The 144,179-nt window shown below is 39.2% G+C and overlaps 1 protein-coding gene and 1 long non-coding RNA gene across 7 annotated transcripts; both read left to right on the top strand.

The window, feature by feature from the left end:
* The first annotated feature begins 34,236 nt into the window (after positions 1–34,236).
* CXXC4 (CXXC finger protein 4) lies at positions 34,237–109,985 on the top strand. 6 transcript variants are annotated; one of them, XR_015729279.1, is made up of 6 exons: positions 58,718–59,052; positions 75,713–75,851; positions 91,164–91,249; positions 96,829–96,897; positions 101,209–101,344; positions 109,052–109,985. XR_015729279.1 is itself a non-coding variant. In XM_060686934.2 (4 exons), exons 2-3 carry the CDS (start codon positions 41,545–41,547, stop codon positions 91,206–91,208), a joined length of 1,194 nt encoding a protein of 397 aa, XP_060542917.2. In that variant the 5' UTR covers positions 38,026–38,652; positions 41,244–41,544; the 3' UTR covers positions 91,209–91,249; positions 96,829–96,900. The 6 variants fall into 6 exon arrangements, 5 of the variants coding, with proteins under 5 accessions (XP_087731541.1, XP_034298102.2, XP_060542917.2 ...); XM_060686934.2 differs by lacking the exons at positions 58,718–59,052; positions 75,713–75,851; positions 101,209–101,344; positions 109,052–109,985 and adding exons at positions 38,026–38,652; positions 41,244–42,693 and having other exon boundaries at positions 96,829–96,900; XM_034442215.3 differs by lacking the exons at positions 58,718–59,052; positions 75,713–75,851; positions 96,829–96,897; positions 101,209–101,344; positions 109,052–109,985 and adding exons at positions 38,027–38,652; positions 41,244–42,693; positions 92,092–96,804.
* LOC148112563 (uncharacterized) lies at positions 58,955–66,985 on the top strand. The gene is made up of 2 exons (XR_015729280.1): positions 58,955–59,057; positions 59,714–66,985. It is a non-coding gene; the product is annotated as an uncharacterized LOC148112563 (long non-coding RNA).
* Positions 109,986–144,179: the final 34,194 nt, after the last annotated feature.

Below are 144,179 nucleotides of genomic sequence, written 5' to 3'. Positions count from 1 at the left end.
GATAATGTGATTCTTTGTTGTCTTATTCACAAGCCTGCCTAACTCCTCTTCATCCATAATCAGTATGTGTGCTTTGATTTTCCTTCTCATTCTCATCCCTCGAATCAATATGTGATATAATAATCCCAATATAGTAGTACTATGTACATTAATAAGATTGATAATAATAAAAATAAGGCCTTGAAACTAGTGGGAAAAAACCCCAAGATATCAAAATAATCCCTCTAAATTCCGTTTTTTCCATTTAAGAATTTTTTTTTCCTTTGCATGGAACAGTTAGCAGGGAGGGCATTTTGAGAACAGGAGGGAAAGATATATAGGTATCTTCTGCTCATCTGCACTTCATTCTCTCAAACTGAGACTTGTTTTCATTTATTTTAATTGTTTTAATCAGAGAAAATTGTACTTTGGTCCTCAGGTTTCTTTCCCAGAATAATCCAGAACAGACAAAGAATCACATCCATCTGCAATACAATTTCTGACTAGTTTAAAAAATCACTATGAGTTTTTGATTCTCTTTTATCCTCTTGCCCCAAGATTTTAGTTTGAATATGAATGTGGGTTAAAAAAAAATGTGGAAGCTATATTTCATTAACCCATCAACCCAATTATTGCTAAGGTGGGCAATTTTTTTTTTTTTTAGAGTTTCAGAGTGGACACCTAACAACAGATTCTAGACAATATATTTGAGATATCCTTCATACAAAACATACATAGTATACTATTGCTAAGCAGTGGGAATGTTGTTTATTGTTATGAATTTGATACTCTTTAAGTCCAGAATGGAGAGGTCGTAGATGTTCAGATGCTCATGGAATGAACTTCCCAACATCTCCCAATGCTGATCTTTCTTACCAGAAATGCATGGCAAAATCAGGAGAATCTACTTAAGTTCTTGAATTTGAACCTGTGCTTAAATATTTGCTTAACCTTTACATACTGTACCATATAAACAGATAATGATTAAAACCTTTTGCATATAGAATAGAATAGAATAGATTTTTTTATTAGCCAAGAGAAAGAGAAGAGAGAAAAGAGCATTTCAGATAAATTCTTCAGAATGGAACGTGGTCATGCATATATATTTACTTTCAATGTGTGTAGGAGATGTGAGTGAAGTCCTGTTTCTCATTTTCCAGTGAGTCTAACTGGCTTCCCATATTTCACCTAAGAGGACACCTCAGGCAGGAATTTTCTCATGGGTCTTTCTCAGCCTCAGAATAGAATAGAATTTAGATTTTTTTTTTTTATTGGCCACGTGTGATTGGACACACAAGGAATTTGTCTTGGTGCATATGCTCTCAGTGTACCTAAAAGACAAGATACATTCATCAAGAATCATAAGGTACAACACTTAATGATAATCATGGGGTACAAATAAGCAATCAGGAAACAATATCAATATAAATCGTAAGGATACATGAAACAAAGTTACAGTCATACAGTCATAAGTGGAAGGAGATGGGTGATGGGAACAATGAGAAGATTAATAGTAGTGCAGATTTAGTGAATAGTTTGACAGTGTTGAGGGAATTATTTGTTTAGCAGAGTGATGGTGTTTGGGAAAAAACTGTTCTTGTGTCTAGTTGTGCAGTGCTCTATAGCGTCATTTTGAGGAGAGGAGTTGAAACAGTTTATGCCCAGGATGTGAGGGGTCTGTAAATATTTTCACAGCCCTCTTTTTGACTCATGCTGTATACAATGGAAGCAGGTTGGTAGCAATTGTTTTTTTTTTGCAGTTCTAATTATCCTTTGAAGTCTGTGTCTACAACTTTCTCTTTGGCAAAAGAAATGCAATGAATGAAGATAGCTATTCACTTGCTCCATTTGAAAAGAAGAGTAAAATAATGCCTTCAGCCAAACAGCCACTGTTGTAGAATCTTCCATGAGCTTTACTATTTAGAAGCCCCTTTGATGAAACATATATTTAGGAGACCTTTTCACCATGAATCAATCGTGTGTATGTTGACTGAGTAGTAATATTTTATTTAGCAAAACTAAACTGTATTTAAAGATATATAGGATGATATCCTGGATTAATAAAAAAATCAATTTGAGCAATAAACAGTTTCTGAATTTCACTTACTATATATTTGCATTTGTGTAGAAATGATACAACAGGATGAACAAATGTGCTTTTTGAAACTTGTGCATGAAATTTGTAGGCAGGGCAACTTCTCGAGTCCTTGGCTTGGCCATTCAAGTAGCAATCTGGGAACTATAGTCCCAATAACATCTGGAGAATGCCAGTTTGGTGAAGGTTGGAATAGCCTATGACACTCCTTTATTTCCTCTTGTTTATTATGACTAACACTGAAGTATAATATTCCACAACTGTTTCTCAGGAATAATAACTCTTGAAGTTCCCTTTGCAGCAATTTCCCCAAGCAGCTCATTGCCGCTTCCTCAGTAATTATGAGAACTGCTAGCTCATTGATCATCAATATGAATGCAGCTACCACATTACTCTCTTCTAATTTGCTCCTATAGCTCACTGATAAAGTCATGTTTTTGTGCAGAAGGTCCCAGATTCAGTTCCAGGATTCACCAATTCAAAAGGAACAAAAAGTGCAAGAAAATCTGAAAGATCTCTAATAGGGACCTTGAAGAAGTATTTCAAATCAATGAAAACACCACCAATCAATGCTGACCAAAGGACTGCTCTGTGTAAGGTTCTCCAGCTGCAGAGATGCTCCATCATTGGTTTCCCAACTGAGCACTTTCTTCCATCTGTCAGCCAGAAAAATGACTTAGAAACAGGCAACCTGGAGCATCAGGCACACATGAGAAGCTTAATTCCATGCAGTCCTTAGCTTGTTTCAAACTCTCCTTGCAGTAAAACATAGTTGTTCCTCCTCTGGCACTTCATTGCTTGGGAGAGAGAGGAGAGTAAAAGAAAGGCAAAGGTGGATTGCAGGAAACCCTACCTGAAAGGGATTAATCCCACTCAGTGTTGCCCCAGCAACGTCTACAGCTTGCTTCATTTGCAACCAACATTAGATGCAGCTTCATCAGATTGTTTAAAAAAAACAAACAAACTAGTAGCATCCCAAAATCATACTATCCAAATTTAATGGCCAGTTTCCAGTAGATTATTTTATTTTGTTTTGAAATAAAAAAATATAGAAATGGAAGTAAGAGGTCCTGGGCAGTGGTGGGATTCAAACTTTTTTGCTACCAGTTCTGTGGGTGTGGCATGGCTTGGTGGGCATGGCAGGGGAAGGATACTGTAAAATCTCCATTCCCACCCCACTCCAGGGGAAGGTTACTGCAATATCCCCATTTCCTCCCGATCAGCTGGGACTCAGGAGACAGAGAATAGATGGGGGTGGGGCCAGTCAGAGGTGGTATTTACGGATTCTCTGAACTACTCAAAATTTCCGCTACCGGTTCTCCAGAGCTGGTCAGAACCTGCTGAAACCCACCTCTGGTCCCGGGGAGATAAAACTCTCACATTTCTGTTTTTGTTCAAAACAGTCTGAATTTGCACTGAATTTTAGTGCTAGAATTGGGGGCTATTTGGAAAGTATAGTTATGGTGTCTTCCAGAAACATCCTGGAAAAATATTTCCACTCTTTCTTTTGCTGGATGGAATCCTGAGTTGTGATCCCCAAGTCTGGGAATGCTACCTAACCCTGATTGATTTAACTGTGGTTTTTGGCAAGACAAAAAAAAAAAAAGAGTCTGTTGCTGATAAAGCTACAACCGAGGAAAAGATTGAGTTGCAAGATGGCTGGAAATACTGGGAGTTGTAGCCCCCATCTCCCCGCCCATGGGAGAAAGCCAATGTATTAAATTGCTTAATGTTCTCTGCATCAGGACAGAGATGCCGGTGTGCTAGCATAGAGATCACTCCTAAAATATGGAGAGGAAAAAAACTGATCTACAGAATGCTTAATATGATGATTGTCTGATATGTGACTCTTGTTTCCTAGGTGATATTATAATCAATAACAAAAAGACCCTGAGAGTAGATGAAAAAAAAAATGCAAGAATTTTTCTAGGGCAATCAATACCAATACCTTGACTAAAGAATTAAATGTATTTAAGGTACATATTATTCAGGTTTTGGTTCTTTAAAAGAATTACAAGGCAACTTCGACCTACAGCTGCAATATGTTGTGGCCCCTATCACACTGGGGTTGGAGATAAAGAAATCTCTCTGTAGTGATGAATTCGCTTACAAGACCTTGGATCTGATGCTCTGTCAAAATCTGCTTTACCATTTTTCAATTTTTTTCTTCCTCTGTTAAAGAGCTTTTTTTTTTTTTTAAATCATACTTCGTTCTTTGGGCAATGGAGAATTTCTTTCAAGTTTTTCTTGGTAGTGTTTCTGAATTTACTTTGTCGTTAGAAGTGGTCAAGAGTGCTATCTTCGTGTTGTTTCTTGCCACAGATCTTCCAAGCAAATTCTCTTTCATAGAAGCGAGTGGGAATTGGAAGGAAAAACATACAGGAATATTTATTGTTTTGCATTTTTGCATAGGATTTTGGACTAGTCATTTCGGCCCATTTCCATACTAACCCATCTCTCACGGATGTTTTGTGGATCTAGAAAAGAGATAATTTCTATATATCCCTTACTAATCAATAACTATATACAGAGGAATCATGTATGGGGGGCAGTTTGCAATGGCTTATAGAAAATTATTATGCAACTGCCCTGAAATAATGAGACAACATTCTTTGGAGAAAAAAACAGACAATAAGATCATAAATAAAATGAAAATGGAGAAGGGATAAGGGATAAGCTCACTCTCTGTGGCCTACTCTATACCTAATCATCCGGGGAATTTAGCTAAAACATTTTTCAAAGAAACATATGAGAACTCAAGTGATTCAACTCTGCTGGATTTCTGCTATGATGAGTTTTAAAAATGGATCTGCCTGGCATGAGCTGTTGCAGCAGACTGACACCCTCAGGTATTCTATCTTCCGGATCTGTCACAACTTTCTGATGCGTAAATGGCTTGTTAATAATGATCTTATTGACCTGAAATGTTGTTCATCAAACCCCTGTTGCTTGTACATAAAGCCTTCGGTTGAACCCAAATTCAAGCAAAGTTTTAGTAAGATGCAACTGCCATTATGCCTGTTCATCCATTTTGCCTGTGTTTTCCCTTCCCTTTGTAATCTACTGCATTAATGAAAAATAAGGAATATGTTCAGAGCAGTCATGAAACCTCCTTTTTTTAATACATTAGTAGTGTTAGACCTACCCCAGGTAGGTCCCTTAGGAAAGAAAGACCCTCAACTCCATTTGAAGTGATCCTTTTACTAAAGGATACTGGCTGCAGCAAAGTCAGGGAAGAACTAAGTTTTTCCATGGGAAGAAGTTACAAATTGCTGCCTTCATCCAAGCCCTCTCCCTATGACCAGTTCGTCTTCAGCCATTGAAGTGCCGCATATGTGAAACACTGAAATGTTTGGGGTAGTACATATTCCACTCTCAGGATGCATGGCCTTGAGTGCTGGCCCAAATTGGTTCCATTTATCTCTGGTCTTCATCATTCTGTCATTCCCCCTCCCTGTTTCCCATCACATCCCCATACATGCTTATTGCCCATTTGTTCACCCCAGGGGTGAAATGTAAAATTTGTTACTACCGGTTCTATGGGGGTGGCTTGGTGGGGGGTAATGTGACTGGGTGGGCATGGCCAACTTTTTTGCTACTGGTTCTCCGAACCACCCGCCACCATTGCTACCGGATCCGGTCCGAACCGGGAGCATTTCACCCCTGGTTCACCCCCATGCCCCCTCCCTCCTAGCCTTTGATGGCAGAATGCCAACAAGGCACCAACCTGAAGATGGCAAACCTGACAAGCAGGGAGAAAGAACTTCAGATGCTGTTGGGCTCTACTACCCATGATTCATAATGAGACATCGTGTTGTCCAGGCCTGATGCAGCAAAGGTCAAGGAACATCTGCAAAGCAGTGTAAATCTACATTGACAGATAAAACAACAACAATAAACATAAATGTCCCATACAAGTCAGGATGATATCACAGGTAGGGAAATGCTACAGAGTTCTGTCCAGAACTCAGTGGTCTTCAATATTTTTATAACTGACTTAGGTGGCAGGATAGGCAGTATATTCAACAATTTTACAAACGGCACAAAGTTTGCACTAGTGATGAAGTGATTGCTACCACCTCTGAAGACAGGCTTAAGGTTCAAAATGATCTTGATAAACTTGGACCTTTTCCAATAAAATGCTGTTCAAAGGTGAGAACTGGTAGGGGACTACAGCTGCGAAACCAGCCAATGAAATGCTGGGCAACATCAACAAAGATAATGTGTTTGTTAAATCTCTCTTGGAGTACAGATTCTGGTTGTAGTGGCTTCAATACAAAAAGGATGTTGAAGAACTGGAAAGAGTTCAAGAATAGCAATTCAGGTGGTAAAGAGCTTGAAGGTTCTTATGTCCCTGTTAGGGACGAACAGACTGAGGCAAGACAGGTTGAGGTAAAAACTAACAGGATTTATTTCACTAACATTGTTCTAACAGATTTTCTTAGCATTGCGACCAGCAATGGCTGCTCGGCTAACAGGAGCAGCAGCTGTCAGCCTTTGACAGCTCCTTATATACTCGTGGCTGAATACAAACAGCCAATCAGAGCAAGGCTGCATCTGTAGACTGGAGGGGAGCCTGGATACAGCATCCCTCCATCACTAGAGAGCGCACACATAGTCCTTGAGGTAGGCCGGCCTTCTCCTGACACGTCCTGACCTCCGAAGGCCTTCTGGGTCATGTGGATTAAGTGGAAGCACCAAAGAAGTCCCTGAAATGGTGTCAGTAGGTTCTTTTTCAGCTTGGAGAGGTGTCATCGCTGGAACAAAGTCCTCAGGTCCCAGTAAGTTGTCCTCGCCTCGAGTTGCGTCTAAGTCCTTGACTTCTGACTCCGGCTTGCTGGGCTCATCTGTAAGAAACCTCTTATCTGGTGGTTGTGCTTTATTATTTGAATCATTGAATACAGCAAAGGTGAAATTCTGCGAATGGTTAAAAGAACTGTGCAGGTTAATCCTGAAAGGAGACATAATAGTAGTCTCCAAATACTTGAAACACTATCATAGTGAAAAGGGTATGGATTTATTCTCCATGTTGTCAGGGGAGAAACAGAAGCTAGTGGGTAGAAGCTTACAGAGAAAGATCCAAATTCAAAATGAGAAGGAGAGACTGCTGTGAGAACTGCTAAGCAGTGGAACAGCTTGCTTCTTGGAGTTTGGGGTGCTCCATCACTGGAAGTTTTAAGCAAAGGTTGGACAGCCATTTATCTGATAAGGTATTCCTGCCTTGAACAGGGAATTGGACTAGAACACCATCAAAGTCTTCATGAAAATCCCATCTCTGTGATTCCACAAGAGTTACACGGTTATGTTATGATGCACATGAAAAATTTCATGACAGTTAGAGCAATTAATCAGTGGAACAACATGCCTTTCATCAGTTGGGGTGCTCCATCATTGGAGGCTATCAAAAAGAGAGTGGACAACCAGTTGTCTGAAATGGTGTAGAGTCTCCTGCCTAAGCAGAGGGTTGGACTGGAAGACCTCCAAGGTCCCTTCCAACTCTGCTATTCTATTCTAAGGTAGAAGTCACAAGGGAAAATCCAATTTGCAAAAAATCCACTTAGGGTTAAGGTTAGCTCTCCATGAATTTGGAGGGAAAATTGGACATCACCAATGGATTCAGAGCCCATAGATATGGTGAGGAGGATACATACTTTTTGAGGGTGCCTAATCTGAATTTACTGTCAAAATACATAGAAATATTTTTTGCAAAAATATCACATAGGGTTAGGTTTAAGTCTCGATGAATTCAGAGGGCAAAATGGACATCACCAATGGGTTCATAGCCCATAGATATGGTTAGGAAGGGTGCAAACATTTTGCACCTGCCTTATCTATGTTTCCTACCAAAATACATGGGAAAATCCCATTTGCGAAAAATTCACATAGAATTAGGGTTAGCTCTCCATGACTTTGAAGGGCAAAATGGACATTGCCAATGGATTCACAGCCCATTCATATGATTAGGAAGGTGCATACTTTTCAAGCTTGTCTTATATTTTCTACCAAAATACATGGGAAAATCCCATTTGAGAAAAATTCACTTAGGGTTACGGTTAGGTCCCCATGAATTTGGAGGTCAAAATGGACATTGCCAATGGATTCAGAGCCCATAGATATGGTTAGGAGGGTGCATACTTTTTGACCCTGCGCTATCTACGTTTCCTACCAAAATACATGGGAAAAATCCCATTCGTGAAATACCCATCCCACCCCACTCACAGAGACCCCTGGATTCCCTCCCCAACCCTGCCTAGCCCATACAGGCACCACCCACACGACTGACGTAGGGTTGGCCATGCCCACTCAGTTACATGACTCCCCGGTCATGCCCACCCGGGCATTAAGAAGTACCGGTTATTAAATTACTTGAATCCCACCACTGCCTATGCATATATTCTTTCTATTCTTCCAACATAAATACTCAACCAGATGGAATAATGGATTGAACCTGCTGGAATTTTTAAAATATAATTTTATTATTCTTTTTTTTTATAAAACAATGAACAAACAGAGATATAGAGAAAGAGATAAGAGATAAGAAGTGCAAAAAGGTAAATTTTTAAATGGTAAAAATCATAGAAAGGAACAAAAATGTTTTAAAAAATAACTCCAACTTCTTTTATAAATAAATAAATAAATAAATAAATAATAAATAGAACAGAATAGAATTCTTTATTGATAAATAAATAAATTTATTTATTTATTATCAATAAAGAATTATATTCTACTCTACTTTACAGAATATATAATTAACACTGAAATTTAACCATTATTTTAGCATGAAACTATATTTTCCATTTTTCCAATTAACAAATTTTACTAGTCATCGAATCAGACTAGCTAGAATCTTAAATATCATATCTGATGGTGTTTACAAACTTAAATCCTAATTTTCTACCATTATGCTCATGTGTGACTTTTTCTAATTGAAATAATAAGATGTATATTTTCTAGCTGTCTTAGTAATCAGAAGATACTTCATATTATGGCACACCAACTTGGTTGGTTTATTCAACATGAAATTTTTATGTTTTTTTTTTAGTTGAAGTATTTTTATAATACTGTAGGCTTGGTGTGTTTTCTAAATTTCAGCTCATTTTATGGCTTTTGGAATAGAAAAATTATAATATAACTGTTAGAATACAATAGCATTTTACATAAGGATTAATTTTCTCCTGAATAAATTTTCACAGAGAGATGCTGATCTTTTTATTTAGACATTTAGACATTTATTATTACTTGGAAATTCAACACTCTCTGAAATATGATTTGTCACAGGTAAGGTATTATATCATGTCAGATATGGCCAGGTTTGCACTATGTGATAAGTCACAATCTTGCCTGCTTGTTTTTGAGTTAATATGATGTATTGGGCAAAGGGTGTTAGTGAATAAATAATTCCTTGTTTTGAAGAAATAGGCTAAATTTTGAAACCATTGTTTTCTGATGGCAATTGGGTTCCACTATTTTATTTATTTATTTATTTATTTATTTATTTATTTATTTATTTATTTGTCTATCATATTTGTATACCGCCCTACTCCCGAAGGACTCAGGGCGGTGAACAGCCAAAATAAAATACAGAGACATACAAAAGTTAAAAAACTATTAAAAACAGATTAAATAATTTAGGCTCAAAAAAACAAATTAAAAACACCCACTTTATCTAAAAAACATTTAAAACCCAATTTAAAAGCCAATTTAAAAGGGAGAGTTAGGCCAGACCAGCCTGTTGGAATAAAAACGTTTTTAGGGCGCGGTGGAAGATGCGTAAGTCTTGGATCCTCCGTATCTCCGGGGGGAGCTCGTTCCAGATGGCAGGTGCCCCCACAGAGAAGGCTGTCCCCCTGGGGCTGCCAGTCGACATTGTTTGGCCGACGGCACCCTGAGGAGCCCCTCTCTATGGGAGCGAACTGGTCGGTGAGAGGCTACTGGTGGCAGAAGGCGGTCTCGTAAGTACCCTGGTCCTGAGTCATGGAGCGCTCTAAAGGTGGTAACCAAATGAGTAAGGCAAATAATTTGAACATTTGACTGGTTTGGTTCAATGAAAGACTATAATCAATGCCATGACATAACAAGAGTTGTTAAAAAGAGAGGAAGTAAAGTAGAAATAGCAAAATAAACGATGATCACTTTTCTCAAATAAAATGTGGCTTGGTTTTTTGATAAATATTGCTTAATAGCTTAGAATGTTGTGATTGTATAGCCACTTGCTTTTTAGAAAAATACTTTTCAAGTTAAGATTTATAGATACTAATATAGATACTAATAGATACTGTTAATGTTGAATCTGTTGAATTTTCTTTCCCTGTTTAGGTTACTTCACCGAGGTGAAATTCATTCCAAAGTCTTTTTTACTTCTTGTCTGATTGCTTTTATTTTAATTTTATTTCTCAAATTAAATGCAGAAAGGAGTCTGCACGAAGCAGTGATTGTACAATGAAGAAGAAATGGAGGAAAATAAAGACAGTGTGATGATTAAACTGAACTAAATATAACAAAAAGCAGCAGTTAACAGAAAATGCCATATAAATACATATATAAAATTAGTTCAAACATTTGGTTTATCATCTTATCTAGACCAGTGCTTTTCAAACTTGGCAACTTTAAGATACGTGGAGCTCAACTCCCAGAATTCTCCGGCCAGCATACTAACTGGGAAATTTTACAAATCGAGAATTTCACATTTTAAGATTTCCAAGTTTGATCTAGAGCAGTGATGGCTAACCTTTTTGCCGACGCGTGCCAAAAGCGTGGGGAGCACGGGGGTCGCATGCCCACACCCATAATTCAATGCGCCCACTCCCCACGCATGTGTGTGCACTCCCCCACGCTCCCCACACTTTTGGCACGTGGCCCAGTGGGCCCGGTAGGCCCATTTTTCGCCCTCTCCAGGCTCCAGAGGCTTTCTTGGAGCTTGGGGAGGGCAAAAAAGGCCTTCTTCACCATCCCCGAAGGCCCACTGGAGGCTGGAAACAGCCCATTTCCTGACTTCCGGTAGAACCAGAAAGCCCAAAAATCAGTTGGCCGGCATGCACACGCATGCTGGAGCTGAGCTAGAGCAACGCTCACGTGCCCACAGATATGGCTCCGCTTGCCACCTGTGGTATGTGTGCCATAGGTTCGCCATCACGGATCTAGACCATGTAGCAACACATTGTGTCATTTTCTCATTTGCAGAACAAAAAAGGAAATAGATATCTATTTTTGAAAATAGATAACAAATTCATATCCTGGATATAAATCCCTTAAATGGATCCCTTAAAATCAGAACAGCACCTTTCTTTCTTATTAAGTGGACATCCTCTTTGCCATACCCCAGATCTGCTTCATAAAATGGCAAAATAATATGTTTCAGGAATATAATTCAACAACACACTGAGATAATTAACTATAATATTTCTCCCCAAAGTTAAATTAACATATGTATTGACCTGAAACCAAAACAAAGTTACAACAGAAAAAGGCCATCTCACCAAGATAAGAAATCTAATGCCCACTGTCTTTCAAAGAAACTTTGAGGGACAAATGGACGAGAAATAATATCTTCTGATGAATTAGTTTCATTTTTAAATCGTAGGAAGGGTATCTCACTTTTTAAACACATGGACTTGTTGTTTTTTTAAAGGGTATATTCATTGTTCCTTCCATGGATCAAATTAGCTTGCAATACTGCATTCTAACCACCGTGCCACCATAGCTCTTAATCATCATCATCATCACCATCATGAACACTTAAGTTAACTGTTTATTTATTTATTTATTTATTTATTAAATTTATGTACCGCCCTATTCCTAAGGGACTCAGGGCGGTGAACAGCGAACGATAAAAATACATGTAATACAAACGTTAATAATAAAAAACCAATTAAAATATACTAAACATTCTGGTCCTAGATAATTCAAGACATCCCAGTTTAAAATAAAATCAAAAAGCAATATAAAGGGAAAGTTAGGCCAGGCCGGCCTGCTGAAACAGGAATGTTTTGAGGGCACGGCGGAAAGTGCGCAGATCCGGAATCTTCTGTATCTCTGGGGGGAGCTCGTTCCAGATGGTGGGTGCCCTCACAGAAAAGGCTCTCCCCCTGGGGGCCGCCAGTCGACATTGTTTGGCTGACGACACCCTGAGAAGCCCCTCTCTATGGGAGCGTACTGGGCGGTGAGAGGCTATTGGTGGCAGAAGGCGGTCTCGTAAGTACCCCGGTCCTAAGCCATGGAGCGCTCTAAAGGTGGTAACTAAGACCTTGAAGCGCACCCGGAAGACCACAGGGAGCCAGTGCAGCTCGCGCAGGAGGGGAGCCACATGGGAGCGCCATGCTGCTCCCATAACTACCCGCGCGGCCGCATTCTGGACCAGCTGGAGCCTCCGGGTGCTCTTCAAGGGGAGCCCCATGTAGAGAGCATTACAGTAGTCCAGGCGTGAAGTGACGAGGGCATGAGTGACCGTTTTTAACAAGTCCCGATCCAGAAAGGGACGCAACTGGCGAATCAGGCGAACCTGATAAAAAGATCTCCCGGCCACAGCTGTCAAGTGTTCTTCTAAAGACAGCCGTGAGTCCAAGAGGACGCCTAAGTTGCGAACCCTCTCCGTGGGGGGCAATGACTCATCCCCAATAGTCAGTGATGGCACCAATTGACTATATCGGGACGTCGGAAACCACAGCCACTCGGTCTTGGATGGGTTGAGCCTGAGTCTGTTCCTCCCCATCCAGATCCGTACAGCCTCCAGGCACTGGGACATCACTTTAAGGGCATCATTGGGGTGGTCCGGGGTGGAGATGTATAGCTGAGTATCATCAGCATACTGATGATACTTCACCCCAAAACCACGGATGATCTCACCCAGCGGCTTCACATAAATGTTGAACAGAAGGGGTGAGAGAACCGACCCCTGTGGCACCCCACATACAAGGGGCCTCGGGGTCGACCTCTGCCCCCCTGTCAACACAGACTGCGACCGATCAGATAGAAAGGAGGAGAACCACCGCAACACGGTGCCTCCCACCCCTAACTCTTCCAACCGGTGCAGCATGATACCATGGTCGATGGTATCAAAAGCTGCTGAGAGATCTAATAGGACCAGGATAGAGGAGCAACCCCTGTCCCGGGCCCTCCAGAGATCATCTACCAATGCGACCAATGCCGTTTCCGTGCTGTATCCAGGCCTGAAGCCCGACTGGAACGGATCTAGATAAGCCGATTCATCCAAGTACTGAGGAAGCTGTCGCGCTACCACACTCTCAACAACCTTCGCAATGAAGCGAAGGTTGGAGACTGGACGGTAATTAGCCAACACTGCTGGGTCCAGAGAAGGCTTCTTGAGGAGAGGCCTCACCACCGCCTCCTTCAAGGCAGCAGGGAAGACACCCTCTCTCAAGGAAGCATTTATAATCCCCTGGAGCCAGCCTCGTGTAACCTCCCGAGAGGCCAGCACCAGCCAGGAGGGACACGGGTCCAATAAACATGTGGCCGCGCTTAGTCTGCCCAGTATCTTGTCCACATTTTCCAGAGTCACAGAATCAAACTCTTCCCAGATAATATTCTCAAGACTTGCCTCCATCCTCCCTCCCGAATCTACCCAGTCAGAGTCCAAATTTTCCCGAATCTGAGCGATTTTGTCATACAAATATTGTACAAAGTCCTCGGCTCTACCCTCCAAGGGGTCCTTCCACGCTTCCTGGTGGAGCAGGGAGCGGGTCACCCTAAACAGGGCGGCCGGGCGATTATCTGATGACGCAATAAGAGCGGAAAAATAGTTACACTTTGCCGCTTTTATTGCCACCAGGTAGGTCTTAATATGAGACCTTACCAGTGTTCGGTCAGATTCAGAACGGCTGGCCCTCCAACTGCTCTCCAGGCGTCTTTTCCGGCGTTTCATCTCCCTCAGCTCCTCGGTGAACCAGGGAGCCAGGTGAGATCGACGCCGGGTCAGAGGCCGCAAAGGCACGACCCGGTCCAAAGCTCCAGCGGCCGCCCTATCCCAGACAGCCACTAGGTCTTCAGTCGAGCCGTGTGCCAGAGCCTCAGGAAATGGCCCAAGCTCCGTCTGGAACCTATCCGGGTCCATCAGGTGCCTGGGGCGGAACCACCTCATCGGTTCCGCCTCCCTGTGGCGGGGTGTGGCGGTTCGAAGGTCAAAGCGAAGGAGGGAGTGATCTGACCATGACAAGGGCTCGATCGCTATATCCCCTATCTCGAGACCACTCAGCCACTGACCAGAGACAAAAACCAGGTCCAGCGTGTTTCCCCCCGTGTGAGTAGGGCCATGAACTAACTGGGTCAGGTCCATGGCCGTCATGGAAGCCATGAACTCCTGAGCCACCTCAGACACCTCACCGACGGATGGCAGGTTGAAGTCCCCCATGACCATAAGTCTAGGGGTATCAATCGCCACCGCGGCTATAACGTTGAGTAGTTCAGGCAAGGCCGCTGCCACGTGGCAGGGAGCCAGGTACGTAACCAGCAGGCCCATCTACTGTTAAAGGTTGACTCAGATTTCCATCCTTCCAAGGTCAGTAAAAGAGGATCCAGATTGTTGGGGGTAATATGCTGACTCTGTAAACTGCTTAGAGAGGGCTGTAAAGCACTATGAAGTGGTATATACCATATTTTTCGGAGTATAAGCATCTTTCCCCCCCAAAAAAAGAGGGTGAAAATCTGGGTGCAACTTATACTCCCAATGTAGCCCCGCCCAGCTTCTCAAACAGAGGTTTCAGAGACTGAAAAAAGCATCAGAAAAGAAGCTTCAAAAAAGAAGCCCCCAAACAGCTTCAGAGGCTTTTTTTCTGAAGCTCTGTTTCGGAGGCTTTCAGAGGCAGTAAAAAAAAAAAAGCAAAGCACAGAGCTCACAATCAAGAAACCTGTTGCTAAAATTCACCTCTGGGAACAGCTAATTGGGGGTATTCTGGGAGGCCAATCCACCTGCCAATAAGCTTTTTTCTTATTTTCCTCCTCAAAAACTAAGGTGGTTCTTATACTCCGGTGCATCTTATACTCTGAAAAATACAGTAAGTCTAAGTGCTATTGCTATTCAGAAGAAGGCTAGCGATTCAGTCAGATACACAGCTGGAATAGTAGACTGGACTCAAGTAGAACTAAAAGCCCCGGATAGGAAGACCAAAAATATAATAACAGTGAGTTATATCCTTCATCCATGCAGCAATCTTGACCCACTCTACTTACCAAGGAAAACAGATGGGTGTGGAATGTTGCAAGTACACCAGATAGTAGAAGAAAAAAAGAACATTGGAAAAATATCTGAAGGACGGTACTGAAGCTACATACCATGAAGGCTTACTGAGTACCAGAGAAACCAAACTGGAATATAAGAAAGACTAAATGAAAAATAGAAAGGAGTCAAGGCAAGGAAAAGTATTACATGACCAGTACATTTAAAAGAAAATAGCAATCATAGCAGATAATAAGGCAATTGGCTAAGAGCATTAAAGTTGAAGGAAGAGACAGGAGGTATAATTCTGATTGTATAAAACCAACACTTAATAAATATATACAAAGACAGGATTGAGAAGACAGCAACAGACAGCAAGAGTCACATTTGCAAAGAAGCTGAAGAAACAGTGGACTACCTAATTAGCAGCTGCAAGAAGATTGTACAGGCTAACTACAAACAACAGCATAACAAAGTAGCAACAATGATTCATAGACAAAGTAATAGAAAATGAAGAAGTAAAAGTGCTCTGAGACATTGAGATCAAACAGACAAGCACCTGCCACTTTACAAATTTATCAGTTGTTAATAAGAAAGAGGACAAAATCTAGATAGTATATATGGCAGTACCAGGAGAGAGAAGAATAAAGAGAAAGAACTGGAGATCTTCACAAATACAAAGGCCAGCAAATAGAAGTAGAACAATGGTGGCAAAATAAAACAAAGATAATACAGGTACATTGGATGCAATCCCGAAACATCTGGTGTACCACTTGAACATAGAAACACATACACACATAATTCCTCTTCTTAAAATATTCAGAACAGTGGTGAAATTCAGCCGGATCTATCCGGATCGCATGATCAGGTAGCGCTGGCAGCAGGAGGCTCCGCCCACCCTCCCGGACGTCATCATGTCCCATTTTTTACCCTCTGAGCATGTGCAGAAGGTTCTGTGCATGTGGGGAGGAGGCGTGCGCAAGTGTAGCGAGTGTGCGAGCACGCTCACATTTGCGAGCCGGTAGGGAAAGGTATGTGAATTTCACCCCTGATTCAGAAGTCCTTTGGGTAAATATTCTATTAATTTAAAAGGGAACACTCAAATTACACTAGGGTGATTTTGACATTTGTAATATATGTTAATAAATTACATAAAAGGGAAGACTTGGGAAAAGAAAAGAGAAAATTACAACCAGAATATATTTTGATTAAAAAATAATAGTCAAATATAAGTATATACACTAGATAATAATCTGATTAATTAAGGTGGGATTTATTTCTTAGTAAGTGCATAGAGTTATGCTATAAATTGCATAAACTATTACTTTTTCTGAGTATGTTTAGGGATTATTTATCTGTTTTGTAAAAGAAATGTATAGATACTGTTGAGAAATAATATTAAGTGATTCACCTCCCCCCTTTTTATACTACACACACATACACACACACTTTAAACAAAATGTTATGCCAAATTTGTTAATCTTTATGAAGCCACAGGATTCTTTTCTTTCTTTTGGCACCCAACAAATATGGGTTATTTGTCTGCTAATTATTCTTAGTGTTTTTGTATCAATGCCATATGTTTATTTTAATGAAGGATGCTTGGAAAATTAATATGATATATGATATAGAAATAATATCCATATAAATAAATATATATAAGACAAGCAAGGGTGCTTGGAGGAACAGCTTACAGAAGCATTATAATACAATCAACAAGTTTATAGCTGTAGATGTTATTAGCTCTGTAAATCACCTGAGTCTTTCTAAGTTGGTAGCTATCTATAATGTTGGTACTCAAGTATAGCAGAGAACAGGGCAGCTATTGTGACTCAAAGTTTGAGATGTTTTGAGGTATGATGTTAACATAGGACCACATCAGGAGTGGGTTCCACTTACCTTTACTACCGGTTTGCAATGAGAGTATGCGTGCGCATGCACAGAAGCTTCTGTGCATGCATAGATCACCCATGAGGACATCGTGGCAGATAGGTGGAGCCTCCCGCTGGTTTTACTACCGGTTCTATAGAACCGGACCGAACTGGGAGCAACCCACCACTGGACCACATGTTCTTACTGCCTATGTAGAAGTCAGGGACTCCAAACAATTGCAATGTCTCATTCAGTTGAAATTCATCTGCAAATATAACTGCTATCCTGATACTTTATGTGGCCTGACATTTCCCAATGTAGACTATAAAATCATTCTACCTTTTCAAATTGCTCATATCTCAGAATATAGTTTGGGGGGGAAGTTGTTCAACACAAGATAGGGTAAAAATCTTATCTGAAATGAAATTTGTAACACTTGTGGTCCTACTTGGTTCTGAACTCAAAGTCATTTGTACTATGGATTTTATTTAAGAACAGCATAAGATATGGAGCAATAGGACTTATATATTGCTTCATAGTGCTTTACAGCATTCTCTAAGTGGTTTACAGAGTCCCTACAATCTGGGTCCTCATTTACCGATCTCAGAAGGATGGAAGGCCAAATCAACCTTGAGCCAATCTGGATTGAACTCCTGGCAGTAGGCAGAGTTAGCCTGAAATACTGTATTCTAACCACTGCGCCACTGCGGCTCAGTGTTGTACATCAGTAGATGTAAGTACCATCAAAGAGGCTCTCCTTAATGCAATATAATTGAATTGTGTGGAACTCTTTAAATGTGTACCAATGTGTGGTTTAGAGATTATCAAAAAACAAACATTCAGTGCAGGATCTAGTCCTTCCTCCCTACTGAATTTTTAAAAAAACGTTTTGTGCATTTTTGAGCAGGATCCAAGTAAAAAGTGAAGCCAAATTCATTTTAACCTGCAGAGCAAGGCAAGGCAAATTCAACTTGCCACTTCTGACAACCTACTGGAGAATGATACAAATACAGAGGCTGGTTATCCTGGACTAAGCTCAGCCTGGGTTGCTAAAGCAGTTGCTAAAGGGGTTTTCCAGTTTGAGAAGAATTGGAGGGGGGGGTGGAACTTGAATCTGGAATCTGACAATAATATGTCCTCTGAACCCAGAGAGATTATAGCAATGTAGGCTCCAGAGGTCGTATTCAGCCAGTTCTGACAGGTTCTGGAGAACCAGTAGTGGAAATTTTGAATAGTTCGGAGAACCGGTAAATACCACCTCTGGTGGGCCCTGCCCCATCTATTTGCTGACTCCAGAGTCCCAGCTGATCGGAGTCCCAGCTGGGTCTTCTTTTGTTGCCCTGCACAGGAGAATGGATCTGGAAAGCAGGTTAGTGGGATGGGGAAGGAATGGGGATTTTATAGTATCCTTCCTCTGGAGTGGGGTAGAAATTGAGATTTTTACAGTATCCTTCCCCTGCCATGCCCACCAAGCCACACCACGCCCACCAAGCCACGCCCGCAGAACCGGTAGTAAATTTTTTTGAATACTACCACTGGTAGGCTCTTGTTGCAGAGATTTTTTTTTTTAAAGAAAAATTTAAAAAAGAAGAGAAAAAGATCATCCACCTTAAATCCAGAGACTTCCCTCTTCTGTTTTGAGAATTCCTCTGTATAGCTTCATCCTCTGAATAGAGAAGTCTGATGTTGCGGTCATGACAAATGAAACAAATAAGCCATGAAAAGTATCGTGAATCTCCAGAGTTATATTCCCCAATGATTTAATGCAGTGGTCCCCAACCCCCGGTCCGCGGACCGTTGCCGGGCCGTGGAGTACCTGGCACCGGGCCGCGCAGCGGCCGGGGGACATGAACGCTGCAGCGCAAAGGCTCCTGGGCCGTGCGCAAAAGCTCCTGGGCCGTGCGCAATGGGCCGTGCGCAAAAGCTCCTGGGCCGTGCCCCCACCCCTGCGCGCGCTCAGCGGGCCGTGGCGATAAAAAGGTTGGGGACCACTGATTTAATGCATATTCTTAGTTATATCAAAAAACATTGACACTACAGAAATGAATATGCTCAAGTGTAAAGACTGAATTCTCCTCCTTCCTCCAGTGTACCAACAAGAATTTTTTAAAAACAAACTAATTGCAGTTCCTCATTATACCTGAATTGAAAATTGTAGGTTTTTTTTAAAAAAACTATTTTGTTGAGAAGCCTAGAAACTATAACTGAATCTTGGACTGTTTCAATAAATCACAATTTAAGCCAACTAAGCTCTGGTGCAATTCATATACAACATATACAAAATGTGGTAGACTTAATCAAGAAGCATTAGCTTGAAATAGTTTTGCAGCCAAAAGTGAAAAGGTGAGTTTCTTGTGTCTGATCTTTGACTAGGACCATAATATTAAACAACAATTCATTATGTCCAAACAGGTCTATGTAATCCATGAAAGTTTAAGTAATAATGAAATGATTACTCTTTGTTGTTTTCAATGCAATTAATGTGACTTATCATCTTTTTTTTAACTTACCGTATTTTTCGGAGTATAAGATGCACTGGACTATAAGATGCACCAGACTATAAGACGCACCTACTTTTTTTGGTGAGGAAAAGAAGAAAAAGAAATCTGCCTCTGCCTCTGCCTCTGAGCAATTTTGCCTCTTTGCAGCAAACAGCAAAGAGCCTGCTTTACTTTCATTTTCGTTTTCAGCATAGCTTGATTAGCACAAGGGGAAAAAAATCTGCTGCAGCAATTTACCTCCTTGCAGCAAGCAGCAGAGGCCCAGGCAAAACAGCTGAGAGCAAAACAGCTGAGAGTCGGGAGACTGATCCAATCAATTTGTGCTAATTAGACTGTGCTGAAGCTGAACGGAGCTGTTTCTTCTTGCTGTTTGCTGCAAGGAGATAACTGCTGGGAGGCAGAGGCCAAAGGGTGGGTGCCAGTGGGTGGGCAAGGCTACATTCAGTGTATAAGACGCACCTAAATTTTCACCCCCTTTTAGGGGGAGGCTTCTGTGTGGCCCGTTTTTGGCTGGTAGTTTGCTGCTGGAAGCCACAGAGGGTGAAAATGAGGCATGGGGGTCACATGTGGACCCCCTGTGTCCCATTTTGGCCAGCAGGGTACTGCTAAAGGCATCCGTGCTGCCTCCCCCACCACCCACCACCAGCCCATGGAGAACTGCAATGCTGATCCAGCCCTCAAAGAAATCCAGTTTGACACCCTTGATCTAGAGAATGAATTAGCCTGCAGCTTGGCCTTGAGCCAGATTCCAAACAACTACTTTTTCATCTTCCCAGCATGGGAAGTTTTGAAAAGCATTGCTGTCCTGAGATTTCTTTTACTTTGTAATGTTTGTATACTTTCATGGTGTGAGGCTTGGGCTCTTTTGTAGCAAGTGGTAACCTTAGGTGGATCTCACAGGCAAATCAGCAAGAGCCAAATGTGACAATATAATATCATCCAAAGTTATGGCAGATATTTACTGCCCATATCAATCATTTCTCTGAATTAGCTCTTCCTTTAGTCACCTTCAATATGTAGCTTGCTCCCAAGATCTGCTTTTAGGAAAATGAAACAATTATTCAAGCTTGTATACAAAACATGAATCCAGACACCAAATTGGCCTAGATAACTGTTGACAGAGAAATCTTATAAAGCACTTTGTACTTCTGATCAAATATTAGAAGAAACAGCACAGTTAATAGTTCCTGATGGCTGCAAAGTGAGACCACCAAAAAGTCAGTTTGAACATCTCTGCCTTAGGGCACCTCTCAGCAGTGCAGTAATGAATGCCATAAAAACAGTATTGTCATTAATAATCTTTGAGAGAATAGAAGGGCACGTTCACAGCAGGCTATAGCCCCTTCCTGTTAATGGTGAGAAGCCATTCAGGTTTATTTAAAAGTTTCTGATTTTGATTCCAGTGTAAACATTAGCAATTTGGCTGACATATGCAGTGCATAAAACATTTGTCAGGGGTGTCAAACTTGCGTCGTCACAGCATCGTTGTGTGTCATATCATGACTTTTTTCCCCTTCGCTAAAACTGGCATGGGTGTGGCCAGCAGATCCGGCCTGCAGGCTGCAAGTTTGACAACACTGTCTTAAATTAATAAAGGCTCACATTCTTCAGAATTCCATTATTTTGTCTGTAGGTCCATTCTGGTTGGGAAAGTTGGCCTTAGCTCTCTTGATCCAACATGTCTTCTCTCATTACTAACTCCATGTCCTTGGGTTGTTCTACTGTATGTTCCATAGTCATCTGAGCAAGACACATGGCAATGAATATGGAAACTTGTGTTGCTATGTCTTCCGTCACCTGTTATGTCTTAACAGGAAGATCTTCCAAGTGTCCTACTAGAAGTGTTTAGTTGAGTTGGGCACAAGTGGTCTTTTGAAATTCTTCAATGAATGCGTTGATTAGAATACCTGATGGATACTGTTTCTGAAGTTCTTCAGAAGAACATATCCATTAAGAGTAGGGCTCCCCTTTAGCAGTGACAGTGGTCTGATCTCCTATCCTCAAAATGACGCTATAGAGCACTGCACACCAGAACAACTAAACACAAGAACAGTTTTTTCCTGAACGCCATCACTCTGCTAAACAAATAATTCCCTCAACACTGTCAAACTATTTACTAAGTCTACACTACTATTAATCTTCTCATTGTTCCCATCACTCATCTCCTTCCATTTCAGTGGTGGATTCCTCCCGGTTCGGCCTGGTTCTCCCGAGCTGGTAACGGTGACGATATGACGTCACTGAACCAGTTCTTCCCCCCGTGCCCCTCCACCCCCCACCTCCCGCATTATTCTTACCTTTTATTTGGCCCCACCCCCAATCTATTGCTGCCTCCTGAGTCCCAGCTGATGGTTAGAGGGAAAAAAAACTGTTTAAACTCTTGCCGCAGGCCTTCAAAGGGCCACTCTACAGCTGCTAAGTGTTAAAAGAAAACAAATGAGTAGACCAGTGCCTGCAAAAATACATGAGTAGATCAGTGCCTGCAAATATAAATGGGTAGACTGCCTGCAAAAAATAAATGGGTAGATCAGTACAGCTCTGCAAGCAGTTAAAAGCCTGGTAGACCAGTACCTCTGCTAAATCCTAAATAATTGTCACATGACCATCAAGCCATGCCCAAAAATAAGCCACGCCCACAGAACCGGTAGTAAAAAAAATTTAGAACCCACCCCTGTTCCACTTATGACTGTTATGACTGTAATGTTGTTGTTTGTATCCTTACGATTTATATTGATATTGTTTCCTGATTGCTTATTTGTACCCTATGATTATCATTAAGTGTTGTACCTTATGATTCTTAATGAACGTATCTTTTCTTTTATGTACACTGAGAGCATATGCACCAAGACAAATTCCTTGTGTGTCCAATCACACTTGGCCAATAAAGAATTCTATTCTGATCTGAGGCTAAGAAAGACCCACGAGAAAGACCCTGAGGTGTCCTCTTAGGTTTCAACTGAAATATGGGAATCCAGTTAGACTTCAGACCACTGGAAAATGAGAAACAGGACTTCACTCACACCTCCTACACACATTGAAAGTAAATATATATGCATGACCACATTCCATTCTGAAGAATTTATCTGAAATGCTCTTTTCTCTCTTCTCTTTCTTTGGAAGAATGTTGAAAGCAAATGCTTTTCATCAAAATGAATGACAACTAGTGGGGAAAATGCATATTTTTTTCCTCTAGCACCAAGGAATAATGTGTTTAGAATAGCAATAATAACGTGTTAAGGGTAGCTCTTATTTGACTAGTTGCTTAATGTTTCACAGTTGCTGTAGCTGCCTTGCTGTTGAACTTAACACTGGGTGCTCTCAACATTAGTTTAATATTTTCAATTAGTAATCTGTCTTTAGCTGCTTTTAGCTAGTTGATGGTGGGATTTTCTGGAATAAACAAATCGAAGACTCTGGTCCTTAAATCTCATACTTTTAATATTAGAATTAAATTCCAAGTAGGTGCACACTAATTTGCAACTTTCACCTAGATCTTCCAAGTCATTACACACTCGGCAAACTGCTAAATGAGCTGTAAGCGGAATGGCTTCGTGTAGCGAAAACTGTTTGTAGCTCATGCAAGACAAACCATATTTCTATATACTAAACTGTATGTGTGTGATTCCCAACTACCTACTTCATTTCCTGTACCATTGTCCATAATTGTTCCAAAGGATTAACTTAACACTGGGTGTTCTCAGCATTAGTTTAATGTTACAAGAACAGCTTTTCAAAGCCAGAAATGGGAGATGGGGGTGGAGGTTAATTGGGGGGGGGGAAATCTGGTGTTCTACCCATAGAAACAAAAGTGCTTTTAGCTGCCACAAAGCTGTCTCCACATAAAACCTAAAGGTATTATTTTTCCAAAGTTCTTATTTGAATATTAATCATGAGTGAGAGAAGCAATCAACACCAACCTCACTTTATCAAAAGTGGGCATGTGACCATGAATAAGGAAAAGAAACATTAATTAAGAATGTAAAGTAAAATTCTACTTTTAAAGTAAATAAAAATGATTAAATTCAGTGTAATTTTCTTTTTTTTAAAAATGACACAGCTAGAGAATACAACTTATTTGGTGTGCTCTCTTGTGCAAAATTGTTATTCCACGGTTGTGAATCTGAATAGACTATACAACTACTGCGAAGAACAGAGATACGTTGATTACTAATTTGCTCCTAAGTAACATCTCACTGTGCAGATAATGAAAAAGACTGGTCATGTGGGTTGCATTAAACAAAACATTTAAAACATGTTCCACTGTATCCAGCATTAGTTACCCCTTTAAGAAACCTATGTATCCTGTTTGGCTTTACCCAAGGAGGTGGAGATAATGTAGAAAAAAGAGAATGTTGGGCGAAGCTGGTAGCTTTAGTTTGTTAATAATATTTGACTCAGATAATCACAATTAAGAATGAGATGGAATGAGGAGTGGAGGGCCAAAGCAGAGGCTGATTACAATCTAGATTTTATCAGCAAAGCTGTCAACTGATCCAAGAAATCATATTTGATTAATTGTAAGAGGTTTTCCTTACTGTTTTATTATAAATAAATACCACTCTGTTTCCATTGGCTCCAAGAGGCTTGTATTAAGAAACAATATTAAAACATATTATAATCTAAGAAACAAACATTTCCTTCCTTGTTCAGCTCGGCAAGTATAAAGCAATTCTCAATATCCCAATGCTTTCCCGAGTGTCATATCTTCAGAAACCAGGCAAGGGGGAGTAATCTGGATATCTGGGAGGCCTGAAGGCTCAAAGGTAAAAGGTAAAAGATGGTTTACTTGGAACCCTGACAATATCAGGGTTAAGGTTTTCCCCAGGAAATGACCCATTCCTGAGAACGCTCAGTTATTGGGATCCCAGTAGATGATCTTCTGTCAGAGGAGACACCTTCATAATACACTTGCTTCCAATAGATTTAAAGGAAAAGTCATAATTTTCTTTGTTTGGCAATGTACTTAATGATGTGGTTGGTGCATCTCCAGAAGAACATTTCTTTCTATCTTGCAAGGTGCTTTTTTCTAAGGTGCTTCTGGCCCTCCACATCTTTCATGAAATAATAGGAAAGACAGATCAGCCTACCTGATTAATTGGGGAGTAACTTTTTCCGTAGTTAAAAAAGGAGGTCACTTGCTTAATCTGACCAATTAATCAGTGGAATGCAGCAACCCTCACGATAATAGCTCTGGCCATTTCCAGTGTGGTTTTTATGGATAGCCAAAGGGCAACAAACAATTTTATCTCAACCACATCTTTTTTTGAAATGCAAAAACAAAACTCAGCAGCATTCAGTCTGGGGTGACATAGACATGCAGCCAACTGTCTCTTGCTATGTTATTTTGGAAATAAGTAATGTTTGTGTAAGGAATATATAGAGCTGTTAAAAGGGAAAGGCAAGGGATAAGCCATTACAAGAGATCTTGGAGAAGAATTTACACAGCCCAAAGACTGAGCTGAGGTGTGAAAAAAGAAACCCAAAATAACCTGCCTTGATTTTGTTTCATAAGAGACAGAAAACTTAAGGCAGGCTTTCAAGATTGTTGTAAGTTTTTTGAAGTAGGCCAAGTCAAGGAAAGACGGCACCATAGGGATTGAAGAATGCTACTTTATTGTTGCAGGATATAATAACAGAATCTTGAATCTACCTGGCATTGCTACCTAGGTCAAACACAAAGAAGCTTAATAGCCTCTATGAACTGAAAACTTGATCAAGGTTCCAAACTGCAGACAGAAATTTCAGATGTTAAACAAACAAGTTCTCCCAGCGGAGAATATAGGTTAGCAAGATCGGCAAGCCCAGCCCCTCTTTTCCACATGGTTTTAATTTTGTACAGAATGACCAAAAATGTGTATTATAGAATTTATTCAAGAGAATGCAGTTCAGTAATGTCTTTGCATAAAGTAAACTTTGTTATTATGCATAAAATTTTATATGGAGATGTTGCAAAAGACAGTTCAATGTTCAGTTTCAAGCAGTTAGCCATTCTTCTTCATCTGAGTGTAAAACAGAATCTCCACCTTGCTGATATCAGAAATAAAAGTTTGAGTTTGGTATGTTTGTACATCCTCAAAGCCAGGTATATTTGTAAATACTTGACTTACCTTCTGCATCCATGCAAATGCTCCTCTTTTCTACATATAACAGTTATTTTGTGTTAGTTTAGGGCAGGGGCAGAGGTGGGCTGCACTTTCTTTAACAGAGGGTTCGCTGGTTGTGAATATGCGTGCACGCCAACAAGCCAGAAAGCAAGTTATAAATGGATAGCATAGAACAGAGGTGGGTGGGCGGCCCAGCCAGCGATCAGAGCTAAGGGTTCGCCCGAACCCTTGCAACCATGCAGCAGCCCACCACTGGGCAAGGGTGTCAAACTCGATTTCATTGAGGGCCACATCAGGGTTGTGTTCAACCTCAGGAGGCTGGGTGGGTGTGGCCAGGGTAGGTGTGGCCAGCTGAATGTCATTCATATCGGAGGTGCCGGTGGTGGCCTGAGCGCTCTGCCAGCGAAAATGGAGCTCCGTTTTCACTGGCAGAAGGTTGCAGGAGGCCATAGGTCGAAAACTGAGCTTGGGAGGGCCGCACGCAGGTCTCCTGAACTCCATTTTCTCTGGCAGAGACACTGTGGGCCAGTTCTTCATTGTTTCCAGGGCAGCCCCACAGGCCAGATCTAAGCACCCCGTGGGCTGAATCTATGGTTTAGGGTAATCAGAATAGCAAGCAAAATTGCCCTTTTCTCAAAATGTAGCTCTGCAGGGCTTTATGCAAGGAGAAAGTGTTGTGAGCACACAATAATCCCAGCATCTACAATAAAAATGAGTGGCTAGTCCTCAGTGAGCACATAACGAAAAAAGGAGAATGCAGTGGTTCTGATCTGGAATATTACAGTTGCAATAGCACTTCCAGAACTCTTTATTGTTCTGACAGGACAATGGTGACTGGGAGAAGAATTGTTTCATTCTGCCAGCTTCGTTCAAAACAATTTTTTTCTAGAGATTAGCAATTTGCATGAAGTCTCTGACTAGAATTCTTAACTGGGTGGGCAGGTAGTATTGAGTCTGTATGGATGCCATCTTTCATTCTACTTTATATTGTTCAACTGATTGATGTTGTACTTTTGTACATTAAGGCCTGTTACTATGGGACAAAATTTGTGTTTTATAATGGAAATATTATGCTTAGATGTATATTAATGTAGCTTCTTTCTGCACATTTCTTTTAGGGATAGGATGGGTTTATGTATTGTGGAAGATACTAGTTTGATTTTGGCTTGCTGTCTTGTGTGAGTCTGGCTACAATGATCGATGGTTTAGCATATTGTATGAACTCAGTTCTGGTTAAAATCAATAAACCACAGTATAATATGATAGGTGAACTATATCTTGATGCTGATTTCCGTCAAATACTTAGCTTTGTGAGTTATATATGTGCAAAGTCAGAAAAAGTAATATTGGATTTCACGTTGAACTTCAAGTATTTAGCCTATAAGGTTCTTGCAATGTTATCTTATTCTCTCATATATATATATTTAAAAACTATACTTGCTGGGTGGGATCATCTGAAGGGCTGGAGTTAACTGTCCTCACAACTGATGACTTTCATAATGAATTTCAGTCTGGATACAATCCAGTTCAATCCATCTGGTAAGAATGAACAGAAACTTAAAATGGAAGCCGTTGTGTAGATGGAGTCCTACAATTTGAAATTTATGCTGTTGTAAACCATCCTTGCTCTGCAAACGTCTAATGTTTATATGTTGAGTTTCCTTTGAGAATGACATTGAATCTTCATTTGGTTCAGAATTTTGCTACGGTATTGTAATTTTGACAGGTTTAAATGTGTGAAACATACCAATTCTTCAAGATTAATGCTACTGTTCCATCTTGAATATTTGCCAAAGTAGGAAAGGAAGATATAACCTGAATGAATAAATAGTAAGAGTTCTTTACTCATTTCCGAGCTTAATTCTGAATTTGCCTCTACAGTTCTAAATATATTGAGATCCAAATACTAAAAGAACATCATCCCCCAATAATACACTATTAAGATATTTAGCTGAATTCCTTTTCTAACAACCCCCAACTGATAAAATATATAAGCTTATTCAAAAGAAAAAGTTTTTTTTTTTTGAGTGAAATCTCACTTTTGAACAACTCCCTTTTCTATGTCTTTGTACAATAGCCAGAGTTGGTCAAATGAGGTTAGTGACAAATATTGTAATGAACTAACTAAAATCTGTTGGGATGAGCACCTGCCCACAGATTCATTCATGAACTGAGTAAATCCTATGACTCTCTATGGACCTACTATGATTACTGTACATGTCTTACTTTATTGCATGTCTATTAGATGGCAAAACCTCCATATCGTAGGTTAAGCATTTTATGAGAATAAGGACATTTATTAGTTTTGATCTATTTTTACTGTCAACTAGACAATCCGTGAAGCCTTGAGTCATCCTTTCAGAAATATTTCCTTATCAGATTCCTCAACATCTTCAACAATGGCAGAGGTCCTAATTCATCGACTTCACTGGAAAAGCTGGGATACATTTAGAGATATATTTGCGTTGAAAACAGCCCATATTTGTTTAGCACAGTCAAACATGTATGATATTTATATTGTGTATATTGTGTATTTTGTATTATACCATAAACTGTTTAATAATTTTTATGCTATAAAAAGTTGTATAAAATATGCCAAATTTTAGTTCTGTGGGAGTCATGAGGATTTTGAATACAAAATGTCCTTTAGGTCTCAGTTCTTTTCTCCTTACTGTCAATGTGAAGTGCTGTATGAGTTCTTATATTGGCATGTGTGAGATATCATCAATAAATGGATGATATACCCAGTTATGCATTTCTATCCCTCGTGAGACAGGTGATGTGATGGAAATTCTGACTTGATGTCTGGTGTCTAGTAAGATCTGGATGGAGAACAAACCAGGACTGGATCATAGAAAGGCAGACTAGCTATGAGTGCAGAAGCTTTTAGACTCCAGAGGTATATATCATCTTTAATACTGGATAGAATGATGTTCCCAATGATAGAACTGGTTTCCATCTTGAGGGTTCTGCTGGACTCACTGTTTCTATTTGAGCAGCAGAATTAAAACCATGGCCAGGAGAGCATTTCCACAATTACATTTCAGGTGCCAATTGCAACCCCTCCTGAATCAGAAGCATTGGGCATAGTTATGCATGCCCCCATCAGCACCCCCCCCATCATTAGACTATTGCAATTTGCTTTACACAGAGTTTATACCTGAAGACCATGCAGCTTAAACTGATTCGGTTTGCAGTGGCTCAGGCAGGGTGGCGATTGGAAATTGAACTGCGTAACACCTCTATTTTGAGAACTCCACTGGCTTCCAGTCAAATTCTGGGTGCAATTCAAAGTGCTGGTTATCACATTTAAAATCCACATTACTCAGGGAATGGCTGTCTGTAAAATGGCTGCTTAGAAGGGAATCTGCCTGTCCAATAAGAGGCTGTGTTGGACAAGCCGTCCCGTTAAAGATCTATGAAGGAATGTCATTGAGACTTCCATAAAAGTCGTCTCAGTTGTACATTCCTCCTATGGTACAATTTGTCCTCACATATAAGAACCATTTCCTCCCTAATGAGTTTTGCAAAGAAATAAAAACTTGGCTCTAAGAGAGCATATTTGTGGAAATGTTAAGGTTTTTTAAGAATCACTCCTGCTGTTTAGTGCTACATTAATGTACATTTTTTACTGTTCTTCTCGTTTACTTGTCGTATGTCACTCATAGCTGTCTGGAGTACAGTGGCATAGAAATATCAATAGTAAATAGATTCTAAAACTGACAAAGCAAGAAAGGAACACAAACTTTTAAAAATATAAGCTTAACATTTTTAAAAAATATTTTACAGAATATATCAGTTTTCATTATAGTTCACTTCTTTCCTCAAAGATATTTTTTCCTTTCAAATAAATAAATGAATTATTTAATGAGCAACATACTTTTTATTCATCAAATGAATGAACATGAACCCATCTCATGAAAAACCAGCACGTAAGTCTCTGTTCTCTTTTAACTTATTTAAATTGGGTGTCGTTGAAAGTGGCAAAAAAGATAATTACTTGGCTGTCCTCCCAACCCAAAGACCTTATTACATTTAGTGAAACTGCACAGTATCTACTGAGTATTAGTTATTTTTTCATCCATGTTTCCTGTAAAAACATGACACTGATAAAACTGGCAATTCTGGATTTTTTTTGTCTGGCTCTTAGGAAGCAGCAGCTTCTTGGATGAGAAGCAAAACGTCCTCAAAGAAAAACCAGAAAGTCCAGTTGCCTCTTTAAAAAGCACCTTTGGGACAACCATGATTTGGATCACTGGGAATCTCCATAGACATAGTGAGGTGAAAAATCTGGAGATCTACCATCTTTTTTTTCTGAGAACAGTTCTTCTTTCTTGGCACAGATCTTCTTCAGCTGTTATGTTTTTATGGAATAGTTTATGAATTTCCTTTGATGACAGGTACATCCAATGAGTTCAGGGGTGGGATGCTACCGGTTTAACAACCAGTTGCTAAGCGCACATGTGCAGTTTGGAGAAAACTCACCTTCCGCATTGCTGCCGACAAGGAAAACAGCTGAGGTATGGCAATCCACTCTGCTACGCCAATCAGCTGAGTTTGGAAGCGGAAATATAGGTGAGTATAATGCAGGTGGGCCACTTCAAAATTGGAGCGAACCAGTTCGTTCACGACTGAAAGTCAGAGCTAACAGGTCGCCCAAACCGTAGAATCCCACCACTGAATGAGTTGCTTCCAATGAGGGTCTTTATAATTTCAGATAAAGTTTTTAGGAACTATATGCTTTTTGCTCCCATGTCATTCTCCTCTTTCTTGTCTCCAGCCACTTTCTCTTCTTGGCATTCTGTACATTATTCCTTGCTGCCTCTACCGATATTTCAAACTCTGAAGTCGTATAGAGCCACCAGTTCTAGATGACTCTAGTATTTGCATGAGGTTGACAAGATGTAGAATCGGTCTTTGTATTCTGTTCCATTTTTGTTACCTTCAAAGAGGGAGCGTGTTGTTTTGGTTGTAGTTCCGGTTCTAATTTGTGCTTCCTAACCAGCTTTGAAGTTGAATTTGGCGGTATAAAGCAATTTATTAACAAATGTTTGCAAAGGAAGGTTGTTAATGAATGTCTCTTCTTGTAATGCTTGCTCTTCAGAGAACGATTCTAGACCTGTCAAATTTTCCAGCAACTTTAATAACAGCAGTCAATCATTGTGTTCAGAAAAGAGCTCAAGTTAATGCCAGGTCCAACTTCTTCAAGCTCAGTGAATTTACTAAGGAGAATGCTGGTGGAAGAAGAGGCTGTTAGTAGTGAATTTTTCAGTGTTTGTGTATTTGTTCTTGCTTTTTTTAGTGGGAGTGCAGCGAAAGTGTTAATAAGCTTGTTGTCCTCTTCAATGCTCTGATGGTGCTTTAAATGTCCTCTACTAAACACTTGTGGTACTAATGACAAAATATATTTTGAATCAATGCACAATTAATACTACTTCTTGCAAAGAATACTTCATTTCCACATTATTTTTGCTATTTCCCTACATTCAAAACTATTTTTTCCAAACAGATCAGGATGGTGTGAAATTCTTCCCTTCTTCCCAGCACAAGTTCTGCTAGTGTAGTTTATTGCCGAATAGGGATTTAAACCTGGCTATCCTCAAGCATTATGTGCTTAAGTGGGTTTTTTTTTTAATCTTAACTTTTACCTGAATAGAAAACTGATCTATACATGTCTGCTAACAAGTGAGCAACTGAATTGTGCCGTTTCATACAGAGTGACCACTAGGCCAATCTTGCACATATTTATACAAATGTCTCATTGTTTACGGGGGTTTACTCCCAGAAAATGTGCAAATGATTACAGTACAGGCTAAATTACATAATTAGCCATGGGAATAGGTATGGGGGATGGAGAACACATTTGGTCCCCAGCATTCCTATCTTGATACTAAAACTCTCCTGTCCATCTGTCTGTCGGATGGGCAAAAGTAAATAGTAGGGAAAGTAGGGAAGAGAAAACGGAAAGGAAAAGTGGGAGAAAGAAAAGGGGAAAAAGAAAAAAAAGGCATTGTCTTCTGACTCACTTTGGTGCAGTAGAATAAGGCATTAACATCAAACCTCAACTTTTTACTTTTACATAATTGTAAAGTAGCCATTTCTATAACAACAAACCTCTAATCGGTGAAACCCAAAAACAAAGTTTCATTTTTTTCCCACCTCAAGCACAAAGTCCAGAAGCGGTTTCCAACTAGAAATAAAAATATTTCTATTTTTTTCCTTGTTCGAAACAGACAATTTAGCCATCTCTGTTAACTTCATCAGTTTTTGCAGCCATTCATCCATTGTGGGGATCGAGGTGACCTTCCATTTCTGGGCATAAAGTAATCTTGCTGCCGTCAACATATATAACATCAGAGTTACACATTTTTTCCCAGGTTTTTTTCCATTAAACCCAAAAGAAAAGTGTCTGGTTTTCTCTTTATATTCACTTTTAAAAATTTTCTGTATGAACCCTACTCCAATATTTCTTTGCTTTATCACACATCCACCACAAATGATAAAAAGTCCCTTCTTTACATTTCCAACCTACCTCCCTTCCTTCCTCTCTTCCTCCAAAACTAACTAGGTGCCTTAGTAGCTAAGACACTGAGCTTGTTGATCAGAAAGGTCGGCAGTTTGGCGGTTTGAATCCCTAGTACAGGTCTCCTGCGTGAGCAGAGGGTTGGACTAGATGACTTCCAAGGCAGGGATGCTATTCAGCAGGTGTTCTGCCCCAGCTCCGGATTTCTGAGGATATTGACACACACCAACGGTCCTTATCAAATTTATTAAGTAGCAAGAATAAACAAGACCGGCAAAAGTTGGCAACCAGCCCAGAAAACAAGATATGATAAACCAAACTCTGATAAAAATACGAGCTGTTTTCAGCAAGAACGCACGAGCTGTGTGCAACTTAAATAGGCTAAGGGAGTGGCCAATTATCCTCAAGCCCTACTCTCGAGTAGACCTCTTCCTCCTGAGTAGCCACTCCTGCCTTTTGGCAGCCCTGCGTGCTCGAGCATTGAGGAGAGGCTCCTCCACTTCGCTCTCTCCACTTGAAGGAGTCTCTGGAAGTTCTGAAGGCCCTGGCTAAGTCTCTGCCTCTGGCACCACATCTTCTTCAGCCTCCTCGCTGGCCAACGCGAGCGCCAGCTGCGCAGGCTGCTGGCGCAACCCCACACCAGCCTCCTCGTTGTTGGGATCAGCCATGATCCACGCAGGCCGCTGGCAGGCCACAACAGCAGGTTCTGAAGAACCAGTACAGAAATGTTGAGTAGTTCGGAGAACCAGCAAATACCACCTCTGGCTGGCCCCAGAATGGGGTGGGAAGGGAGTTTTTGCAATATCCTTCCCCCAGGAGTGGGGAGGGAATGGGGATTTTGTAGTATCCTTCCCCTGGAGGAGGGAGGGAATGGAGTTTTTGCAGTATTCTTCCCCTGCCATGCCCACCAAGCCACGCCCACAGAACCGGTAGTAAAAAAACATTGAATTCCACCACTGCTCCAAGGTCCCTTCCAACTCTTTGTTACTGTTACTGACTTTGCTTAGCCGCCTAAGTGTTGCCTTTTATAAGGCTGAACTTTGATGGCATAACTTGGGCTTTCAGGATTGTTTCTCAGGCACCTCCTGCCTTTATTCCCACCTTATTTTTTGGGAAGAGAACACCACCGATGAAAATCACAATTTCGGTAGTATAATTTCAGGAGCTGGAGGGCTGCCAACAGGGTGATGATGGTCTGCTGACTCCTGATTAAAAGCAAACAAAGCCCAGGCCAGCTGGAATTGCAAGAAAGTGGGCTATAACTTGCACAAATAAATAAATTACTCAAAATGTAGGGCAAAAGTGGAGTGCCGGGGAAGAAATGACGAATTGAAGGTGGCTCTGCTAAAAGCAAAGCTGACAACCATAGCAGAATGAAGAGCTGGTTCTTCCTAATTCCTCTCCAGATAAAGAGAGAACTTGAGATCTCCCGTGTTTCAGACAGTTGCTTCTTGCAAGGAGACAGCAAGACAATGGTTTCCAGCCGGTTTAGAACACTGGGAAACAAGGGCAAGCAGTTTTCGCTCAAATGGCAGTCAGAACCTTTATGGACACTGGGTTTGCTTATTTCCTTTTATAATCACTTCTGGAAATTACTAGTTAATGGCTTTTCTATTATTAGAAACCTTTGGATCAACAGCTTTTAAAGCAGCACGTGTTTCCTTTAAACTTTGGCTAAAGAAGTTTTGAATAGAATAGAATGGAATGGAATGGAATAGAATAGAAATCCAGGAGAACTGGTAGTGGAAATTTTGAGTAGTTCAGAGAACCAGCAAATACTACCTCTGGCTGGCCCCAGAGCAGGGAGGGAATGGGGATTTTGCAGTATCCTTCCCCCGCCATGCCCACCAAGGCATGCCCACCAAGCCACACCACACCACGCCCACCAAGCCATACCCAGAGAACCGGTAGTAAAATAATTTGAATTTCACCATTGCCTGAGATTGATCTGAAAAGTGGATTTAAAAATTACAGGCTATAATATGGATATGGGAAAAAATGTTACACTAGCTGATGTCTTAATAATTAAAAAGGATATACAAATAACAAACAAAAAAAGTGACTTGGATAACTTTCCTATACTGGATTTACAAACGAGATCTATTCAAGCTTTTAAGAATTTTGTGAAAAGGCACAAAGAAAAAATGAAAACAAATCAAATTCTATGATATTATTTGAAGGACGTAAATTGAAGGATATTAGTTGAAGGGATTAAAGATCAAGATTGTTAAAAGGAAGGAATATAAAGTTTATTTATTTGATCAAGGTTAAAATAGATATGTTGTTATCTCTAGTGACTCTTAATGGACTTTGCTAATCAGGACGAGGCTCTAAGGATTTGTTTACAGATAAGAGATGACATATGGGAAAAAGATCATTTGTTGTATTTTAAGAAATGAGAAGTTACTAAAATTGTTTATCCTTGTTATGATGGAGTCATTTCTTTACATATCTATTTTTTACTATGTTTTTTCTTTTCCATACTTTCTAATTTTTATTTGTTTAGCTTATACTCATTTTTATCTTTTAAATTGTAATGTTTAATAAAATTACTATTAAAATAATGTACAGCAGAAGTAAAATGAGACATAGAATAGAGCATAAAAATGTTTTTGTCATTAAAGGTAAGATCTTAAAAATCAATCCACCAGCTGAGATAGTGAGAAGCACAAGTTGAGATTACAGTATATAACTTATTTTTCCACCTTGCTGCCGGGCTTCTGTATTTTATTGTGAAAGAACGGACAACCTTTTGACTATTTGTTGATTAACATCTCAAAAGGCAAATAAAATAGCTTGAGTATATTAAATACCTGAAGTCTGAGTAATCATGGTAGACTTCAAGAGTAATTGGTAAGGTCTGCAGAATTGCACTTCTCCTAATGAAACCTGGCCAAGAGAAATGCACGTGTCTGGGAAAGGAAGATAATGAGACAATGATAGAGAATGGGGTGAGAAATGACAAGCATGGGAAGGCAGGTTTAATGGGGGGTTATGGCGAAGGGTTTCAGGACAAAGATGGAAGAGTGGAGTTCGGGCTAGAACATGAATGAGAAAAGAGGACCTGAGGAAGAAAACAAGAAAGCAGAGAATTATATGAGAAACAAGGGAAATTACATCTGTATATGGCATATTCATTTCAGGACAGTTTCATCTTGAAATCTAGAAATGAAAGGAAAACTATTATGAGGAAAGAAAATATAAGTACCGTGTTTCCCCCAAAATAAGACCGGGTCTTATATTAATTTTTGCTCCAAAAGACGTATTATGGCTTATTTTCCGGTTAGGTCTTATTTTGGGGAAAATACAGCACTAAACGCCTCCGTCTGCTGACGATCTTAACTGGGGCTTATTTTTGGGGTAGGATTAGGGCTTATATTACGAGCATCCTGAAAAATCATGCAAGGGCTTATTTTCCGGTTGGGTCTTATTTTCAGGGAAACAGGGTAGGTTATAGGTTCAAGGTAAGAGAAGGTGAGAATAAGAAATAGATGAACCCTAGAATCTTGAGCAGGATTAAGGTTTTACAAGAGAGGGGTAAGATTAAGAGCATAATTTTGGGTTAGCAATTTAAGAGCAGCATCTTTGTGTAGTGAAGGAAGCTGCTTTGAAGGCTGGGAATTAAAATAAGTGACAATGGAGGTCCATGGGAACCTGGGGAAAGAATCATTCTCCTCCCGCCCTGCCCCCCAGACTATAACCTACTGATTCCATGAGTGTTACTACTAAGTGTATAGACATGGCTAATAGTCTGTAACAATCATTTGGGTTATTATCACATGATACTTTGCACATTTAAGTGAAATTAGAATGACACCAGACAACCTGCGATTCATCTTTTGAGAGATATTTCCTTATCTAACATAGACACAGAAAGACCACAAGAAAAAAAACAAAACCAGTGGTCGCAGGAGTGACTTCCAATTTTCTGCTGGCTTCCACATTGCCTTTGTCAGAAATCATGATAACACGACCACAGCAATTTCAGCAGTGTTGCAGTGCTCACCCGTTTGCCAAAACAACTGGTGTGAAGTTGCTGTCAGTTGTATAGGTGCAGGGGCCACAGAGGTGGGGGTGCCACACAACCTACAGGTTACGGTGAGGTGTAGGGAAGATGGCCCTGAAACAGCCACAATTTCCCCAAATTTCATTCCCATGGGAGTCATGAGTCCATGTAATCTGTAAATTAGTCCATTTGAGTTACCTTGCTTCAATAATGTATGCCCTATTATCTTCACATTTTGTCCAACTGAAGGTTACAGGAACAATATTTTAGCAGTAAAAAGATTATTCTATGCAATTCTGAAATCAGTTTGTTTTTCTCTTCTCTATTAATTTTTTAAAACAGAAATAACTGACTAGTATATCTTTTTAATTTAATTTGCATTTAAGCCCAGGAAAAGCCTCCTAGGTATTCAATCTGACTTCTGATGACTTCCTAATACAGAAAGTTTGCCATTTGCCTTCTGGATTTTTTATTTTTCAGCTCCCTTCCTAATTTATTGTCTTTTTAAAAATTTTTTCCTGGAATTCTCCATCCATATACTAAGCAGATCTGGCTGCTTAGGGGTTAAGTTATCAGTCAAGGTCATCTAAATGTTGCCGGGTGGCTTTCAAAAAGGGGCCTAAAATAAAAACCCAAATATGAATCTCTGTACTTAATCATATTCCCAATCCTTCTCAAAATTAAAGAACTTTACTTTAGGTTCAGTGAAACCATGAAAACAGCCCACCTCATTTGAAGAGCCGAACCCGCGCTTATGGCTGTTTATTGGCTAATAAACTTGGCTACTTTTGCCTCAGCAAGGGTCACTATCCCCTTCCCAACTTTCGCTTCCCAACAACTCGCCACGGAGACGACTCTGCATTTCAGGCTGGCTGGCTGAACCGTTTAGCCTTTGTATTTCGACGGCAAGATGAACGACGGCGACAAAATCAGCAAAAAACAAAACAAAACCCAACAACCCTCCCTTGGCGTTTAAGGTAGCGCTTTGCCTTTTTTTTTTTTTTTTTTTGCCTTCTCTCCGGGTGCGATGCACCGCGGGAGAATCGGGAGTCTCAAAATACGCCTTTGGCACAAAGCGCCCGCCGGGGAAAATCTCCTTTTCCTGCTAGCTTCCCGCTCCCTTTCTTTCTTTTCTTTTTTTCCACGCCTGGAATTCGGGGATCGTCGAGAGCTTTTCGGAAGACTCCGCGCTCCTCCGACCTCTCCTGGTCTACTGAAGAGGCGCCGCTTTCTCCTTTCCCGGAGGCCCCCAGCAAATAGTTGCGCGGGGAGCGAGGCGAAGAGGGCGCTCGCAGAAAGCATCCTCCGCTGAGCCTCAAGGACCTCCCCGTTCCCTGGGGTCGGGGGGGGGGGGTTCTCGCCTCTCTCTCTCCCGCCTAAGTCTTCCCTCGGCAGCCACCCAGCCGCCGTCAAGAGCACACCCTTTCTCCTCCCCCTCCCCGGCTTCCCTTGCGCTCTCGGCACGCACGCACCGACGGAGGGAAGTGAATGGGGAATCAAGAGGCTGGAGTGCGCGGCAAGTGGCTGCTCCTTACAAATGAGCCTCCAGGCAGCTTTATCTCCCCACCCTCTCCCGGCCGAAAGAGGAGGGGCGGCGAAATGTGGCCGCTCGCTGCGTCGGAGGAGAAGAGGGGAGGAGGGGATTTGTGGGGGGGGGGGAGAGAAGAGGAGCAGTGGCCCGTGCGCGCCTCTTGTTCCCGGTGTGATTTGCAGCCAATCATCAGTAGGTGTCCACATCCCCGCATCCTCCTCACCTCCTCGGCGCTGCGGAGCCTTCTCACTCCTCGCACCCCCCCCCCACCTCCCCCGTTCCCCTCCGCCTCCTCGCTTCCTTCCCCTCCTCCTGCAACCACACACACGCAGGCACGCACAAACAGCGAGGGGGAGAGCGAGTCCCCCCGGCTGCCACCCTCCCTCCATCGCACACAGCGACAGGAGAGACGGACGGAGCGCAGCGCGCAGGGAGAGACCACCGAGCACCGCCGCCGCCGCCAAGCGCTCTCACACATTCATGCGCGCACACACACACACACACACTCACCCACACATTCAGTGCCTGCTCTTCCCTCTTCCCCCTCCCTTCCCTCCGCCTTTCTCTGCAACCAGAAAAAAAGAGGCACTTACAGGTATTTGCTTAGTGGATCGGAGTCTTTATTTCTTTCCCACCAAGCCTCCCCACCCCCAACCCGCATCACCGCCCTGTACAGTTTGTTTACAAGTATCAAAGTTGTAATTGAGGAGCGGCCAAAGAAAGACACCTCGGGATATTTTTCTTTTCTGTGTGTTTTTTTTTTTTACCCTCTCCTTTGTGTTAGGGAGTGATGTGCAACTAAATAAAGACAAGCAGGCGGGTTAAACGTCTTGCAAATCCAAGCCCCCAGTCCCCCCCAAAACACAGAGACTGGTAAGTGATTGTTTTTGGTTCTTTCTTTCTTCCTTCCTTTCTCTCTTCCCCCTTCCCCCCTTCATGCGCGCTCTTTCGCTCCCTCTCTTTTCCGCCTCTTGGACCGCTGGGATTGTTAAAGTAGATGAATGCTAAGCTTCAGCAATAAAAGGCGCTGCTCTATTAATTTATTAATTAATCTGCACCAGCCCCTCCTCCTGAATGTTAAATATGACCTTTGATCTCTCTGTCTGTAGCAGAACAGAAATGCAGTATTGAACATGAACAGTCACATTGATTTAAACAGTGAGAGAATCGTGGATTCTGAGCTGCTTTTAATTTTCTTTTTAATCTGGCTATAGTTTTAATATTGAAAAAAAAAAATCAATAGCTGCGCTTTAGACTTCTCTCGCGCTCCAGAGATAACATCGATTAAACAATAATGACATGGTTGGTGGCACCATTATATTTTTTCCCCCTCGTTTCTGGTAGCCATAAACCTAAGGAGATTTGGCGGCGGTGGGGGGTGGGCTGCTGGGGTGAGAGAAGAGGTTGGAATTGTAGGAAAGAGGTTTGTGAAAGCAAAGCCACTTTAAGGCTGTGAAAAATAGAGCATGAACGTGCAGTCTCCATAGCCTGCCCCCCCCTTTACATTCAACATTAGAACCTTTTACCAATCCAGCACTTTATCTAACCCTTAACCAACAAAGCGACTTCTATTAAATACTTGCTATAGTTTCCTTTAAAATAGTGGGTTTTTTTTTAAAGTATTCTATTATGCATGGTGACCTGCAATCCTGTTTGTGTGTGGGAATAGTAGGATTTGCCACCAAATCCCTCCAGGGAGCAATGTTTTTTTTTTTTCTCCTTTTCTTTTTCCTGCTGTGAAAATGCAAAGGTGGCTGTGTTCTCATTAAAGGCTTTTAGCATTCAAGGGTGCAGACTGACCTCCTAGTCTAACAAGACTGAGGTGTGTTTTCTTACCTTTGCTTTCCTTTCCTCTTGATTAGTTTCCCCAACCATAGGGTTTTTTTTTAGTAAGGTTCAGCTAGATGTCTGTGTGCTTTTGTAGCTGGTAGGTTGGGCTAGATATAGTTCATTGGTCTAATTATGATAGTAATTAGTATAATTGATAAGTACTTTTCACCTGTAGGAATGGTGTGAAAACTGTTTTAGGCCCTCCAGGCTGTCTCAGCATTTAATTTACAATACTGTAAAAAAAATCCTGTTTTTTTATATACATACATATCTACAGTATATTTAAAAAAATTCATATATATATATATATATATATATATATATATATGCTTTCTTTTACTTTCTAAATATTGCAACTCGGTCTGATCTGCAAACTAAAATCCTCCCAACAATTATTTTAAGTATGACTTGGGAGTGATAAACACTATAATATCTTCCAGCCTATAGATTGTTGTATTACACTGAACAGGTAATGTTCAGCCTTCACAAACCTTTAAGAATAGCACTTCCAGTCTCTATGAGGTGGCATATGCATATTTTTAAATGAACATAAACCTGGGTTCCATGCTTAACTTGATTGATAAATTAACCCATAAATTACTCAAAAAACGGTTGGGTTCACACAACACCCAATGCCATAAAAAAACTAATGAAGGTTAAAGCTAACAAAACTTTGCTGACCCTCTTTAAATGTGTCATAAACATACAAATTTATTCCTCATATACATCCACAGGTATGGACCTGTGCAAAGAACAGAGAGCCTGTTGTCTGCAGCCTTCCTGACTGGAGATTAAACCTGTTTAGGAACCGATCAGGGTTTAGTTGCGAGGCGTGAGGTTGGCCCCTGGGAAATTGCTTTCCTATCTATTACTCTGGTGTTTAATTTCTGGCTAAGAAGGGCATCGTCTTTGAGACGTCTGGCACCAATTCTGCTGAGACCCAGACCCAAAGGACAAAAGTGGCAGCTAACAAACCTCTCCAGGTTCCAGTATATCAAGATCTGTGCAGCTCTACCCCACTGAGGAAGGAGGGGAGGCTCCGAGGGGCACAGGGGGAAGCCTTGCCATACTTTTTGTTATTTTTAACCCCTGGAGGATACTCGTTTTCCCCTCTCCTGTACTCCTATTTGATACTTTCCTCCGGCAATCCGGCTTGTTCCCACCTTCCCTAACGTTCAAGATGCCCTCCGGTTAGAGGATTTGGAGCCTCTCGCCACCCATCATTTGCATGTGTTTAGCCCTCCAATTGCCCTTTCTCCCTTGGCATTTGTCGGCCCTTCCCTCCCTCCCTCTCCTTCCCCTCCCCCGCCATTCTCAGCTATTAAAGCGGGCAAGAGAGGGTAGCCCGCCCGCGGGAGGAGGAGGGGGAGGGGAGGGAGAAGGGGGAGGAGGCTGCGGTGGCCGGATCATGTCTTTATTGATTGTTATGCAAATGGGTTGCAATGACTGATGTACGCCTCTTCTCTGCGTGTCTTGTGGATCTTTTTTTAACCGAACCAAAACAAAAGCACACAAACGCAGCGGGATCCCCGCCCTCTCCCCAGCCTTCCTCCTCCTCCTCCCACCACCCTCCGCCTCCCCCCCCCCAACTCTTTGGCGTAGACCTTTTCCGAAATGACTCTCTTTATTTCCAGTGGCGACGGTGCCCGGGCTTGAGAATGCCAAGGAAGAGCCGGCTGCCTGAGACTTCGCCGTCTGGAGAGATGCCCCCGCAAGAGGATTAGAGGATATCGCTTCCCCCCCTTCCCTTCCCCTCCCTTCGACCCCTCCGGCCACCCAGCCCCCGTCTCCGCCCCCCCGACGGCTCCAGTGGCCCTCCTCCCGGCCCTGCCCTTCCCTCCCCTGGCCCTCCCCGGACCCCCCTTCCTCTCCTCCTCCTCCTCCTCCTTCCCTCCCACCCTGTTGCCCCAAGCCCACCCGCACCCCTTGGGCACCATGAACACCAACGTGTGCGTGGAGACGGGGCCCAACCCGGAGGCGCCGGGGCTGCCCAAGGAGAACCACCTGCCCGACGGCGCCCTCAACAGCCTTGTGGATTACAACTCGGAGATGGAGCGCTACCGCTCCTTCGCCACCTTCTACAAGACCAACGGCGGGGCCTTCCCTCAGGCGGCCAAGATCGCGCGCATCACCACCCCCATTTTTCCCACCGCCGCCGCCGCCGCCGCCGCACGCATCGGCATGTCCCCCTGGAACTGCGACACGGCCACGGCGGCCGCCGCCACCGCCATGCTGTGGGGCAGCGGCGCAGGAGGCGGGGGCGCAGGCGTCGGCGGGCCTAACCCGGCGGCCGCCGCGGCAGGCGGCGTGGCCCGGAAAGCAGCTGCCGTCGCCGCCGCCGCCGCCGCCTCGTCGGTCGCCGCGCCGCCGCCGCCGTCGGCTTCCTCGCCCGCCTCTTCTCTGCACGCCGCCGGCAGGAGCGGCGGCGGCGGCGGCGGGAGTTTGCACCATCGGAACGAGTCCCAGCGGCTCGGCAAGCCTGGCTGCGCGCCATCCGAGCAGCCCTCGTTGCAAATGGCCAATAATAATTTCCTCTCCACCTTAGCCCCGGAACACTGCAGACCTTTGGCTGGGGACTGCATGAACAAGCTCAAATGCGGCGCCGCTGAAGCAGAGATAATGAATCTCCCCGAGCGCGTGGGGACTTTTTCCGCTATCCCGGCTTTAGGGGGCATCTCATTACCTCCCGGGGTCATCGTCATGACAGCCCTGCACTCCCCCGCAGCAGCCTCGGCAGCCGTCACAGACAGCGCGTTTCAAATTGCCAATCTGGCAGACTGCCCGCAGAGCCATTCCTCCGCCTCTTCGTCGTCCTCCTCCTTGGGAGCCGCCGGAGGAGGGGGAGGAGGCGGGGGTGGTGGTGGAGGAGGAGGAGGGGGCGGCAGCGGCGGCGCGGGAGGAGGAGGAGGGGGCGGCGGCAACCCAGCCAAGAAGAAGAGGAAAAGGTGTGGGGTCTGCGTGCCCTGCAAGAGGCTCATCAACTGTGGAGTCTGCAGCAGTTGCAGGAACCGCAAAACGGGACACCAGATCTGCAAATTTAGGAAATGTGAAGAGCTAAAGAAAAAACCTGGCACTTCGCTAGAGGTCAGAGGAGATGATTTCTTTCTTCCCAGCCTCCCGCCGTCCCTCGTGAACCCCCTTCCCCCACCTCTTCAGTGCTTCTTGTCTAGTTTCAAGATGCAGCATCCCTTTTCCGAAGCCTCCTTCAGGTTGTGAAGAGGGGGGGGCAGCCTTCCCTCCTCGCCCCCCCTCCCCCACTTGGTTGCCTCTCCGTAGTACTGTGCACAAAACATAGCCACACGTCCTCAGCCTTGGGGGTTGGGGGGGGGGAGGAATGGGGGTTGGATTTGGACTGCTCTGGACCCCGGTTTTGGAGGAAGGGGGAGTGAGGAGGCCGGCCCTCTGCAATAAAAACCTGGCCGGGGCCTTGGGGCGTTTTGTTTGGGTTTTTTTTCGACAGGCAGGAATATCCGGAAAGTTGGTCTAAATGGGATTTGGAAAGGAAAAAAAAAATGCCACGAAATCGCTCAATTCCCGAGGGGATTTTTTCCCCCCATCCTTTATAATCATTACACGAAGATTTCTTCTACTCTTTCTCTTTTTTTTTAAATACACATTCCCAAGTTGTATATTACAAGTAAATCGATTGGAATCTATGGTCTATATTTTTATCTGTTACTTCAAGGTGTGTTGTTTGGTGACATGTAAATTATTTTTACTTAATGTGAAAGTAATGGTGAAGGGCATTTTTTTTTTAAAAAAAGAAAGTCCAAACGCTTTAGTAGTCATGAAACTTTTTAAGTTCTAAAATAACTTTGGCAGTATAGTGGATCCTTTCCTTCCTTATTTGCTGTGTAGATTTTGCTCTGTTTGAAAATTAGGGAGTTTACTTTTCTAAAGCTGATTCCACATCTTAAAATGGTCCTACATTCATCTAAAATGAAGAACTAGGTAATTTGGGGGTTGTTTTTTGATAATTTATTACAAGAAAACAATTGGTGAAGAAGTTAGCCAAGCATACCAAAAGTAATACTTTGGATATGATACATCCTTACCAAAAATAGCCCTTTGTAGTATATTTTACAATCTGATAAAGAATATGAGTATTTGTGCTTGAAATGTATATGCATTTATTTTTTAAAAACTCAGAATTGACAATGTATCATAGACCAGAAAAGGTCTTCAAGTTTAGTAGACTTTAAAAAAGTAAAAGGGATATTCTGGATTTTCAGTTCATGTATTTAGTTTAGCAGTCAAAGAAAAAAAAACATGTAAAATGATTAATAGCATTATTTTTAGATGGAAGAAAAGAGAGGAAAGACTTGTAATGATTTAAACCTTGTGATTATTAAAACTATAGTATTACCAGGTAGATGAATCTATCAGATGAGTGTGTTTGATTTGAGAAATAAAGTTCTTTATGGAACTTTAAGATGTAAGCTGAAATTAGCAACTCAGAGTTGCAGCTGTCATTAACAGGAGTTAACTTATACATGGATTTTTTAAAAAATTGTGTTAAAGTTACTACTAAGTTTAGCATTTCATTTAGAAAAAATAGGGAGGGAAAGGAAAGCACTTGAGTGATACTATTTTTTCTTCTTCCCTTGCAAAATTGAACTATCCTTTTGGAAAGTTTAATGACTTATTCCTCATATATTTTCCATAGCTGCTTATTGTGCATATATGCTAATCCAATATCACATTGATGCAACAGTCTCTACAGACTATATTTCAGCTGGTAAAAATCAGTTATATATAAATGTACCTGTTATTTTTGGTTGCAAACACTCCTGTTTATTTCATAGAACATTACCAAGAATGTATATTGTGATTTTTACAATAAACAGTAAATGCTGAATTTGAACACTAAACCATAACTAAAAATGATAACTTTTTTCTGTTCCTGGGTGCATTAAGTGTACTCTCTTGCACAGTTTTCCAATACTCCTCTTTAAAAACCAATCTTGATTTTGCTAATTAGTTATAAGCAAGGAAAGACTGCAGTTCTCAGTATGTTTACCAGGGATATATTTCTTAAAAATACCAAGGTATACTTGAAAACTAATTGGATAGGATAAAGCTGACTGCCCTATTCAGTCTAACAAAATGGTATCTTGTGTTGCTTTAAACAGATATCCCACCTTTGCACAGAAGTAAATCACACTAGAACTGTTTTTATGACTGCACTGCTAACTAGCCAAGCATATTTTAGATTAACTGATTGCATGAACTAAGGCTATATGGTTAGTTTATAGTTCAGTTTATTATACAAATCCAGACAATGAGATTAAGTCATTAAATCATAACTTAATTTACTGTGGATTAGTGTCTTATACAAAGTGTTTACTTTCAAGCAAGTTAGTGCCAGATTTCAACCTTAGCAGTTAACTGGATAATTTCTGAGCAAATGGCATGTTTCTAAGCTTGTATTTGCTGAGAATCTTAAAATTCAGGAGAGGAAAAAATATTTACCAAAGAAAACTTCCTTCATCAACTTCTTCCAAATATTGTCCTTCTGTCCATTTAAGGGAAAACTAGCATTAGTAGGAAGTCTGTAGAGATTCTTAGTCATCCAGGTCATGGTTATCCCAATGATGTTTTTTCAGGAGGCAACTTGGACTTTCGTCCAAGAAGTGAAACATCTTCAAAAGAAAAAACAAGAAAGTCCAGTTGCCTCCTGAAAAAGCATCTTTGGGATAACATTAGCAGCAAAATTAGAAGAAAAAGTTGAACCTTCTCATAGTTCTCTGCATGCGTGCCTTTGATTTCTGCAAGGGTATCACAAAGGAAAGTTGTGGCTGAGATGCTATGTTAGCCTTAGATCATCTGTTTCCATCCTCCACTGCAGCCTATAGATTGATGGAGTTGATAAGCTTTTGTCTGATGCGATATGGCTCCTATATCCTTAAGAATTTTGGATTGAGTTCAAAGTTCATTTTCATCAGTGCATCTGTCTTAACATTTACAGCCCTATCTGAAACATTTACAGCCCTATCCGAAACAAATACTAAAATCCTGTTGACTTCCACTCTTTTTCTCAAAAAGTAAGTTAGACTCATAGCTGTAAAGTGCAATGATTAAATAATGGTTGATAATGAACATACAGACACTGCCCTGTCAATAAACGGGTGAAGGGGTGGGAAAGAGATATATGTAAGAGAAAATAGCATTCATGAATGAGTCTGTAAGCACATTTTTCCTGACAAAGAAGTTCTGCATCTTTAAACGTTTCCTGGACGTGTGTATGAGATAATTGCGCCACAGTTGTGGCCAGCAAAATACATATCACTACAGTTGAAAACATCCTCACTTTTTAGTTACTTGTTTCTTTGTTGTATACAAGCACATGTGCAGGTATATATATATATATAGATAGGTAATTCATGTAACGTAGCATCACAAAATAGCAACTTCAGTTTTAGTATACATTAATGTGCTGTGTAGAGACAGTCTACAGCTAGCTCAACATCTTGTGTGAACCTCCAAAACTGAATCTATTAAGTCAGCTATGGTTTATTTAAACGTGGGGAACTATGTTGCAGAAACACAATCCTGAGCTGCAGTTTCCCAATTTTGAAAAACAAATCTCTGCAGATTTCAATCTATTTCAGTCTAAATAACGGCAGTCATTTTCAAATTAGAAAGAAGTCCAAATTTAGCCATTGTCTGTTGAAATTAGAATTTTCCACTTACTGTTTCTTTTCTTTTTGTCCCACTACCCATTTTTATTGAGCGGTAAAGACAGAGCACAATTGTCCAAGACACATAAAGAACTATACCTCCAATATTAAAACAATAAATTGGAAGCCTGTCGAAAGTTGGCAGAGCATATATGACTAAACTGATGCTTCCCTTGTTTCAGACAGGAAGAGAAAGTTGGAGTGACTTGGTGTCTCTGTCCACAGGTAGCCTGGTAACAAGTCATCGCAGTCTAGAGGGGCTCCTGATTTGAACAAATTCAGAACCAGAACCAGTTCTCTTTCTGTTTACAAATATGAACATTTTCCTAAAAAAAGAGTAAAAGCAATTCTTACTCAGGATAGTCCTTTACTTAACAACAGTTCATTTAGTGACTGTTTGAAGTTACAATGGCAATGGAAAAATGGATTGTATGACAGTTTTTCACACGACCATTGCAGCGTCTCCATGGTCATGTGATCAAAATTGAATATGGCAACTGACTCACATTTATGATGGTTCTGGTGGCCCAGGGTCAAGTAATCACCTTTTGCAACCTTATAACAAGCACAAGTCAATGGGGAAGCCAGATTCACTTAACAACCATGTTACTAACTTAACAACTGCAATGATTCACTTAACTGTGGCAAGAAAGTTTATAAGATGGGGCAAAATTCACTTAACAACCATCTCATTTAGCAACATAAATTTTGGGCTCAATTGGAGTTGTACGTTGAGGACTACTTGTAGTCACATGCCAACAAAAATCAGCTACTTGACGTCTGAATTACATTTGAATGAAATGTTGCTTGCATCCTAGCTTTTTAAAAAATAACACTCCTTTTTTCTTATGTGAAAGCTCACCCAAAGAACACTTTGATCGCTTGGTTTTTTCCATAAAAAAAGGCATTCTATAACAATATAAAATGTCCATGCATGCAAGCAATACTAGTAAATATACAAACTAAAGATGGATGTCACACACAGCTCTATGCATTCACACCCATCCACAGCATTCATTTAGTTATGGTATGTTTAAAAAAGCATAATCATTATTTATCCAGGGAGAGTACTTATTTTTTCCCCATTAGTGTACATTAATATAATTCCTTCTGTAAATTATAGACTGAAGGGCATGGCTCACTATCGCCTCTTTCATGCAGTGAAAAACCAAAGGGGATTTTGCATAACATCCATCTTCATGCTTTTTGCTTCCCAAACCTGCTTCTATGGAGCAGAGAAAGGCAATCCAGGCTTGGTTTTAAATATTTCAAAACTGATCTCTGGAACTAAACACTGTCTTCCTGTTGAGCTTCTATATTAAATATAGCTTAACTGTCCTACTCTTTAGTTTCCCTTTCATTGGACCTCATTACTGTTATTAAGGCCTTCACCATGACCAAATAGTTATATACTACAATTTATTTTTCATTCTAATTATACTGAGAAATAGTTTCATGTTATGCTCCAGATATCTTCCGGTGATCCATTGGTACTTAGCTTTCAAGTCTGAACAGAAATTCCTGGGTGTTGTGTGTGTTGAAATAATGTTAGTAGTTATAAATTATCCTTAAAACTTTCACACTTGAAGAGCTGATAGCTAAAATTCAGCTTACTAAGAGAAATGGAAGCAGCCATAGAATCTGTCCTTAAGAAAAGGACATCAAAAGAGGTTATATGGTTGGCAATGAACTGTTTTTCCTTGGAAAAAGGATGTTGACAATGTGAGGCCACTGAGCTGTATGGATAGTGATCAGTTATAAAGAGATACTTTCATCTTTTGGTTTTCTGTAATTGTAGATTACATTGTTCCATGACACTCAGCTATATAGGGAGATTGTTTTATGAATAATAGACTGGTAATATGATTTAAAATAGCTACAGGAAAGTCAGCAGAAAAAAACTGGTGTGCTCTCTGGTTCTTACTCTATTGGATACCAAGAAAAATAATCAACCATTATACTCAAATTAGGTTTTTTTTCCTCATCTTGCATTACATACAACCATATAATTGTTAAGTTATTAACCTTTATCCATAACCTTATGATTAACCTTACCATAACTTGTTCCAATTGATAAAAGCTTTATTGGGGGAAAGTGTATTTCTATCATTTTTGGGGTCTGATTCATTCAGGAGAGGGAGGGATTCATGTTTTTATTATTGAAGATGAATACGTGCCATAAAAATTGTTTTTATTGTTACTATTATTATTTATCAGTCACAAAGCAAAACCGTGTTTTCTGTTGTGCATTTTTAGCTACAAATTTTATTGTAACGAGGTAAATGTGGGTTTTTTTAACAATGTGTTCATTTTTCACCAATATACATTATATATTATAACAATATAGGACTGCTTAAATCAGAGGTAGATAGCATTATTTCAGATTTTACTAAACATATGCACATCTTCCACTTCAGTAGGTATTCTTTTTTTTAAAAAGTGTGATTTATTCACCCTAAACTTTGACTTCATTGGTAAATTTACCCAAATCATTATTCAGATGTTATGGAGCCATGAGAATTTTATTTATGGCTTTGAATGTTCTGAAGTGTGGGGAGAATTGAAGATTTCTGAGTGAGGCAGCTGGTAATATCAGACCAAATAGATTAAATGACAGGAACAGATCTATAGGCTCTCTGCTGATCAGCTGTTGCAATGCCCCCCTGATTTTTAACTTATTTAGAGAACTTGATATTCATTTAAAGAGAATTGAAATTTGATCTCCAGACACTTTTTAACTTCAACAGTGCAGTGTTTATTGTTTATTTATCTACATAAATTATACTAAAACAGTTTAAAATAATTTAAGAAGTTTTACCATAAAACCATTCTATAGCCTTTTCTAAAACATCTACAGAGCATCAACTCAGGAAGGCTAATAAAAGAGCGAAAGAGTTAAAACCAAGCCCCACATCTCCCTATCTAAGCCACCTTTACCCATTTCAGGTAAATGCCATTGTTTGATAACAAACACAAAGAAAGAAAAGGTAAACACAAAAAGTTTGCAGTGAAGAGCCACATAATCAAGCCTCTTAAAAAGTCTATGGAGAGTCTCAGTCATCCAGGTCATAATTGCCGGTGCTTTTTCAAAAGGCAACTGGATTGTTTTTCCTTGTGGAGGAAGAACACATTTCGCTTCTCATCCAAGAAGCTTCAACAGTTCTGACTGGATGGTGAGGGGATGGTAGGATAGGTTCTGACAGGATGGGGATGAGGGAAATAAAAGGACTGTATTTCTTTGCAGAAATTTCTTAAAAAGAAGTTTTCAAAATGGGAGTTACGACCCTGACATCAGATTTCTCTACTTAGAAATAGAACAGTCCATTAAATAACTTGACCCCCAAATCGGTTAAGTTAGCCCTGGCGCTTAGAGTTGGGCATAGAAATGCAATAGAAACTGATGCAGTGGTAAATAATGTCAGATGATCTGACTGCCCACCCCAAACAACACCTGAGCAGCTACATTTGGCGCCCGTTGAATCATCTTCAAAAGCAATCTCATGGCGAGCATGTTAACAATATTTCAGTTTATACATGACACTCTCAGATAAAAAATAGACTGCATACTGATGCATGTGGTACATGTATGTTAATTATATGGGTATGATTGCAGCTATACAAGAGATAATATACCAGAAGGCTTCCCAAATAAATGTCATTGGAATATAAAAAGAATTCAGCAACATCGTTATTTTCTTCTATTTTCAGTTTCTTTTATAGAGGCACAATAGAGGATTATGCTAAAAATAATTTCAGGCTTCTTTTTTTATCCCTAGGAATAAATATGCAAATCACAATTAAAACTCGTGGGACTGAATGGGAGTATTTATACCTAATAATCAAAATTAATAAATCAATTCAATAGATAAGTCCCAGAAAAGTTAATAGTGCATGACAATTTTTGCTAGCTTTACTACTTGTCTACTGGCACATATCTGACAATCATTTATAATGTATAAATATCCTGAAAAAAGAAGGTCCAACTTTTGTATTGCAATATTGAAATGAAATAATTTTTTAGCATCCTATGAAACGTCATGTCTCTGCAGTAAAATATAGATAGCTGAACTGCTCCAAATTCTCAAAATTTACTTGAAAATGTATGATAATCTGCCATAAGTGACATGATTTAATTTCATAAAAAATGCTGATAACCTTGAAATTTAGATTTCTAAATTTAATATGTCTCCCTAAGTAGTCTGCTTCATTGTCAGTCATCTTTTGATACTTAGACAGTTAAACCAATAATTAAATGGTCATGGCAACCTGTGAACACAAGTCCACTCAGTTATCTGTACAGGTCAACAGTAGTTAAAAGGGAAAGTAAATGGCAGAGATGTAGAGTAGCAAATCTTAAGAGTACTTTGAAAGACAACAACATCAGATCATCCTGTCCAAAAGCTTCAGGAGCCAACATCAATGATATATGTAATATGTCAAGCTATATAAAATATTGTATGAAATAACATCAAAACTGGCTGTTTAAAAAAGGACATCTTAATGAGCCATGCAGATAAATATTATTATAAATTATTAGGCACAATCTGTTCTTGCATTTTCCACATGATACAGTGATGTATCCTGTTAACACCCACAGTTTAGTTATCTCTATGTAACTAATAGTAAGATTAGCTTCAGATGAATCTGCTAGTTTTATAGCAACTTTGTGAATTATGTTCATTGACTATCTTGGGGGGAAAGGAAGGGAGGTTATTAAAATTTCATACAATTTTAAAGTTTCATTCGAGTTTATTGTAAAACTGACATGCATTGTATTTTTCAATATTCAAGTTTAGTTTTCCACGCGAATGGTGGACATATTAGGAATGTCTTGTGAATTCTAGTAAAATTTAATAATATATTTTCTAGAGGTGACTGACTGTTGGCATAATCCCAGGAAATTAGTTGTAGCTATATGGAACTAAATGTAGAATGTGGAGTTTTTTAAACTAGCTGATTTTGTACACCCATTGCATATATGTTATACAGCCTTCCATTAAGTAGGTTTATAACAAAATAAATTTTATTGAATTCAGTCATGCATGCTGTCAGAGAAATACGAATAAAATCAAAATGTGGGGGATGAACTTGATTTGATTGTTAGGAGTAAATTTCTTAGCTTCGTGTGATATTTTTAGTATCCTGCAGAAAGTGGGTTAATGTTACGAAACAGCCCTTTGCCTTTCATATGTACGAGGTAAATATGATATTGTGGGTCTAAGTCGGTATTCCACTAGTGGATATGTCCTTTCCATTCACAGAAGTGTTGTTTCCAGAGTGCTAAAAGAGCATGGCGTAAGAAAATAACCTGAGATATAGATGCACAAGCTGTTACTGAAATTATTTGAATCATTAGAATGTATATATAGCTTCTATCTTCCTTATGGATCAAGTTTCAATACAACTTCAAAAATATCATGATGTGCAAGTTTAGAAGTTTCTTTCCAGGTTGTGTAAGAATTGTAAATATCATTAACATAGTTTATTTTTTCACCAACTGGTGGTCCATGGACCACTGGTGGTCCATGAGAAAATTTTGGTGGTCCGCAGAAAAATTATTTGCATTTTTTATATTGCACTAAATCAGGGATCCTCAAACTATGGCTCCTGGGACAGATACGTGCAATGAACGTTTGTGTTGCTGCAGAGAGTCTCTCCCTTCGGGGTCTTTTTGTGTGGGTTGGAGGGGAACAGAAATTCCGATTTGGGGTCTGCTTCGGCCTCCTGGTGCAGGGCTTTGGGTGAAGGCTGGAGGGAAGTGCTGCTGGTGGCGAAGAGGCGGAGGGCCTTGTTCCAGTGGGACAGCATCATGGCCTGGAACTAGCTGACCATCTCAGCCCACTGAGCCCCCAGGCGCCTGTACCTGGCCTTGCACTCCTGCAAGTCTTCCCTCTGCTTGGAAAGCCTATGCTCCTAGTCCTCAGTGATCCAATTTGAACTGAGCTGTTTTGCCAACTCTTTCTCATGGTGGCTGCTTAGGTCCAACAACTGCTTCCTGTTGGGGCCCTAAGGAGCCCGGGCGGGGAGGTGAGTAGCTAGGAGGGGAGGGGTGAGTAGAGGCTGGCGAAGTGCCCCTTGATGGGAGTGACATCAAGTTGGCCACTCCCACCCAGTCACATGACCACTAACCATGCCCACCAAGTCAGTCATTAGGGAGATCATATTAGTGGTGTGCGGGATTTCAAATTAAGAATTTAGTGGTCCCTGAGGTCCGAAAGTTTGGTCACCCCTGCTTAAGAGTACTTTGACTAAAAAACCAAGATGTACACGTTGAATTAAAACCTGTTTCATACACCCCCATGACTGATTTAAGCCAATTCATTTATTTGTTTGAGACAATCCTGTTTTCTTCGATTGGACATAACTACTTCTTATGAATCTTTTATTACTTTGAAGTATAATCACCAAGCTTCATTTAAGTATGGCAGAACTCCCTAGCCCTGTTTTGATTCATTAAGACCCTTAGGCTGCCCTCTGTTTTATAGGTAGCATTCCTACTGATATATTTATGGGATATTAGACCAGGATGAAGCTGATAACTCAAGGAGTACAAAAGTCATCAAACTTCATTTCCCTATTTCATTAAAATAGATTTCTATAAGAGAAGAGAACTTGATTTAGCAGTATTTAGAGTTTATTGACCTGCCCAAAAATCAATGGACAAAAAAAAAAAAAAAGCTATGTCCTACCTGTCATATGCCTGACACAAGAAGTCTTTCATAGTCCTAATAAATTTATGTGTCTTATCAGTGGTTATAGAGGTCAGAGTTGTGGATAGAACTAATATATCTTTATTCAAAAGATCTTCATGTTCACTAAATACTGTAGTGAGTTGGAGTTTTCCCTTTTTGCTCCCATCTGTTGGCCATGTACATGTTTGCAGTCCAGATTTGATATTAGTCAGAAAAAGGACCAAGGAAGGCAACAAAACTTTCTTCCAGTTAATTATTCATTAGATGGCTACCTAAACATATATTCTATAAATCTGACCTTGAAATTCAAAAAGTTGATTATAGGCTGAAGTTTATACATATGTATATTAACTTATATATTACCTCTGTAATATAAATCTAATATTATGCAAATGAGTAGGCTGTTCAGAAAGACAAATTATGTAGGGAGGTAAAAGGTTAATGTTCATTTGCCAACATTCATTTATCTTAGTTCCCATGACTGTGGTATACCTAACAAAAATTATGCATGTTTAATAGCATTCATACATGATATTACATCCAATCCGATTGTATAACATCTTGGGAGGTCTTATAATAAACAATAATTCATAGTAGTTGGTTGACAATGAGAAAAGATAGTTGACTATTTAAAAAAAGATTAATATGCCTCTATATTGTTTCCAATACAATTACAATTCAAGGTGATTTACACCCTACAAATTATTAGAATGAAAATATAATTAAACAATAGTTAAAAGAATGTAAAATATTCATTTGAAAAGTGGTATAAAAACTATTCAGATTTGAAGCGATGCTAAAGGAAATAGCATTCTAAAGTATGAGGTCCTCAACATAATGTTCACTTAAGATCTGCTTCTATCACATTGTCTTGTTGACATAAGAACTGCCATAAAGAGTTCTCTGTTCGCTCCTTTCATACCTCTCTCTCCCATAAGAAATATTTTCTCAAACCATAGAGTAAAGCAGAGAAAGTATCCTCTAATAATGTAAACTTTTATAAACATGATTAATAGGATTAATAGTCTTAATCTACTGTTTTGCTAATATATGTGGTTTTTAGCTCTTAAGAATTCCAATTCAAACTGGAATTGACAAAGCCAGTACTTGTAGGGAATTCTGGTAGTCAGATATGTACGGAGGTCACCAAGTTGGAGAAGAATGGATTTTAAATACTATTAAGAATTTTGTAAATAATTCTCCAGCTGTTATGTAACTCTGAGGCCTTTTATAATAATAATAATAATAATAATAATAATAATAATAATTATTATTATTATTATTATTATTATTATTATTATTATTATTATTATTATTATTATTATTATTATTTTATTTCTATACCGCCCTTCTCCCGAAGGACTCAGGGCGGTGTACAGCCTATTTAAAAACACAAGACAAAACAGCAGTTAAAAATTAAAATGATTAAATAGATTTGGCTCAATTTAAAACCCCAGAAATTTAAAATACTCCAATTTAAAATTATTATGTTGATAGGCCAGCCTGGCGGAACAACAGGGTCTTCAGTGCGCAGCGAAACACCCAGAGGCTGGAGATCTTACGTATTTCCGGGGGCAGTTCATTCCACAGGGCTGGGGCTCCCACAGAGAAGGCCCTCCCCCTGGGTGTCGCCAGCCAACATAACTTGGCCGATGGCACCCTGAGGAGACCCTCTCTGTGGGAGTGGACTGGCCGGTGGGAGGCTATTGGTGGCAGAAGTCAGTCTCGAAGGTACCCGGGTCCTATGCCATGGAGCGCTTTAAAGGTGGTAACCAACACTTTGAATCGCACCCGGAAGACCACTGGGAGCCAGTGCAGCTCGCACAGGAGGGGTGTCACGTGGGCACAACTTAATGTGCACTCAGTATCTATTTGTACTCATCCAGATATAAAGCAAAATTTTACATAAGTAATTTGTCTTCAGTTTCAAAACAACAGCAGCAACAAAACAGAATAATTTTTTTTATCTTGACTATGTTTGTACAGAAGATGTATCACTTGCATGTTGTATAAATTCATTGCCAGGATAACTTCATAAGTTTTTATACACATCTGGGCCATTTTGGAAGTTATTACATACCCAACAATTTTTGGTGCAGATTACTTATTGGATCATTTTAAGAGTCTAGAGGTCTGTAGTCTGTACTCAGGCGATTGAATCTGGGTTAAATTTCTAATAGAGATATTCTCGTAGACGTCAGCTTTTACCTTCCAACTTTGTATGTCAGCAGAAACATCTTCAGAAGGATTATAAGCGCTGTTGTTTGAATGAGGATATGGACTCTTGTGAAGTTGAGGATTGTGTTAATGCAGAGTTCCTAATTTTGGAGACGAGTGTAAACATGCTGGATAATTGTACTTACAATTCCCTGTAAACTGCAGTTCAGAATGGGTTGGAAGTAATGGTGAGTGGGTTTGTACATCCTTTGCACATACATTTGTATCTAGAGGGCCTCAACCTATTCTCCAAGCAGCGGTCACCAACTGGTGGTCCGTGGACCACTGGTGGTCCATGAGAAAATTTTGGTGGTTCGCAGAAAAACTGCATTTTTTATATTGCACTAAGTCAGGGGTCCTCAAACTACGGCCCCTGGGACAGATACGTGCAATGAACACTTGTGTTCCTGGAGAGAGTCTCCCCCTTTGGGGTCTTCTTGTGTGGGTCAGAGGGGGAGCAGAAATTCCAACTTGGGGTCTGCTTCGGCCTCCTGGTGCAGGGTTTTGGGCGAAGGCTGGAGGGAAGTGCTGCTGATGGCAAAGAGCCGGAGGCCTTGTTCCAGTGGGACTGCATCATGGCCTGGAACTGGTTGACCATCTCAGCCAGCTGAGCCTCCAGGCGCCAGTACCTAGCCTTGCACTCCCGCAGGTCTTCCCTCTGCTTGGAAAGCCTATGCTCGTAGTACTCAGTGAGGTGCTTCTTCTGAGCCTCTTTCTCGATCAGATCCAGTTTGAATTGAGCTGTTTTGCCAACTCTTTCTCATGGTGGCTGCTTAGCTCCAACAACTGCTTCCTGTTGAAGCCCTAAGGAGCCCGGGCAGGCAGGGGAGGAGTGGCTGGGAGGGGAATGACATCGAGTTGGCCATGCCCACCCAGTTACATGATCACCTAGCCACGCCCATGCAGCAGATCATATTAGTTGGTGATCCCTGCTCCAAAGCACCTGAAGGCAGAATAAGAAGCAATGGATGGAAACTAATCAAGGAGAGGTCTAACCTAGAAATAAGGGGAAATCTTTTGACAATTAGAACATTCAATCAGCTTGTCTTCAGAATTTACCGGTGCTCCAGAACTGGTGGTTTTTAAGAAGAGATTGGACAGCCATTTGTCTGAAATGATATATGGTCCCCTGCTTAAGAAGACCTGCAAGTTCCCTTCCACCTCTGTTATTCTACTCTATTCTACATTTGAAGGTAAAGAAAAAGTGCTTTAATACAGGTAGTCCTTGACTTACAACAGTTCATTTAGTCACTGTTTGAAGTTACAACAGCACTAAAAGAAGTGACTTATGACCATTTTTCATACTTATTACTGCTGCAGGATCCCCATAGTTACATGATCAAAATTCAGCTGTTTGGAACTGACTCGTTTATGATGGTTGCAGTGTCCTAGGTCATGTGATCACCTTTAACAACCTTCTTATCATATCTTATCAAAGTCAATAGGGAGGCCAGATTCACTTAACAACCATATTACTAATTTAACAACTGAGGTGTTTCGCTTAACAAATGTGACAAGAAAGGTCGTAAAATAGTGCAAAACTTACTTAACAAATGTCTTGTTTAGCAACAGAAATTTTGGGCTCTATTGTGGTCGTAAATCTAGGGTGACCCGTATCAGATTTCAACAATCATTGATTGGCTTCTAGCTCAATGCTTTTAATGATTTGCTAGTCCTATATTTCAGGAAATAGCAGACAATTTTAATAAATTCTATTGCAGTTATTAGCACAAAGTCTCCCTGCATTTTCTACAGATAACTCTTAATTTCTTTTTGTTTTAAAACATTTTCCTCTTGTTCTAGAGTAAGGATTAGCAAGACTATAATTCCTTGCCCACTTGCTGTGGATCAGGAAAATTAGAAAGCTAGATGAATAATTTTGGCCTCGATCTCCCGGCATGATGGTTTTCCACCTGCAGAATTTTCCTTATGAAGAAGCAGTGACCAATGTATCTGTCATTTAAAGTAGTACAGACACAAGCAATTTCAACAGTGATGAAGACTTCAATTAGAGAGGTGGACAGGGAGAAGGCATTAGAATGCTACTGTGATAATACTTTAATCAGGTAGAAAATGTCCTCTAATAAACAGTTATTAAATGCATAAACTACAATATCTGAAGAGGACTTTCAGTGGGTTCCCTTTACAATTGTAATGATAACAATTTCATTAAAAAGATCTTGTTTCCTTTATTTTTATGATATGGATATGGTTAGAATCCGACAAATTCTATTTATGGTAATCTTTTTAGGCTAGCAAACAGGTAGAGCAAATGTATCATTCCCTGTAAACCCTACTAGTCACAGCTATTGCCACAGTATATATGACTTACCATATTTTGTCCAGATAAGCAGTTTCACTTTAAGAGTAACCTGTTTTTGGAAGCAGTAGACCAGGCGGCACAGTTACCATTCAAGACAGATTTCATTGTTTTTTAAAGTTTTGCCATGCTAATAATTTATATTACTTGGAATGTACATTCAGATGAAAAATACTTACCTCATAGTGTCACTTGTGCAACTGTATATCACTATTACATGGGATTATAATGGCAAATGTAGAATCTTCTGTAACATGCTTATAGAAGAAAATTACCATATTTTTCGGAGTACAAGATGCACCTTAGTTTTTGGGGAGGAAAATAAGAAAAAAGCTGATTGGCAGGTGGATCGGCCTCCTAGAATACCCCCAATCAGCTGTTCCCGGAAGTGAATTTTAGCAACAGGTTCGTTGGTTGTGAGCTCTGTGCCTTGCTTTTTTTTCAGCCTCTGAAACTTCTGAAATTCTGTTTCAGAAAAAAACTTTTTTTCCTGCCTCTGAAAGCCTCCGAAACAGATTTTCAGAAAAAAAAGCCTCTGAAGCTCTGTTTGGAGGCTTTTTTTCTGAAGCTTCATTTCTGATGCTTTTTTCAGCCTCTGAAACCTCCATTTGAGAAGCTGGGCGGGGCTACATTTGGAGTATAAAACGCACCAAGATTTTCACCCTCTTTTGGGGGAAAAAGATGCGTTTTATACTCCAAAAAATACAGTACGTACTAGATTAGGCAAAGGATGCAACGAGATTTCATGTATAAAATCTGTGATTACAATGGCTCTCAGTATAAAATAATTCTATTTGTTTTCCTGCATAATCTTCCTAGCTAAATAATTCTCAGAAAAATCAATATTTTCTCCACTATTTTTTTCAAAGCAACATCAAGAAATCTAAGCTAGGCTAGTTAAGATTAGGTTAAGCAAGGTTGGCCTATATGGACTGGAAGTGGTTCTCCAGGATCCCAGATTTTTTCCCAATACTAAACCCTGAACTTGATGTTTCAACACTGAACTATAAGGAGTTGGTTAAATGTTTGCCAAGAAGGTAAAACCAGCTTTAGGATGGCTGTTGTAATAAGGAGAAATTTTACTCGATAGGATTCTTTTGAGACATTAATTTCTTGATCTGATTCTCACTCAACTATATATGTGGTATATATTGTGTATATGGTAAATCCATGTGATTAGATCCATCACATCTTCTTGGACTTAAATGTTGAAAAGAACTTTGATTCCACAGAAAGATTTGAATCAAATGCAATAGTCATCTAAAGCCAGTGACAATGACAGAACAATGTTAACACACACAGTTAATGTCCCGGTGCAGACCCTGATCTTTCACAGTTGCATCCTTATATGTCAAATGCAAGCATATAAATTGCAAAGTATGCATTGTGATGTCATGGCACTCATTCATCACATGGCATATTTGCCCTCATGAATGTTTCTGATGCCCACATCACTTGACACATTCACTTAAATAGCTCAGAGTGGCTAAAGTGCTCATTTAAAATCATGTGACTTGGGAGCAGCTTTACAAATGTAAGGTACTATAGTTTTTGTCTTAGGAATTCTGCACACGCCAACTCCTTTATTAGCCAACTACTATGTTTCCAGGATTTATTTCATTTATAAGGGTAGACACAGTAAAAATGTCGTGATACAGTTGTGGTCTGTAGGACAACTTGCTGTCCTCCACTGGGTTTCAAACATATGTTTTGACTGTGCAGTAGAGCTCTGTGCTAAGGAAGCTGTACAGAAGTCCAGTTATTGGGAAGTTGTAATTATTTGCATCTTAGGAGCTGGTAAATATCTCTGAAATGAGGGAGGGAGGGAAAAAAGGGAAGGGAAGGGAAGAGAAGGGAGGAAGGAAGGAAGGAAGGAAGGAAGGAAGGAAGGAAGGAAGGAAGGAAGGAAGGAAGGAAGGGTTTCCAATGTTGTGAGCTTCCACAAGAAAATTCAATGTGGAAGCCAACAAGTAGTGGGAAATTGCTCCCACTCAATGATTTTTTTGCCTGACCATGGTCTGTTTTTCAGTTTAAGATAGAGTTATATATCTGAAACAATAAATCAATGGGTCATGGGCTGTCTAGTATCCTATAAAGTTGGTTGCTGCTTAGAAGACATAGTTATTCTTCAGTTAAAGTATTTCATGTGATCGTGAAAATACACATACATTTTAAAATGCTATATGTTTTGACAGTTTTATACATCAATCATTACAACCTATTGTCCTACAGACAAATAGCATTTGTATAAATTATTATCTCAAATCATCTGGAACTGATTTGGAGAACATCAGGTAGGGGAAATCTGCTGTATAGAATCAATCATAAGTCCTAGTCCTATAAATATAACTTTTATAGATTTGGACTTTTTAGATATCTCAGTCCTTTTGATTTTAAATAATAAACCTTTCGTTCTCTGTCTCTTTTAAATAATCTAAGATTGCTTGTTCAGAGAATGTCATCCGCAGAGGTTCTTCAGAGTTGTCATTTAAAAATCTGCAGTGAGAAGGAAATTCCAATATAAATGTGGAAACAGTTTTCAGCTTTTATTAAAATCCAGATCATTCATTTAGTGGACAGTTTTAAAGAGCTTGGAAAGAGGTTGTATTCTCCATTTTCAATAAAAGGCCCTAAGATTATTCAACATATGTCAGGTGACATAGGGAAGTAAGTATATGGAAACCATTGGAAGAAATAAATAATAGCATTTTAACTGATGCTAAATTTGACAGAGGGTGATCTTGATTTTCTCTGGTGTTTTTGATCTTACAGTACTTACCCTGCTCAAGAAACCATGTCTCCATTGTGTGACTTTAGAGCAATTGAACCAATGAAATTCAGAGAGACAATGATGCATAAGGGCCATCATCAATACCTTTGATGTCACAAATGGGCTTGCAAGCATACAGCCAAGCACCAGATGCACTTAGTAATAGGGCCAAAGTTGGCCATATTTCCAGCCCATTATATTCTTTCTTGCTACAAAACTTTCTGAAGTATCCTGATTTTAGATCCTCATTTGTCCTTTTAGCATTCTGGTTTCTAGTATTTGTAAACATGGGTGTTACCCTTTTTTAGTAATAATAATAAAAAACCCTAGTGAATTGTATACTGCTTTGAACCTAATGTATGCATGCTTATGTGTTTGCATTTCCTTGTTTTTATTTTATATTTTCTCCACATTGCTATTTTGTTTCTGTTTCATGCAAACTCCTGTCCTGAAATTGTGCAGGGTAATCTGATGCTCTCCCTTCTGTATCATATGTTTTCTCTTGTTTATTGAGTTATGTTCCGCCATACTTCAGATATGACAGCCATTTAATAATCCTGAAGCTGTAGCTCTGCAGGGGCTAAAAAGATCCCAGCAGGCTTGTTAACTTCTGCTCTGAAACATTATGGGAAATATTTTCCTGTCCTTGAAATCCATGGGCTTCTGATTAATTTATTTTAAGGCTGTAAAAATCCATAACCAGGTATGTGGGAAGCATATTGAATTGCTCTTCCCATCCAGTTATTTAAGTTCTCTTTCCTCATTCCCAGGTTTTACATAGCCATTTAACTGCTTGCTGTGTTATAAAAGTAACATTGACCAATCTCACAAATCTCTCATTGAAAAGTCCACAACAAATATTTAATTGGGGGGGGGGAGTTTTTTTTTTAAGAAAAGCGTTAGGTATCATTCCTGTCTCAGGAAAAATACAATCTAGACATTTTTATAAATATGCTGATGTTGTCCTTGTTTAGATAGAAGATTCCTTCAATAAAAGAAGTTATTCCAAATGGGATATGAATCCTATTCCAGATTCAGTGAAAGGGAAACCAAGTCAGTTTTTAAGGGGAAAGAACACACAAAGAAAAAGTTGTTCAATAGTAATCCTTGACTCCACCCCACCTGTTTTTTGTTTTGTTTTGTTTTGTTTTTTTGAGAAAAAAGCTGAAGGAGAAGTGTGTGGATTCAGCATTTCTGGTAATAAATTACAGTGGGTAAGAAGTAATGGGAAACAGGAGAAACTGTTGTTATGTTATATCAGGCAATTATAGTGTACTGTTTGTCTAAAAAAATCATCTAAAATGAAAATCTACTATAGAATAAATTCTAAGGGTTATTTAAATGCATGTCAGGTAGTATGTTTTCCACATGCTACTGAATTAGCCAGTCTTATTATCAACTCAGTATTTCACTTTGAAATAGATTTTGGGAGCCTGGTTCACAGATGAATCTATCATTCTCAGTATTTGTTGGGTACATGAATGTTGATCAACTTCACGGCAGTTGATCAATGAATCCATCCTTTTGTGTGTATGTGTGTATAAAATGTGTACATATGTGTATGTGTGTATTTTCGTATAGGTGATCTATTTAGAAATGATGTGAACATTTTATTCAGGAAATTATAAAATGGTCATATTCATTATGCATCATTCTATACATGCAAGTGATTTCTAAACACACACAAATCATCAAGTGATGAACACGTATTTGTGAACTAGATCACACTGTGCAAGTGAGCGATGATAGAATTGAATAGGGTCACCCCATATTGCTGTGCAGGATGCAACATTTGATCCCTAGATGAGTTTTGCAAAACTTCTTTTTACATTTTCAGCTATGGTAACTATCAACGGGTTGTAGAAAAAAATGAAGCTGAGATAATGAAATATTTTGTCAGTTACTGTATTCGTGTGAAGTTAAGAATATATGGTTCTGATGAACCTGAAAGCTTGGTCATCATTTTGTGTCATTTGAATGATTCTACTCAAGGTCCTGTTGTAATTTGGATGCTGGAATTTTTCTCAAGGTCCAACATTTCTGCCTTTCATTTTATGTATTTTGAGCACGTTCATACTTCTCAGGAGGGAAAATAGTATCACATTTATATGGGAGAAGCTGATGGTGTTGCTACTGCTCTCGAAAGTAAAATTACTTCCATTCAGAATTGAAGGGAAGAAACGGATATGGAATTTCATCCCATGTTGCTTTTTGAAGGGCAGCAAAAATAATCTGAATTAGGATTTTATGTGTTGTCTGTAATATGGTCTGATCAATGTTTGCGCTCTCTCTCTCTCTCTCTCTCTCTGTAGATAATGTAATGATTAAAACACTGAAATAGGAGTAGAGAAATATAGATTCTAGTCCTTCCTTGGACATGGATAAGTGAGATGTGGCTGACTTTGTGTCAGTCAGTTTGCTAGGAAGTTAAATTAGGAAATCCAGTTAAACTAGGACAAGGGTGTCAAACTCGTGTTGTCATGGTGGCATCACATGACGTATCTGGACTTTTTTCCCCTTCGCTAAACCAGGCATGGGCATAGCCAGCGTGTTGACGGATCCGGCCTGTGGACCACGAGTTTGACAGCCATGAACTAGGAAATCAAAAAACATCTACCTATCAATCCACATGTGACAAACATGGTAGACTATGAACAGAGCTTCACCTGAGACGATTGATTTGGGATTATGATGATGATGATGATGATGATGACAATGATAATAAATGTACACACACATACACAAACACCCCCACCCCCCCACACACAAACACACTATTGTAGGGACAATAGAAGGTAGGAAATAATACATAAAAATGTTAAACAAATTAAAAGAGGGTTATATTATAGAAGGGAGTAATGATAGCAGTTGTAAAGACATCAATACTGTAGATGCTGTCTCATGAATTTTGGAAAGCATGCAGGAGAACTGAAGGATAATCAAAAATCCACGGGCAAAATGCTTGGAGCACAACTTTATTACCAAAGACTTTGATCTTTGCAGCAAAATTGAGGCTTGAGCTGCTGAGGATAACTGTGGAATCACAACATGAGCCTGTGGGATTTAACCGGGAAATAGACTTCTGCCACAGAAAAATTTCCATAGAGGCAAGTTATGGTACACCAAGAGCCTCACTAGCTAGGAGCGAATAAGAAACAGAAGGGAAAAGGGGTCAGCCTGGTTCAAGAATACAATGTTTTCTCAAGAAAGGAAGGGGGAAAAGATACTGAGAATAGAAAAGAAATAATTTATCTTAACTAGGAAATTGCTATTATTAACTCTTATATACTATGTGGAATGGTCATGTTAGGGAACAGAAGATTAATAAAAACGGAGCAATCTTAAATAACAGGGTCTGTTTTCTGTGGTTTTCAAATAAATTCAGGTGCACCTTTTTATGATGGGAAATATTAAAATTTAAGAACTAAGTGGCATACATTCATTTAAATAAGTAGGCAAGCAAATGAATTTAGTACTAAGATTACAAATATGAACCAAGACTGAAAAGCTAAGGTTTACACAAGGATTTTGAGCACGCTTCGCCAAATATAAATCCCAGTGACATTTCTCAAATTACTTTAAAAACTCAAGTGTGATTCCTAAAGACTCAGGGAGGTTGCTTGAAGGAAAAAAATCAAGGTGCTTTAGGCTCTTGGTAGATTATTTTTCTGGAAATTATAGTCAAGACTTAAGCCCAAAGATTTGACAGTAACATTCCTTGCCTTCTCTTCCCCCACTGTTTGCTGGTGACAAAAAATAACTTAATGACCAATCCTTGTATTTACAACCTTCAAAGGTTTGGAAAGCAAAGGAAAGCTGAAGTAAGATTGTAAACACAGTCATGGTTTCACCTAGAGATCGCTTCACTTAACCACTGAGTTGAATACTAAATGAGAATTGCCTGTACTATACATTCAGGTTACATCACTGAGGCGACTCTCACTGATAGCAGAAGTGGTAAGTATTGAATTGTTTAGGAAGGTTGTTTTAACTTTGGGTCAAACTTGATAAGATAACTGATGTATTACTAGAAAGCAGAAGTGAGCTCCTTTAATATTGATCTAGATGCAGGGGGAAGATAGGTTTTTAATAGAAGTTCATGTAATTTACAAAGGTTTAAATTTTCCTTATCCTGTCAGGAACCTTAGCAAAATCCTATTCCAAACCTTAATGTTTAAACTGTTTGCAATTTCCATCTAAAAACTTTTTTTAACTCAGTAACTTCAAAGAGCCACATTGCCTGCTGCTGAATCTAGTTATGTGGTTACTTAGTTTGATCAGGATCATCTGAAAGTGCTGATTCGTATCTCTTCTACTAAGATTAAAATATTTCTTTGCTGCTAACTGATATCCTCGAGGCAATATGAATAAAGGTTCTTTGTCTATGTGTACGTGGCCAGCTGCTGTTCAGCTGAATACAGAGTAAACAGGTGGCCACTCAGGTGTGAGCAGCACGTGTCTGAGGGCCCAGTTGCCACATGAATGTCTTTTAAGGTGAAAGAGGATAAAATGCATGTACGTGTGTTTGCTTGTTTGTATATTCAGTACTCTTGGGCATTCATGCAGGAATATCTCACTTTTCACAGAACTCTATCTTTTAAGGAGATGGTATTTAAAGTGTATCCCAGCTTCTTTGTTTAAGAGATTGGCTATTCTTATAACCAATACATCTGATTTAGAGAATTTAGACAACTTAAATTCTACGTATCTGGATTTCGCAGTGAGTGAAAGATCTTTTTTAGTGATTGACAGTGTTGTCCTATCTGATTAGAGTGCTTTAGAAATGTAACTGAGAGGCAAAATAATTACTGTAAAAAATCCCATCCTGATCTAACCCTTGCAATAGAAAAGCTTCAACACAACTTGATCATGTTGAAGGAGGAGGAGGAAAATATACATTCTTTAGTGTGGGATAGGTTTGTTTTTAGTGATGCAAGGCAAAAAAAACCCCCAATGGTTGGAATTTAAAAAATGCAAATATTATTGAGTGTCTACCTCATCTTTCTATTTATATAAACTAGTAAGACTCAGTATATAATGGAGGAATTTAAATCCAGTCTTTATGGGACAATTTTTTTTAAAAAAAAAAATCTAAATTTGGTTTATCCATTTCTCTGTATAAAAACAAGTTTGCTATACTACCTTTTAGGGATGGCTGTAACTAAACACAGTTATCAAATCTTTTTTCAGGATCATTAATCTATAGAGAATAGTTACAGGGAGATCTATTGGGCTAAATCTTTACTCAAGACAAAGCAGTTTCAGCAAATCAGTTTCATAAGGGGGTGGAAACAGTTTCTAGGAGGGAAATTTAAAATGAGCAATCAGTATCTTTGATGCCTTGGGAAGACACTTTTCTGATGATTTCAACAATAACTGTTTAACATAAGGCTGCCCTAGATCAACCAAGACAGATGGGTTCATGTAGATGTGAGGCTGGCTATGTCTGGCTAGGTCCCTTTTTAGAGAAATGGTCTAGAAAAGAGAGAGGAAACTGTTTTTGTTAAGTTTTTTAGATGCTAAAATAGTGCTTCTTTCTGATAAAGAAATGGAGAAAAAAAGATACAGGCCTGGTTTAGTAGTTTTCCTGATATATGGACCAGTCATGGACAGCCTAGTAGTTCTATATTCTCTCTCTTTTCCTCCTCCTTCACTATATAATAAATTGGAGGATTCCACTTTTATTTATTATTGCATTTTGGTACAACTATTAAAGTGCAATAAACAAATTAAAAACAAAAATATTAAGATTTATTTATTTGGCTTAGGCTCCGTCTCTCTATTTCCATAAATAAAAATGGATTTTTAATTAATTAAAAGCTTCTCTGAAGATGTATATTTAAAAGGCTTTTTAAAAGTGAATAAGAGTTTACAGCAATTTAAATCAATGTTTTAAATCCATGTAATACCTCATCTTAAAGAGGAGTTCTTTGATTAGGCTTTAGGACCAAGTCAGGTTCAAAGCTTGATTGCTGAGTTTAAGAGGGCTTGGGCCACAGTTTTATAGTATTTTTTGTTGGGCCTAATCTCTCCTACATCTACTCACTGAGGGAAATCTACCTGAGTTTTGGAATGGGGTGTCATCAGCATAGAACAGAGTTCCCCAACCTTTCTGGCTTTGCAGACTGGCGCTGGGAGGGGGGGGGTAGAGGAGATGGATCTGCGCAAGTGGTAGTGTGCGTTTGCATGTCTCACCTGCCATTTCCGCATCCAGTTCCGAACAGCTCACAGCCTGATAGTGGGCCATGGCGGGGATTGGAGACCCCTGGCGTAGAAGATTACTGATGACACTCAGTTCTATTATGCTTCATTATCCATTTTCAGAGAAGCAGTACTCTGTTTCCTGAATATATGATGAGGGAGGAGTTTCTGAAATTAGAAGATATTGATTTCCAGTCTATTTTGGGATTATCATCCTCCTGGAAGAACATTTTCACAGTCTGGTAGTATTCCTTGTGAATCAGTGGATTCAAGAGTGGTGATTATGGTGAGGAGCAACTATGTACAATGATAACTAATGTATCATTTATTTCCTTTCTTCAGCAGGATTCATTTGGCAGTGGTTATCCAGGTTTTCTTTGCATTTCATCCTGATTGCTGCACTGTACTATGAGGGGCTATTGTTGAAAAGGTTACAGGATTACACTGCAATATCTGTACTGGTTCCTAGTTATTAAAGGTCAATTTAAGGAGTTGATATTAACCTTGAAACCTTCCATAGTTTAGGACCTAAGTTCTAAAAGATTGAATTGCAATTATGAAATAGTCCAGTTAAGATCTGTAGGAAAGACTCCTTTGAAGATGCTTCTGCTGTCTGATTAATCTTTCTGGTTTGTAAGAGGAGAGTTGTATTTGAAAGAGATATCTGCTAAGACTCATGTCTTTCTTTGGGTTTGAGGTTATATTAACTTTTTAATGTTCTGTTTTTGAACTTTAAATACCTGTTGGAGTAGAAATTAGGTGTAGAAGACTGATAAGTAAATAAATCTGAATATGAAATTCATGAGACATTCATATAGTGAAAATTATCCCATTTTCTAAAGCTAATAGTTTGAACCACCAACGCATAGTTTCATTTATTTCTGAAATATGCCAACTTTGCAGGATAGGGTATTTCTAGCAGAATAAGGATTCGTGGCTTCATGAATTATTCCACCTACCTACCCATCTACAGTATACTATTTATCTGCTTAGTTTGGTCAAGAAAGAATATAAACATCTCTTGTTCAGGCTGGAAAATTGGCGGTGCAATAACAATAACATAACAGGGCTTTGGCCAGCCACCTAGATCTGTTGCACGCTTTTCTTTTACGCTTTTTCCCTTGGTTATTTTTGGAACCGTTTGGGCCTGGTTCATACATGCCAAGATGTTCCTTAATCTGTCACTGCTTGCTTACAGGAAAGTTGATGACTTACAGCTTTGTGTTTGAGTGGAAGTGAAATGATGTTAATATAAGCCTCATGCACTTGATGTCTAATGGCTCATCACACACGTACTCTCAAGAACTGTACGTGTGTGTGTGTGTGTGTGTGTGTGTGTGTGTGTGTACAGGATCCAGGTGCAATTATGTATCATCACATTTAAATAAACCATTCACTCCCAGTGATTTAAATGCGATTGTCTAAAATGAGTGTTGGCTATCCATGGAACTTAGTGAATTAGGGATGAGGAACTGATACAAAATTCTTTGATTTGGGACAGGAGCTTAATGTTACTTTGAGATTTTAATTCAGTTTTATGCAGCTGAAACTCCTGTTTTCTTTTCCTTTTCCTCTCCCCCCCCCCATGTGTTTTAAATAAATAGATAAATAGACATATAGAACTCAGTGGGACAATTGTTCTAGCCTCCAGTTTGACCATGAAAGGCAATCTTAAGAAATAAATGATATAATTTGATTGGGTGTTTAGGTATGCTAGAAACACTTCATCCTCCTATATATTGTCTGGCTTTTTCTTTTGTCTGCAGTACAAAATGGCAAAAGATTCAAGTGAGTGTAAAGGTTTTCCACTGTAGGTTTTCACCAGGTTTCCACTGGTATATGACTATATTTGTATAGATGGGTATAAATATTTACACATACAACAACTTATACAAAACACTTGGAATATTGCATTCAGTTTTGGTTGCCACGATGTAAAAAAGATGTGGAGACTCTAGAAAGAGTGCAGAGAAGAGCAACAAAGTTGATTAGGGGACTGGAAGCTAAATAACATATGAAGAACGGTTGCAGGAACTGGGTATGTCTAGTTTAATGAAAAGAAGGACTAGGGGAGACATGATAGCAGTGTTCCAATATCTCATTGGTTGCCACAAAGAAGAGGGAGTCAAGCTATTCTCCAAAGCACCTGAGGGTAGAACAAGAAGCAATTGGTGGAAACTAATCAAGGAGAGAAGCAACTTAGAACTAAAGAGAAATTTCCTGACAGAACAATTAATAAGTGGAACAACTTGCCTGCAGAAGTTGTGAATGCTCCAACACTGGAAATTTTTAAGAAGAAGTTGGATAACCATTTGTCTGAAGTCGTGTAGGGTGTCCTGCCTGGGCAGGGGGTTGGACTAGAAGACCTCCAAGGTCCCTTCCAACTCTGTTATTCTGTTTCTATTTCTAATTTGCTTTGGAGTGCATGCTATAAATTATTGTCACCCCTTCTGCCAACAATTAATGAGCTTGCTAATCGGAATGTCATGAAAAACTATCAAATACTGTGGTACCTTGGTACTCAACTGCTTCAAAATTCATCAAATTTGGTACTCAACACATTTTGACACGAAAATGTCCTGATACTTGTTGTTTGCGTGGTACTCGATGCGCTGCGATAGGAAAAGAGGGATGGTTGCAGAGAACGGACAAGAAGTTGGCCATGCTGGGAAGGTCATTGCAAAAGAAAAAGAGGGATGGCGACAGAGGGCAGACAGGAAGTTGGCCATGCTGGGAAGGAGACTGACATAGAAAAAGGGACAGACAGGAAGTCCTTCCTGGCCAAAACAAAGGGCCCTGTGGTAAATCATGTGATTGTCAATCATTTTTAGTACTTGTTGCGCCTCCCAGAACCAATTAATGATGTCTACTGAGGTACCATTGTACTTTGTTAAGAGCACAGTTGCTTATGTCCAAAGCATTCCCCAAATCTACTAAAGATTTACTTGTTCAAAAACCAAGACTTGTTTCAGATAGATTTATGCTGATTTCTAGTAATTTCTAGTAATCACTGCTTGGCTGTAATAAAAAAATGGTGAGATGCTTACAGATCAGTCTATTTATATAATTTTTACTCTTTCATCCCCTTTAAATTTTGTCTGCCATTCTTACCAGATCATATGCTATATTTTTCAGGGTTTTTTTTTCTTCACTGTGTGAATAGTTTCCACATTGTTTCTGTATATGGCTGAAACTGTTCCGGGAAGTTGGCTTTGTGCCTGATTAATATGTTGGACCAGTCCGGGCTATACAAATCCAGCTTGTGACAGAAAGACAAGAACAGGCACGTCCAGAGTATGGTATTAGTGCAAGAAGACTGTGTATATGTCAAACAACATCAAATTTGTTTCCATAGCATGTTTTCTGATAACATAGTTATTTATAGTATGTAGTAGGAATATTTCCAATCCACCCAATACCACAGATTTCTGCACAGATGACAAAATCATTTAAAATCTTTGAACATTAAAATCTGTAAAATAATAAAAATAATTAAAAGAATTAATAAAAAAAAAAGAACCCCTGAATTGGGCGATACAGGGAAATTTTTATACTTATGGTAATAAAAACTGAACTATAGAACCAACCAGGACTTTGTTAACAGAAGCAACTCAACCTTTAGATATTGATTTTGAGAAAAAGTTAAACTTAAGTTCAAGTCAATGAGGCTTCTGCTGGTTACAGAACTATTCATTTTGAGCATGAGGACCTTTGTGTTGAATGGAATACTTAATAACTCTACATGGCACGTGTTCACAATAATGTAATGTATTTGGGGAGCGGAGGCCCCAAATCTGATAACTTTAGAGAAGTTAGATAGTAATAGCCTTTCATTTCACTTAGCACTATATTATTATTAAGTGCTTGAAGAAAAAAAGTCACTTGACTTTCTCCATCTCTCCTTGAATTTGAGCTTAAGATGGTAACAATATAATTTGAATAACAAATGTAGGCTAGTCCAGGTTGTTCCAGCTTCAGATCCATCCTCTTGGAAAAAAATGTATGCCAAAATGCAAATTTCACTCTGCTGGGACATCTCATACAAATATCTAATGGGAGAGTTTGCTTTGTAAATGTCACAATGCCGCATTTAGACCCATGTAATAAAACTATATCTTCCCAAATGCTCAGCCAGCAATTCAGCCATCCATTTAGGAAGTCTGGGAATTGAACTCGGAACACATTTAGAGAAATTGTTTGGGAAAGCTGTGTTTTCTTCTACAAGGTGGTTTATTTTGAGAGTTATTTGGATTTGTCGGGGGGCGGAAAGAGTGAGAGAAGCAGAAAGGAAAGAACAGAGAGAAAGTTAGCTGCGATCTAACTTTCTTCGGGACAGATTAGAGAACTCTCTAAAGGAAATAAGGCCAAGTTTGGGATCATGGCACAGGAAAAGAAATATTGATTCTCCTGTGCTATTTATCCAATTAGAGTACTTCCTCCCCAAGCTGCTATTTGTCCTGAAACTTCCTAGGGATATGTGTTTCCTATAAGCTTTTCCCTGCATGACAAACAGCAACTGGAGAAAATTTATTTTAAGGAGAAGAGTCAGAGATTGTTCTACATTGGGGTGGTTCCTAGTTTAATCACATATATACACTCACACCTCTGACACATGCGCACAATAGCTGTTATATAAAGGAAGAAAAGTAAGACAGATCAGATTACTTCTATGCAATGTCAATGTATTTATACATCGTATTGATTTCCAAAATAAAATAGGCAAATGTTGAGAGCTTTTTTTCTTTTACATTTCTGTCTACTTGCAGAAATCGAGAAAAAAGTATCTTGTGTTTGCATTGAAAGACATTGGTTTGTTCATAAAGCAAGTGGAATTCTATTGTAAAACTAAAAGTAGTCCTTGACTATCAAACATTCCTTTAGTGACCACTTGAAGTTTCAACGGCTCTGAAAAAAGTGACTGATGATCATTTTTCACATTTAATGACCGTTGCAGCATCCCCATGGTCACACGATCAAAATTTGGACACTTGGCAACTGGTTCATATTTATGACGGTTGCAGCATCCCAGTCTCATGCGTTCACTTTTTGCGACCTTCTGACAAGCAGAGCCAATGGAGAAAACCAGATTTACTTCACAACCGTGTTACTAACATAACAATTACAGCAATTCCCTTAACAACTGTGACAAGAAAGGCTGTAAAATGGGGCAAAACTCACTTCACAAATGTCTTGCTTAGCAAGAGAAATTTTGGGCTCAGTTGTGGTCGTAAGTCAAGAACTACTTGTAAAAATCAACTGATTTCACAAAGTATACTGTGTTTTGCAATGTCACAGCTCCATTGGGAATTACGTACAACTTTAGTTGCAGTTTTGCAAGTTGCTTTTTTTAAAACGTTGCTCTGATAACAGGCAAATTGTTTTCTGTCCTACTGTGGATGCGTATTGTTGGTGATATCTTTTGCTATGTTTGGTATTCTTGTCTATAGTAAAGGTGCAAATTTGAATTATTATGCCATAAAAATAACACAAGACACAGACCATTTCTCATAAATGCCTTCATGAGGCTTGTTTGCTGTTAATTTTCTAATAGGATTTCTTTAATTGTCCCATAATATCCTGTGGGTTTATATTGCTCTACTCTTCAGTGTCGTAATCTTCGGTGCATATTAGCATTATTAAGAAATGGTTTCTTCTGTTTGGTGCAGTATTGGCACAATGCGTCATATGATAAGAATGTGGATTACTCGCAAATCTGCCTGAAATTAAGTTGTCTGGAAAAACAATGAACCACTTCTAAGGGATACCTAGCTCCCAGCCTTCATTTACTCAACTTTTTTTTTTTTTTAAGATTTTCAGGGAGAACTAAATTTCAGAGTTCCAATCCGAATGCAGAACTTTAATTGCTAAATGACATTAACACTGTGGTGATGCTGATAAATTTTAATATCTTAACCTTGGGATTTCAATCCAAACAGTAGTATTATTAATTTATCCAGCTAAGATAATGAACATCTATATGGAGAATAACAAAATGTGTGACATGTCACTGTGCAAACACTGCAAGTTACATGTTTCTATCAGACACTGGGTAAAGTCACAGAAATATGCTGCCATAAATAATGCCATATTGCTGTGATGGCGAACCTATGGCACGCGTGCCACAGGTGGCACGCGGAGCCATATTGGTGGGCATGCAAGCTGAGCTCCGGTGCGCATGCGTGTATCAGCCAGCTGACTTTCAGGCCTTCTGGGCCCACCAGAAGTCAGGAAACACGCTGTTTCTGGCCTCTGGAGGGTCTCCGGGGTGGGTGGGTGAGGAAGGCCTGTTTTTCGCTCTCCCCAGGCTCCAGAGGCTTTCTAGGCCTTCTCCCCCCTGGAGGCCCTCCAGAGGCCAGAAATGACCTGTTTCCCGACTTCCGGTGGGACCGGAAGGCCTGTTTTTCACTCTCCCCAGGCTCCAGAACCTTTCTAGGTGCTTGGAGAGGGCGAAAATGGCCTTCCCCATGCCTCTGGAGGCCAGAAATGGCTTGTTTCTCGACTTCTGGTTCCACCGGAAGTCCGGTGGCCCACCGTACCATCACGTGCCAAAAGCGTGGGGAGCATGGGGGGGGTCGCATGCATATGTGCAGGGGGCAGGGCACATAGAATTATGGGTGTGGGCACACGTGCGTGTGACCCCCCTACGCTCCCCCCGCTTTTGGCACTCGATGGCAAAAAGGTTAGCCATCACTGCCATATTGTAATCACTGCCATTTCCTATGGAGGTTGCTGTTAAAATACATATAACCTCCTGTCATAAAAGAAATAGCTTGCAAAGATTCATATGATATTAATGATGTAAAGTGGATATGATCATCTTCATTTTTCAAGTCAGTTCTAATAGTGCTGAAAAATAAACACCCTTATCAAATCTTTTACACTAGCTCTCCTCCAACCAGCTGCTCTCAAAATGTGAACTACTACAACTCCTCAAAGCCATGCCGGATACGAATTCTGGAAGGCTTCACACTGAGGAAAGCTGTGAACTATATCTGACAGAAGCAGAATACATTTAAGGCTATCATACAACCCATCAGATCACAGGAGTAACAACAGACTGTTTAAATTGGCTGTGATATCCTGGGTAGTTTTCTGGGGACCAGGCAGTTCAGCAGCTCTTGATATAATTACAAAATGGTTTTCCTAGTCAAGAACCTGAGAATTATATATCCTGGGCAGGGATGAAATTCACTTATCTTCCCTACCGGTTCGCAAATATGTGTGCGCTGTCATCTTCACATGCGCAAAGCCTTCTGCACATGCACAGTAGCTTAAAATGTCACAAAAAAGTGACATCATGACGTCTGCGTGGGTGGAGCCTCCCGCAGCCACCGCTACTGGTTTGCCCGAGCTGGATAGAACCGGCTGAATTTCACCCCTGATTCTGGGACACCCTATGAAATTTTCATACATGTATGTTAGATTACTGCAACAGACATTGCCAGTTTTTGGCAACTATACTTCCCAAATCCCCCAAAGATTTTAACCATTAGATTTTATTGGTTGATTTTAATTTATTTATGTTTTAATGTATATGAATAGATTTTTATGATTGTAAGCCACCTGGTTACCTTGTGGTAAGATGGGAGGCCAATAAAATTTATGAATGAATGAATGAATGAATGAATGAATGAATGAATGAATGAATGAATGAATGATATAGTAAAAGAAGGCACCAAGCATTGAAACAATAATCTGGCAACCACACATTGCTTTAGTTTCCCAGATTGTCCAGGATTGTTCTTAGAGAACAAAAAAGAAGTATCATTTAGAAGTTGAATAGAGGAGACACAGAAAAATCAATAGCTTGAATTACACAATGTACTAAGACAGAAATTCTTTAACCATAGTTTACTGAGAAAAAAAACAATTGGTGGTTTATACAACTTGACAAGTCAACGCCAAACAAGCAACATTCTGACTTAGCATGATGCATAAAATCTACCACGAAGTACCCCCTTAGTTAAAAAAATAATTTAGTGTGATCTGGCATCAGAAACAAGACCTTAATTGAATATTTCGTTCTCACTGAAACTAAATCAGAATCGGGCTGCTATATTTGAACTATAAAAATGCAGAAGACATCAGATCATTGAAGTGAGTTGAGAGTTTTCTACATTTTATTTATTTATAGCCACCCATCTTATATGAATCTCTGGCTGATTTCACAACCAAAAAGTTAAAACAGCTATTTACAATACAAAAAATATTTTTTAAAATAAATATTGAAATAAATATTTTTGAAATTAAAAAAAAACTTGGCACCATAATTAGCTTTCAACATGCAGCCCATAAATTCATGTGATCAACCTCGCCCTATTGTTATTCAGTTCACTTTAGCAATCCATCTTAACACTGCATGGTAAGACCAGCAGAAACTCTATTTTATATTAAAAAACAACATTGTAATTTACAGAAGAACAGAAGTATGTGGATCAAAATTAGTTTGTACATATTTCCTAGGTTTTTTTACAGTGTTCTGTATATTTTGTAGGCAGTGGTGAAATCCAAATTTTTTTACTGCCGGTTCTGTAGGCGTGGCTTGGTGGGCGTGGTATGGCTTGGTGGGTGTGGTGTGGCTTGCTGGGCATGGCTTGGTGGGCTTGAGAGGGAAGGATACTGCAAAATCTCCATTCCCTCTCCACTCCTGGGGGAAGGATATTGCAAAATCTCTCATTTCCATCCCACTCTGGGGCCAGCCAGAAGTGGTATTTGCCGGTTCTCCGAACTACTCAAAATTTCCGCTACCGGTTCTCCAGAACCTGTCAGAACCTGCTGGATTTCACCCCTGTTTATAGGGCAAAGTGCTGTTGAAAAGTTGAGTATTTTCCAGACAGAATCCTATTTTGGTAATTACAAACTTATTTCAAGAAAGAGGGCTTGCTTGTTTCTTTTTTAAAGCTGAGAAGCATGGCTAATATTTTAGAGGGGAAAGAGAAGGTTCAAAACATGATTGAGTAATGGGCGAAATAAATAGGATGGAATTTAACGAATGTAAAGCTCTGTCTCAGGGAGGGAAAACAAGAGGTACAAGAATAGAAGGGGGGAAAGCCTATCATTGGCACTAGTATGTAAAAAAAAATCTGGATATTCTTATAGACCACAAGCTAGCATGAGCTAGCATGATGCAGCTGCTGCAACAGGGATTATCTTGGGGTGTTTCAACAGGAGCCCAGATTCTTACTTGGCCAGATTCCACTTGAAATGTTATGTCCATTTCTAGGCACCCTAGTTCAGGAGGAACAACGGCAAAATGGACCAACTTCAGAGGAGAGCTACCATTACAGTGGGGAGTCTGGAAATAAACTCTTTGAGGAATGCAGTAAGCTTAGCCATAGAAGAAACTACTGAGGGAAAATCAGGTAATAGTCTTCAAATATCAGAAGGGTTTTTAATAGAAGAGGGAGCGAATATATTCTCTACTGATCCTGAGGGCAAGACTAGAAATAATGAATTAAAACTACAGGTAGTCCTTGACTTACAATCACAAGTGAGCTCAAAGTTGCCAATGCTAAGCAAGACTGTCCCCATTTTACAACCTTTCTTGTCACAGTTGTTAAATGAATCACTATAGTTGTTAAGTTAGTAACATGGTTGTTAAGTGAATTTGGCTTCCTTGTTGATTTTGGTTGTCAGAAGATCACAAAAGGTGATCACATCAACCATCATAAACACATGCATATTGATATGTGTCTGAATTTTGATCACATGACCACGAGGGTGCTGCAACAGTCATAAGTCACTTTTTTCAGTGCTGTTGTAACTTTGACCGGTCACTAAACAAATGATTGTACGTCGAGGACTATCAGTATAAAGATGAAGCTTTTCCATAACTATTTCTGTGGCCTTAATAACTAATGTTCTGGCTTCTTCTTTTATAATCATCTTTTCCCGCAGTTTCTCAGGCTCTCATCCTGTTGGATCCAAGTCTTTGTATCTGTTCTGACCCAGGCTTCCCCAAACCACGAAGCAGACTCCTTGTCCCGACAAAAACCCCTTTTTATTAAGTTACTGTGAATTCCTCTCATTCACATCCAGCAAAGTACTTTCAAGGGTGAATTTACAGTCACAGACCTTATCTGGCTTGGGGAGCTGCCAAGGCAATATCTTCAAAACTTGGCAAGGAGTCACGAACCAATTAAGTGAACTAATTGTCTCCTGTAAACGCCACTCCCCTTTTGCTCCTCTTTTATTCCCTCTGGGAGGAGCCATTCATCGTCCACTTGTGGCCTTACTCCCAAGTTCACCCTTGTTCTTTAGCTATTCCCTTCGTCTGGCAACTCAGCGCAAGCGCACACTGGGAACAGGCTCCAGCTGTTTGTCTGCCTCACTGATGTCTGACTCCGAAGGCAGCTGTTAACTGGCATATGGCCCTGGCCCCCTCTCTGCCTCCGACACAGAGCCCTCATCAGCACCTTTCCCAGACTCCAGCACTGGCCCATGTTCCTCTCCAACCTCCTCACTATCCCAATCTGCTGCCAGCTCCGCTGGCTGCTGGTGGGCCACAACAGCAGTACCTATTTGCAATCTGGAATTGGTCATATTCTGGAACGAGTGCTGGGTTATAACTCATTGGATTGGATATTTCCTAATTCTTCAGCCTGATATCTATTTCAGTGATTAGTAACCAGTGGTCTGATCCACAAACAACACATGACAATGTTTTGCAGTTCAGCATGCATTTTTTCTATCTATATAAAATATAATCTATTTGATTATGATGTTATCCACTTGAAGACATCCAGGTGTAGGGCATCTTTTGTGTTGTTGAAATCGTGTTCACAACACATTTTCTATATAGAAGGTTATCAGTTGTTCTCCGACATCATTGTATTTTTTAATGCATGGAGCGAAGCATCTTAGAAAGATTAAATGCATTAATCTTTTGGTATGTCATTATGGCTTACTACCTATTAGATGTGATTTAGCCTGACAAACTAATCTTAACAATGGTTTCATTAATAATAGTAAATAGATTGGTGAACTTTCCTTCAATGAATATGTTTAAAATCTGGATAACCATGTTATCCTGGATATTTCGTTTTGGAGATCTGCAGTGAAAGAGGATTAGACACAATGTCTAACTAGCCTTTTCCAACCTTGTAGCTGAATCCAGATCACACCACTTCCCAGTTTTTCACTATTCCCAAGCATAAGGTACTCAACAGAAGAGTGGCAGATGATCAACAGCAAAACATAATACAATTTCTTTTAAACCCTATCTCAGTCTCCACAAACGATCAGGTATTCTTTTTGCTGTGTCAATAACACTGGTCTACAAGGAGAAAGCCTCAGAAATGAAAGTAGCTTAATTTTACCACAATTGGGTTACTAATAAAGGAAAACTAAGTCCTGAGTATTAATTGGCTCCAGTTTCTAAAATACAGCTTCAGGTCAAAATTGCATCAAAATAATTCAAAATTATGAGGGTGTGTGTGCAATTATGCTCCATAACTTTTCTGCAAAATGTGATATAGTAATGAGAATGGTACCACACCAATCATTATAAATTTATTTTTTTATTGATACCAATAACATAACTTCTATTCATTTATTGCTTCTTGTATGAAAAACTGACAAGCTCTAACATCAGATTAAACGACAAGGTTCCATCTTTATTTGGTATCTAAACTGCGCTTTTTGGCTTTTCTCTTGTGAACTCATCCCTGGGGAGATTCCAGCAGTAATCGGCAAGCATGGATGGACTCCATTTCTCTTGGTATCTTTTCTCCATGCCTGTGATATCCTGGTAGAATCTCTCCCCATGCTCAGTACACCACAGTTCAAAGGGAAATAGTCAAAATGCGAGTGTAAGAGGTGAACTTTCAGTGACATGTTTGCACTAAGTGCTTTATAGGACCTAAGCCAGTAATGGCTAACCTTTTTGCCGTCGTGTGCCAAAAGTGGGAGGAGCACGGGGGAGTCGCACACATGTGTGCCCACACTCATAATTCAACGTGTCCCCCCACGCATGTGCACATGACCCCCCCTGCGCTCCCCCCGCTTTTGGCACGCAATGGCACGGTAGTCCCAGTAGGCCTGTTTTTCGCCCTCCCCAGGGGGGGAGGGTGAAAATGGCCTTCCCCACCCCCCTGGAGGCCCTCCGGAAACTGGAAACAGCCCGTTTCCTGACTTCCGGTGGGACTGGAAGGTCCATTTTTCACCCTTCCCAGGCTCCAGAGGCTTTCTTGGAGCCTGGGGAGGGTGAAAATGGCCTTCCCCACCCCGCTGGAGGCCCTCCGGAAACTGGAAACAGCCCGTTTCCTGACTTCCGGTGGGACTGGAAGGTCCATTTTTCACCCTTCCCAGGCTCCAGAGGCTTTCTTGGAGCCTGGGGAGGGTGAAAATGGCCTTCCCCACCCCGCTGGAGGCCCTCTGGAAGCCGGAAACAGCCTGTTTTCTGACTTCCAGTGGACCCGGAAGACCCAAAAATTAGCTGGCTGGCATGTGTGCTGGAGCTGAGCTAGGGCAATGCTCGTGTGCCCACCAATATAGTTCCATGTGCCACCAGTGGCATGCGTGCCATAGGTTCGTCATCATGGACCTAAGCAATTTTCCATGTGTTTTTCATATTCACCTGCCTTGCTGTTCTCAAAGTGAAGATAAATTTATACACTTCCATGTGATACCATTTTTATTGTTCTACCATACTTTGTCGAGAAGTTACGAAGCATCATGATCATTAGACACTTCCCTCCCTTGTAGGCAAATTACTCTCCTGTGTATAAATCTTTATTGTCAAGTATCTTGAAAACTTCAGCCAACCATCCTCTTTATTACCTGTTTTCTAATTCATTTAATCAAAATATGTAAAACTAACACATTTTATCTCGGAGGTCGTTAACTTCCCAAAATCTGCAGACCAGTGTAATCAGTGTTGAGACCCCCACAATGTGTGTAGATTCATTTGTCCACCCTTCTTGTTTTTCTTGGTGGAATATGTGTTTGGAAATGATGTTAAAACACCAACAAGAGTGCTTAAAATGCTCCAGTTTTTCAGGGCTGCTGTCGGTTTCTATCTCTGTATCTAGTTAACTGGGAGAGAGCAGTTTTATCCAAAATAAACCTGTGACTGTTTTGGAGTAAAACTGACCTTTTCTTGCCTTTCCGGCTGGGATTTCATGTTTGCGTGATACGTAGCTTCTCTGACCTCGTTATGAAAGTCATCTGAGCAGAATCTATCCTGTGAATCTTTTGTGAATCCAAAAGGCATTATTTAATCCAAATGGGGAGAGCTGCAAAGTGCCACTCTATCTCTCCTGTGTTAAAAGTAAAGTCGTTCTGTCTCATAAGATACCACACTGTAATCACAGCAACTTAGTAAGGGGGGTGGCCTGGCAGTTGAAATCTGCTATGTAGAATACCTTTTTCACACAGTGTTGTGAAATCTTTGGCCTTCCCTATTCCCTTTGAGGTTCTCTGACAGTCTCATTTTGTTCATATTTATAGCAGCATAAGGTTGAATGCTGAAAACTCACACCCCTCTGCAATGTGTTGCCCAAGGCAATTTCTTTGAATCATGTTGTGGTGTGGCTGACAATAAGCTGTGAAAGTCTACCAGTGTAAAGAGCACTAAGTTCCAGATGTGTTGTCCCACCAGGGCTGTGTAGTCAGGCTCATCAAAATACATTTGCTACGATTAATTCCACTAAGATTTATTTAATACCATGTTGTTATCTGTGTTCCAATTTCAGAAAGTTTTCTTCAGCTGTAAGTGAGGATTAGGTTTTCCTATCCCACACTCTTTTTCTATCTCTTTAGAAATAACATAGAATTTCTTTGAGGGAAAAGTCAAAACCCACTTTTTCTTGTTCGATGAGGAAATTGATTTTTAAATGCAGAAGATTTTTTTTGTTGTTGTGATGCTAGTTTACTGATATCTTCGGCTATTTTTTCAGGGTGCACGGTTTTCAGATGAAGGCTTAGATGTTACTGCTTTAAATGTATCAGAATTGCTGTACATTTTATTATTCCATATTGGAAAAAAGAACTTTGAAACTATTTCTAAATATTTGCCTGCAGTTCAATGAAAAAAGTGTATGTGTGTCTATAGTTATTATATATGATACCCTGCATGCTTTTCTGTCCTTTTCATTTAAGTGACGGGAAATCACATTTAACAAGATCTGTGAAAAGATCTTGTATAAGATATTTAGTCTAAAACAAGAAGTGTTATACTATATAGCAGTGTTGCCGAACCTTTTCGGCACTGTGTGCTGAAATGGGAGTGTGTGTGTGCGTGCCATAAACCGGAAGAGCAGCCGCCCAGTGCGCATCTGCACGCTGGGTGGCTGCTTTACTGGTTTCCGGGGCGTGCATGTGTACTAGCCCCCTGGTCTTCCGATTTCTGGCACGCATGTGTGCGTGAAGATCAGCTGGCAGGCGCACATGTGCATGCCGGAAACCAGAAGAGAAGCCGCCCGGTGCGCACATGCGCACTGGGCGGCTGCTCTTCCTGTTTCCAGCGCTCCCATGTGTGTGAAGACCAGCTGGTCGGAATCCGGAAGAGCAACGGGCAACGACTCGCATATCCAGAGAGATGACTGTGTGCCACTTCCGGCAGGCGTGTCATAGGTTCGCCATTATGGCTATATAGGGATTTTTAATGTCTTTAATGCAGGTGATTGAAATAAATTTATGGGAAACCAGCGCAATGTAGTGCATTCCTGTCATTTATTTTTGAGTATGTACTTGTGCATATACTGTTATTATCAGTGCATATCTGAAACACACAGATCTTTTTCTGGGTGTTATTTATTTATAAAAATGTAATTAGTAGTTTCCATAGACTTAGACAACAATCCTGCCTTTAAGTTATGCTTATCTCATTTATTTTATACAAATCATAGGCATCCAGTTCCCTGTGATCCTTGACAATATTAAATGAGCACTTTAAAAATTCTTTATACTTGTAGCAAAATAATCATGCTATTTTAAATAAAACCTGTATAGAAGAACATCCATTCAAACAGATGTTTGTGTTGGTGTGAGTGTGTAATTTGCAGGATAACTTCAACTATTATAGGCATTATTAAATAGAACAAATAGAAGGAATTATAGTAATTTGATAATAGAGTTCCATAGCTGAATTGGTATGCTATGATTTGTTCTGGATCAATAAAGAATTTCCCTATTTCCCCAAGTCTTTACTGTTGTACAGATATAATGGGGTAATAACTTAAAAAGAGTCTAGTCAATTGCTAACTGGGAATTCTGGCACTTGTGAACTTAGTACATTTGAAGGGCAACAGGTTGGCTGCTATATATCTGAACAGCATATTAAAAAGATTGTGCAATGGTCTACTTACATTCTTTTTAGTATGGTGGGATGTATTGTATTTCAATATAAGTTATAGGCATTATTTATAATGCAACCTTTAAAGATATGAATTAGAATGTGCATATTTCATTCAAAATAGCTTCCCCCTTTCTTTAGTAAGGAGTGTGAGTGTGTGTGTGTGTGTGTGTGTGTGTGTGTGTGTGTGTGTGTCCATGTCCGTGTCCGTGTCCATATTATCCCACAAAAAACAAGTACAGTCCAAAAGTATTCCTGGACACATCAAGTTGCTAGCTTCCTGACTGTCATTTTAAAAATAAAAATATTACATATTAAAAACTAATAATTGACTTAGTGAATTTATTTTATCATGAAGTTTAGGACTTGAAAATGTTAACACCAAATGTAATTCCAATAGTTCTTGAAAAAAATCTGAGTTATATGGCATTGATGCACAAATAACAAAATGCCATGTTATTAAATTTACTGTGGCTGTTATTATATTCATTATACTCCCCAAATTTTCTTCCCCTGGAGAAAGGGTTTTGTTTTCTATCCATTTCTCATATCTTTAGAATATCTTTATGTAACTACAGGTAGTTTGTACTGTGTTTTTCCTTTGTTTCCACCATACCTGGGTGCTCCTGGTTCCTCATTTAAAAAGTGAAATGATAATTAATTTAATAACGGGAAACCAGAAAGACTAAAGATTGCACATTGACTGTACCAGGTTTGCGTCAAAAAAGTAGAGGTGCAGGCCATGGTCAAAGACAAGAAAGACAAGTCATTCACATGCATCCTTTCAACTCTCTTGTAAGTCAAGTTCATATAGAAATCATAGGCTCCACCCTTGAAGAGTTCACCAACATTTTCTTCTGCTTCTTTAAATAACTTTTGGATGTGTTTTTTGTTCCTCATCAGCTTGAATGGAACTGACAAGGCAAGGGGGGGAAGTATAGCATCACCATATATGCTTGCCGATATCAAGTCACTCAATAGTGATATGGGCAGTATATAAATAAAATAAATAAATAATAATAAAAACGCTTGTGGATATGCTGAAAATTTTAGGTGCCAAAATGCACCCCAAAAATTGGCTTTGGCTCATTCATAGATAGGCTTATTTGCAAGTATATACAGTAATATATTTTTAAAGGACCCTTATTTCCTATATATTTTTGCAGATCAGCCAATCCACAGATAAGCAGACCCTTGAATTTTTAATCAAAATACCATAAAAAATGCAGGTTAGCTTATCTGTGCATGGCACGTTTTTCATGGTATTTTGGTTCACATTTCAAGGGTAAGCTGATCCACAAACGGGCTTATTCATGAGTATATATGGTAATTATGATGTATTGCTACTGCATATTTTTCTCTGAATTGTGGAGTAGACAAAGACACGAACCCAAATCACTTTGCCAATATTAGAGCCTATGTTGGAAGGTAGTTCCAATACAGCTTCCTTTGATTTCCACCTTCAGAGAAGATGCCCATTTTCATTAAAATGGAAAAACAAAGGGGGGGGGAAATAGAGCAATCTTTCTCAACTTGGCATCTCTGGATGACAGGGGCCTGCAAATTACAATCCCAGCACATCTGGAAGATTGCAGGCTGGGGAAGGCTGACAGAATCAAAGGCTTAAAGGTTATCGAGCTCATATTGTGCTAAATTTTCTAGAATGCCCACACTTTGCAATGTAACCGACCAGCAGGATTGTTGAGTTTCCTTTGGGGAACAAGCCCGCTGTTTGTCAGTATTTGCACCTACAGAACACGGAACACTGCCTTAAACAATGCTGATCAATTACAATTTTATTCCTGGTTTCCCTCCCCCTCACTTCCAGAGGAATCTTTCTTTCCTGTCACTCAGGATAATGATCCCTCTGCAAGCATAGCCCAGAAACCAGAAACTAACTGTAATCTCATCAAGACTTTGATTCCTTAGCGGGGACTGGTAAATTTATACAACCAGGAAACTGGGGCACTGTCATATCCCATATTGGTTTGCTCAGCCACCAAAGTGGGTAGATTTTCTTCTCCTTCTCCTGACATTTTACTGGAAAAATCAAATAATTTGATGGCATGAATTGAGTTTAAATGACCTCATTGCTTTTTTCCCCTTTTCCTCTGAATCTGGACTTTTACTGGTGCTACTTTTAAACTGAGAATCAGAAAAGAAAGCTATGTTCAGTTTCAAGACCAAGAGTTTTGTTATTATTAATAATAAACTTTGCAGAGTTTTGGAGATGATGTGTGTCTGTTCCACATTTTGTGTGTGTGTGTACATGTACGTGCATGCTACTAAAATAAAAAGGGCCTTTACGGATTTAATTGGGTGCAAAAATTCAGTCTGCAAAACAAACACTCTAATACTAGCCTTTTTTCTCTTAGAAGCAAGTTTTATTACTGTGAATAGCATAACCTTGTAGAGACCCATATGGAATTCAACTTCTTAACTAACTTATTCTGGTTTCTAGATGAAAATAAAGAATGGTAACCAATTCTCAACCAGCCAAATAATAAATCAGGACAGTCACAGTATGCACCAGTGCAGCTATTTTAAGCTGTGCTCTGTTGCAGCTGTTATGTGGAAAAGCTGTATCCGTGCTGTATGGAGTTTCATCCACAACTCCCTAACTTTAGACTAGTTTGAAACCCTATCCTCCATGTTTCTTGTGTGTTTAGTCTATTTCTATTTATCAAACCTAGTCAATGAGTTAATGGGTGTGTCCAGAAATCCTAGCACTTTGCATTTCTTAGCTATTTTGACCATCTTTCCCTAAGATATTGTTCTTAAGGTGAGAGAAATGATGGAAGAAACAGTGGAAAGGCACAGGGGGGACTTTTTAACATCTAGAACAGAGGTCCCCAAACTTAGTGACTTTAAGACTTGTGGACTTCAACTCCCAGAATTCCCCAGCCAACATGGCTGATGAGGGAATTCTGGGAGTTGAAGTCCACAAGTCTTAAAGTCGCCTAGTTTGGAGATCCTTGATCTAGAAGCACTGTAGATTATCTGTATACAGTAAAAAAAATTACTGTAAATGCACATTAACAATCTCTGAAACTTTGTACTGGATGCAGGATTTTTGCCTGTATTTCTTGGGTCATAGTGTAGCTTCCTTTAGCCTGATACATGGATATTAGATTTGTTAGATAACATCCCTTTTGGTTGTGTGGCTAAAGTTCATGGAAATTCAGTCATATAGAACCTTTTATAAATTAGTACTCTCTGTGTGTACTGTATTTCTAGTTTTATAATCCCCCAACTAGATGGAAGGCAATTCTAGGTACTGCACCACAATGTATTTTAACAGGGGTGTTAGAATAAGACTTATAATTCCTCTTGTTGATAATAAGCCTAGATTTCATGAAGCTCTTTCCGTGGAGCAGAACACTTCAGAGCTTAAGCAGACAATATAGCCGAAAAGTTTCCAGCTGTCACTTGTGATCTCCAAGCCCCTGCTAGGCATGCTTGAAATGAGGGTGGATCACCAAGAGGTAGGAGGTCATGCTGCGTTCCCACAACTTGCTGGTTCTAGTTTGTTGAAGAAGAAAAGAAAAAGTCTTGGCAACTGTGGTCCTTTGGCTTTGCTGTTCTTAAGAGAATCCAATGGACGAAGCTTGTCTTTTTAAAAAAGGAAGCAAAAATGAGCAACATAAATTGGAACATATGTTTTTGGTAGAAAATTGTAAAAAGAGAGGGAAAATGTTGTTTCAGAAGAAATATATATATATATATACATATACATATATGTAGGTCTTTGGTTATTCGGGTTTGTTCCCGCGTAAAATTGGAAGTGTCTTGGCAACGTTGTCTCATTCGTCATCTTCAGGCTGGTGTTTTCGGCTTCGTGCTTCTAGGAGCAATGTGAGATCGCAGCTGTTTCTTCCTTTTAACTGCTAGTGGGGGTGTGAACTGACTGGGTGGGAGCTTGGCTGTGTTCTGATTGGGTGGAGATGTGTTCTGATTGGTTGTGGGTTTGTCTGTGCTCTAATACCCACGAAAACCTCAGAAAACAAATACACACACACACACACACACACACACACACACCCTGTGTTCCAAATAGCTTTGCAAGCCATCTTTATTTTGTCACCCGCAACAGCAAAGAACAGAAGTAGAGAACATACATCGGCAGCTTGCATGCATGGCTCTTGTGCCAAAGAAAATCCTGAGGTTCAGAATATAATCAAAAGGTGGCAGGGACAGTGTCTTTGGAAAGTAATTCATTAAGATATTTCCCCCTTTCTATTTAACCAGAACAATTTATTATAAATACTACACTATTCATGAAAGGCCACTGGTCACTAAAAGAGCCATGGTGGCACAGTGGCTAGAATGCAATACTACAGTCTAACTCTTCATTCTGCTGCCAGGACTTTGATCCTGACTGGCTCAAAGTTGACTCCTATCCTTCTGAGGTCGGTAGAATGGGGATCCAGATTTTTGGGAGCAATATGCTGACTCTGTAAACCACTTAGAGAGTTCTATAAAGCACTATAAAGAGTATTATAAGTCTATTGCTATGAACACTATCACAGATGATTCTGTAGGATCAGTTTGTGGCTGAAGAACAAGTAATACTATAACTTTCCTGAATATCTCTATGAGTGGCTGCTGAAGAAGAGCATTGCCAAGTTCTTACACAACATTCATTCATTGTAGTGGAGCTTGAGCAACAAAGCTTCCTGTTATACCGTGTCCATGTTATTATCCTGTAATTATTGCTGTCCACACGAATAAACAGTGAACATCATTTGATATTAGCCCATTTTGTGGGAATCAGACTACCTTTGAAAGATCAAATTCTCAGTTTGGGAGTACGTCTGGCAGAATGTTGATTCCAGAAGTTCTATGACTAAATTTAGATCAGGCCTGTCAAACTGACGGCCCATAGGTCATATGTATCATGCATAGGCCACGCCCAACCCGGCTCCGCAAAGGCAAAAAACATAGTGATACGTCACAATATGTCACGTGATGCAATTGACTTTGACACATGTGATTTAGACTAACTAGCTCAATTTCTGAGAAGACTAAAACAGCTGTAATACATATGCCTAAAGTAAAAGGTCTAAAGTAAAAATGGCAATGGAAAATCTCTTCTGTTCTGCCAAGAAAACTATATGGACATGTTTATAAATGCATCAAGAGTTGAGTTTGACCATAGGAAGGTTTACCTTTACTATAGCATGCTTTGCATAGATTTGTCTAAAAGAGACTAGAAATTTAAGTTAGCATAAAATGCATATTTGAGAGACTTCACTGATTCCAGAGTTTTGTAGTGTAGTGTCCCATTGTTGGACCAACTAATTTACCTTTAGTTCACACAGTAGATGAATTATCCTGCAAGTTACTCTTGTGATATGCAAGGTAATATTAGCAGAAAATGGAACTTCTTATCATAAGAGATATATATTCTTCTGCCAGTTTATGTTCTTGGCAGTAGATTACTCTATATTTGGTAAGTTTTAATTGTTTCTTTTTTTCTTTCTTTTTTTTAAATTTGATTTATATGCCGCCCTTCTCTGGAGACTCAGGGCGGCTTACAATGCTTTAAGCAATAGCCTTCATACTTTTGTATATTTCTACAAAGTCAGCTTATTGCCCCCACAAACTGGGTCCTCAATTTACCCACTTTAGAAAGGATGGAAGGCTGAGTCGACCTTGAGCCTGGTGAGAATTGAACTTGCAGTAATTGCAGGCAGCTGGATGTTAAATGCTGCCTTAGGAGGCATTAGCCTCCTACGCCACTCAGGCTCCTTTCTTTGGAAGTTTTCTTACAATATAGAATTATGAATGAATTTTACATTTCTTAAATTTTTTACTAAGCAGGCTAAATTAACTGTTTCTATTTTGGAAGTAGAAAAATAAGAATAAATCCTTTAAGAACTTTTTAAGAAACCCTGTCATTAGTTTATCGCATATTGCATTAAGGAGTAGACACTTGTGTTTCTTTTAGCTTCCTAGCCTTATTCAGACATAATACATACACATACTTTGGTAATGTAATGTCCCTGAGCCTGTTACAAACTTCCCCAACCAGCATACCCTTCAGAACTATTTGAACTTTAACTCCCACGGTTATAGACATGCTAACAGGGGAAACCTTGGAATGGAGATTTTCGTCTTTTGTGGGTACTTACGTTGCAGAAAGCTGGCCTGAAGAACTTTTGGTTCAAGCACTTTTCCATCCCCTTTTCATTCTCTTTCATTATTTCCTGCTGTCTAATCTTGATTTCTCGTTGATGAAAATTGTACTTCGAAGAAAGCATCAGGGATGCATGGGAAGAAAGGCCCCAGCAATCAAAAATTCCTCGTTAGTTTTTTATTACATTTAAATTCAGTTGATTTTAAAGAGGAAAATATATAAAATGATGACTTATGAAGTAGTGATGAGTGTGGGAATTTGCTTTATTAAGGAACATCCTCTGATGTTCATTCTCTGGTGAATCAATGAAGCACCACATACCTAAAAAGGAATGCTGATTTTTGAAACTTCTATTTAAAAGTTTATTTTACACATACTTAGAGACTGGCAAGGCACTTATTAAAATACTTTTTGTGGGATACCATCTTCAATAAGTTTAACTAATAGTGCAACCTTACATGAATTTATTCTGAGATAAGCTCTTTTTAAGTCAATAGGAATTATTTTGCATTCTAATTGTTTTCATTTGTAAGTTGATATAAACATCAACGATTTTAGGAATAGTCTACTATGTGATTGTTACTCTGCTTGTTTAAGTATCCTGTTGCAAATTACTGCATATTCATCATAAATTTTTTTTTGTGATCTGTACTTCTCCAAGGTATTTTCTAGGTAAGGTGACTTAGAGTTGCAATTATAAGACACAAGAGGCTAAAGTTGGAATTTTTCTTCCCACCTCAACCATAGAAGAGGTCTAGTTAAGAAGTTCAAAGCTCTCCAATGAGAATTTATATAGAACAAGAAACCTTTGATCTTCTAAATGTTGCTGACCATGCTGACTTGATCAAACAGGAAAGATATTTTGCCAACATTTAGAAGCCTTCAGCTTCCCTATCTAAATTGGCAACATTATTGGAATTGCATTATTGGAAAGATCAGGCTGAGACTTTTTTTTTTTTTTAATTTGATTTATATGCCGCCCTTCTCCGGAGACTCAGGGTGGCTTACAGTGCGTTAAGCAATACTTATATCCACTATTTGGTCTATGACTCAGATAAAACAAATATCTACCCACTCTTCTGGATGCAGAATTCCCAACACAGTATACAACTTGTTTTGTGGTCTTTGATTGTGATGGTAATAATCTTCCTAGTATCATGTTATATAGTTCCATTCCCGAGGTAGTCCATCTACTACCTTGTCCCACTTAATTCAGTACCGATATTCTATTGCCCTCTTCCTTCCTAAGAAGGAACTGAGGAGGCTGTACTCAAACATATCTGAAAAATACTGGGGTAAGTTGGTCTGCAGTCATAACAGAGAGCATGTCTTTTGCACATAAAGTGTGTGTTCTGTTTATTATCCTTATACCCTCACAGTATAAATTTAAAAAAAAATAGCTTAGAGCAGGATGTAGGAAATCAAAGTTCTGCCCCATTTATATCAGGCACTGTGTTCAATCCATGTTAAAAATGGACAGGGCTTCCATCAGCCAGTCACACCTGCCATTTTGGTGCTGTTGATTGCTCTATTACAAGGGTCTCCAACCTGGGCAACTTTAAGACTTGTGGACTTCAACTCCCAGAATTCCTCAGCCAGCTTTGCTTTGCTCTCTACACATAGCAGTTATCCTGTAGTACAAAACAATATTGGCAGTTAAGCCAATCAGGAGGAAACAAAGCTGTACATAGATAGCAAGTGAGGGCCTCTTATACTTGGCAGCCAGTAGGAGAAAAGGAAGGGAATTTAGAAAGGATTTATCTTTGAGCACACAGCTAACTAAAAGGGATGCCATTTGGCGTTTAGGATGAGGCAAACGTTGCTTCTGCCAGCTAAAACCTTTCTGGCAGCTGAAGCCACATTTTGCTAGCTGATTTCAAGTGCTGCCAGCAGAGAGATCTGTCAAGAAGAGAGAGATGCCCCTCCTTCAGAGATAGAGAAGATAAAGGACAAAGAGAAAGCTAAAGCACACCCCATCATTCACTTCAGAAAACACCTACCATGACATACAAAATTACTCCAGGCTAAGGATAGTCCTATCAGTTTTCCACAAACTGGATTTAATGGAATCTTAAAAACTGCCCCAAAGCCCCCACCACTTTTGGATTCAGTACAAGTTCAAGTAGCCAAATACAGTTTAGTTCAAATGAATAGTGGCTAAGGTGTTGGATTAGGAGTAGGCAGATCCAGGAACACCCTCAGTCACGGAATCTCCCTGGGACTTTAATCCAGGTGTTCTTTATCAGTTAATCCTACATTGCTGGGTTGCTCTGGGAGAGGATTGGAAGAAAGAAACCTATTAAATAAATTAGAAGGATTTTTTTGCTATAAACCAGCTGCCTTCCACCTGGTGCCTTCAAGATGTCTTGGGATTATAATATATTCCCCAAATGCTAGCAATATGGCCTTCAACTGACTGGGAATTATAATATCAATGTACCTTCCCCAAATGGAGAAGCTATAGATTAATGGGGGGAAGTAAGTTCTGTATACCTCAGAAATGAACTTTTGGGAGAGAACAGCACGTCTTGAGCTTTTTCTCATTTTTCTTGCAAAAGTGTTCTACAAACCAGAAGGAAAATGGATTAGAGATTTGGATGATTTTCTATGGACTGGCAAAAAGCGGATTTTCAGTGGTTTAATAATAATAATAATAATAATAATAAAAACGCAAGTTTGGGGAAAACATATCTTTCAACAGTGGTCTTATGTTGATTGTTTATATGTCATAACTTTTATGTTATTCAACTAAAGTATTGTTTGCTGTTTACTGTTGGCAAGATATTTGTGCCATTTTCTTTTTGTGTTCAAAATGTTTATCTCATTCTATTGTAGATTTGTGCCTGAATATTCAGGTCAACCTAGCCTATCACTCATGGACTGATATAAATAATATCAGTGCACCACTTAGGCTGCTATATCATTGACTGATTCCAGTTGGTAAACTTTAGACTAACAGATAAAACATACAAGTCTGTTCCATGCTTATTTACCACTTGCTATAACTGCCAATAGTTCACCCATTGATGTTTTAAAATTCAAAAAAGTCATACATTGCTAACATGACTGTTTCTTTAAATCATTAATCATCAAGAAATACTGCATACAACTGGGACAACTAAAAGCACAAATGACATGTAAAAGAAAGCCAAAAACAAAACAATTAATAGAAACAGAAGAGCACGTTTTATAATGCAATGGAAAGAAAGCTTAACTTGTTTTCTTGCTTCTTTTTTGTAGAGAACACCTGTTCCCAGCGCTGAAGCATTCCGATGGTTCTTTTAAGCAGTAGCATATCTTATTTTCAAGGCAGCCTGAAGTGAAAGGCAAGCTAAAGTCTTGTTTTAAGAAATCGCTTAGTCTACCACTGAAGAATATTATTTTTATTTATGTATAGGGGTTTCCTCAAAAAAAAAAAAAAATCATGACATAGAGTGGTCTCCAGGTAAGAGGGAAAACAATACATTTGAAGAGGCTGTATCTGATGAAGCAGAACCTCCCCCCATTGAAATGCCTAAACATAAGATAATACTGTTTTATTTTCTGTCCCATCATATTCACCGTCTGACAGCATGTCTTGTTGTGTTTCATCTTTGTTTAGACAAAGCTTCTGCCATTTCTTAGCAGCTGCATTCTGGGCATTAGTTCCTCAAGTCTTAAATGACATTCAGTTTCCTCTTGAAAGGCCCTCTTAGTAAGACAACATTCCATATAAGAGAGCATTAACCAGCTTTTGAGGGCTACTGTCTTATCCGGAGACCACCATATCTGGGATCCTGACAATTGGCCAGTTTGCTCACATTCAGTACACCAATTCTTTTGTTGATGTAATTTAGCTATAACTAGTGAACTTGTTGTCTATTTTTAAAGTGGCTGTTAAAAACAAAATTATACGTTTGGGTAAACCCCTGCTATAAAATAATGTATCTTGACAAAGTACCATATCTCTACTTCATTTTTCCAATGATACGTGTTTTGGTACTGTAAACTGTACAGATAGCCGCTTGTATTTTGTGTGTTTAGACACGAGGAGACAATCACATCTGACCAACTATGGAGATTAACCCTTTGTTCACATCAGTGTGTTTCTGCAAATTAAATCTGGAGCAATAAATTTAAACATTAAGAATCTTCCTCTTCTACCCCCCCCCTTTTTTTTTGTTGCCAGCTGTCCAGTATCATCATCAGCACCAGTACAGGTGTATTCTTATCATACACTCTGCTATTACTACCTGGAGCAAAGTTGTTCAAAAGAAGATTTAATAATGTCTCTTTCAAATATTCCCAGGACACCATGTTGTATGACAGGGAAGATACAGGCAGTAACAGTTAATCTTCATAAGCGTTATCTTATAGGAACAATTATGCTCAGAAAAGTTTAACAAAATAGGTTTTAAAGCAGGGATGGGCAACTGGGACCCCTTAATAACCTATGAACTTCAACTTCTGGGCTCAGGAATTCTGGGAGTTGAAGTTTACAGGTCATAAAGGGGCCATAGTTGCCCACCTCTGATTTAAAGTATAGGCAGACATACAGTTTCAATGTTGCAGAGCTACAGCAGAATGGTTTGTTACACAAAATGAAAACAATTTCATATGTTGAGAGGAACAGGAAATCTCTCAGTTAATGTATTTACTTTCCGCTAGAGGTAGGGGTAGGGAATGATGGCCGTTTTATGACTTGTGGACTTGAACTCCCAGAATTCCTGAGCCAGCCATGCTGTTGAAGTCCACAAGTTGTAAAGGGGCTATTGTTCCCCATCTCTGTTCTAGAGGTTGCTTTATAGATCTTTTATTAGGGGAAAAAGATACCTGAAATTATTTTTCTCAGTTTATAATATTTAGCTCTTAGACTAGTTTGTATATGTAGGTGAGGTTACATCTTTTCTTCTGTCTGAAAGACATGAAACTCAGAATGTCTTTTAAGGTGTTCTCAAATGTTAGCACTTCTAATAGAATTGAAAGTTGAAAATAGATTGTGATCTTTTTCTCTTTACCCTGATCAGACATTTAATTTATTATTACCCTATTCAGAAATAACACACGAATGTGGAACAGTTAAAAAAAAAATTCTCTATGCAGATTTCTTCATGGCTATAGCCATCTCATCAAAATTTAGGCTTGCAAAGTAGTTGATTGGCAGGAAAAAAAGTGATAGGAGGAGTACAGTGTGAAGGGAATTGCATGGCTTCAATTGATCTAAAATGGATTTTGTGAAGCTAGAGAACTTGTTCAGGATTCTGCAATTTGCCAGCAAATAATTTCTTTTTATAATTTTTTTTTTTTAAAAAAATCAGTATAACTTTTGTGATTGCCAGAAAGATGGGATTGAAAACAGACTGGCAGTTACCAGAGTCTTAGAACATAGAACTTGTTGAGAATACGCATTGACAATTTTTATATTCTTTATTACTGACATTAACTTTCCCCATCATACTTTTGGGTTTTTCATTTGTTCATAATTGCCCTATCATATTTAACAATTGTAGATTTTTCTCACTTGCAACAAATAATACGTTGGTGAAGATTTTTTTTAATCCCATAATTGGAAGTACAGAAACAGTACTGGACATCTATTCTCTTTATGTGCAATTCCTTATTGAGTCTTTATCCTTAAAACAGAAACTGTATTCCAGCGTTTCCCATTAGAAAAATATATGGTTCAAATATATGCAAAGCTTAGTACTTTGCATAATTTATTCCACTTGTGGAACATCTTGTCACAGAATATGAAATTTTCAATGCATAATTCTAATGTATACAAAGATAATAATAAGACGAAATATCTACATAGCATTTTTCTTTCAGCAGTTTGTTATATTTCATTTTATTTTGTCACAGAGCAAAGAAGGAAGCTTGAAGGTACTTTGGCCAGTAGCAAAGTATTACGATTTAAAAGGAGCAGAAAAGGCCATTACTATGAATCATTTCCCTCTCTGACTTCTTTTCAACAAATACGTTTTTTATCATTTTTACGACTGTTTAACTTAAGATAGAAATATTTGTGATCTAACAGTAAGAAAATATCTGATTCTCTCCCCCCCTCCCCCCCGCGCTGTATGGAGATACAGCAAGCCCATAAGGTATAATACTGAGAAAGTGGAAATCCCATTGAAACTGCAGAATTTAGATATTCAGAAGATGCTCTTCAGATGCACAGATTTTTATGAGTTACATCGTGTTAATTTTTTATAGACAAAGACCATACCATTTCATATTCTTTTTATTATAGTACTTTTTACCTTTTTTGGAAAAATTTAGCTGAGTTTTCTATTGTTTGAATGAATGAATACAATGATCTGTTACTATATAAAAGAAAGGATTATTTATAACGCAAGGAAATTGTTTGAATGTTCTCAGTGAAGATATCTTAACTTTCAGAAAGGTTTTTACCTTTTCTTTATTTTTTTTCTTTTGACATGCAAACACATGCAAATACATATGTACACACTGATTTGTGAAGGATTGGGAGAACGACCAAGAACTAGGAGGAATTATTAGCAGAATAAAAATCGAACCAAGTTTGAGTGATATTAGAAAGGATTATATTTGGAAAAATCTGTTAGATGATAGATAGTTCTAACCATATAACCGCAGAAAATAATTCATTTTTATTGTGAGGCAATTAATTATATGACTATTTTATTCCTGAGGTTATTTTCTTTAATATGTTCTCGTCACCATTCTTCAGGAAGCTTTAGGATACAGCCTCACAGCTCTTAATCCCTAGAATTTGCATCTGATGTCTCTTTTGACCCATGCTTTTGTCTCCTGTGATGTAAGCATTTGGCTCTTCAGCTTGGCTACACCACAGAAACGAAGAGGTGTGCTCCAGCAGCTTTTACTCTTGGCCAAAGAGAGGATGTTGGACTACATTTAGCATCTGCTTCCCCCTCCATTTGTAGTTGACATGATGCAGAATATCCTGTGCAGTAGGTAGGCTTTCCAAAATACTCATAGGGATGTCCATTTGGGTAATATAGTACCCTTTCTTAGTTCTAAATCATCCTAGATGAGGTTTTTTCCATTCCAAAATGTTAGGATAATACCTTCATTATGCAACCTCATGACTTCAAGTAGTCTGAACCTGAATCAACATGATGGTTGTTTTTCCTTTTTGTCATTTGAGGTTTTTCTGTGCTAATTATTGAGCAATTGAGTTATATGGGGCCATTCTTTCCTCTCCCCCATTCAAAATAAATAAATAAAAACAAAACTAAGTATCAATATCGTAAATGCTGGAAAAATCATTTCCCACCTCGGTGTTCAGCTGGCCTTGTTTTGAATAATTTTTGTTTCTGCTGTTAAAAAGGAGAGGGACAAAAATATCAGTTCAGGTTCCTTTTGGTGTACAATGATTCATAGCAATGTACTTAACTGTTTAATATCCAGTTGTTGCATGTGTCAGTGTTTTTTTTTTTTCTGGATTTTTTTCATTTTGATTTTTAGAAAGCTGATGAATTTGTATATTGTAATTGTGATTTTTTTTTAGATGTCAAATCTGAATTGTTAAAAATATCAATTGCATAAAAATATAAATACGATTACTTCGATTCCCACAAATTTTATTTAATTGGGTGGTAGAATTCTGCAGCTTTTATTAATATTTTTTTCATTTCATCGAAACAGCACTTGTATGTCGTTGTGCATTAAAGTATTTTGGTTGCAAACGTTTTGAAAAAGGAAATAAGTTTTCATTTTTTTTTCTCTTCTCTGTGTAATAACAAATTATTTGCAATGTTGAATATAGTTAAAGTTTTGAATCTTGTGTTTACCACACAATGTCCTTAAGGCTGCAATCCTGAATGCAATTACTTGATGGTAAAATGTATTGAAATCAATGGAACTTCTAAGTAGATCTCAATAGGATATGCTGTAAATAATTTTAAAAATATATGATATGAAATGCATTACCTTGTGGTAGAACAGCAGGGTAAAATATTTTAAATAATAAATTTCATATTTTTGCCAGAGTACTCCTTTACTTTTGAAAAAGGGACAACTCTGCAGGAACCAGTGATGGAATTGCCAAGATTGTTACTCTACTGAAGTGAGAAAGGAAGCATAACATAATTTGTGCAGGAGTTCTGTGTCTGCCTAACAATATTGATATGCTCAGGATGTAGTCAACAGGATATACCTGAGTATCAGTTAAGCCAAATTTAAGCCCAGGTAAACCTGTACCATTATCCATAGACATTACAAGAATGAATTAGTCATTTCTATAAGAGAAATAACACATTTCTTTTTGTTTTTTCCCCCACTCCACCCCTTTAGGTACCTCATAAAATTAACCATAAAAATGAATCTTTAAATTGGCTATGTCTATAATGAATTAATAATAAGAAAAATAATTAAATGAACATTCTATCCAGGGTGAAATACATCCAGCCAAATCAACAGTGGGCCTTTGATCATAGCTGGATGCATAGTGATACTGAAATGATTGGTTATGTGTAACAGCTAAATGTTTCAGATATTGTTTTGATTAAATTTGGCAGTTTCACACTGAGGTCTGCTGTTTCCTGGTGCATAAAAGACACCTCAAATGTGAGAAAGTATTCCATATTCACAGTTACAGAGAAATAGGTTTACTTTTTTTTTTCTCTTGCCCAGAAACATAGACCACAAAAACATTCACCATTCACACTGTTCTCCTATTTCTGAACTGTGCAGTAATCTATTAAATTTTCTAATAGATCTTGTGTAAAGTGTATGTATGCTTGTGCAATTATGAAAAAGCAGTTTTGGAAAATGGTGTATTTATTTCAAATCACTTATGGGGCATGTACAAAACTGTATAAAAACATTCAATTTGCCCGGTAAAGTTGTTTTTGTGATATTTCTGTGTTGTTAAATAAAGGAATTTAGTACTCTAAAATCTCTTTTTTCTTCCACTGGACAGATGTGTTGTAAGGATCTTAAATAATCATAAAGTTTTTTCAAGGGCCATCACAATAAAATAACTCAAAAGGTTCGTATCTAGTTCAATAAATGCAAGAAATCTGTGGTACAATATTTGTATAATATTTTTATGTTTATTGGATTTGAATGGATTTTTGCATCACCAAAAGCCTATAGAGATTCTCAGTCATCCAGGTCATGGTTGTCCCACAGGTGCGTTTTCAGGAGGCAACTGGACTTCCTTGTTTTTGAAGATGTTTCGCTTCTCATCCAAGAAGCTTCTTCAGCTCTGACAGGATAGTGGGGAATGGAAGGATTTATATTCCTTACAGATAGCTGGTCATTTGCATCATTTTAAGATCGTTGAAGTACTTGGAGGTTTATCTGTGTCCTCAAGGTCATCTGAGTAGTACTCCTGGTTCTGTAGTCTGCAATTTTTTCTCTGGAAATCCGTTCATACTCCTACACCATTCGAAGGGTGTTCATCCCAAATTGGATAGCTAAAAGTCTATAGAGATTCTCAGTCATCCACTGTGCCGAGGTGGCGCAGTGGTTAGGGTGCAGTATTGCAGCTACTTCAGCTGACTGCTAGTTCAGCAGATCAGCGGATCAAATCTCACCGGCTCAAGGTTGACTCAGCCTTCCATCCTTCCGAGGTGGGTAAAATGAGGACCCAGATTGTTAGGGGGCAATATGCTATTTAGCATACTGTCTTTGGTGTAAGGTGCCCAGAATCCTCGGAGAGTAGGCGGCATAGAAATATGACTAATAAAATAAAAATAAAAATCCAGGTCATGATTGTCCCAAAGGTGCTTTTTCAGGAGGCAACTGGACTTCCTTGTTTTTTCTTTGAAGGGTTTATTAATATAAATCCTTCCATTCCCCACCATCCAGTCAGAGCTGAAAAAGCTTCTTGGATGAAAATTAAAATGACTTCAAAGAAAAAACAAGAAAGTCCAGTTGCCTCCTGAAAAAGCACCTTTGGGGCGTCACTAAAAGATTTCTTAGAAGTACATGAAGTTTTAAACAAATCTTTGAATTATAATGGATTTATTGATCCAGAATCATGGTTAGAAGTATCATATAATTAATAACACAATATATATGCAGAGACTTGGCTTTCTTTTTGTTAATACTACCGTATTTAGATAAAAAATGAAAAAAATATTGGCATTTTTTCCCTCTTAAATACTTTTGGTTAATGATGACACCATTCCAATAACAGCACTTTGCATCTGTTTTACTGCTTCCTAGTACAAAGTCCTATTCACTTGCTTGCTTGTAAATTTCTAAAAGTAGAAAAAAACAGGTTCTTTCCCTTGTAAATCCATATTGTGTTCATTACCAACACATGGACCAATTTCATATGGCTTAAGGTTTTCATACAATTCTTGATCTAAATCATGGGTGTCAAACTTCCTGCGTCACATTGCCGTCACATGACATTTCGTGACATTTTTTTCCCCTTCATATTTTGGGGATCAATGATTTGGTGGATTTTGTAGTTAAGCAGATGTCTGGTACTAATTTTAAAATCTTTAATACAGCCTTCCAGAATCTCTTGCTTTTAGATGAAATCAGTTCCGTTCCTATAATACCGCCAGCCATGTGGTCCAAATCCAGCATATCTAGAAAATACCAAGTTGGATGAGACTACATTAAGAAAACTATAGGATGCGTGAAGTATGAATGGTCTGAAAAGTTTCATTTTTATTGAAGAGGTTAGTGCAAGTCAGGAACATTTCTTTACACCCATGCTTTACATCCTGCCAGTTTCATCTAGAGAAATTGTCAGTGCTAATAAAAAATCTCTATTTCAGGTTCTTTTTTGGGGGGGGGCACAATACCAACAATATACTTAAAACAATATACCTAAAACTTACCCCCAAATCACCTTGGAACAAGCAATAGCAATAGCAGACTTATATACTTAGACTTATATACCGGTTCATAGTGCTTTACAGTCCTCTCTAAGTGGTTTACAGACTCAGTATATTGCCACCATCAATCTGGGTCCTCATTTTACCGACCTTGGAAGGATGGAAGGCTGAGTCAACCTTGAGCCGGTGAGAATCGAACTCCTGGCAGTCTATTTATTTATTTTATTTTATTTATTTATTTAGTTTGTCAAACATGTACGAGATAACAGGTATAAGTATAAGCATGGACATGAGCACAGGTAATGAGTACAAATAAATGGTGACAGTGGGATAGGGACCGTAGGCACGCTGGTGCGCTTATGCACACCCCCTTACGGACCTCTTAGGAATGGGGCGAGGTCCACAGTAGACAAGGTTGAAGCTATGGGGGTTTGAGGATGAAAAAACGGAGTCGGGTAGAGCATTCCAGGCATTGACCATTGTTGCTGAAGTTGTACTTTCTACAAATCTGTAAGTCTGCAGTTAGCCTGCAATACAGCATTCTATCCACTGTGCCACCACAGCTCAAATCCTTTGATAGCTCTTAACAATGAGCCTGGATCCAAAATATGCTAAACATCTGTTCTGCCATGCCCTATAGCCGTGATGGTGAACTTATAGCACGCATGCCACAGGTGGCACGTGGAACCATATCTGTGGACACACGAGCATTGCCCTAGCTCAGCTGCAGCGCACATGCGCGTGCTGGCCCGCTGATTTTCGGGCCTTCCAGGCCCACCGGAAGTCAGGAAACAGGCTGTTTCTGGCCTCCATAGGGCCTCCAGGGAGTGAGGAAGGCCGTTTTCGCCCTCCCAAGGCTCCTAGAAAGCCTCGGGACCCTGGGGAGAGTAAAAACGGGCCTTCCAGGCCCACCAGAAGTCGGGAAATAGTTAATGGACTAATGACTGTATCAGAGGCAGTTTGGTTTCATGATTAAGGCACCAAGCTAGAAACCAAGAGACTGTGAGTTCTGGTCCTGCCTTAGGAAAGCCAGCTAGATGATCTCTCAGCCCAGCCGATCTTCCAGGTATTGTTGGGGGGGGGGAAATAAGAGGAAAGAGTATTAGGCATATTTTACACTTTGAGTTATTTATAAAAATAATCTTTATTCGTGTCAGAAGCACCTACAAATTAAGAGACATAAAACATTCAACATTTTACATGTGTTATATTTCTATGATCTATTTTATACCTATTTTATTTGCTCACTGTTGAATATTATAAAAACAATAAGGGCAACATAAATAAAAATAAAAATAAAATCCTGTTCAAATAATCCCTTGACTTCATTTTGATATCTTTCATTATATTGCCCATTTCACTTTCTCCTGCCCAGCTATATCTCCAATGATTATTTTTATTTGAACTACCGATGACTACCATTCATTAGGATCTTGATGCCAACTTCTCCATTTGTCATCATGGCAGCAATGATACTTGATTTACATCAGCTGTTTGGTTACCAAGGAGGATTTATCCCCAGGGACACTGGGATGCAAGGACCTCTCACTTCTTTTCAAGCTTTAAATGTCAGATTGCTTCCTGGGGTGCATATCTCTAGTCCTGCTGAGATTTTATGTTGAAGCTTTGTGTTTAGGTTAATCTGCCACAGTAATCAGAAGGGCGTTGTATCTTTTTTTTCAACTAATATATTTTGTTAACAGGCATAAGCTTTCAAGAATGTCAGCTCAGATGCATAAAATGGCTACACTCATGTAGAATTAAAATAATTGGGGTGATGTGGGGTAAGGGAAAGGAAGGTGGTTATGGAAATGAAGGTTACATGTGAAACAGTTTATACATACCTGATCAACTAACAAGTGCAATGTGTTAAGTGTCTTGAGATCTTCTGGGATTACCTGAAATCTTTTGATGTATGTGAGTTCATCAATCTCTCATTTAATGGTGCTGTTAAACTCCCAAGTTTTTCAAAGCAGTCACCCTGAGATCTGCCATAGAGTTCTTGGGAGGGTGAAATGCTCTGATTTTACTTTGGCCTTGTTCTGGGTCCTTATGTCAAACTTGTGTTCATTAATTCTTTTGCACAAAGTTTGTCTCCTTTGTCCTACAGAGAATCCAGAGGGACATTGCTGACAGATGATGCCATATATCACATTAGAGGAAGAGAATGTTGAATGTGCATCTAATCTTGTATGCTCTGTGATAGTACAGTTGGAGTAAATATGAGGGCATAGGATATATCTGAGTTCCCATGTAAACATGGTTGTCCTGATGTTTCTTGTGGTTTGTGAGACTCTTCCCTTTGCTTGGGTGAGAATCCCCTGTCCTCCAGGCTCATCCCAATGTTAACCATACATTAATCTAAGTACTGTATGCATTTGATTATGTGAATTACAGCTCATGAGCGCGTATGCATTTTATTAAAATGTGTTAGTCAAAAGATGCGCTATCAGATTCCTGATTTATTATCACCACAGACTAACAGCATTCTCCTCCTACAGTATCTTACAACAAAGAACACCATCTCTTTCAATGTCTGTGACCCATCTCCGATAGAAATAACATTCCCCATATGTCATATCAAAGCCTCCCTGTGTGTTCCATATGACTGAAACTATAGGCCAAGCATCCCACAAGGTAGGTTGAATTCCACAAGGGTTTATGATTTGTCACTCCTTTAGGCATTGTCCAATGGGCCAGTGGGAAACCTCATCCCCTTTGTTATACTGGAAGACTAACTGAAGACCAACAAAAGCAAGAAAGAAGTAGTGTGTCACCAGGCATCAGAATCCAATGACTGCCTCCAATTCACTATCCCAATGATGAATCAATTCACCTGTGTGAATCTATGGTTCAACCCCTAAAATCATTTGAAGGAGACCGGGGTTAGCAGAACAAGGTGGAATGAGCAATGGTTCAATATTTTTGGATAACCTTTTTAGCATGTGTTAAACAATTGGACACTGTTGGCAAAATTCAAACAGGTGTTACACATAATAGGCTTCCTGAAACCCTCCCAATGTGTGGAATTGCTATTTTTAACCAATATTACTGTGAGTCATTCTGTGTCAAAATTCTGGGATCTTCCCAACACATCTGAAAGGAAAGCCTGGGTTACATATGGGAAAATAATGCCGTTGGCAATAAGAATTTTTGTGTACATTGGCAATAAGAATTTTGTGCAGCAAAACATATTTAAAAATAAACTATTGAACATCAAAAATATTTTTATCCTAAATGTACAATCATATTCATATTTCCTCCTGAGCCACCCTATTTGTCATAATATCTATAAGAGGATGGCATCTCGCTTTGAAACATTTGTTTGGACACATGGTGTTCTTTCAAGAACTAAGGTTTTGATATTCTCTAGAGTGGTGCTTTTCAACCTTGGCAACTTTAAGATGTGGATTTCAACTCACAGGATTCCTCAACTAGCCAGGAATTCTGGGACCTGAGGTTCTGACACCTTAAAGATGCCAAGACTGAGAAACACTCCTTTAGGACACAATTTTAACTGTATAGAGCTTTGTCTCATCTATAATTTAGAAGACATTCCTGGCTGTGGTGTGCTGAGTCCTCTATAACCTTTGTGTGTGGCTTTCTCTACAACTGTATGGGTAGATCTGCTTTATTTCTATTCAGCGGAAAGGAAATTGGGATAGCCAGATGGTGAATAGCTCAAGGCCACCCAAGTAGCTTTCCTTTGATTTGAACTAATATTCCCTGCGTACTGCATGCTATTCATGAGACCAGATTGGCTTTCAGTGTAATCTCATGTTTTCTCAAAAAGGGAATATAATTCTTGAGCTGCACATCAGGAAAAACACCATGGATTCACACGAACTCAGTGGCTGCCCAGACAAATTTATTGTAAGAAAAACTGAGCTGCTTCAATGTTATTTAACTGGTAGCCAATTTCTTCTAAGAAGCATTTCTCCAAGGAACTTCTCAGCAATTATTAATAGCATGATCCTGCACGGTTCCACATGCTTGCTCAGAGATAGTGATCATCATTAAATTCTCACTTGGTAACTAATCAAATTCTAATTGGATGCATAACTCTTCCTTAAAAGACAATTATTAGTATAATTATTTGGATTAGAAGGAAGGACTGGAATGAATCCTAAGAAAATTGGGCCCTATGGAGGTCATCCATGTGATATAAACTGTTGTTGGGAAGGGAAACATTTGGTGAAAGGGATATGCCACCTGATGATAACTTTCAATTGATAGATTTTTAATCTTCTCAGCTAAAAGATATTGCACAAACATGTTTGTGGGTGTGATAAGACGAGACAAAGCTAGAGCAATTGCATAATAAGAGTTTTATCTGGAAAAGCAGTCCAGATCTTCCAATTCTTTCAATAATACCTGTCAATGATTCAACTTGTTTTATAATGACTTTGCTTGCGGGTATAGTAACTCGTGCAAAGCAGGACATTATATATTACATTCAGTTGATTGTATTTTTGTAACATGACCTTAGCAATGTAGTATGCAATCTTTATGCTACAAGTACTCTATATAACACATTCTATTTAGAATAAATCAATATCTATATTGATTTATTGATAATGATATCTTATTATTGCAGACAGATTTTGAAAAAAAAACTCTCCATAGCAGTTATTAAAAACATGGTTACTAAGTCTATATTATGGTACATCTTATCAGGAGATTTAGATCCATAACAGAATATTCTCAACTCATATGGAACTTACTAGCAACTTTTAATATAATTCTACAAAATGATGAGGAAAATGATGAGGAAAAGAGGGGAGGAGTGAGGGAGAGGAAGGGGAAGTAGGGTTGGAGGAAGAAAGTAGAAGAGGAGAGGAGGTAGGGAGGGGAAAGAAAGAAAGAAGAAGAAAAAGGTTTGTTGTGAAAAGAGGGAAAAGAGAGGGTAGAAGAGCAACCCCAAATGTGATTAAAATGTCTTATTTTTATGCTTTTGTTAGAAAAAAATATAGATGTATATTTGGGATCTTGCTTTGAATGCTAAATTCACTGAATCTGTCCATCTGTGAGAAAGAAAAATAACAATATGAGTGTCCATGGTTAATTTCTTAACTATACAGACAGTCCTCGACTTTCTATTGGTCCCATAGCATAGCAACCATTTGAAGTTACAATGGATTCCCCCAAAAGGAACTTGTAACCCAGTTCTGACGTTCTGACGGCCACCGCAGTAAAGTGACCACACTTCAAACGCTTTGCAACTGGACCATGCATACGGTTGTTTGCATCATCCCACGTGATTTATGTTTGTGCCTTAGTGAACAAAGGATTTGCTTAACAACCATAGTGACTCACTTAACAACCATTGCAAAAAAAGATTGTAAAATTGAGTCAGTCACATGGACAGGCTCCATTATGTTTTTGTAAGTCAAATAGTGCTATACGATGGTTATAGTGCAATAAGACATTGTCTCTGCCATTTTGGGGTTAAACTTTCATAGCATTTGTCCAAGCTTTAGTTTATGCTTCCAGTGCTGCTGCTTTATTCTAAACACAGAGTTATTCCAACTCAAATCACAGAGCCAAATGGGAACATTGCCCAAACTCCCATGTCATAAAAAAATAAGCAGGGCTTCCTGCTTTACCTGATAAATGCTAACACACTCCAAAGAGCAGCACCTGAAGATTTTGGGATATTTTTCAAAAATTACAAACACATCCCAAGTCCCTATGGCGATAATAATAAAACATATTTCTTGTTGGAATCCAAATAGTATGATTTTACTGTACATCTATATATAGCTATCCGAGGAGGGGAATGGGAAGGAACATAATTATACACGTTTTCATGAGTTACTTTCTATATGTGATTCTCTTCCTACATATCACACATTAGGTGCTTCCTGTCAATCACTATGACTTTCCATTGTGTTTGCAAAGAATAAAATGAAAATGAATGCACACTTAGGGAACTAATGGGGCATACCCATCTTGAATGTACATGCATGGAACACAACAGGGTATAAATTGAAGAATGCTGAACGAGGTGGTAGAAATGGACTGATTGAAGTGCTAGATTTAGAGAAGAGACATCAAATTTCCATGTATTATGGAGTCAATGGGCAGTTTGGGATTAGTCATTATTATTTCACCTATGTAATATACACTACAAAGATATGGCAGTAGAATGAAGTAATCCTCAGAGAAAGCATGATGTATATATTTGCAATGTCAATAGTCTTTACATATGCTTTCATGGTTGATGAACTATATCTGCATTACAATGTTTGGTATATATAAAACAATGCATTTTGGTTCTTCAGATGTCCTAATGTGAATTCAGTTATATTCACAACTCTGTACGAAAGGATAACAGAAGACAGAATGGGAATGAAATGAGACACTTTGCCTTAATAACAGAGGATGTGAAATTCAGTCCTTTGCATGCTTACTTGGAACATAAATGAATGGTGCTTTCTCCAGTTCTGTTCTGTACCAATTTTTTGGATAAAATGTAATTTTGTGGCAGTTTTGATGGCATGCATTAGTCTCCTTTATTTCATGGGATGTATCCTCCAAGCCATCTAGATTTCTCTACCAGGTATTGTGAGTTTATCACAATCCTATAACATACACTGGACTGTCAAGATAATCTGTAAATCTTCACACCAAAATCATACAACTCTCCTAGTGTTTTGATTTCCCTATTCTTCAGTTGGTACACATGTGGTAAAATATATTTGATACTGGTCTACCAAGCAAATTCTTTGAATGGATATTATATTTCTGTTTAACCTTTCTCTGAAAATATTACTGCTGCTCAATGTGTGATATTGAGGCTATAAAGAAACTTGTGAAAAGCTTTCAGGACCAACTTAACATTCTTAAAATCGTTATGTAGTTTTAGAACAATGGTATTCTTTGCCCTGATATGTCAAACAATAAGCACGATGAAACCAACTTTCTTTTCCATTTTTACTTAAATGAGTGACTGTATTACCAGCCATCTTCTTCGATCTGCCTCCATTTCCTCAAAATGCAGGCCATGACCTACTAAACAGCCAGTCCCACATTTTATTATTTTATTGTTTTTATTTTCATATTTGTTCAGCCTCTCAAAAGACAAGGCTCCTTCACTAGAATGGAATTTCAGACAATTTCACTCTAAAACTGCAGATGTGTGAGGTTAAATAATGCTACGATTAATTATTCAGTCTGGGCCTGCCTGGTTTGGCTTGTGAAATATAAACATTCAAAGGAGAAGAGAATTTTGGCTTCTATGCTCTCCCCCCCCCCTCTTCTTTTTTCCCTCCTCTCCTATTCCTTGAAAGCCAGTTTTAGTCCTCTTATTAAACACTCCTCCCACAGAAATGGCAACAGGAAGACACAACTGCTCTGCTATTAGAAACATTTTATAATGAATGAAGACAAAAAGAAATTCTTTACAAGCCTGGAAGCCCTGCTGTTTATCCAAACCAGCTGACATTAATCCTTATGAAAGTTTTAGGCTGATCATCCTTTAACACCAGATGCACCTATATAGCCCTGAAAAATGATATATTAGAAAGCAAGAGAGAATAACCCTACTTTGAAAAAGAAAATCCATATTGGGGGAAAAAAACCCATAAAACCCCGACATAGATTGCTGTGAGGGATGATGTGTCACTTTTTCTATGCATACACAGTGATGCCATCAGGCTACAACTTTAGGGAAGATTCCAAAGACCTGTTCAATAAAAATGAATAGTAGAACCCTGAAAGAAAACAGTACTGGCTTACCTTATTTTGAAGTCAAGTCAACTTGACATCCCAAGGATGAGAAGCAAAGTTCATTTGCAAAGTAGAAAGTTATGGAGATAGCAAAGGTACTTATGTAACTTAGACTTTACTTTAGTTTTTTTTTAAAAAATCTCAATCTGGCTTTTAATTTATTATGCCCCCTAATTCTCACTTTTCCTAAAATTTGTATAATGTTATTTACCTTGAAAGGGAATAGCATGATACAGTGGTGAAATCTAATTTTTTTTACTACCGGTTCTGTGGGCGTGGCTTGGTGGGCATGGCAGGGGAAGGATACTGCAAAATCCCCATTTCCTCCCCACTCCAGGGGAAGGATATTGCAAAATCTCCATTCCCACCCCACTCTGGGGCCAGCCAGAGGTGGTATTTGCTGCTTCTCCAAATTACTCAAAATTTCCGCTACCGGTTCTGCAGAACCTGTCAGAACCTGCTGGATTTCACCCCTGACATAATAGATATGTAAAAATAAAAGCTCAACTGAAGATAATTATTTTAATTTTTGTCATTCACATTTCATTTTGTCCCTCTTTTGGCATCCGTTCTTTAATAATTCTATTCCACCAATTTAAAAAAAAATTAGTGTACCTCTTGTCCTGTGGCGAGTTGGCCATGGCAAGTTGTCCCATGGTGACTTGGCTGTGGTGACTTGGCCACAGCAAGTTTTTTTAAAAAATTGATTTATATGCTGCCCTTCTCCGAAGACTCAGGGCGGCTTACAATGCGTTAAGCAATAGCCTACATACTTTTGTATATTTATACAAAGTCAGCTTATTGCCCCCACAATCTGGGTCCTCATTTTACCTACCTTAGAAAGGATGGAAGGCTGAGTCAACCTTGAGCCTGGTGAGATTTGAACTAGCAGTAATTGCAGGCAGCTGATGTTAATAACAGTGCTTTAGTCTGCTGTGCTACCAGGGCTCCTTAGTTGTAGGATAGTTGTAGGATAGTTGTAGGATAGTTGTCCTATCCTACAGTCTGGAATGTCTTGCAAGTCTCTTCACCCAGGCACTATTCAGGTCAAGGTCTGTTTGTTTGTTTGTTTGTTTAATCAACCAATACTAGCTAGGTGTTGCAAATGCTGTGGCATTCTAGCTGCTAGGATTGTGCAAAGCTTCTATCTGAAGCTGTGTCAAACAAGTCATTCCTTCAGGATGAATTTTCTAATTATATCTCTAAATCAATTTGAGGCTTCACAGTGGATCAGGAGCTTTCAAGTATTTTCAAAGATCAGATGGATTTTTTGCACTTATAGGCGTACATTTATTGAATCAGATAAATACTTTGAATTGAATCATATCATTGAACTGAACCCTTGAAGCAATTTCAATTGACTTAGGTCTTTTAAAATGAATTGCAAACATGGATTTAATCACAAATTGGAATCAGATTTTGCCTGATTTATACATTCCAACTAACTATTCATACATAAAATGTGAAGCTAAACCAATGAACGCAAAAGTTATCTGATGATGGATCCCTACAATTCTTTATCTAAGCCAGCCTTGTCTACTCCAAGTACATACAACCTCAGGGCTACCCATGGTCCCTTGATCAGTTTTGAAAGCACTGCCATGCCCTTTTCAACAGCAACTGACATCCTGAAAAAGCATTTTGAGGTAACATACCTCAAAAACTGAAATTAGGAAGCCCTAAAATAATCTCTAATCATTTAAGCAAAGAAATTCACACACATTTCCACCACACAAATTAGGGAACAAAACCAACCACATTTACATAATGTCCCCAACCACTGAAGTCCTTGGTTTCCCCAAAGCATATTATGGTTTCCAGACATCAAAACATTACTCAGTCCTGTTTTGTTTTTCCTGGCAATTAGGTTGTCAAGTTGGTGTCTATGCTATAATTTGCTAATTTGACCATCTACTGGAGATGCTAGGGATTTAATTGAGAAGACCTATTAAATGATAGGAAATGTACTCTGTCATTTAGCAAGATTATTTCTTTCCAAAGAGCTTAACTATGGCAATATTGGAGGAAAAAATAGGATAGGACTGAACATACAGTAGGACCTGGATTTACAGAATGAATGTTGAAATAAAAATATTTTAAAAGGCATTTTAAAAATGCTGTATGCAGAAAGGAAAGTAGAGCCCTATTTAATTGCTCCCTCCCTACCACAAAGCACGGTGTTCAGAGGGTTTGAGTGTCAAGATTCCAGGTTCAGTCATACATGGGGGACAGTTCTTTGTCATTCATTAATCAGGTAACTGATGTTGAACTGAAAATGCCCATGGCCATTGAACAAAGTGTGCCTGAAAATGATAAAATGCATAGAGCAGGTTAGAGCTACAGGGTTTGTAGTTTTGCTTTATTCTTTTTATATTCCAATGTTTGATTGTAGGACACCTAAGAATACTATGGTATTTAATCCAAAAAGGGAATCATACAGAATCATTGATCGATATCAATATCATTAGGGAACTTTTTGTAAAAATTCAATTGAGAGATCTGTAATTAGGGTCTGTAAGGAGAAGAACTGACTCCAACTCAATCCTACCAAGACCAGGTTGATGTTATTGTTGGGACTGCCTAGGTTCAGGTATCTTCCATATTTATTTCTAGATGGAGTTACACTTCCCCATTCAGAAGTGGTGTGTGATCTGGGGGTCATCTTGGATAATTGATCTTCTTGGAACCTGTTGGAGAGAGAGTCTTTGCATAGTTCCATCAGGTGTGCCAATTTTACCTCTACCTGGATTGGATGGTCCTCAGTTACTCAAACCCTTGTCTCCTCGTGGCTCAATTATTGCAATGTGGTCTACATATGGATGTTCTTGGATGCATTTTCTTTCATATGGATGAAACTCAGAAGCTTCAACTGGTACAGAACATAACAACAAAGCAGTGGTGAATAAGCCTTGGCATGCCCATGCTTTATGGGTTGCATTGGTTGCTGGTATATTTGTAGGTGTGATTCAAGGCTGGTTATCACTTATAAAGCCGTATATAGCATGAGACCTGGTTATCTGAGGCACCACTTGTTTCCTGCAGCCTCTGCCTAATTGTTAAAATCTACAGAGTTGGTGCACCCTGGATCCTCTCACAGTCTCACTCAAACATTGTTATTTCTTGGATCTGGGAAGCACACCTTCTCTGTAGCAGCACTTTCCCTCTGCAATGAGGTCCCCCATGAAATCGAGATGTCTTCCACCCAGAGGGTATTCAGAAGGCATTTGTAGAGAGTAAGGAAGATAAACTTGACAGAGATATGCAGGATATGTTGCCTAGGCAAAAGCAGCAGAAGCAATTTTTAAGTCCACAAAGAGATGTGGCAGATGCCCTCCTTTTACTGAACCATAAAAAGGAGGAGGAGGAGGAAGTAATAGAACAATCAGAGTCTCAAGATTCTGCTATTATCTGCCTTGGGGAAGGGTTAATTGGACCATTGTTGCACAAGGTTTCTGACCACTTTAGGGTGAGATAAATCCTATGAAACATTGAACCAGTGAGTTCTGAGAGTGTTTCAATTGCTATAATAAACATGATTCAAATCAAAGATGCAGCTCAGTTGCAAATTTTAGTTTAATGTCTCTGGCCAATGATTAATACAAAGATATCCTAATGTAAACAATCTCTTCAAGGCTGCAGCTAAGAAACACCAGTACTAGATTTCCATTTCATATCAATTCAAAAGCTCTTAGATTCTTAATTCTAGGAGTTTTTTCACTTGCATCAAGTTTGTATAAGTCAGACTATTAGCCTAAAGCAAGCTGATTTTTAAAACTTTACATTCATCCAGAGAGTTACAGAATGAAATTACAGGATATATGTACTAATAACATATCCCTCTTTTTTCCTGAGAAGGTGATCCTTTTAAAATATGATTACAAGCAGAAACCAGGCATTAAATTAAATGATCTTTGGAGTCACTTCCAGCTTTAAGATGTTATTCTTTATTTTTGTGATTTCTGCAGCTAAGGGAATATTTTCAGACTTAATGCACAACGTTCAACTGGCAATGAAAGCTGGTGTCAACTGGATCAAGTCGGAAATCTGTAACTACCTGCAGTTTCTTCTAAGAGTGTTTTCAGAAAGACCATCTTACAGGACTGAAAACCTGTATTTCTGTATACATTTCAAATTCTGTCTAAAGCAAATATGAGATACGTTAAGCCTTTTGTAAACTTTTGGATAGGAGGATTGAGAAGATAAACCATTATTCTTTGTCTCTGGTAGGGTTTGAAAGCAGGTAACATAACAAGAGCAGTTCCAGGACCGGATGAATCCAGCTGAGCACATTATCTTTCTCCTCACCTGGAAACACTGATGACGTGGTTGTTTTATGATAGCCCACAATATGAGCCAGGCATGCAAACCACACACACTTTGACAAAGCAAGGAAGAAAATATGTCTTGGGGTCCACTTGCAAAGCTGAGCTCAGAGTAATTTGCACATTTTCCAGTAAGCTGCTTTAGAACTGGAGTTTTATGCCAGGGTTCATATCATAAAGTATTATAAAGCCTCTGCTCTTCATTGCCTTAGCTGGAATCAAGAGCCAAGTGGTCTCTTTCTTCAAAAACAGTGTGCAAAAGCAGTCCACTTGGTAACATCAGAGGGAAAGAAATGACAGTAAAACCCAGGCCAATATACAAGTGAGGGAAGCCACTCAGGTATATACAAGTGAGGGATAATGAAATATTTTGAGAAATGTTTAAAAAATGCAGGATAAAATATTTCCCCTAAAAGAGAAATAAAAAATCTTAAGGGAGACAGAAATTCCCTGCCCCCAGCAGATATTCGGTCCCCATTAAGAAAGACTGGGCCATCCTATCTACAAGACAAAAGACCTTCAGCAATGTGACCCTCCAGGACATAATAGGATTAACCCATCTAGCAGCAGAGCTCACCACATGGGCCAATCTCTTAAGGACATTGCATCACCCAGCAAATTTCAACCAAGCCTGGGAGCTCAGACAAACATGACCTCATAGGAATCTGACAACAGCCAATAGAATACATCAGGGGTGGGTTCTACTTATCTTTACTACAGGTTCGCAACGGGGCATGCGCAGAAGCTTCCTGATGGCGTCCGAGTCAGTGGGCCGAGCCTCCTGCCAGTTTTACTACTGGTTCTTGGGAACCGGTCCGAACTGAGGGCAATCCACCACTGGAATACATGTTCTTGCACAGGAACCCGAAGTTCAAGTTCAAAACCCAAGAGAAGGTATAACACACACACACCCCACTCTCAACTCAGTGTGTCCACTGCACCAGAGAACCATGTGCTTGGTAGTACTCTTTCATCATTAAACCCTCTTTCCAATCAGTCTGCAGCCTCCATTTTGTCTTCAGTGTCTTTCTCCTAGCTTGGAACTGAACCAGATGGATATTTCTCCTAACACAAGAAAAGGTCTTACCAGGAGTCAAAATACTATAGAGTTGCAATGGCAATGTTTTGACCCCTATTCTTTCACTTTATTACAGAAAGACTTATGGAGTCCTTTTTTCCCCCTTCCATTCAATCACGTCCAATTCTTGGTGACTGTCAGGGTTCCAAGTAACACCCCCAACAGAAGTAAAATTCCAAGGCAGGCATTTTCCTCAAAGTTCCATTTTATTAGAGATGTCATATTGGCACATCTGGGAAAATCCGAATCTGAAGGGCCCCTGGTTTTCCCCACCCAAAGTAAAGTCCCTTTCCCTGCATCCACATGTCCATCACATGGACCAATCAGGTAACCATCCCAACTTGTTTGTTGTTGCCTAGTCACGCCTCTCCAGGTGCAGGCTGAACATCCTGGACTCCCAGGGAAAAGAATGCTGTTATGGCTATACATCTCACCCTGTCTCCATCCAACCCCCCTCCCATTTCCCACAGCATGCCCATCCACTGGGTTTGGCAGCCCTGAAGATCCAAAGTTAAAGATGGCCTCCAGGGCTGACAGGCTGCCCCCCCCTCAGGCGATGAGCGTGTCCTGAAATGAGATAAGTGTAGGAGGTTAGTCCAGTTGTCTCTAAGTGCCTCTCTCCCCCCCCCCAGGAGGACCCTTTGGCTTATTAGGGAATTTATTGTGGAATTGTTTTACCAACCTATCTGCTTTCACATCCCAGCTATTAATCCATCTCTTCTCAGTTTAGCCTGCTCTTCTCCTACACAACCAGGGGTGAAATGTAAAATTTGTTATTACCGGTTCTGTGGGCATGGCTTGTGGGGGGGAGGTAATTTGACCGGGTGGGCGTGGCCAACTTTTTTTTTTAACTTTTCAAAGCATTTTTTCTAATGATTTGAAAAGCCTCTGCTAATCAGGCAACTCAGCTGGGATCGTCACAGAGGCTTTTAAAAAAATGCTTTGAAAAGCCTCTCTGACGATCAGGCAACTCAGCTGGGATTGTCAGAGACTTTTCAAAGCATTTTTTTTTACCAGCTCTTCGGCCAAGAGGTTGCAGAAAAAAATGTTTTGAAAAGCCTCTGACGATTCCAGCTGAGTCGCGCGATCATTAGAGGCTTTTTTTTTTTTACTTTTAAAAGCATTTTTTCGTCGAAAGAGGTTGTAGAAAAAAAGCTTTGAAAAGTAAAAAAAAAAAGGCTTCTGATGATCGTGCGGCTCAGCTGGGCATGGTGGTGGGGGGGTGGAGGGATTTTTGCTACTGGTTCTCTGAACCACCTGTCGCCATCGCTATCGGATTGGGCAACCCGGTCTGAACCAGGAGCATTTCACCCCTGTACACAACCTACAGTATGCTATACCAATGGTGGTTTTTCCCTATCAAATTCTATAACATAGTTGCTCACCATTACTCAGATATGGAAGGGAAAAAATTGACCTTTTATTTACAGACCCTCAAGGGGAATAGTGGAGGTCAATGATCTCAGAATATTTTGTGAAAAGAGCACTCAGCCTAGAAGATTTCAGCTACCAGGCCATCCCTCTTACTAAGCTGCTGTGATTACAGTGTGATATCTTGTGAGACATACTTCTTTACTTTTAATGAGAGGGAGAGGGAAGGAAAAGAGAGAGAGAGACTTTGCATGTCTCCCATTTGGATTAAATAATGCCTTTTGCATTAACAAAAGATTCATAGGATAGGTTCTGTTCACATGACTTTCATAAGTAGGTCAAAGGAGAAGCTATGTGTCATGCAAACATGAAATCCCAACCAGTAAAGGCAAGAAAAGGTCAGTTTTACTACAAAACAGTCACAGGCTTATTTTGGATAAATAAACTCTCCCAATTAACCAGATTCAGAGACAAAAACCCACAGGAGCTCTGAGAAATTGAAGCTTCTGAACACTCTGTTTGTTGCTTTTAACATTATTTTCAATCTCTAAGAAAACAATTTCTTAGATCACTTAAAGTTCATGACTTGCATGCTGCTGAATAATCATCCCTAGATTCATTTTTAACCAGAGTTAAAGAATAGAAGTCCTGAAAGCCACCTGAACTTTTTCAAGATTCTTTTCACCAAGAGATTGGTGCATTGGGAGATCTTAACTGATTTTAACACCACAAATTTTAGGATAAAATAGGCCAATTATGCAAAGCATCAGTGTAATCAGTTAAAGTGGCCAAACATTTGCACGAAGTTTAGGAGTCAAAAGCTAGTCATCTTCCACCTCAACATCTTTTGATGATGAAAAGGATGGCTCTCACATTATTGCCCTTCAGCACAGCAATAAAGTAGCATTGTTTTTCCTTGGTCATCTGGAAGCAGAATTCAAAATGGTTTCATGCAGGCAAGAATATGTCAGTTCCTAAATGAACTAATGACTTGTGCAGCCAGTGTCCAAATGGAATGAGGGACGCTGACACGAACTTGTAGTTTTATATAAATAAATATATTTTATATCTGTATATACAGTAAACAGGATTGTTAGGCACATCACTACATCATGAGGTAAATCACAGAGCACACAGAGAGCGCAGAAGAAGGAGGCCACACTGTTCTAGCTTCTAAATTTAAATGTCTTAACATTATGCCACTGTACTATTTGACACTGGAAATTGTGATAACAATTATCAACCAGCTTTGCTAACATTCTTGCTGAGTTCCAACTGTAGAAATATGGAAAATATCTGTTTGATAGGAATAGAATAAAGTTCTCTTGGTCCTGGGCTAGATGTGAGGAAGGTTTCTATCCCAGTTGGAGCATTACCACAAGAGACTATAAACTCTCTTGCATCTTCTCCAATTTCTTCACTTCATTCCTTACCAGGCTAACAGATTATTGTCTATCTGTCTTGGCTTTCATTAGGCTCAGATTTCTCTTTCAGGAATTTAGCAAGCAAGCATCTATCTCCAAATACTCCTCAGAAACAGCTTTTCACTACTGCAGAACTGGGTTGAAACACGAAGGAGGGAGAAAAGTTCACAAATCTGGTCAACGGACTCTTAATAGAAAAAACAATCTAATGGTTGAAAAGGAAACCAGTGTTTTAAATTCTAGGGAAAGGTATAGAGGAACCTTTTAGAAAGAAGGATGAAGTTAGAAAAAAAAGCTGTTTGCTTCTGTATAGGATATTGAGATTCTAGGAAACAATTTCTCATTACCCTATGGGCAAGTAGAGGATGACATTGTACCCCTACCCCTAATGCCCAGGGGAGCAAATTCAACATCCAGGAAAAGGACAAAAAAAGATCAGCATACATTCAATGTATGCATTGAATCATTAAGTAAATGATTTGATATATAATTTCAAAAGACAATCTTTTTTATAATAAGGATGCTCTGATCAAATGAGCCTATGCCTTCTTAGTTTGTTGTTTAGATGCTGAAGGAGTTTCAAAACCCTGGTACTTAAAAGGACTTTATTCTTAAACCAAACTTGGACCATCCAATTCCCCATAAATGCTGGATATATTATATTTTTATTTGTGAGTTCACAGAGAATAAGGGGATGTACTAAGGAATTTTCATGGATGCATTTACAGCAATCTACTTTGGATAGACAGAAATCTATTTTACATTCTGAACCAGAAAATAACTTTAATCATTCTTGCTTTGTAATGCAGTCATGTGGGGGGGGGGGAGGAGCCTATATTCTAAATCAGATAATTACAGAGTTAAGATATATATTTTCTAGACACAATGGTAATAAGAATGGATGGATTTTAATTTGTCTTAATTTCTCATATTTCCAATGTTAAACTCAGTTTTTCCCATTTCTGCATCCCTTTGAGATCTCTTTTACTATGTTACTAATTTCAAGTGAAAACAAGTATACCAATGAAACAAGAAAAAAAATTATTTGACTTGATCAGTTTTTTTAAAAAAAATCTTAAAAGGTGATGAAAAGTCTGTATGCAAACACCAAAGTTTTAGAAGATAAAATAGGAGACAGAACAAGGTTCGCAGTTTATTCATCAACAGGAACTAAAGTAGAAAATTTACATACAAATGTGTGTAGTTCCATAGAAGGTAGTAAAGAAGATACAGCAATTATAACACAAGTTTCAGAATAGTTTGTTCTAAAATGCACATTTAAAACTACATCTTTTTCTGGAGAATGGTTGACTAACTCTACCTCCTCTCACAGATATTTGGTTAACATGCATTATTGTTTTTCATATGGATAACATTACGGATAACAAAGAGTTGGTCTTAAATTCCTAGCCAAGCGGTAACATCCTGTCAAATATAAACCCAACTCTAATCATGAGAAAAGCTAACAAGTATACACACATATTCTGGAATAGTGAGTTCTTATTTCTCAAGGGAAAATATTTGGGATTGAGAAGTGAAATAGGAAAGCCGCCTCAACGCTAAAACATCACTTTGATGAGACTGGAATTTGAAGGGCGATGCATTCTGTTTCTAAAACTTTCCAATTTGTTTCATTCTATCTAGGTTCAGCTCTTTTCTCACCTCAAGCCCTTTTGTCCTTAGCTTGCCACATCCTGGCTAATAGTGTGCGCACACCGAGACTAAATAAGGCCAGACAAGCAGGCAGGGGATTTTCTGAGAGTTGTCAGGTGGATTGTGATGTGCTAAGTGGAGTGTGTAGAGAGAGGAGATGGGGAGGGGGAGGGAGAGGAAAGGAAGGAGGGAAGAGGAAATCTGTAGGGCGGGGTGCCAAATCAACCTCTGGTCGGGTGACAGCCTCACAAGGACACCAAGCCAAACGTGACTGACTGAAAAGTCATCCCGAAGCCGAGCGCCATCTCCCCCTCTCCCTCCCTCCTTCCTCTCTCTCTCTCTCTCTCTCTCTCCCTCCCTCCCTCCCTCCCTCTCTCGCTCTCCGTGTCATCTCCAGCAAGGATTTTCAACTCTGCTGCTGAGTTGCTGCTTATCAAAAGCCAGATAAAAGTATGCGCGGATTAGTGATTGCCTCCCTCCTTTCCTCCCAATAACGGGGGTAGGGAGAGAGAAAGAGAGAGAGAGAGAGATCCTCTCCCTGCCTCCAAGTTATTGCTTTTATATGCCGCACCTCTGTGCATTCAGCTGGAACAGCTTCCTTTACGCATTGAAGTGAAAAGAAAAAGGGAGGAGAAGGGAGCCAGCCAGCCAGCCAGGGAAGAAAAGAGCACCGAGCGCCGCTCCCTCTTCTTCCCTCTCCAACCTTTCAGGCCTCAAATAGTTCCGGACTTAAGGGGGAGTGGGGGGTGGGGAGCAAGAATCGGATATTCTCGTTTGTGTGTGCTTGTGTCTGTGTATGTGTGCTGGAGGTGGGGGTGTAATTGGGAGCATTATTGACGATTCTGGTTTCGTTAGAGCAAACCCAGGCAGACGGGAGGTTATAACTGATGAGCTGAAATAACTGTATACTGACCAAAAAAATAATTTTTTAAAAAATTAATTTGGATAGCTCTCCCGCCCCCCCCCCTTCCGCACCATATTCCAAAGCAAGGAACGGGATGAGGAGGTATCCTCCGTGCCATCATTACAAAAAATAAAAATAAAAATGCATAAATGGGACATTTATACCATAGTAATAAAAGAAACGGTTTCTCCAAACGGCAGCTCGCTCCCTCGGATCTGATGGATGGATTCTCCAGTTTCACGTGGCAGCTTTTGGAGGAGGTGTTTTTTTTTTTTGTTGTTGTTTTTTGGACACCCGGGGACTGGGACCCCTTCCCCCATCTTTTTCCCACACTCTTTGACACCCACAGTTTGCCATCCCCTTTTATGAAGTTCCCTCCCTCATTAAAACGTGGGTTTCTTTTCTCCAACAAGCCCACAAGAGGTGGGGGAGGGGAGACAGGGAGTGGGGGGGAAGAGAGAGAACAGTTTTTTCAGGGAGCCAAATCCTACAGCGCGGCTGCCCTTAATATATTTGAACCCTAATTGCTTTTAAACCCATCAATCGATCGATTAATTTATTGATCGGTGGGTGATTAGTAAGCCGAGCTGCACCCAAGGTGACCCGCCCCAGGCGAACCCTCTTTCTAATTGCCGAGGGGGCTGGCCTGCCTGTCTACGGGTGCGTGAGAGAGCGCGGGGAGATAATTGAAACAGCTACATTTAGGTTCCACCTTAACAGCGCACCTTAAAAGATTATCTCGGTTATTTCACAGGCACCGAGCCGGCACTAATAGTGCAAGGCAGATATTGAAAAGCAGCGCAGGGCCAGGCAGATCTATTAGAAATTCCCATCCACGCGCCTCATACATATTGATTTCTGACACCAAGCAGCAGTGAAAGCCCCCATGGGAATAATATATTTAGCAGGGTTCGCTGCGAGAAGGTCACAGGGTGCATACAGATTAGCTCCAGAGGACCAAGGCGCTAGTGTTGGAGCCAAATGGTAGATTTTATATCATTTTAATCTAAACTTTTATAATCCTTTCAGCTCTTCCTTCTCTGGGTGGCAGAAGGAAGAGTCCTCTCTCAGCTACCTTGCTTCTCTCCCCTCCCTTTTACTTTTAACTCCACATTTCAGTGGGCTAATGCTGTAGGGGAAGGAAATGCTCCTTGTTCTAAAGCAAGGAAAGTCAAGAGGGGGTTCTTCATCCCCCCTTCTTTTTAAATGGAAGGGAAGTGGGGGTGGGTGTCGTCATCTGAAATGAAGATATTCTAGCTAGCTGAAAGATTTCCTTGCATTGGGGAGATTAAGATGACAGGGACGGGTGGAGAGAAAATGCACCAATCTAGTTAATGCTTAGAAATTCAAATCCCATTTACTTTGTTTGGCCCTGTTCCCACCCTCAAACCACTCGCCTTTAGGATTTCTTAAAGCTTTAGTGTAGCCAGCATTGCGTGGTGAACATGGGATAAACAAACATGAAAAAACAACCATAAATGATTTTTAATTACCTCTCTGGCTTATTTGTTTGTTTTCTTAAAAAATATTTTATTATACAAAGAGTTGTTGCGATTCTGTCATTGATAGTAGTGATACTTGTAAAGATTGGGAGATGCCAAGAGTGCCAAAAAGGAAAGCTTTGGATTAATGCAAGAATGAAATGCAGCCAGGCAACAAATGGAATTAAGAATATTTTTCTAAAGAGACACACATAATAAATAATATATCCACACAAACCCTTGGTATTTAAGTCGGACATACTGCCCTTGGAAAGGTTAACTTTTACAGGCTAAACAAATGAGCAAAACAAAATTAAGAGCTCTGTGATCTTCAAGAAGAGAAATCCCATTTAAGCCTTATAACCAGCTCTTTTCCTCCCTGTCAATTAAAATATTCAGTTTTGAGTATGAAAGTATTTACTTTTCCTGCATTAGGAAAAGCAAGACAATGTATTTTCAGAAATATCTCTTCTTGGGAAAGGTGGAAGAAGGAGCTCTACATTTCAAAGTTAGAAGAGGAGAAAAAAAACCTGCTTTCAGTAATTCCAAACATCTGACATTTAATTCATGGATGAAGTGCCTACCTGGAGACAGATGGGTATGGATTTTGATATATTGATTTTTAAAATTATTTGTCATGGTGTGTTTATCTGCAAAAAAATAGGACATCACGTCCTAAATGATTATCTGAGAAGATGACTTCTTAGATGGAAGTAATTAGAAAATATTAACACAAATGTATGATCTCTGTCTCACACTCACACTCACTCACTCACACACACACAATACATAAAAAATGAAATCACTTCCTTTATTACTCCTATCATAAACTGCAATAAGAAATAACAAAATATCAGGAAGAATTACCTGTTCCTGCCTATTAAAATGAAATATTAATATATGAGAAGTTGGAAGGGAGGCAAAGAAGACAGGCAGTGCCACTGCTCTGTTAAAAGGGGGAAGGGAGAAATTAAACTCTTAGGGGTGAATTAATAACAATAAAATCTTCAGGAAATATTTATAGCAACAACTGAGCTGCTATCTAATTCCTCGGTATATTTCAGTTGCAAAACTGTACTTTGATTTATTAAAAAAATGGAGAGACTTTTAGGGGTTAAGGATGGAGAAATAAAATTGCTCTATATTGTATTGTTTTGAAGTAGATGCCCATTTTGATAGAGCCTTTTTAAAAATAGTCCCTTTCTTCTGTTTCCTGTACCTATCTCAGATAAAATCTTTAAACAATTCAATGATTTGCTTTGCATTATTTAAAATGATAATAGTAATTATTCCAGGATAATTTCTATATTTTTAAAAGGAGCTAAAAATATTTAAAAGTTTAGGACGATAAATGTTTCTGGAGTAGAAAAAGTACTTTACTTCTACAATGGGGAGGAACTTCAATAAATAAGATCAGCATAATTAATAAGGCCATCCTGAGAGCTGTCACATGATTAAGAGGGTCGTCTTTAAAAAGCTTCCGTAGATGAATACAGCTGCTCCTCTACATAACTACTAATTCCATTGCCTTGCTTTTTTCTAATATTTACATGCATATGCACTGTTACCACACTCTGATCTTGCTTTTGGTTGATTATCACATTATTCCAAAGTACACAAAAATCAATGTGGATGTGAATCAGACAATGAAGAATCACAATTTGACAGCATCTTCCTTTTGACAAGGCCACCTCTATGATGAGTTTGCATCTCAGGTAGTCCATCTCACCAATATCATGCTGCCAGGACTGTGTCTAAATTCCTACAGTTGCTGCCTTGGCTGTTGTTTTGGTACAACCATAAATCTTTCATGTTAGATGGCGTTTGCTGTTGTAAGAAAGTGTCCTCAGATGTTACTAGCCAGATCTCCAAAATGCTTACTTCAACTGCTGTTTATTCCACGGGTGTCAAACTCGTGGAGTCATGCCGTCATGTGACATTTCGTGACTTTTCCCCATTTGCGGAGCTGGGGTGGGCGTGGCCTGGGCGTGAGGCATCTGGCTCGTGGGCCACCAGTTTGACACCCCTGCATAAGGAACAAGGTTTGGTTGGTGGCCCAGACTCCAAATGTGCTTGTGTCAGGCCTTGCTGCAATGCACCACATAAATGTTTGAAGCATGACTTAAAGCAACTTAAAACATACCTTATGTTTTTGTCAGCTTTTGAGATTGTTATAGCAAAAAGGTCATAATAGAATCTGTGGCATTCAGTTTGAGTGGGAAAAGAGTTCTGGAAATCTGGAGACTGTCTCTTTGCTGACTCTATCACTAGTCTGAAAAATGAAGAAATCAGCCAAAAAAACATGCCTAGTGGAAAAGGAGGAGGCAACAAAATAAAAATATAATTGAGATGGTAGAGAGGAAGATACGCAGGTAATAGTACAGGTAGTCCTCAACTTACAAAAGTTCATTTAGTGACAGTTTAAAGTTACAACAGCACTGAAAAAAGTGACTTATGACTATTTTTCACACTTATGACCATTGCAGCATCCCCATCGTCATGTGATCAAAATTCAGACGCTTGGTAATTGACTCATAGTTAGGATAGTTGCAGTGCCCAAGAGTCATGTGATCACCTTTTGTGACCTGAGAAGCAAAGTCAATGGGGAAGCCAGATTCACTTAACCACTTAACTACTGCAATGATTCACTTAACAACTGAAATGTCAGAAAGGTTGTAAAATGGGGCAAAATTCACTTAACATATGTCTCACGTAGCAACAGAATTTTTGGACTCAATTGTGATTGTAAGTCAAGGATTACTTGTAGTGGTAGGAGGCTCACTTTAAGTGGCATAAAATCTTGTATTGATTTTGTCTGTCAAGTGTATATGAGAGAGGGGGGTGAGGGAAGGAGGAAGGGAGGGAGGGGAGAGAGAGAGAGAGAGAGAGATTTTTCACTGAGACCTATACCTTTTCTATATTTTTGATGCCTGCTTGGGCTTGGATAAAATCAATTGAATAGAAGGTGCTGCATTTGGGAGGTTTCCTTTATATGCTTTATTATTGGGATTAAAAGCCAAAATGCCACACTTGGCACCTCATTTTCATGAAGGAATCCAAACAACATCTGTCTATCCTTTTCTTAGACAGTTGTCAACTCAATTCTAGAAATTAAAACGGGATCTCAAAATACTTCCTCTTTAGATTAAGGTCAGCAGGAGAAAAATCTGGAAAACAGCACTGTAGCAGTTTTGTAGTAGATAACAAGGATTTGCATATACGTTTAGCAAAAAGCAACACACATTTACTAAGCGATACAAGAATTGAGGCAAACAAAATTAGATTTTTAGTTGAAAAGGATAGGAAACATCATTTAGTTTCAGTACTCAAAATTATTTACTGGGCTCACAAGCCTTCGCTTCATTGTCTTTTCCATTGAATTGTAGGTGTTGTTGCTGTTTTTTAAAAAAATCTCACAAGCCTGAAAGTTGCCTAACCTTGGTCCAGAACAGCTTTAATAGCGGGCCTGGTAGCTCAGCAGACTAAAAGCATTGTGATTAACACCAGCTGTCTGCAATTACTGTAAGTTTGAATCTCACCAGGCTCAAGGTTGACAAAGCCTTCCATCCTTTCTAAGGTAGGTAAATTGAGGACCCAGTTTGTGGGGGCAATAAGCTGACTTTGTATAAATATACAAAAGTATGAAGGCTATTGCTTAACGCACTGTAAGCTGCCCTGAGTCTCCGGAGAAGGGCGGCATATAAATCAAATTAAAAAAAAAAAGCACACAAACATTAAAAAATAAGGAAGCCTTGATTGAAACAGGTAAATGACCTGTAAGATCAGATTTTTTTTTCTTTTTTCCTCTTCTGTTCAGTCTTGTCCAATTCTCTGAAATAGCTTGGACAAGTTCCTGCAGTTTTCTTGGCAACATTTTTCAGAAATGGTTTACCATTGCCTCCTTCCTAGGACTGAGAGACAGTTACTGACTGACGGTCACCCAGCTGGCATTGTGCCTAAGGCAGGACTAGAATTCATAGTTTTTAGCCCTATGTCTTTACTATGTGTTACTTTATTATTCAAAGTCAGATTTACCTTCAGCAAGCAAAGCAAAACAAAACTTTTGGTGATACCAACCAACTTTGATAAATCTCCAATTCAGAGTAGTACAGAAATAAAACTAGAAAGCATTATGCATTGATGGTACAACAAAAATCCACATTTTTTTTTTTACCCGAGCTTGCCACCAAAGAGGTTTTCTGCATTCACAGCAGTCTTGAATAATTTTTATGGATAAAATGAAGGAATAAACCGGACTACTTAATAAGAAGTCACATGAAATTTCCATATCATGTTTGGGATGGGAAGTGGTAATCCATTACACCTGTTTAATATTCATCTTTAGATAGCAGCATAAAAAATAGTTTAATTTTCATAGTATATTATGATTTCCAATATTACTATTGCTACTCTTACTTCTCTTCTTAAGATGCTGTAGAGTTTCTGGGATTAAAATGCAAGAGCATACACAACTGCGTGGGGATTTATATTTGCACATTTGTTATGTGTGTGGTCTGCAGATCCAGAGGCTGCCGGTATCTACCACCAAAAGACTATAGAGGTGCTTTTGTAAAGAAAAGCAAGAAAGGGGAAATTGTGCTGGTGGGGAAGGCTGGGAGGAGGGAGAGACATAGCCCAACAAACATGCATTTACTTTCCGCAGAAGTAGACCCACTTCAGTTCCTGCTGTGCAGGAGGGAGAACCTGTCTGCACTGTCTAAAAAGGCATCTCTCTTTCCTATTATACATAAATATATCTCACACTCCAAATCACCAGTCTGCATCACGAGTTGCAGCTCAATGGCTTTTTTGCAGGAAGGAAAAAAAAAAGCATCAGAGCTGTTAAGAAAAAGGCTTAATGCATTCTCATTAAAGCAGGTGGGGGAGTACAACTCAACCTTTCTGGGAAGCACAACAATCTTGTGCCTTCCTGGAGTCCAACTCCCTCAATCCCTCGGCTGTACATGGCCTTTTTTTTTCAGGCAGTTCAGAAAAATACTTCCCAAGCTTCATGTAAAGAGAGCAGGGCTGAGCAGAGAGATGTTTATGGCATTAACAGTTTGTTCGCTTGGACCTTTTGGAGAATGGCCCCCTCCCTTTCTCCTCTTGGTGTTTCAATGACAAGGCTCTACATTCATTCATCCATCCATCCATTCATTCATTCATTCATTCTACCAGACATAAGAAAAAGGAGAGGGATGGTAGGAAATGAAGGGGGACAGAAGGCATTAGGAATAAAATAAATGCCACTAAATCTTTCTGATAGGTGTAAGTGAAGGGAGCTTTCAATCCATCTACAAGGGTAAAATGAGGCCTGGAAAGATTTGGGGTTCCCTGTGGCAGTATTGCTTTTGCTCCAACATTCAGGCAACCCCAGCTGCTTCAGGTTGTGGAGGGAAGGAAGATGAGAAGGAATTGGGCTACACAGTGGCTGCGGTATGGATGATTATATAGACAACAGGATGGGGAAATCATTTTTTTGGTGACACAAAGGACAATTATGGTGAGAGGAGAAGGAAGAGGATGGCAAGCAGGTTCTCCGTTGAGAAATTCCTTAGAAAAAAAACTATCTTAAGAATTATTGCCAACAAGATCTCAAAATTTGGTTGTTTCATTATTGGATGAGTTGGATTGGATTCATTATTTGTAGTCATGCTTCAGGGTACACAGTGCTTTGCAAACTGCAAGAAGATAAGAGTTCAGTCCAAAGAGCTTAAGAGTTTGAAATTTAGCATAAAGGAAGGGTAACAAAAAGTGTAATGATATGTGGCAATGACTTGGGAAATAGGAAGAAAAGCCACAGATTAGACAATCAGCATGTAAAAGATATGTCAGTCCACAGAAGGAGGGAGGGCATGGAAAGAATTTCAGAAGAGACCCACCCCAGTTTTCCAAGGAAAACTGTTTTTGTTTTTGTAAAACAAAAGTGTGGGGAGGGGAGAGAGAATTAGTATTCTTTTTTTTGTCTGGATTACCTCAAAGGGCTAACAAAAAGAGACAGGGGTTCAAAATAGTCACTTTATGTCCTTTCAGGGCAAAATTAAATGCAATACACAAACTGGCAGGGTGACAGTACACAGCCTTTCCCAATTTTGAACCAATCAGTGGTTCCATGTCCAGTTCTCACTGTTGCTTCTTGACCCGCATATAGGTTCCTCAAGAGACAAATAAGATGGTCTGGTGCTCCCTTCTCTTTAAGAACTTGCCATAATTTGTTGTGATCCACACAAAGGCTTTAGCATAGTCAATGAAGCAGAAGTAGATGTTTTTCTGGAACTCCCTAGCTTTCTCCATGATCCAGTGTATGTTGGCAATTTGATCTCTAGTTCCTCTGCCTCTTTGAAATCCTGCCTGTACTTCTGATAGTTCTCAATCCACATACAGCTGGAGCCTAGCTTGTAGAATTTTGAGCATAACTTTACTAGCATGTGATATGAGTGCAATGGTGCAATAGTTTGAACATTCTTTGGCATTGCCTTTCTTTGGAATTGGAATGTAAACTGACCTTTTCCAATCCTGTGGCCACTCTTGAGTTTTCCAAATTTGCTGGCAAATTGAGTGTAGTACTTTTACTGCATCGTCTTTTAAGATTTTGAATAGCTCAGCAGGAATATGGTCACCTCCACTAGCTTTGTTGTTGCTCAGATTTCCTAAGGCCCATTTGACTTCACATTCTAGGATGTCTGGCTCGAGGTCAGTGACCACCCCATCTTGGTTATCAGGGACATTAAGCTCCTTCTTGTATAGTTCTTCTGTGTAATTCTACCAACTCTTCTTAATCTCTTCTGCCTCTGTTAGTTTCTGCCATTTTGGTCCTTTATCATGCCCATCTTTGCATGAAACGTTCCCTTCATATCTCCAATTTTCTTGAAGAGATCTCTGGTCCTCCCTATTCTATTGTTTTCTTCTATTTCTTTGCACTGTTCATTTAAGAAGGCATTCTTATCTCTTCTAGCTATTCTCTGGAATTCTGCATTCAATTGGGTGTATCTTTTCTTTCTCTCTTGCCTTTTGCTTCCCTTCTTTCCTCAGCTATTTGGAAAGCTTCCTCAGACAACCATTTTGCTTTCTTGCATTTCTTTTTCTTTGGGATGGTTTTAGTTGCTACCTCTTGTACAGTTGTTGCGAACCTCTGTCCATAGTTCTTCAGGCACTCTGTCTATCAGGTCTAATTCCTTAAATCTGTTTGTCACTTCTACTGTATATTCATCAGGGATATGATTTAGTTCATACCTGAGTGGCCTAGTCCTTTCCCCTACTTTCTTCAATTTAAGCCTAAATTTTGCAATGAGAAGCTCATGATCTGAGCCACAGTCAGCTCCTGGTCTTGTTTTTATTGACTGTACAGAGCTTCTCCATCTTTGGCTGCAGAGCACATAGTCAATCTGATTTCTGTGTTGATCGCCTGGTGATGTCCATGTGTAGAGTCGTCTCTTAGGTTGTTGGAAAAGAGTGTTTGCTATGACCATCGAATTCTCTTGATAAAATTCTATCAGCCTGTGCCCTGCTTCATTTTGTATTCCAAGGCCAAATTTGCCTGTTATTCCGGTTATTTTTTGGCTTCCTACTTTAGCATTCCAATCCCCCCTGATGATAAGGACATCATTTTTTGGTGTTAATTCTAGAAAGTGCTGTAGGGCTTCTTAGAACTGGTCAATTTCATCCAGTTCAGCACCAGTGGTTGGGGCATAGACTTGGACTACTGTGATATTGAATGGTTTGCCTTGGATTCGAATTGAGATCATTCTGTCATTTTGGGGATTGTATCCCAGTATTGCTTTTTCTATTCTTTTTATTGACTATGAAGGCTACTCCATTTCTTCTGAGGGATTCTTGCCCGCAGTAATATACCTGATGGTCATCTGAATTAAATTCACCCATTCCTGTCCATTTTAGTTCGCTGATTCCTAAGATGTCTATGTTCAGTCTTGTCATCTCTTGTTTGACCATGTCCAGTTTGCCTTGATTCATGGATCTTACATTCCAGGTTCCTATGGAGAAAAGATCTTTGCAGCATCGGACTTTCCTTTCACCACTAGATACATCCATAGCTGAGCGTCCTTTCGGCTTTGGCCTAGTCGCTTCATTCTTTCTGGTACTACTAGTACCAGCCCTCTGCTCTTCCTCAGTAGCATATTGAACACCTTCTGACCTGAGGGGCTCATCTTCCAGCGTCATATCTTTTTTCCTTTTGGTACTGTCCATAGGATTTTCATGGCAAAGATACTGAAGTGGGTTGCCATTTCCTTCTCCAGTGGATCACATTTTGTCAGAATTCTCTGCTATGACCTGTCCATCTTGGGTGGCCCTGCATGGCATAGCTCATAGTTCCTTGAGCTACACAAGCCCCTTCACCATGGCAAGGCAGTAATCCATGAAAGGGTGATGACTGGAAATATACAAATATTTTGGGAAACAGTTCAAAGTTTAAAGAGCAGCCATATAATATTGGATGATGGAGTTAAGGAAATTAAAATTACAGATGGATGTGGGTGGACTAGAGCATGTGATGATTTTATAGATAATATTAGATGTTAGATTAGTCTCTCCTAGTATGTTGCTCTCTAGGATTACAGTTCTGTAAAATCCTAGTGATGAGATGGGAAAATTGCTTTACAGGTAGTCCTTGACTTATGACCATAATTGAGCTCAAAATTTCCATTGCTAAGCAAGACAGTTGTTAAGTGAGTTTTACAGTCTTTCTTCCCATAGATATTAACAATAGCTTGGACTTACATACCAATTTACAGTGCTTTATAGCCCTCTCTAAGCAGTTTACAAAGTCAGCATATTGCCCCCAACAATCTGGGTCCTCATTTTACCCACCTTGGAAGGATGGAAGGCTGAGTCAACCTTGAACCTGGTGAGATTTGAACTGCCAAATTGCAGTCAGCCGGCAGTCAACAGAAGTAGCCTGCAGTACTGTACTCTAACCACTGTGCCACCATGACTATTAAATAAATTACTGCAGTTATTATGTTAATAACATGGTTGTTAAGTGAATCTGGCTTCCCCATTGAACTTTGCTCATCAAATAGTCTCAAAAGATTATCATATAATCCCAGGACACTGCAACCATCATAAATACATGCCAGTTGCCAAGCTTTCGAATTTTGATCTTATGATTATGTGGATTCAGCAACCATTGTAAGTGTGAAAAACGGTCAGTCACTTTTTTCAGTGCCATTGTAACTTTCATGGTTTTTTTTAAAATTTATATAACATTCAATTTTCCTCAAACAGTGTGTATTCTGGGTACAATTATGTTTAAATAGTCATATTTATACATTTTTGTTGTGATAGGTCATCACCATCATATTAATAATATCATAACATAATAATATAATAACATTAATGCTTAACATTTGATATCATCTTCTTTAACAATTCTCCTCTATACCATTTCCTCCATTTATATCTCCTCCATTCTAACTTCTATTTCTGTTACTGTATCTAGCTCAGGGGTGAAATCCAGCAGGTTCTGACAGGTTCTGGAGAACCGGTAGCGGAAATTTTGAGCAGTTCGGAGAACCGGCAAATGCCACCTCTGACTGGCCCCAGAGTGGGGAGGAAATGGGGACTTTGCAATATCCTTCCCCTGCTACGCCCACCAAGCCACGCCCACCAAGCCAAGCCCACAGAAAAAATCTGGATTTCACCACTGATTTAGCCATTGATAGAATATGTCCCATATCAAAAAATATTCAGTTTCTCCTTTATCCTTAATAGCAAGTGTTAATCTGTCCATTTCTGCACAGTCTAATATTTTTTTAATTACATTCCCCTCAGACTGGATCTCATCCTTTTTCCATTGTTGCGCAAATACAATTCTAGTTGCAGTTAGTATATGCAGGATCAAATATGCAGTCTTTTTACTTGCCATTGTAACTTTCAATGGTCACTAAACAAATGGTTGTAAGTCAAGGACTACCTGTATTTTCTTATCTCTGTCAAGTGCAGTTCCCAAAGGTTTTAGAATTTGGCCTCGGGAGTCTATTCTAAGAATTTTTTTCATGAACCTGAGAAGAGTTTGCTCATTTTATAGGCTTTATAGAGGAGAGCCATGTGAATAAACTGAATACCCAGAGGAAGAAACCAGGAAGAAGAGGAGAATTTACTTTCCATTGGCTGAAGAACACAAAAGGGTCTCTGATTATTTTGCTGAAATCTGTAGCTAGTTTATTTAGTACTGAATTTTATATAATTAATAAGGATGACCAAACGGAGCCCTGGTGGTGCAGTAGCTAGAATGCAGTTTTGCAGGCTATCTCTGCTCACATTGCCAGGAGTTTGATTCCTTCAAACCTGATTAACTCAAGGTTGAGTCAGCCTTCCATCCCTCCAAGGTCAGTAAAATGAGGACCCAGTTTGTTGAGGGCAATATGCTGACCAGTGGTGGGATTCAAAATTTTTTATTACCGATTCTGTGGATGTGGCTTGGTGGGTGTGGCTTGGTGGGCGTAGCAGGGGAAGGATAGTGTAAAATCTCCATTCCCTCCCCACTCGGGGGAAGGTTACTGCAAAATCCCTGTTTCCTCCCGATCAGCTGGGACTCGGGAGGCAGAAAATAGATGGGGGCGGGGCCAGTCAGAGGTGGTATTTACCAGTTCTCCAAACTACACAAAATTTCTGCTACCGGTTCTCCAGAACTGGTCAGAACCTGCTGAATACCACCTCTGATGCTGACTCTATAAACCACTTAGTGCTGTAAAGCACTGTGAAGCAGTATATAAATCTAAATGCAATTGTTAATAATAATATCTTTATTGTCATTGTACGTGTACACACAGTATACCCATACAACGAAATTCACTTAACACCCAAAGACCAGGTCCAACACACATAACAATCCCCAAACACACTCCCACCCAGCACAATTCCCCACCCCTAAACCACCCAAACATCCACACAACAGACCAAGCAATGCTGTCCCACAGCTCACTGATGGTGGCCCTTTAGTTCATTGTTGAGTGCAATTATAGCTCTGGGATAAAAACTTTTTATTTCAGAAAACCTATTGCTATGACCATCAATAAGGCTTTATGTAAAAGGTATTCATATTAATGCAACTGGTCTTGTTGACACAATCAGATATTCTGGCATGGGTAAACATATTGGATGAGCTTGCTTCACCTTTTTGTGGGCATGGTCTCAGCATATATGATTCACCTTGTTGAAACTAAGCAGGTCTGAGCTGCTCAGGAGCTGAATGGGAAACCACCTGCACATTCCTATCTTTGTGTCCTCTGTGATAAGAGGCACTGCACCTAACAACACAGAAACTTCCCATATGTTTTTACAATCTCAGAGGATCTCAGTGATTGGAACAAGCTGGAAGACAGTCGATAATCTAAGGTAAGTTTATGGCGTCTATTATTCCAGTAAAGTGGGTTATGCAGACAACATCCAATCATCTTTAATGGATATTGTGCAGTTGTTGAGAAAAAAGACAACCGGTTAAAAGCACTAAATGTCTAACCAAGATCAGTGACCGAGATACCCTGGAATTGCCCTCTGTGCATATCCTAGTGTTGACAAGTAAAGACAGCAAACTGGTAAAACAGCTTTTGAATTTTTATTGTATGGAGGAAGCTACTGATAGGAACCATGTATTTCCCTTGTTTTTAGCAGAGCTTTTTAAAAAAAATAACTCAGAGAAATTTCTTATCTTTGACCTTGTGGATTCACATATTATCAGTAAATCTCTCCCATACATTAGAGTTCAATTATCTGCTGCTTCTCCTCAGATTCAAATGGTATGTTATTCTAGGTTATTTCTGATTATTATCCAGACTCTAAATGTACTGCATCCATTGATAAAGGGTGCTGATTTGCATGAGGAAAGACTCAAAAACAGAAATATCTTTAACCCTTTCCCCCAAATCGTATTTAAAATGAACTTTGCTTTGTCTCCCTGATACTCCCTCCATCTGAGTAACTGAGTGTTGCAGTGTTGGGCAAAATCAAGACAGACAAATAATAGGAATCAATATCTATAAAATTCTGCATTCTTGAATGAATGAAGCAGCTATGTCTTGTTCCATAATTGCTTTTTGTTCAAACACATAGCCTTTGGAAGACAGACACAGATTTCCCAGTATAGCGTGAAGTTTCATCCTCATTTAATTATTTGTGTAGCGTTACGTTAAAAAGCAGAGACATCACCCTGCCAACAAAAGTGCGTATAGTCAAGGCCATGGTTTTCCCAGTTGCAATGTATGGCTGTGAAAGTTGAACCATAAGAAACCCTGAGTGCTAAAAAATTGAGGCCTTTGAACTATGGTGCTGGAGAAGACTCCTGCGAGTCCCTTGGACTGCAAGGTGATCAAACCGGTAAGTCCTAGAGGAGATCAACCCTGACTGCTCTCTAGAAGGCCAGATCCTAAAGATGAACCTCAAATACTTTGGCCACCTAATGAGAAGGAAGGACTCATTGGAGAAGAGCCTAATGCTGAGAAAGATTGAGGGCAAAAGAAGGGGACGACAGAGAATGAGGTAGCTGGATGGAGTCACTGAAGCAGTAGGCATGAGCTTAAATGGACTCCGGGGGATGGTAGAGGACAGTAAGGCCTGGAAGAACATTGTCCATGGGGTCACGATGGGTCAGACATGACTTCGCAACTAACAACAACAACAAAGAGTTATGTTGGGGTTGGTGGAGGAAGGGATGAATAGGATGGAATTGAAAATGAATGTAAGAACAGGAAGAAAGGAAGGTGGCATTCAGATGGTTCAATTATTATTGAGAAGTAATAATTGTTCTGATATTTTTTATCCCTAGAGGGAGGCTATAGCATGAGATCAGAGGTGGGCAACTATGGTCCTTTTATGACTTGTGGACTTCAATTCCCAGAATTCCTGAGCTAACATGGCTGGCTCAGGAATTCTGGGAGTTGAAGTCCACAAGTCATAAAAGGGCCATAGTTGCCCACCCCTGCATGAGATCTATGTGACACCTTCTGATCATAAGGTTGCAGCTCCTCCAGCAAACATATTGGTTCAATATTTTAAAAGAATATCAGACGAAGTTTGAAAGTGGAGACTTGATAACCTAGGCCTAGCCCATGTACTGAAGCAGGGTTGCAAACCTGAGACTCAAGTATCATAGGTCACCATAGAATGCCTTAGATTAGACCCCTGGAGCCCCTACCAAAGCTATCAATGTATTCTGATTTCTTGAATAAATACAATTATATTTATTAATCTATTCTCACATGCTTCAAAATATATGTATATTTTGCATATGCATATGTGCCACTTTGGGGGGGGGGTTCCTTCTAGACCAGGGGTTGGCAACCTTAAACACTCAAAGAGCCACAAAGGTCCTAACCAGAACCCCCCCATTCAATTCTGGAGCCAATCAGACATCCGGTTCCCCCACCATAGAGTCTCCTCCTAGCGCAGTGTCCTTTTCCCTCTGACGACCAGCAGTCCGGTTCCCCCACCATAGAGTCTCTTCCTAGCATGGTGTCCTTTTTCCTCTACCTGTCCTAACTGAAAACTCTATTGGTGACAGGGAGCTGCAGCAGAGGGATGAAAGAGCCACATGTGGCTCCAGAGCCCTGGGTTGCCGACCCCTGTTCTAGACTAATGACTCCTGCTTGATGAACAGGTGGCATTTGTAGCTAGGAGGGCCTTTGCTTAGCTTCTTGTTCACCTGCTGCACCCATTCTTGGATCAGCAGACCCTGCCTACAGTCAATCATGCCCTAATAACCTCCAGATTGAACTACTGCAGTCTACATGAAGCTGTCCTTGAAGAGTATCCACAGGTTTCAACTTGTACAGAATGCAGCCATGCAGGCACTTATTTGTGCTCCTAGAAGAGTGCATATTACAACTCTGTTCCAAAAGCTGGACTGGTTGCTAGTTTGCTTCCGTGTCTAATTCAAGGTGCTTGTTTTAACCTTTAAAGCCCTTCATGGCATGGATGTGAGAGACTGTGTTTCTCCACTTACTGTATATTAGCCTGCCCCATCAGATGCAGGTACCATTTGGTGTGTCCCAATAGACATGCCTTTTCTCCTGTGCTGTACAACTTATGGAACATCCTCTCCCCAAAATTAGATTAGGTGCATCCCTTTTAATATTCCACAAGGCCCTCAAGACCAGGTTATGTGACCAAGCCTGGGATTCTCATGAAACTAGAGACTTATCTAGATGTCTCTATTGTTAAAGGGGCCATCTCATGTTCTCCCTCCACTTTGATTGTATTTTAAACTTTTTAGAATATTAGATTAACAGAGTTGGAAGGGACTTTAAATATTTCAAGTGGCTGTTTTTATACATTTTATCAATGGTTGTGTGTGTGACCTTGGTGAGATGGATTGCTATATAAATTTAATAGACAGATAAACAAATATTTTAAAAATAATTCTCTATTCAGAAATATAACTGGAAAAAAAAACTTTCTCATGAAAGTTTCCAGTAGATCAAATGGATATTTCAGTCTATTCAATAAAGCTACATCACATCAGTAAGGTTGCAGTCAGAGGTGGGTTTCAGCAGGTTCTGACCAGTTCTGGAGAACAGGTAGTAGAAATTTTGAGTAGTTCGGAGAACCGGTAGTAAAAATTCTGACTGGCCCTGCCCCCATCTATTCTCTGTCTCCCAAGTCCCAGGTGATCGGGAGGAAATGGGGATTTTGCAGTATCCTTCTCCTGGATTGGGAAAGGAATGGAGATTTTACAGTATCCTTCCCCTGGGATGGGGTAGGAATGGAGATTTTACAGTATCCTTCCCCTGGATTGGGGAAGGAATGGAGATTTTTCAGTATCCTTCCCCTGGGGTGGGGTGGGAATGGAGATTTCACAGTATCCTTCCCCTGCCATGCCCACCAAGCCATGCCCACCAAGCAATGCCACACCTGCCAAGCCACGCCCACAAAACCGGTAGTAAAAATTTTTTGAAACCCACCACTGGTTGCAATCATAGTTGCAAGAAAGAAAAATAGGGAAATCATTTATTTTAGGAATATTCCTCCTCCTCTTCCTCCTTCAGAAGATTTACATCAGATTTTAAATTTGGTAACAGATTATTATAAATATTTTTGCAAAAATAAGATATTCATAATCATTTCATAATGGCAAAGCATCTATTTCATCCAGTGCTTGACAGGTGTTTCACTAACCATATCTGAAATAATAATGAGTCCAACTGCCTGGAAATTCTGTAGTGAAATTCTTTGTCCTCAAGCTTGAGGGATAATTTTGGTGGGCCTTTTTGCTTACTGCATTAAATCTGATTTCTTGTCCAGGTTTGGGATAAAATAAGGAAATGCTCAGATAGCAATTTCAAAACTCCCCTTTCATCTGCACACACACACACAAAATGCAAAGTCAATAGAACCTGAAACATTTTCTTCATATGGATACTATTTAGTATAAGAAAGAAAGAAAAGATGAGTAGGAAAATCATCATAGATCAGTCCTGTGGGGAAATGGATGCTAAGCATTTCTCCTCAAGTTCTTCCATTAAAAAACACCAGCAGATCTTTCCCATGTCTGCTATTTTACAGCAAGCTGCTCGTTTTAGTCAAACGGCTATGTCCCCTTTCTTTTTGTATTTATTTACCCGTTATTTTCGAGATTGTTCCAAAATTGTGCAGTAATCAGCCTGGCGCTAAATGGGGCCTGATGGGGATGTAATTAATTATTCTCAGTGCCTTTTCAATGAACGTGTTAAAAGCAGGGAGTCAAAACCTCCCTCCCCCTCCCCATGTAATCGTATACCTCAGCTGGCTTTATTGGCTCAAAGGGAGGGAGAAGAAAAAGGCATATTTGCTTCCCTGCTGATAGCATGTTAAGCATGCTCACTTCACAGGCAGCGCAGATGAAAGTGTAATTGCATGGAAGGTGAATTGATTGCAATTAACCTCAGGACTTGGCCCCAGGCTGGGTTCTCTCACCTTCTTCCCAGGAAAGGTGTCATCAGAGGCATAATAGGAATGCATCTATTGCAGCAGAGAACATACATTTTGGGGTGAAAGTACATAAATCACAAGGGGGAGAAACATGCGTTTGTAACCAAATGCTCAAATTTAGAAATGAAGCACATACATCAGAAGCTGATGCTGTTGAATTATATCAGGAAACATAAATTATATAGTGGGGATCCAAGGGTCAGCCAAGGGTTCACTGAATAATGAAATGAGCTTCCATGAAAAGGGCTACATTTCTGTGAAACCGAAAGTATTGCAACGCAACCTTCAGAAAGAAAGGTTGAGGCTGGAAATAATTCCATGCATCCTCTCCAAATGTATTAAGGATCCAGTCAGTCTATGTGGATTGAGATAAAGAACTATTCCCCTTACTAATTGTGAAGTCCTTTACAGGTGAAGAAGAGGATGTGGACAAGACTTGCACAACGTCCCATGATATAGGGCAGGGGTCTCCAACCTTGGCAACTTTAAGCCTGACGGACTTCAACTCCCAGAATTCCCCAGCCAGCAAAGCAAAGCTGGCCGGGGAATTCTGTGAGTTGAAGTCCGCCAGACTTAAAGTTGCCAAGGTTGGAGAGCCCTGCTGTAGGGCAACCTTCTCCTGAGTGCTTTCTGGATGTTTAGTTTTCAAGAATGGTTACAGGAATTGGGTATTTCTAGTCTAATAAAACAAGAGGACTAGGGGTGATATGATAGCAGTGTTCCAATATCTAAGGAGCTGCCACAAAGAAGAGAGGGTCATCCTATACTCCAAAGCACTAGAAGGAGGACAAGAAGCAATGGATGGAAACTAATCAAGGAGAGAACCAATGCAGAACTAAACAAATTTCCTGACAGAACAATTAATCAGTGGAACAACTTGCCTCCAGAAGTTGTAGATGCTCCAACACTGGAAGTTTTTAAGAAGAGATTGGACAACCACTCTGGAAAGAGTGCAGAGAAGAGTGACAAAGTTGATTAGGGGACTGGAGACTAGAACATATGATGAACAGGTATAAGAATTGGATATGTGTAGTCTAGAGAAAAGAGAGAGAGAACAATTAAACCAGTGGAACAGCTTGCCTTCAGAAGTTGTGGGTGCTCCATCACTGGAGGATTTTAAGAAGAAATTGGACAACCAGTTGTCTAAAATGGTATAGAGTTTCGTGCTTGAGCAGACGGTTAGGCTAGGCCTCCAAGGTCTCTTCCAACTCTGTTATTCTATTAACTCTGAGAATTGGTGTGATTTGAGAAATTCTGCACAGACAGTTGAAGTTTCCTCAACTGTCCTGATGAGGAACTGTCCCCATCAGGACAATTTTGAGAAAAATTGTGAAGGAGATGCTTATGTTTTGCAGTTTCCAGTCCCAGATGTTTTACTCTCTGCATCATTGGGGCAGCTTATTAGAAAAAAAAGAATTGCTGGCATATTTTCAGGGGTACTCAAGCATCACTAATACAGCACACAAGAGATGGCATAATGGCTTCTAGCTCAGCAGCTGGGATTAGGGATAGGGGATCGATTGCTTGGGTTCACATCACCAAATGCTCACTTTTCAAACCAGCAGGCTAACTGAAATGTAACTCAGTAGTTACACTACTGAAGGTTTGTGATGCAGGTCTCCCAATGAAAAACAAAAACAGATTTAACAACTAGGCATATATTAGAAGAGTGCGAAAATAATGTGCAAAAATGTGCTATATCAAGGAAAATATTTGCACTAAATATGAGTATTAGAAAACACTGATACAATAGTGTATATTAAAAGTAGTGCAGAAAACTGCTTATACACTTTCTTTAGGAAAAAAACTAGTACACGTGCAGAAATGAAATGAGTTTAAGGCTGGAAGAATAAAAAATTGAGTAAAGATAAGATTCCTTCAACTACATAGTGGATCAGGTATAATACATGTACTTGGTCACAGGACTGAAAGGATTGGATTGGTTCGTGGGAAGCCTGAATATTTGGGAAGCTGAGTGGCAAAAATATCATTTTTACCATTCATAACAGAATGATTAATTTTTGAAAAGGAGTGAACAAGCAAGCAAAAGGGAAAAAGAAAAAAAAGTTAATTAGTACAGAAGTATATCTGTTGACAACAGAATTACCAAAATTTACTATTAGTGCTCACTATATTGTTGATTGGAGATTAGCCAATAAAACGTTAAATTACATTTAAATACATTAATTTTTTTTAACAAGGTAAGAACTTAAATTACTGGGAATGGGAGGGGGAAGGGGAGAGGAGAAGGAGAAGGAGAAGGAGAAGGAGAAGAAGGAGAAGAGAAGGAGAAATATTAACAATAAATATTGGTTACAGTGGTTAATTTCTAATTTTATTTTCCCATCAAGATGGGAAAAAGGTGTGCATTTTTCTTGTTTTCTGAGAAGGGCTGAGAAGATGTCCTGTTTTTTTTTCAAGTCGTCTCCTCTTTCCCAATTAGCTATCATTGGTTAACTCTAATAATTGAGATTCCCAATGTAGTTTATGAGACTGTATGAGTCATTCAATACTCATTTCAATGAGCACCAGTTTCCTTGCCCCTTCTGTTTTTTAACATTTAAAAGAGATGTTTCTAATTTGAAAATAAACAAAAACAACCTCCAGAATCATATTTATTTCCAATAATTCCTCTGAGCACCAAAGGGATACTAAAATATATAAATGGTAACTACTGCGCTACAGTGTTAAGTCTGGAAATGTGTTTACTTATCTAAATAAAACAATTAATCAGGAGAAATTTGTAGAAGAACAGGAAGCTAGATGAAATGATAGATAGTATTCTCACCAATCAATACTTTATCACAGTTAATTCTCTGCCAGGGAGCCATTTTATAAATGGGCAATTTCTCCCCAGCATCCATTTTGTGAGAGAATTCACTACATGGTCTCCACATTTCAAATGAGCCCACCAACTGAAAAAAGTTGACCCATTTTCTATACAGTGGTTGCATCAATGTCATAAGTCATTATTTTGTCAAGCATATATAAGATAACAGGTAAAAGTATAAACATAATTTGAATACATGAAAAGAGTAAGTAAAAAGGAATATTAGGACAGGGACGGTAGGCACGCTGGTGCACTTATGCACGCCCCTTACAGACCTCTTAGGAATGGGGTGAGGTCAACAGTAGACAGTTTAAGGTTAAAGTTTTGGGGGTTTGGGGAAGAAACTACAGAGTCAGGTAGTGCATTCCAGGCATGTTGGTCTCTGAATCCAGATGCAAAATTTCTTTTGGATATCTTGTATGATATCTGGGTGCTGCTGAAGATCTAGGAAAGCATTCTGATGTAGGAGTATAGCTTGTAAAAACTCTTTTCTCATCCCCTATTATTCATGGCAGCTATTTCTGACACTGTCTGGAAAAGCAAAAACAATAATGGAATTTACAAGATTCTGAAGAAAAGTGACAGATAATTCTGAGATTCAGAATGCAGTTGAATTGGAATTTTAAAATATCAGTGACTAAGAGAGGTTAGAGACTAAAACCAGAATGAAGAAGTAATATGTCTGGGAGAATTTGGTGGAATGGAAATTTAAGAAGGAAGACGAGGAAGAGAAAGAGATATGCTAAATCAGGGGTTGGGATTAGTATATCTAGATAGAATGTGAAAAAGCATAGAATGTGTCCATGCCATGTTATACTTAAAATTGTGTTAATGATGCTGCATAATTCTTAAATTTATATCCCTTCTCTCAGTACTAGACAATTAGAACTCAAAACCAAAATTTGCAGAAGTATTTTTGGTCATTTCATAAACTGCATTCAACTTCTATAATCAGTGAAGTTAGAAAGCATAGTGAAAATTGGTGTTGATGCTTTCTGATTTCAGCAATCTATTGTGCCTGGGCAGTATGTGATTCGACCTGCATCTTTTTTTTTAAAAAAAAATTGTGCATACCCTATTAACAACACATCTTTAATCTTAAATATCTTTTAAATAAGTTAAAGAATTAAAAATGCAAGCTAAGAAAAGAAAATGCAAAAAAACCCTTCTACCTTATATTTTATACTTATCAAGAGTGTTTTGGGTTACTAATGAATTCACTGCTATACTATGAATAATACAAAATATTATTGTAAATAATAAATCTTGTAAATCTTTGGTTTGGGGCCCTTGTGAAAATCTATATACACCAATCCACAAAGCTTTCAGCAATCTAAAGCTGACCTAAGTTCTTAGTATAATGGGTCAGAGTCAAATTACGTTCACTATAAATTTATTTCTGCCTGTATGCCTGTATGCATGAATTATGTTGATGTTAAAATTCATATTTTAAATGCACATACATGCTTGGTAATATCATGGGTTTTGCTTGGTGAATCAGGAGGTCTTTAGTTATAAACAAAGAGGTGGGTGATCCCTTCTATTCTTTTATCCAAGAAGACATATACCAACTTTAGTCTGTTCACTGCGCAGATTAGAAGAATGTCTACTTTGCCCTCTGCCTTTCAGAAGCAGTTTCTGGATCCTAGGACTGAAAGAGACGGTGACTGGCTCAAGGTCATCCAGCTGTCTTCATACTGAAGGCAGGACTAGAACTTGCCATCTCCCAGTTTCTAACCGGATGCCTTAACAACTATACTAAACTGGCTTTTATGCTTCAATTACACATGATAAACAAACCTATATCAAATATACATTGCATACGTAGGGCGTAGCTATACTTGCTGTTTAAGCTGCTCCTTTCCTATGCTTATATTAGCTTGACACAGAACTGGTTTAAAAGAATTCAGCCCAGACTAAAACACTTAGCAACAACTTTCAAGATATTCAGGCTTAGATTGCAAGTTTGGATAATTACTCTATTGCTGATTTTTCCAAGAAAGCAATTGCAGCAAGGAGAATGGAATTCAGTTACAGAGGTGATGGGTGCATCATTGAAAGACAAGATCAGGCATAGGTCATCATGGAGAACATCTTTCTGTCCATATTAGAGTCAACAATGACTTGATAGTACATAATCAATTAGATAGGTAGACCACATGCATACATATAGACACAAAAAGTCAAATTGTAATTATATATATAACGTTAAAGCACCCAAATATACTGTAGATATAGGTGGGCACAATACAGATACTTCTTTTGAACCCCCCCTTTTTTTTACTGCTCTGCATCTTTCTAATGACTTTTAGAGCAACCTTTAGTAATGAGTACAGTGGTTATAACTTTTGCCTTGTAAGTAGAAGGTTGCTAGTCCAAATCCTGGCAGAACATATAACATTATTATTTCTCTCTTCCTCAGCTTCTTATTTTATCCTGAGATTTTTTAAAGAAAAATCCCCTGGTTCACTGTTTCATTTTTCTTTCAGTCACCTGAAACTTTCAGAAAGTTTCAATCTTGGCTCAAGTCATTTTGACAGTGAGCAGAGAATCAATGGCGGGCAGTATCATCTGTTTGTGCCTACCAGTTGCAACCAAAAGATGATGTACTATCTTTAGCAAAAAGAAGAAGAAGAAGATGAAGTCCTGGGTCTGTTTTCTTTCTAACATATTGTAGCATCTAGCACAGCTGGGTTTGCTGCTCATCTAATTTAAAACACACACACACACACACACACACACACAAGAACCGCCTATTGGAATGTATATGCATAATTATTTTACAAGATGATATATTGGTTTCATTAGATGAGGTACACAATTTGCCATAATGAATGTGCTCCATTAAATGATCTATGCATCCTTTTTGGAATGCATACATTTCACTAAAAATGGTAGACATCCATCAATGATGAATAATGTTCTCATAACAACAGCAGGTTATAACACTTGACTGAGACTAGCATAGCAGTGGAAGCCTTCTTCTTCTACTAGGAAAACTGGTTCCCTTTTCCAAAAAAAGATACAAATTGGTGCTCATCACGATAGTTGTAGATCAACATTGAGGATTGCATCTCCCTGGAAACACCTGACGAGAGAAGGATGATTTATGTCAGGTGTGTGAAACTTGATATCATTGAGGCCCTCATCAGGGGTGTGTTTGACCTGGGGGGGGCAGATGGGCATGGCTAGGGTAGGCATGGCCAGATCAACATCACTCATATCGGGGGTGCCTGTGGTGGCCCGAGTGGAGCTCGGGAGGGCCACATTCACAGTGTATAAAAATACAAACATAGCACCCTTTTACAAATTTGTAAAGCAACTATATCTTTCTGAGTGTACACACACACACACACACACACACACATCTATATATAAAAGAAGAAGCAGACATACTGCGAACTCCGGAACTTTAAGATTTTAAAATTTTAAAAGAATTACAATTTTATTTTACTAAGCTTTCGTCAGCCATCGTCAGAGTATTAAACTACCATTACAGAGATCTCTGCCTTTATCTGCCATTAATCAATTTAGCCATATAAAGCATATAAAGGCAGAGATCTCTGTAATGGTAGTTTAATACTCTGACGATGTCAACAGATGGCTGACGAAAGCTTAGTAAAATAAAATTTTAATTCTTTTAAAATTTTAAAATCTTAAAGTTCTGGAGTTCGTAGTATGTCTGCTTCTTCTTTTACTAATTTCTAGGCTTTTTTTCTGGCAACCAGCAAACACTCTGCTGCCCATTGGAAGACTAAGGGCTGCATAAAAATCTTGGTTTATGTAGGAAGAACCTGGCTAAAGAGAAATACACATAAAGCCTATGAAAAGGAAAGAAAACAAATACACACACACACACACACAGTATATACACACATACATACATACATTTTTATTCATTTATAAAAATGAATTGCTATTACTAGATCCTATTTTTTAAAAATTTCTTGCTTTGTTGGCTGTACTTTATTTTCAATAATTTAAAAAATGCAACTTTAACTGGTCAAAGTTTATTTTCATGAAACAATCATTTAGGCTCTTATACTGAAGTTCAAGTGCACATTACAGACATTATAGAAGAACAAACCACTTTTTCTTGACTATTTAACAAGTGCTGAATATTCAGCATAAATCTTCTTCTTTTTTTATGAAGAATGTAAAACAAGTTTATGGACAAGTCTTAATTTTATAGAATTCCACAGTTCTGGGGAAATGGTCACAAATAATATAAGGTCCGTGTAAGGCCTGCATATAATTCTGGTGATAATAATATTCAGTTTCATTTATTTTTCCTTTGTATGATAAGGTTGTGAATTACTAGGTGGTTTTGAGGTATCATCAACATGCTAGCCTTTTTCTTCCATGTATTGATTTTTAGGATTTTGTTCAAGTCACTGAGCACACAGAATTAGGCTCAATTTTAGCTTGAGTTTTATTTTCCTTTCTTGGAGACAATTGATGTGCACTGCACATGTACATGGGGATAAAAAAATGCAAACAAAGAAATATGCAATCAAATCAAGATTTCTTGTATGCCGCGGTTGAATCAAGATGCATATATGTCAATGTGTTCCAGTGCTATTTGTAATAAATACAATGATACAAAGCAAAATTATAGCAGCATATACCATAGAGATACTGATTGTAATTAAATTTAGAAATTGTTGAATGCAAAACACCAAAAAAACAATCCTAACATGAAACATGCCATTTTCATAAATTATAGTATGAATTAAGCCTGAATCTTATGAATTAAGTATAACCCAGATGATAGTTACCACATGGATTTTTGTTTTTCCTTTTCCAAAATTTGCAGTACAGTTGTATGATCATTATTATTATAAAAATTAATTCAGAGTTTTAGTTTAATTTAGAAATAAATGTTTTTTTAAAAGTAGCCTTCGAAGTAAAGTACAACTATTTTGCAATTATAAACTCATGTAAAGGTGTGGCAGGTGGATTTATCCCCTTTGTGAAATGTGAAACCACAGAATAATCAGGTAAAATAAACACATTTGCTCATACTTGCTTCACTCTTGATTGTGTGCTGAGAAGGTACTTCCTGTCAATCTTCAGGCATTCTCTTTTTTTCCCCTACACCTCAATTTTCCCATTCCACAACCTTGCCTGTTTTTGTGGGCAAGAGTGAGTTAGCTATGAGTGTGGCATAACACATGTGAGAAGGGATGGCAACTTTTGGAGAGTGGTGACATAGTAGTCAAAGTAGTTCCAGTATCCTACTAGATGCCTACTAGATCCTACTAGATGCCTACTAAAAAAGAAGGAAGCATGTGGCACAATAACAAAGACAACATGATAATATATTTTTGTATACTACACTATCTTTTAAAGAACCCAAAGAGCTCCATAGTTTTGAAAAAAACACACCCTACAATAAAATAGTAGACAATGGCAAATGACAAATATTTATCTTGATTATCTCTTCAAATATTTCTCAAAATTAAACTATACTATTAATATTATTCTTAAATGTTGAGTCCTGCGATCATGGTTATCCTGCCAAAGTGTGGGGGGAAAGTGTCTGGTTTTAAGATACCTTCAAAAAGTAGACAGCATGAGACCCCAGAATTTTGCCCATTGTGGCCTTCTTAAGAAGAATTCATCATTATTCACTGTGGACAAGAGCATAATTTATTGTGAAATACTTCAGATGATACCATCATTGCTCTACTCAGCTCTGGAAAGGACATCTGGAGTCACAGGTAGCGTGGACAAAGCTACTTCCAACCATTTGTGTGCACCTAAATTTGAATCCAACCTGTCCTAATTTACTCTTCTATAACTTTTTACTTATATTGATTGTGAAGAAAAGAGGAACTGATCAGACAGGGGACTGATCAAAGGATTGTGTCTTTGAAATCTTAAGGCTGCTTTCAGAACAATTTTCCATTATACCATTGCAACCACGTCATATGCTAAAAAAAATGATACGGGGAAAGAAAATAAGCAAAAGAAAGGGCAGGCAAAATAATCTTTCTTGGGTTTTTTTTCCATTAAAAGGGCTATGTAGGTGGGAAGGATACAAATCAGGCATAGATTCACCCTAAAGACATTTTAAATGACTACAGGCATTTCTCCGTGACATTTTGTCATCTTAGCTGACTGTTTGGGGCTTAATACATTCCTGGCGACTGCAGTCATCTATCAGTTATTGGCATCTCTTGCCAGTAAAGCTTAACCTTAATGACAGAGGTTGTGTGAAAACTCCAAAAGACTAAATCTCTACCCTGGACATAGAGGATATAGATTTGAGGAGGAGAAGGGGAAAATTGCATATATTCCAAGATTCAGAAAGCACCTTTTCACCCCAAAAGTTCACTCAATTAATAACATTTTCAAATATAATATGTATCTTGGATTACTATGTATGTTAATAGCAACCTAATAAATTGGGTGCACCTGCCAAAATCAGCCTTTATTAATCTGATGTCTCTAGAAGTGTAAGTGTTCAAATTCCAATTGTTCATATATATATAGAAAATGAATGAATGAAGTCACCAGATTTGAATCCTTAAAGAACATTGAGCAAACATATATCTACCTGTCAATTCAATCCTGAAACCTTGTTTCATGTCCCTCAACCTCAGATATAGGACAGGTAGGCACAAAATACAGAGCATACATTATTGTGGCCAAGCAACATTGGGAATGCAGATTCAAAGAAGATACATTTGGTCTGTTACCAGGCCATCATGTTTGAATGAACAGTAAAAACTGGAAACATTGAGGTCTGTTT

Source organism: Pantherophis guttatus, chromosome 8, assembly GCF_059756535.1.
Source record: "Pantherophis guttatus breed Tessera chromosome 8, ASM5975653v1, whole genome shotgun sequence".
In the NCBI taxonomy this organism is placed as follows: domain Eukaryota; kingdom Metazoa; phylum Chordata; class Lepidosauria; order Squamata; family Colubridae; genus Pantherophis; species Pantherophis guttatus.
Note: the sequence above shows the minus strand (reverse complement) of the source record. Positions and strands in the feature narration are given on the sequence as shown.

Excerpts from the sequence above, each read along its gene's own strand:
- CXXC4 (XM_087875415.1), top strand. The coding sequence starts at position 41,545 with ATGAACACCAACGTGTGCGTGGAGACGGGGCCCAACCCGGAGGCGCCG.